General features: G+C 35.0%; 5 protein-coding genes across 7 annotated transcripts; 1 reads left to right on the top strand and 4 right to left on the bottom strand.

Moving 5' to 3' along the window:
- Window positions 1-5,528: 5,528 nt before the first annotated feature.
- Window positions 5,529-21,290, bottom strand: LOC146158972 (inhibitor of nuclear factor kappa-B kinase subunit beta-like). Its single transcript, XM_083384814.1, has 17 exons — window positions 21,123-21,290; window positions 20,694-20,837; window positions 20,002-20,114; window positions 19,393-19,531; window positions 18,682-18,877; window positions 17,631-17,803; window positions 15,426-15,626; window positions 14,502-14,603; window positions 13,481-13,555; window positions 13,025-13,172; window positions 11,689-11,796; window positions 10,961-11,150; window positions 10,515-10,591; window positions 8,676-8,772; window positions 8,018-8,165; window positions 6,984-7,075; window positions 5,529-5,769 (listed from the first exon to the last, which is right to left on the bottom strand). Exons 1-17 carry the CDS (start codon window positions 21,288-21,290, stop codon window positions 5,529-5,531), a joined length of 2,412 nt encoding a protein of 803 aa, XP_083240940.1.
- A 4,071-nt stretch (window positions 21,291-25,361) lies between these two features.
- Window positions 25,362-73,933, bottom strand: LOC146158971 (uncharacterized). The gene is made up of 55 exons (XM_083384813.1): window positions 73,816-73,933; window positions 73,028-73,116; window positions 72,380-72,469; window positions 71,971-72,089; window positions 71,591-71,704; window positions 70,394-70,543; window positions 70,238-70,312; window positions 69,434-69,588; window positions 68,618-68,744; window positions 67,853-67,972; window positions 67,094-67,249; window positions 66,140-66,242; window positions 64,578-64,720; window positions 63,728-63,823; window positions 63,209-63,322; window positions 62,089-62,251; window positions 61,194-61,387; window positions 60,992-61,039; window positions 60,013-60,160; window positions 59,125-59,176; window positions 58,229-58,387; window positions 57,276-57,372; window positions 56,642-56,761; window positions 55,960-56,070; window positions 54,951-55,094; window positions 54,271-54,400; window positions 53,142-53,334; window positions 52,852-52,880; window positions 52,335-52,518; window positions 51,889-51,932; window positions 50,208-50,305; window positions 49,155-49,312; window positions 47,678-47,858; window positions 47,093-47,197; window positions 46,450-46,615; window positions 40,866-45,688; window positions 39,868-39,975; window positions 39,422-39,457; window positions 39,217-39,294; window positions 38,647-38,814; window positions 38,150-38,290; window positions 37,595-37,672; window positions 36,976-37,092; window positions 36,369-36,509; window positions 35,379-35,441; window positions 34,647-34,724; window positions 33,699-33,815; window positions 33,006-33,146; window positions 32,105-32,167; window positions 31,785-31,850; window positions 29,866-29,930; window positions 29,132-29,226; window positions 27,059-27,239; window positions 26,318-26,484; window positions 25,362-25,499 (listed from the first exon to the last, which is right to left on the bottom strand). The coding sequence occupies exons 1-55, from the start codon at window positions 73,863-73,865 to the stop codon at window positions 25,465-25,467; spliced, it is 10,986 nt and encodes a 3,661-aa protein (XP_083240939.1). The 5' UTR covers window positions 73,866-73,933; the 3' UTR covers window positions 25,362-25,464.
- Window positions 73,934-76,542: 2,609 nt separating this feature from the next.
- LOC146158970 (putative RNA-binding protein Luc7-like 1) lies at window positions 76,543-77,827 on the top strand. Its single transcript, XM_083383413.1, has one exon. It carries the CDS (start codon window positions 76,586-76,588, stop codon window positions 77,519-77,521), a length of 936 nt encoding a protein of 311 aa, XP_083239539.1. The 5' UTR covers window positions 76,543-76,585; the 3' UTR covers window positions 77,522-77,827.
- Window positions 77,828-78,171: 344 nt separating this feature from the next.
- Window positions 78,172-95,086, bottom strand: LOC146158969 (caprin-1-like). 3 transcript variants are annotated; one of them, XM_083383410.1, is made up of 17 exons: window positions 94,932-95,086; window positions 94,388-94,537; window positions 93,357-93,521; window positions 92,223-92,302; window positions 90,615-90,700; window positions 90,097-90,174; window positions 87,541-87,660; window positions 86,652-86,722; window positions 85,802-86,006; window positions 84,966-85,070; window positions 83,090-83,226; window positions 82,210-82,473; window positions 81,512-81,569; window positions 80,374-80,489; window positions 79,168-79,320; window positions 78,650-78,704; window positions 78,172-78,444 (listed from the first exon to the last, which is right to left on the bottom strand). In XM_083383410.1, the coding sequence occupies exons 1-17, from the start codon at window positions 95,022-95,024 to the stop codon at window positions 78,362-78,364; spliced, it is 2,019 nt and encodes a 672-aa protein (XP_083239536.1). In that variant the 5' UTR covers window positions 95,025-95,086; the 3' UTR covers window positions 78,172-78,361. The 3 variants fall into 3 exon arrangements, with proteins under 3 accessions (XP_083239536.1, XP_083239538.1, XP_083239537.1); XM_083383412.1 differs by having other exon boundaries at window positions 81,539-81,569; XM_083383411.1 differs by having other exon boundaries at window positions 84,966-85,067.
- Window positions 95,087-103,600: 8,514 nt separating this feature from the next.
- LOC146158968 (high affinity cationic amino acid transporter 1-like) lies at window positions 103,601-113,785 on the bottom strand. Its single transcript, XM_083385697.1, has 10 exons — window positions 113,640-113,785; window positions 112,976-113,095; window positions 112,099-112,227; window positions 110,787-110,942; window positions 109,945-110,049; window positions 108,795-108,941; window positions 108,149-108,371; window positions 105,489-105,628; window positions 104,533-104,673; window positions 103,601-103,897 (listed from the first exon to the last, which is right to left on the bottom strand). The coding sequence occupies exons 1-10, from the start codon at window positions 113,743-113,745 to the stop codon at window positions 103,722-103,724; spliced, it is 1,443 nt and encodes a 480-aa protein (XP_083241823.1). The 5' UTR covers window positions 113,746-113,785; the 3' UTR covers window positions 103,601-103,721.
- Window positions 113,786-120,128: the final 6,343 nt, after the last annotated feature.

Raw genomic sequence — 120,128 nt, 5'->3', positions numbered from 1 at the left:
TCCGATTGCCACGTACAATAGTAGAGTGGCTTGAAGGAAAAAGGTGAAAGAAAATAGGAAAAGGAAGTGCTGCACACAAAACAGTATTATTATTAATAATATTACTATTACGACGAGATCACATGGCACTAAAAAAACAACAGGAAAAAAAATGGCGGTAACCGTGATTTGGTAGCAACGCTTTGGACGGCAAAAATAATAGGTCGTAATCACAACCAGACTTGGACAACTAAATAATTATAGTTTTCTAATTCAATGAATTAGAGCAAAATACGGCTAATTCTAATAAACCTAGTTTGAAGCTTATTAATATATTAGTTCTAACCTAATTCGGATTTTACCAAAAATGCTACTTTTTCAAACGGCAATTTTTGTCAAACAAAGAATTTAAATTAATACCCTTCGATCGTAACGAATTATAGGTGACTTTTACAATCTGAAAAGCATAGGCTATGCTAAAACAAAAAAATTGGCACATACATTTAGCATTCACATTCTTACAAGAATAAATGGCCACTAAATTAAATTGGTTGTAAATAATTAAATGCAATTTGAGTTTAAATTTTGGTTTTGAAGAATTCATGAATTCCAATTGAAATCTAATTTGGAAACACTGAAATGCTCTAATTTTAATCTAATTGTAAAAAGCTAAAATAATCTAGTTGTCCGAGTCTGATTATAACAGGAGTGCACATATACGCAAGCAAGCACTTTCTTCGGCCCAGAACCTTCACGATGCAGACACATCGATCACGTGACACACATTCTCCGCTTCATATTTCCACCAGGTGGCGCTACAAGCCTACCGCGCGGCGCCCTCTCGTGACCAAACTTGATTACCAGCCTCGGCCGCTAGACGGCGGTGTCGGCAATCGCCACTTCAGCCAACTTGGCCGAGACGCTGTGTGTGACGTCAGCGATGCCGTTGGAGCGTGTGACGTCATCATGGCTGGACTCGTGACGTAATTGTTCGTCTGTGGGGTGTTGGTCGCTGTGGGGTTCGAGGGTGAAGGGTTCGACTTGGGTAAATTCCCAGTCGAGCGAGACGATGTCTTCCATTTCGCCTTGCAAACCTTCCACCAAACTTTGAAGGCTGTATAGGACATGGAAACAAGAGGATAACTGAAAAATTCGTATACACCAGGTGTAGACAACTTTTGTTTAATCGCGATCGACCAGTTCGGTAAAAAAGTCAAAATAACACTCATTAAACATTTTGAGCGTTGATTGCATCCAAGCCAGCGATGTAGGTGTTAATGTGTTATTTGCAATCTAACACAACGATGAAACCCGAAAACTCACAAAGCAGAAAGCTCCTCGCTTGTTTGACGTGTAATTACCGTGGGAGAATCCCCGCCTGTGCAAATACGCCTGTGGCTTGCAAAGCAAAGTTTAATTCGACGATTAAAGGTCGACTTTGCCGCGCTGGTTTCCGGAACTTTGCGACAAAAAAGCTGCTAATGGCGCAGTGTTTGAGATTTTATTCAGGGAGTCGAACCGTTTTAATATTTTCCGGTTCAGGTTCGGTTCGGCTTCGAAGGATTTTGTTCGGAATCCGGTTCAGTTGCGGTTTCGGTCCGGAGTAATTTAAAAGTCAATAAACATAGAGATTTAGTTTTCCATTGGGTGATAAATGTATGAAAAAATAGTAGGCCAACAACTGGAGGTAACTAAACTTCTCGCTGAAGCAAATTTTAACCTAAAAACCTGAAAAGTACTTTTCAACAAATTTCAATTTCATCAGGATTCTAGCAAACCGTTTATTGTTTTTTATTTTTTTGGGATTTCAATAATGAGCCGCTGTTTTTTTAGTGCGTCAGGAAACTTAAATTACATAAGAGTCACCATTTAATAATTATTCTCTACATTTATTATTTGACATTTTTAGGTGTACCGCAGTTATATTGCATCCGGACTGGAATTTTACGAACCGCTTTTTTTCAAATTAGTCGAACCGGAGCTGAACCGAAGCTGAACCGGATTTCGAATAAAAAACGAACTTGAACCGAAAAAAACTGGTTTCCTAATGTTTGAATTGCTTTGCGTTGGTCTCAATCTTCTTTTGCATTTTGTTTAGTTCAGTAGTTCTTAACCAGGGTTCGATCGAAAATTTGGGGTTCGACGCAGCTGTTTCAACGGTTCGGCGAGAACGTCCTCTGAAACATAAATGCTGTTATTTCAAGCTAAATTCGAATCTCTTTGATGTGCCAAGGTGTCCATGTAACGTTATAAAAGTTTGTCCAATTAAACCTATAAATGCAAGTTTATAATTTGATTAAGCCTAGTTTTAGCTGCTAGTGAAGAAAGGAATACTGAGCGAAAATTTGGGGTTCGACGAAAGCTTGCAGAATAACATAGCGGTCTGACAGGTTACCAAAGATTAAGAACCACTCGCCAGCTGTTGTTGCTGTTATGTTTGCAGAAGTACCTCACATCGACGAGGAAACACTTCATCCCTGGGTCAGAAGCGGAGCAAAGAAACAGAAGCAAGAAATAAACAAGAAAGAAGAAAATGAAAAGCTGAATATCGGTCAAAACACAGTTTAAACAGTAATTACGCTCGCATTCATTTCGTTGATGTACTGTGAAAATTGAAGTGTCGACCAAGTTGGCAAATGCAAATCTTTTCTCATTTTTCTTTTTTACTAAAAATGTGATTCTGTGTTTGAATCGCGCTTATCTCCGACCTAGGGATGTCCGATACCCGATATCTTAGAAAAAAGTATCGCGATCCGATCCGATACCAATGACGTCATAACTATGCTCAATCAAACAAACTAGTTTAAATTAAAACTTTTGAAGATAATTTTTTTTCAGGTTATTAGGACAAAATTTGCTGTAGTTTTGAAAAGTTTAATTAAATCAATTGTTAACCTATTCTATTTTTTATACAATAAACTTTTTTAGGTAGAAATTGCAACAATGCGTGACAAATCATAAATACCTATAGTGATTTAATATCGGATCGGCACCGATACTGCCACTTGGCATCGGGTATCGGCTCCGATCCGATATTATCGGACGAGTATCGATACTACCACTTGGCATCGGGTATCGGCTCCGATCCGATATTATCGGACGAGTACCGATACTGCCACTTGGCATTGGGTATCGGCTCCGATCCGATATTATCGGACGAGTACCGATACTGCCACTTGGCATTGGGTATCGGCTCCGATCCGATATTATCGAACATTCCTACTCCGATCTTAACGTTACCTTGCACCATTTTACTTAATCAATCTTCCTCCAAAATTACTACGCGACTATTTATCGCCAAAACAGTTTGCACAAGTTCCGTATAAAAACGTTGATTTGCCTAACTATTTATTTTTGTTTTCTATGTTCCCAGGGTGCAACAATTGCGTCACTTTACGTGTCTGAATAAGTAACACAAATTGGCATCTTTTTTCGTGTATTTCCTATAAAACCAATTGTATTTTTCTAAATTTTACCTAAATATTATTGCAGTGCTAACGTTCCCTAAAGTTGCTAACATTAACTTTGAATACCGTATACACAACATGGTATTTCATCAGTATGGTTCCATAATATTGTTACGCCACTAGCTGTTAGTTAGTGAGTTCCAATACTTTTTATTTATTTTGCACCAATATTGAAAAAAAAACTTAGATGTGATACTGCTGTTTTCGTTTCACTAATGTGTTCTCGTCACATTAACCAAATTGGCATATGTACAACTCAATGGTTCCATATAATTGCTATAGTTAGCATTGTTATTTTAGCGATATCCTGTACTTGCTTATTTTGATACCCAATATTTAGTAAGAAAAAAAATAACATTAAAGTCGCCAGACGTGATACTAATGTTTCTGTTTTCTGGCCACGTTTACCAAACGTAACAGCTACAAAGGTCTTCTAACAATGTGGAGGTGCCTACTGTTGACTAAACAAAGTTGTTTCGCATTTTGCAGCCTTTTCCATTATTCGCAACCCGGTATCGGATGCAATTTTGCGCAGTTTATTCTTACAGTTCCGTTGTTCACCGTGTTTGCCCGCTTCAGACGAATCTGTTTTGTAACTTGTGACTGGTATTTATTGTTCGGCGATTTTTCCAGTGTACCATTCTTGTATTTATTGAGTGACTTCAAATAAGCAGCTGGATATTTGAAACATTTTTTGTTGGGTTTTTGCCTCATTGCAATATTCGAGTTTCATCGGCCATGACATGTCAAGCTTCAAAATTGCCCAAATCTTTCACACCCGTCACCCTCGAAAATCTTTAGCTTTCAGACAAAATTCCGTTTAATATTTTCGTACTTTTTCTAAAACAGATTTTTCGCCAGTAGCAGAAGTTCTATTTCAGAAATTTGTGAGCTGTAGCTCTCGAGTACACAAAAATACATTCTCGTATTGCAAATTTTAACTCGTATATTACCAAGAGGGAAAAAGTTCAATCCCTATATCCTGAATCTGTTCATATAAGCACGCCCTACTTAAGATTTTTACAAACTTTTGAACGTTTCGTACCATCCAATACACCGAAATACATTGTGGTATTGCAAACTTTAACTTATTTTTACCACAGAAGTAATATAGCTGAAAAATCAATTAAATTTCAGCCCTGAACTTATTTTGATTGTATGCCAGTGTACTTCGCCGACATGAGGCGGTTATTGCGACGGAAAAGTTTTTTATTGAAAATAAACTTCCGATTGCCACGTACAATAGTAGAGTGGCTTGAAGGAAAAAGGTGAAAGAAAATAGGAAAAGGAAGTGCTGCACACAAAACAGTATTATTATTAATAATATTACTATTACGACGAGATCACATGGCACTAAAAAAACAACAGGAAAAAAAATGGCGGTAACCGTGATTTGGTAGCAACGCTTTGGACGGCAAAAATAATAGGTCGTAATCACAACCAGACTTGGACAACTAAATAATTATAGTTTTCTAATTCATTGAATTCAAGCAAAATGCGGCTAATTCTAATAAACCTAGTTTGTGAATTATTAATATATTAGTTCTAACCTAATTCGGATTTTACCAAAAATGCTACTTTTTCAATTCAAACGGCAATTTTTGTCAAACAAAGAATTTAAATTAATACCCTTCGATCGTAACGAATTATAGGTGACTTTTACAATCTGAAAAGCATAGGCTATGCTAAAACAAAAAAATTGGCACATACATTTAACATTCACATTCTTACAAGAATAAATGGCCACTATATTAAATTGGTTGTAAATAATTAAATGCAATTAGAGTTTAAATTTTGGTTTTGAAGAATTCATGAATTCCAATTGAAATCTAATTTGGAAACACTGAAATGCTCTAATTTTAATCTAATTGTAAAAAGCTAAAATAATCTAGTTGTCCGAGTCTGATTATAACAGGAGTGCACATATACGCAAGCAAGCACTTTCTTCGGCCCAGAACCTTCACGATGCAGACACATCGATCACGTGACACACATTCTCCGCTTCATATTTCCACCAGGTGGCGCTACAAGCCTACCGCGCGGCGCCCTCTCGTGACCAAACTTGATTACCAGCCTCGGCCGCTAGACGGCGGTGTCGGCAATCGCCACTTCAGCCAACTTGGCCGAGACGCTGTGTGTGACGTCAGCGATGCCGTTGGAGCGTGTGACGTCATCATGGCTGGACTCGTGACGTAATTGTTCGTCTGTGGGGTGTTGGTCGCTGTGGGGTTCGAGGGTGAAGGGTTCGACTTGGGTAAATTCCCAGTCGAGCGAGACGATGTCTTCCATTTCGCCTTGCAAACCTTCCACCAAACTTTGAAGGCTGTATAGGACATGGAAACAAGAGGATAACTGAAAAATTCGTATACACCAGGTGTAGACAACTTTTGTTTAATCGCGATCGACCAGTTTGGTAAAAAAGTCAAAATAATATTCATTAAACATTTTGAGCGTTGATTGCATCCAAGCCAGCGATGTAGGTGTTAATGTGTTACGTCAAAAAACGCTTTGTTAGTTTTGTCCAGACAACAATTGGTCATTTTAAAGTTCCGCTTGTGTGGATCAGCTACTGTAATGACGTAACACATGTTCGACGCGAGCTACGTATAGGCTACCCCTGGTATATGTGATGTGTATTATCTGTGATAAAGCCCTTCTGGAGTCCTACTGACCAACGATGGCGGCACGCATATATAGTACACAAGATGCCTTCGGAGAGGCTTGCCGTTATCAGTCAGTCAATTCAGGATTTTTGTTTGAGCAAGCAAGGCCAGGCTAGAAAAACAACTAACCTGCAGTGAGGTTCGAACTCACGACCTCCAGCAAAACCGAGTTCGCTCGTGAGTTCGTACCTTACCGCAGGCTTATTGTTGTTTTAGCATTGCCTTGCTTGCAAGCAAATCCTGCATAGACATATGTGAACAGAGAATAAGGCGATATTTTTTTAAAGTAACACTCTTTTAATACGTAGAATGGTTTCGGGGGACAGATTTTTTAAAGCATTTTGGAAATTTAAACATAAAACTGTCTGTTCCACAGGATTGACACAGACATTTGAATTTTGAAACGTCTCTGCCAAAATTAAACCTCGTAAGGTAAAATACGGCCACAGCACTTACAGTCATCAATGGACATTGAATTCAACATTCGACACAAGTTTAAGTGTGAGTTGTTTTGATGTAGATTGAGTTCGAGTGCTAATAGTGGATATAAATTCCGATTTTCCGTAAAGTCACAACCACTCAATAGCGTTACCTAAATCCGAATGCGATAAAAGGCAACAATATCCTTATTAAAAGAAAATCCTAAAATAGATTTCCAACAAACGGCAAGCAATATACTTTAAGACTTTTTTGTCTGAGTCAAAATCAGTCATTTATAAGTTCTAGTCATTAATAGACAAATATATTTCGCCAATCCGGCATTCAGTCTAAAGTATATTGCTATCATTTAAAGCCATTGTCGTCATTTACGTGAAAGGGCGAGAAGACATCTTCATATCTTACATATTCAGTTTGCCAAACGGCAAGCACTTACTCGGAGAAGGTCCGTTGCATATCGGGGGTGGGGTCAGGGTCGGCCACTGATTCTTGGGGCGGGGGGAGGCTGATGACGTCAATCACGTCGCGCTGCAAACAGAAAATCATCTAGATTTTTTTGTGCTGGTGATTTTCAAGGTTATTGAAAGCAACGGCGGATGAAATGCGTTTTTTATGGGATTGAAGGACATTATAAATTTCGAGACGGTGTGCCAAGACATTTTAATATAACTTGACTAAGTGTCCTTAAGTCACTGTTTTCAAACGACTGTACTTAATGGTTTAGTTAAAAATAATTGACTTTAGTACTTTGGACAAATGACTTTACTGGAATTTAAGTAATTATGTCAAATGACTTGGGTTGAAAGTATGTGCTTTTATTTAACATTTTACTCAAAATAAATATAGCTCACTAGATTGCTGCATGTTGTTTTCTTGTTATTGCTGATAATCAAGCGAGTTTTCAAATTTTAAATGCTTATTTAACGATGATTTTTTTTTTTAATTTTTTTTTTTTTAACGGTGACTTGACTTAACTTGCTCTAAAGAGGATTTAGCTGGGATTTGACTTTAAAGCAAGTCAAGTCCTTGTCACTAATAAAATTAGGTGAACTTGTCAGATTATGAGCAATACCTTAGCTAAAGAAAACGGCAATAGAGGACAAGCAAATTGTTTTATGTGCAAAAATTAGGGTAAATAACCCAATTTTACGACGAAATGTTCATTAAAACACTTAATTTTAAACAAGTCATTTGTCTTAAATACTCCCAAACGACTTAAGTCAAGTCATTTGAGAACAGTTACTTAAGTCAAGTCATTTGAGAACAGTTACTTAAGTCAAGTCATTTGAGAACAGTTACTTAAGTCAACTCATTTGAAAACAGTTACGTAAGTCAAGTCATTTAAGAACAGTTACTTAAGTCAAGTCATTTGAGAACAGTTACTTAAGTCAATGAAAGTCATTTTCCCAAAAGACTTAAGCCAAGTCAAGTCATTCATAGTCAAGTCATTACAACACTGATAAAGCCTACCTTGAGTCCCTGAATGAGGCCCCAGACCGCATGTTGTCGTTCGGACTGCGATCTGCTGATTTGTTGGGAGCAGTCGACAATGTCGCATTTAACCTGGTTGGCTTGATGCAGACGATGGAATAGGGATTCGTGCCGATCGACCAAAGACCTGTGGTGAAAGGTTGATTTGTAAAGCTACGCGTTTTCGTCCTAAGAATGGACTGCAGCCATAAGCCTGAGATTAGAACAACATCAAGGTCAGAATAAGCTCAAAATAGGACTGATGCCTAATAGTCGTAGTACCGTATAAATCGGAATAATGCAAAAACAGGAACGACTTATACAGCTCAGTGATACTGAGACGCAGTCTCCAAATACTGGAAATGCAAGCAATTGAGTGTAGCACGCAATAAAAGAAAAAAGAAAAAATATATCTTGTATTAAAACAGGCCTTCAACGTTTTCGGTTAACTTTTAAATTTGAAAAAAAAAAACGTAACCAAAATACTTGGCTACACCATGCACAGATCTGTAATGTAGCTTGATAATGGATGTCAAAGCCAAAAAGGTCGAGTCAATCGACATCGATTATCTTGATAAAGAAGTTTCGACACCTCTTTTATCATCATCAGACAATGTGCACAATGTGGATTTAATCATTAAGCTAAATGTTAAACTACCTTATAAATTCGCAGATTTCGCTTTTCCGCTTCTTATTGTCGGCAATGGTTCCGTGGACGAACTGAAGGATGTGGTCCTTGAGCTTGAGCAGAGCCTCTGCCAAACAAAACAAAAACGTGTAAGTTAATGCGTCCAATTTGGAAGAACAGAGGGAAATTTTAAGGAGAGACAGGACACTTGGTTGGGAAAAAACGAAAACAGACCGTTGAGGTCATAAAAGGCAGTTGAGCGTTTTTCGATCGAAAACTTTAACTATCAGTAGGGATGTTCAAAGTACAATTCCAGATCCAGAGTATTCTAGAACTTTAGGTTTTGAATCTACAATAACGAATCCAGAATATCGAATCCTATAGTATATTGTTATTAAATTAATTATTTAACCTCGATTTAGTTTGGGGGTTAAGGATTAATCTTAATATACTCTAACAGGGCCCACAGTTAACGCAATAAATCGCAGAACAATTTGCTAATATGTGTATTGTGTATTGTGTATATTGTAATAACCAAATAACCTCACAAATGTATAACTTTCTTAACAACTGTAATTTGAAGCAGTTGTGTAAACTGTTATACATGTCCAGGTTCTTGCCAAAACTTAATATTTTTCCAATATAGTGAGTACAATGCGACACTACACAGTACAGTACACAATCATGGCCTCTTCAGCAATTCGGTTCTGTTTTTTAAAACATTGCTGTGTGACAGTTCTACTATTTTTTGGCGTGACCTGTTATGCGGTCAAATAATGTACTGCAAAGAACACAACGTCAGTATTGCCATAAACGTGTGCATAACCTCGCTGAATATTGGCCTAAAGTTGACCTTAAGTAACCCTGTAGCGCATTTTGTCCAAGGCAAGCACGTTTTACGAGGGAATGCTACTTTTGCAACTTAACGCAGTAAAGGAAATTGCGAAATTCGCACCAGACATTACACGTTAGTCGCTCGCTCAATAACGCTTGATAGAGACTTAATTATTATGCAAAGGTTATCGCGAGACGCGAAGTAATTTGCCGCACGCTGAAACTGCACTACAAGGCTACATTTAACGCAAGCATTATTAATGTGAGTAGCCTTTATTTTATTTTACACTTGCGTTTGTACTATTAGCAGGGACGGATTAAGGGTGTTGTAGCCCTTAATGCTGTTTACTAGATAATGGCCTAACTTTGCAAACCAAGCTACAAAACCCTACACACAAGACATATTTTGACTCGACTCAGTCATTCGTTTTCAAGTAGAAACTGTCCTGCACTGTTACTTGATCTGTATCACTATCAGCCTTACAAAAATTTAAGCAAAAATAATAAAGGACCGAAATTTTCCAGGGCCTAAGACTGCAGCCTTAGTAGCCTAATGGTTAATCCGAACTGACAATTGGGTGCATCAACCATCGGCGGTAAATTAATTATATCGGTTCCAATTACCCGAAATAAACGACAGAATCGGATACAAACCCCATTTAGATTCGAATCCAAGGATTCGAGTTTCTACTTTGAATATCCTAACTATCAGCCTTCGAAATTGGCCTTATGCGATTATAATATTAGACTGTTCGCTGCGCTCTGGACGCCTCGAATTCGAAAAAAAATCTGTCATAGTGCCAACTGCCTTTAGTGTAGCAATTTGAGCTCTGTGATTTTTTTAAACAAATATTGCCTAACTCTAATTCAAAATTTAGCATTCACATAAGACAAATAATAGTTGAAAAAGGCTAAAATTGCAAATACTTACAAATGGCGAAAAACTGAATTCAAGCAACGGCGATACATCGAACAAATACCGAGCAATTTTAACTTAGACACAAGTATTATTCGAAAACAAAATAAACCACTTACGTTCGGGTTTTCGCTGATAATCGTTAGATCTGATTAGTTTCCTCAGTTCGTCGTGTTTCTGATGGGTAACTCGCAATCTGCGTCGTAAAAAGTTCAAGTTCTTGATTTCACGAGTTTACTCATGGAATAAAGGTTTACGTAAAAGGGTTTCTTAACCAGGAATGCTATAACTGTTCTTGGGGTGCGGGGTTGCTAAATCACAGTATAAACGCCATGATCAACGCAATTAATTTATTTCTTTCAATTGTTTTTTAACAGCACTTTTAAAAAAATTTGTCAAAATGCTGGACATAAAAAAATCGATGACTGTTTAAAGACTTTTGGAATAACGTGGGGTTTTTAAAGACTTTTCAATGCGTAAATCAATTCAAAGACACTTAAAGACTTTGTGGCAGCCCTGCACTTGACTAGAGAGCCTACACATAAAACAAAAAAACACCACTCACAAGTCGGTGAGGGTCTTTTGCGTGCTCATGGCGAAATTTCGCAGCTTGTTGGTGAAGGTCACGTGATCGTCGCCACCAAGGTCACGTCTTTGTGCGATGAAGTCACGTGTTTCAGCCAGACGAGCTTCGCAGTCGGCCGCCCACTGAGCAGTCTGGTGCCATTGCCCGTAGAGCTCGTCCGAAGCGCCTGCTCCATCCAAACAATGATTTGACTCCAGGATAGGAAAACAAGCCCACGGTGAGGTTTGAACTCACGACCTTTTTGACCAGCTTCCATTTAGCCTGCGTAGCTCAGTCTTAGAACGACGGTGCCGGTTTGTCCGGGGGTCGTGAGTTCGAACCTCATCGCAGACTAGTTGTTTTTCCCGCCTAATCTTGCTTCCAAAAAAATCCTGACCAAGCTAACTGATTTCGGGAGGTATCTACGGAGAAATATTGATATCATTCCCCAAAAAAATCACAAAGAGCGGAATGAAGCCGATAACAGATCGCCATGTAAAAACTTTCATGATAAGACTGTAAAAAAAAAGCCTGACGTAAAATGTCGTTGCAACAAGATGGTGACACAACCAGGAAATAAACAATTGAAACCGTTAACACATCGTAGCATAGGACAGCGTCAGGTATAAAAGTGTGACGTAAAATGACGTCAGTGTGACGTAAAATGACGCAATGCTGTCACAAACAAGAACACAATATTTTTTTTCACGTTAACAAATTGAACTTACCGATGACGGAGGGGTAGTCGATAGTTCGCCAGACTTTCATGTCCTGACTCAGCGATTCTTTAAATACGGTAAACATGCCCGTGGTGAACCAGTACTTGGTGTTGAGATCTGCAAGGAAAACGTTTGAGTAGATCGTAAGAAGAAACGACAAGGGAAACAAGTTTTAATCGATTGCTGCTTGTTTACTGCAAAGCCGAAGCGATTGATAGCGTTTCTTCTACCGGAGGAACTGCATTGGTTAATAGCATTGTAAAAAAAAGGAATTTTAGGCGTAAAATGACAACAATTACAAGACGCGCAGTTTTACGTGGATTTCATGTTTTCACTTCAACAAAACTACTCAATTTGTTAACGCAAAGGGCAAATGTTAAAAATGAATAAATATTTCAATAGCGTAACGCTTAAATTTATTACTTTTTACCGAAACCTCCAAATATAGAAAAGCACATTGCGTTTGAGTAGATCGTAAATGACGACAAGAAGAAACGACAAGGTAAACAAGTTTCAATCGATAGCTGCTTGTTTGCTGCAAAGACGAAGCGATTTGTGGCGGTTGTTCTATCTGTGCAACTTCATTTGATAATATTATTAGCATTGCTTCCGTAAGGTTTTGACAAATAATGGACTGCAACTACGAGAGCACATTTTTAATTGGATTTCATATTTTCACTTTTAATTTTAAAAAGACTCATTTTAGTTGCCTAAAGGACAAACGTTAAAAATGAATAATATTTTCAAACTGTAAGCTAATATTTATTACTTTTTACCGAAAACTACAAATACAGAAGGTTGTTATATCAGCTCTTGTACTTAACTTTGTAGAGCATATCGACTCGAGTTGGACAAATAACGAATACAAGAGCCTAAAAGTTAAACAAGTGCTTTATTTATCGAACTGAAAATCGATTTGAAACGTTGGAATATGCTGCCGAACAATTAAACCCAAAGTTTAAAAAACAGAGTGAAACACAGGATCTGACTTTTTTTCTGAGGAATATATAGTTCGCCTACACTAGCATCGTCAGTTCCGAAATTCGAATGGGAATCATTGCCAGTGTAGGCAAAATAAATATTCCTTGAAATAAATGTCTAATCCTGTGTTTCACTCGGGTTTTCAAACATTGAGTTTTATTGTTTATATACGCGTCAGCGAAACAGTGATCGACAAGCAGAAACCTGCTGCCAATGGTTTTAGATTTCACAAAGATACAACCCTTTATATAATACGCTACCTACATCCAAATGGACGTTTTAACATCTGTAAGGGCATATTTATTCTAAGGCTACCTGTTTAGCGCAATAATACGGTCAAAAGTCGAAGAGTTTTTCAACTCACCGGAATCCAAAGCCTTGCACTTCTGGTTTTGTCGATCGACCGATACGTAAAGAGCGTTGAGCGCCTTCAGCGATTGCTGGCAAGACTGGATGGAGCGGGAAATCGCGTTCGTCGCGAGACTCAGGATCCGTTTTAAACGACGGGAAGTCTAATCAAAATAAGGTATTATTTAGTCACCGATCCACTAGAAATTACTGTATTTTTTTTATTGATTACGACAATCATGTGGCAGTCTTGCGACTGGAGAAAACCTTTTTGTCAATTAGTGCAGTTCTAAGCAACAAGGTGTACGACAATTAGGGCATCTAAAGGATCCAGAAGTCTAACTTTTAGACTTTGAAGTCTTGGACCATGCACTAATTAGGCAATAACCAAATCTCGAAACTGATTGATTAGGCCGCAAACAGTAAATTGAAAAGGTCGAATTTTGCTGAATATCAACCCTGTTTTCGTTACATAAGGGGGTGAAATACAGGATGTTGATACGGAGTCCGAGTCGGGACTAAACGGAGTTGGTTTGTTTTCGGGAGTCTGCCAGAAATAAGGTTTCATTAATTATAGAAGCCATGACTTGGATTAATCAGAACTTATAAGCGTTTATACACACATTGTGTATAATCTCTCTGAAAATAACTTATTCTGGTATTTATTTGTTTGTCCAACGTTTCGGCTAACTATCCACCCACGCACGTTTTTCATGAGTATAATCTCTGATGGCTTTCTGGAGCCGCAATAACCAATGATAACTGTACGCATGATATCAGTTTTTTATAAGCAATGTTGTACTGCCTAGATTCTAGAAAATAACGCCCTGGAATTTGGGAAGTTCAGTGCCTATGCTTGGCATACCAACCGAAATAAGTCGGGCAACAAGAGTTTTCAATCTTGGCAGAAATTAAGTAAAAATATCCGCCCGCGGTGAGATTTGAACTAAAGACCTTAATTTATATTCGAGGGCGGTAGGTCTACCAACTGAGCTGCGACGGAGGTGTTGAAATCGAGAAAAACGGGCATCTACAAAGCTGGCGAACACATCCTAATCGTGCGGTTACAAGAAAATAAACAGGATATCCAGGCAACTTGAATCATATATTTGCATAGAGTGTTTATATTTTAAGCTGGAATATGCCTACCAATTACGGCACATGCTACCACGTGTTTGTTTGACTATCAAAAATTATTCTGTTTATTTTTTTAAAGAATAGATGAAACTAATTTTAGATTGCATTCAACAAAATTAAAAAAAAAGTAATTTTATTAATTTGACCTTACAGTAGCAAAAAAGGGCATTGAATGGCATTCGGTTTCACAACTAAGTTAAATTTAATTTTCTATACTGACAAAGGTCTCTACAAAAAATAAAATAAATAAAACACGTGTCGCAAGTAGCATACAATATTATTAACAATTTAAGAGTAAGCAATTTAAGCGAATTTAACTTGGTAAGCTGTAAAAAAACGGTTAGTTTTCCACTTACATATTCCTTTCCTTTGGTGAGTAGGTCTGACACGGTTTGAGGAATATTGGTGGGAAGCGCTTTTAGTTCGTTGTTGTAAGCGAATAGGTACAATGTGCAACTCTGTAACACAAAAAACACTTTACAACAAATGTAGAACAACGATAGATTAAAAAATGAGGCCCAATTTGAAAAACATTTTTTTAGCGATCGTTACTGCAAAAAGGGAGTGTTAGTAAGCCAAAAAAAAAAATTACAAACGAAAAGCTTATTAAAGCCCATACAGAAGTCGGTATCATTTTGAACGTTTCGAATAACTCTTTATTCATTTTTAACATTATGAACGTTAAAGCCCATACAAATGTAAGGCGTAATAAGAATATTAAGACCAGACAGTTAAGTAGGTATCATTTTGAACGTTCATAATGTTAAAAATGAATAAAAGAGGTAATCGAAACGTTCAAAATGCTACCTACTTCTGTATGGGCTTCGAAATTCTTATTACGTTTCAATACAACCTCCAACCACTGCTCTAAAAAGCTTATTGATTTGTTTGCAAAGCACAGTGTTTCTCAATTTTTTTTCCCGGTCACCCAAATACTGAGGCGTTAATTTGCAGTGACACTTTGCCGACCTGAACTTTTTGTAAGCTTTTTTAAGCTAACAAAACACCATGATGACGATAGCATTAATCAATTCGAATAAAAAATCAAAATACGAGCCACATCCTGTTCAGCAATTTTCTCAAATTTTTCAGAAATCTTTTACAGGTCAAATCTCAATGAATCAATTCATATGAACTACTGTAGTCGGCTACCTAACCAAATTCAACGGTCACCCATTTTTGCGGCCCATGGGTTGAGACACATTACTATAGCGTATAACAAATTTTTTATTTCCCAAATTGCAAAAATTGAGACTTTAGGTTACAAAAAAGTTTCTTACTTGGGATTTTTCGAACAACGATAGAATCTTCACTCTATATTCTGGCATCTCTCCATTTTCAAGTAAAAGGATTTGTTGGCCCGGTTGGATTTCGGTTTGTTCGTATAGTTTGTTCTTCAACTGCGATATGCTCATTTCGGGGTTTGCGTCTACATCGAAGGTGAGCATTTCGAGAGCAGTTGTGTTGAAGACTTGAACCACCTGCAAAAGAACAAATTACAAAAATTGTTATGTACAACACTGAAAACCGAATCTGTCGATCAATGATGGATGCAAGTCGGGTTAGAAAAACAACTAGCCTGCAGTAAGGTTCGAACTCACGACCTCCAGTTGAACCAGGACAGTCACTCTAACATCTGAACTATACAAGGCTCAGAGAGGAGCGAGTCGAGAAACAACCGTACGCCAATGAAAATAAAACTACCCTGTAGTGAGATTCGAACTCACGACCTCCAGTTGAACCGGGACAGTGACTCTAACAACTGAACTATACCAAGCTCAGAGAGGAGCGAGTCGAGAAACAACCGTACGCCAATGAAAATAAAACTACCCTGTAGTGAGATTCGAACTCATGACCTCCGATTATACTGGGACCGTCATTTCATTACAAACAACACGTAGGGATAAAAATACTTGTATTGACAGTAATGTTTTTTGTTTTGTTTTGTTTTCGGAAAAAAAAAATAGTCTGCACTTTAGACATATTTAATACCAACTTATGACACCTCACGGATTCGTTTTAAAATTTTCCAGAGGCGTCGCACAATGATTTCTTTTTGTGTCTAATGCATATGATATGAATTACAATTTTCTTCAACAGACAAGTTAGTAAGTTGACTTTCGTAAACAATTTTTTGTAAAATTTCTATTGTTGGATGAGTCGCACGTCTAACTTACGTTTTCATAAATGTCTCAAGAATAAAACTTTTGAGAACCACTGGTATATTATATCATACTACAATAGTCCATAAATAAATAAGTAAAGTATGTTGCATTAATCGGTTAAACTTCATGCTTTCTGTTTTTTTGTTCCAATCAAATCTACTTTAATTTAGAGCTTAAGTTCTATACGAAATGACTACATAATTATTTAAATCTGTTTTTATAGATTAATTGGCCTAAAAATGTTAAGGTAACACAAAAATATAAAATTGTTATTCTTTTTTTATAATGAACTGCACAGCCAAAAAGGTAGAGTAGATCGACATCATCTAGATGTTTTTTTTGATACGAACGTGTATCATCTACAGTTAATGTGTCTTGAGAAGTAAATCAAAGCTTTGCAATTTATTATCAAGCTACATTACAGATCTGTGCATAGACATATAAGGAGTTTTACATAAATTAAAAAAAAGTACAATATTACACAGCATTCCAGTCAATGCGAGGCAAGATGCGAATTCTACCTAAATAGTTAATGATTGATATTTGGTATGGGGTTGATTTTGTACTGTTGACATAACAATGTGGCTAATGTAAACATTAAAGATTTGTATAAAAATATGTTGCATAACTGGTGTATTGGTTTACAGTCATTGGTAAGTTCAACATGAAGGTGTGAAAAAAACAAAGTAAACACCTGAAAATCACTTAAGTCAATTAATAATTAATTGACTTAAGTGCACTTAAGTAACTGTTTAAGTGACACTTGACTTAATCTTTTGGTCAAATTACTTGACTTGACTCGAGTCTCTCAGACAAATGACTTGGATTAAAGTGAAGCATTTTCATTCACAAGTATTTGATCTTATAAAATTAGGTTATATATCTTCATTTTTCTACAGAAAACAATTTGCTTGAAAAATGTTGCGCTTTTGTTATTTTATAGTTGAGTTATTGCACATACTACAGCCAGTCCCATTTTAGTAGTTTAACATTTACATTTTATAACATGAACATGAATTGGAATTGACTTCATTGATTTTTACAGTCTTATGACATTATAATTTGACTGGGTCTTGAATCATTTCAAAATGACATGTTTACAACACTGGTTACCACTGTCAAATTTTGTTCCATTCTATAAAAAACAAAATTGTTTAATTGTGTAGATCCAGACTTAGAAAATATTCCAGGAAATCAGGCTGCAGCTTGTTTCAGTGAGCATTTTGTTAGAGTTGCGAATTTGAGCCAAAGGAATAATTTTAAAAAAAATTATCGAAAAAAATTAACAAACACAGCATTTCGGAAAGTTGTTAAATTAACCTTTTGCTCGAGAATTTCTTTGAGGCCTTTAAACCAGGGTGTGGCTGAGTTTTTTCCTCCTCTAACTTTCGGGTCGAGTTTGAACATGGTTTGAAGCCACGCACTCAACTTCTCGGCGAAAATTGGGTTGAGGTAGTGGGGTTGCGGAATTTCCGACGAAAGCTCTTCTTTTCCTGAACGCAAGTGTCAAATATTTTATCGGAAGTTAAAAGGAGGTTTTTATACAGAACCCAATAACAACAGTTTGAAAGCCGGGAAGCAACATGCATTGTTAGAATTGTTTTAAAAAAAAATTGGTATATAACAAGCTTGCACAACTGCACTAAACAAGTGCACTGCATGGGGTAAAATGTCCTTGAAATCAATAGTCCAATAAACAAACTAAGACAACCATACCAGGACAATTTAAAACACAACTAAATAGAATGTATGTTAACACATTGGTGAAATAAGTATTTTCATGTATTTTTTTACAAAAAAACGTTTAGTTGGAAAGAAATTCACAGATGGCATGAAAATATTTTTTGTGTGCAGTAATTCGCCAAGACGAGTGCTGATTGCGAGAAACTTGCTCCACTGACGGGTAAAAAATCGAATAATATGCAATCTTTGCACAGGCTGTGTTGTCAAGTGAAACTACAAAGAAATAAAAAAAAAAATAAAAAAAATATATATAGTTGAAATATATTTGATTTTTAATACTTTGTCAGTGCTAGATATCAGATCAACATTGAGAACAACTGGTTCTTTAAAAGGCTGATAGAGCGAAATGCACCAGTTCAAAACTGAAACCAATTCTTCTTTTTTTAATAAATATACAAAGAAGTTCATTTCATTTTGCATCTTGATAAGTATATGTATGTATTATACTTTCATAATTATAAATACACAAATATAATGAAAAATACACACACATATGTGTTCAACAACTGTGATCTAGCTCTTCATAAGCTGATTTTGGTTAATAGTATCAGTTGATTTGCGATGGCTTTCGGTGTAGTAAACAAACATAGTTGTGGATTTCTTAATCAATGAAAACAGAAAAGCTTACCACTGGTATCAGTGGTGCAGATATGCTGGTCGGTTTTCTTGTCTTTAAGTAGATTGAAGATCTGCAGAATCTCCAAGTTGGGATAGAAGGGCCTTCTGCCCGTGATGCATTCGAACGCGACAAGCCCGAAGCTCCAGTAGTCGACGGTGGACGTGTAGTTTAGTGATGCTTGGTCTGCCAGTAAAAACTCGGGTGCCTTTAGAAAAGCACAATGGGATTTTAAGTTATTACTTGTAACCCAGCTAGTTTACCAATTTTAGTCGTTGAACGTTTACAATTTATGACATGTACATGAATTGGAATTGACTTCAGTGATTTTTATAATTTAAAAAAATTATGATAACTGACTGGGTCTTAATGACTTGTTCACAACACTGGCACACCTGCAAAATCATTTCCAGTAACTGTCAAGTTAGCAATAATTTGTTTGAAAGTTGAACTTAGGTGGGTTATTTCGTAGTTGCATTGGATGGAGGCAATAAAATGAAAGTTAGGGGGTCTTTATTGAATCTTAACAACGTGGTTTATGACGAAAAAAAGAAAAATTGGTTGATATATGCAAAGCTGAAATTTCATTAAAAAAAAGTTTATCATACAAAGATACATTACTAACTAGAGCTCAAAAGCATTTTATGCAAAAAAGTTACAATACTATCACATTTTAGAAAAAAAAATCTATATTAGACTGCTTATATTGAAAAACTGACTAACCAGATAGTGCATGGTTCCTACAAAACTTTGAGCAATACTTTGTCCCTGCAGCTCTTTAGCGTAACCGAGATCAATAATCTTGTACATCACTTTGGATGAGTCAATCGATTTTAACACGATATTTTCTGGCTTAATGTCCCTGGAAAAAGAGTTAAAGTTATATGTGAGTCACATTAGAAAAACAAAAAGTAAAAACTGGACATGTTTAATTTATAATTGTCACATGAAATTTCTAGAAATGCTACAGGTAGAAAGTTGATTAAAATGGGCCTTAGCTTTTAAAATAAATTCCTAAATCTAAAATCTAAAATAACAAAAGAAACTAAAATATAAATATACCTGCAATTTTAAAACTAATAAAAATAAACTTTTTTCTAAAAATTTAGCTATCTAAAACCTAAAGAACCAAGCATAAAAACAAACAATATATAAATACAAAATTTTAAATGTTACCTAGAGTTATATAACATTAGCAATATTAAAGGGTACTAAAGTATATTCAAACAAAAAACTTCTAAAAAAGTTAGCCAAAACCTTTAAAAATAAAGCAAATGTTTAATATTATACTACTGGTGTCACATTAAATTTGTACATCAATTTTTCCATTACCTATGTATGATTTTGTTTGAATGGAGAAAATCAATTGCGGAACCAATATTGTTAAGAACTGAACGAACTTCACTCTCTTTGATGCCACAGCAATGCTCTGCCTGCGTCAGCATCTGCAAGGCAAACAAACATATTATTAGTTTGAGAGGATGATTACATTATTAATGACTTAACAATGCACTTGCTTCTTAACTATTTTTACCTAAGGACGACCCTGTACTAAAACTGATGTGGCGCACCTGGCTAAAACAATGTTTAGGTTATAACGAAATTTCTTGTGAATTGCTTGCAAGTTGGGAACACAATTATTATATTCGATAAGATTAATATTCGCTGATTTACAAAGTTTCGGCAATAGCTTATCCATCATTGGAGTAAAAAATCCAAGTGAAGATAAAAATGGCACGAATCTTTGAGCAAGCATTGGTGTAAGGTTGTTTCTCGACTCGCTCCTCTTTGAGCCAGCATAGCTCAGTTGGTAGAGCGACAGTCCCAGCTTGACCTGAGGTCGTGAGTTCAAACCTGACTGCAGCCTAGTTGTTTCTCTAGCCTTCCCTGCTTGCATCATAGATCAACAGATTCATTGAGTCTGCAATGGCTTTCGGTGTACATACACATAAGGTTAATTTTAATCAACCGCTATATTGGGTTTACAGCATGACAAATACAGTGTTTTTTTATGAGGATCTTACCCTCCTCAGATCACCATGCTCGCAATACTCCATTCCCAATGCCATGCTGTTGCTATTTCGCTGTACATAGTTTGTCTCAATCTCAATCGGGACGTCTTTGAATTTCACTAGACCTGGGTGGTCCAACTTCTTCATGATTAAAACCTTGGACAAAGACAGTAAAGAAACAAAGTTGATTTTATGCTTACAACACAAACATAAAAATCAAACTGCAAGAAAAAAAGCAATTCAATGATGTATTTTTCGACACTAGATTACCGTGTTTATCCGATAAATTCAGATGTATATTTGAAAAACTAACCTAATTTGTGACACACTTCTCTTTATAACACAACACAAACAATATGGTCATTATGCACAACAATTCGATGTAAATAAACAAATATCTGTAAAGTTATCGAATTTTAGTAAAATGACCAAAAATATTACCTCCTGGTGCCATCTTGTCAAGTTCTTTTTCTGAAGCTGTTGGCAAACCTTGATGGCCACCTTTTCTTTTGTGGTCTGGTTTTCCCAAAGAGACACAACGCCAAATCCGCCGCTGCCCAGGTTTTGCAACTTCTTCCAATTGCCGTACTGCTCATTTGAACGTTCCATCGCTTGAACTTTAGTTTTTGCGCTTGCATCGATCACCATATATACAAGCAGTATTTTATGAAGACAAGGGGTAATTATTAAGCAACTAAGCACCTGAAAACAAAACAAAGCAGGATGTACATGGGCACAACTGCATTGCAAAATTTTTAGTTAGACATACTGACACTAGATAGATAGATAGATTATTTATTCGGAATATCGAACGCAAAAGAAATAATAGTACAAACACACAGCTACGAAATTTATGGTTCTGAGTTCCCAGAGGGCAGCGAAAGACCGTTAGGTACATCGAGAGCCGGCTGCCCCCTGGAAGTGGTTCTATCTGCATTAAAAATGTTATAAGGAATAAATCGTATTTAAATTACATAGGATGAACGACAATACACATTACATAATACCTTACTACATGCAAAAATGAAAACAATAAATGTCAATACACAATACACGTTAAGTAGTAACTGCGAAAAAAAATGAGGTAAAACGAAAACACACACAAAAAGGAAAAAACACTAACACTAGGGTTCCTCTTTTTCCCAGATTTTTTTACTCCCGGGAAACGGGATTGATTAAGCTCATTTATGTTGTGTAGTATTGCTTCTGCAATCTTACAAGACGTTCTCGTATTAAAGTCAACACCCTTGTTTTTTTTTTATAGAAAACACGCGCATACTAGGCACATTTTTATTGGTAAAATAAATTTAATTACGTTTTTCCGCTGGTAAACGCAAAAAAAGCAACTCAAGCAATGACTTTAATAGGTTTGGTAAAATTTTTTTCATTTTTTTTTATGTTGCCGAATAACCGGGATTACATAAAAAAAATTTCCGGGATTCGGGATCGTTATTTCGCGGGAAATCCCGGGAATTTCCTGTCGAAACATTCCCGGAGAGGAACCCTAACTCACACTTAAGTTTATGTTAAAAACTCATATATTAAAAACAAAAACCTCATTTTTTGTCTAATTTACTACTACTTACCTTGTCACAATTTGGCATAAAAATACTGCTTGGCATTTATGCAACTTCACCCATAATATTTTGATTTAAGCTTTATTAGTTTTGGGAATAAGTTAATAATTTAGGGCAAGCCATCTTTTAACTAACAATTACAACATAATAGGCTGATAGATAGAGGTGGCAAACACAATTTCACTTAATTGTACAATAGGTATGAAGTTCTTATATCAAGAGTTTATTTTACATTTGTAACCTTTCTGTCTTTTAGCTCCATTCTAAATCTTGTTTGCTAAATTGTCACTCTACATTTTTGACACGAATATAATAAAGTTTAGGTGCTATATATTATTCAAAAAAAATGTCCACTGTAAAGGTGAATTCTCAGAGGATATTGAACGTTTCAGCAATTATAGAAAGAAAGAAAGATGCTATTTGCCCGACAACCAAGTATGCAACTTTAAAATTTGACACAAACCATTTTCAAAATATATCTTTATTGAAGAATAAGCCAGGTCCAGAAGTTTTAAATTAAAGTTTAATACAAGGCCCAGGTTGGAAAGTTTGGACTGCAGTAGAACTTTCAGCATCGGTCACAGCCGCGCAAATCTGACTCGAGCAAACGCGCTAATACTGCTAAAATATAAATACGGGCTTTAACAAACTTTACTATTTACGATAAGTATATTAACATAATAGAAACGTCAGTATGGCTTCTGTAAAACTTATGTAAGATTTATTCACTCATAACTCGTGTATGACCATAGTATTCTATGGTATGACCGAAAATGTGTCACCTTAAATCAGGCCAGCACAACTAAAATGGTACAAGGGCCACAACAATCACAAAAAAATTGGCGGGCAGCATACTGAAGTTGCATAACATTTTTTAACGCTAGTTAGTGACGTCAAATTAGGCAATATCGAGTAATATTGCATATTAAATGCTACACTATCCAACTTTATTAAATATTTACCTGCGCACTGCACCTGCACACCAACCAAAAATTGCTCAGTGCTTCAAGTATTCTATGAACGCTGCATACCTGTAAGTTTATTATAATGTGGCAACTTACAACTTTCGGTAGCCTGGTGGTTTATTTTCAGCCACGCAAGTTCAAGTCGAAATTTTATTTTTAGCCCGCGCATTTTTTCAGCTGCAAAACATCTCCCTCACGCAATATCCAAAGTTTCCAATCTGGTACACTGCTAGCGAATAAGTTTGCAACTTATTAGTAGAAATTGTATAACGCCTGACATCAAAAACATATTGTTCTAATGTCTAATGGTAAACCTATTTGACGCCGTAGATCACAACTTATTATAATATTTTAGAAGTTTTATCGCGGAATTATGTGTTCTGTTAGAGGGCAAAATTCGGTGCTGGTCTAGAATCCTACTACAGAGTACATTATATTTGGGCTTGAGTGCGGGTTAGCGTTTAAGTTTGGGTAGGTCAAGCATTATTACTAAATAATAAATTTAATAATACTTGATCCACCTACACCATGCAAAGCACTTAACCACAGTCCGTACCCTAACCCAAATAATGTGTGTTGATTTAATAATTTTTCAACGCTGTGGTAGGATTCTAGACCAGCGCGTAACATTCTTTTGTGAAAACACCTACTAAGCTAGAACACTAAAACAATTACTAAGCAAAATAAGCTCTGGTGGATGACTTTGTTTATAATACAAAAGGTGGTTAGCGGTTACCTTATGTTTTGTAACTAAAACGAAACATCCACCAACACATATTTTGTCTATACCGAACACATTATCATCTAGTGCCTAGTTTTGAGACGCATTGCGTGAAAAATGTGTTACTTCGCTAATCTAACACGTTCAAGAAAAAGGAGGAAGGAAATATTGGCTACACCGCGTTTAGTCAAACTGTTTTGCATATTACGAAACTTTCAAAGATTTGTAAGGGGCTACTTGATTAACTAATGTAAGTTTTCAAGGAGATATACATGCTTGGTCAGCCAAACGTGACATTGTTTAAAATAAATGTCAGTTTAAATATTGTATTTGAGATAAAAAATATATAGTAAAATCCACCTAAAAATGCATTTGTTTTGGTTTAAAAAACTTTATTAGATATTTGTGTTTTTAAAAACAAACTATCCAGAAATGCGCACAGGGCTGACGTAATTTAATCTAGCGAGCAGATTCTAATGTAGGGAAGTTTTTATCTACTTTTATCTACATTGGGGAAATTTGGACTTGTACCGAAACAGTGTGGGATCCTAAAATAACGTGCTAAATATATATGCTATTTGTGTACAAAGACAGGATACATTTTGTGGTTCCCCGAAATTCTACTACAAATCCGAGGACGATTTGTTTTAGCACTTGCCAATTTCAACATGCGATTATTATTATTGTTTGTAATTATATTACTTCGTATTTAGTAACTCAGCTTTACTAAGTTACTAATGGAATAATAATGATTTGTATATAAATAATTGCTGATATAAAATTGTATGTAGCCTACCGGTACATATTAATGTCATAGGTACCAATACTGAAGTTGAATTATGTGTATATATTTATATTGTTTAAGTTCTAAAAATGAAAATACTCACGTGCAAAGTCAAGTATTTTCGAATAAATAGCAAAAGTCAAGCCCTTCTTAAAAACCTTATATTGTCAAAACTGGTAAACTCGTCTGCCTATGAGCAATAACTCAATTAAAAAATAACATAAACGCAAAATACAGCAAGCAAATTTTTTTTTTGTGCAGTTTATTTAATTAAGATAAATAACCCAATTAAAAATAATGCCTAATGAAAACAATTTTTATCCAAGTATTTTTTTCCTGATTAGACCTAAGTGTTTCGTTAAGTCAAGTCATTTCTCTAATAGACTTGGTGCAATTACACACAAGCAAAGTGATATCAACGACCAGCTTTTAAAGGGGGTAGATTATAGTTGATTATTATTATCCAAAGCGACAGTAAATATCGCCCAGAGCCAAACGCCTAGAAGCCATGGGTTTAAATAAAAAATAGTGTGATGCGGTCTAATCGCATTTCAGGCTGGTTTATGTATCTTTTTGGGCAACTGGAAATATCATTGAGGTAAATGCACTACTTAAAATTAATATAATCAAGAGTTGCTTTCAACTAATATTTTATTGGTATATACAAGAAACAGAATAAAAGTATCTACAACAAACAGAAGAAAGAGAAAAAAGGGCAGTTCGAAGCTAAGATTGATCATTGCGTCTTGCACTCCATTGCGTTTTCGTCATCTGCCAAAAAAAGAACGGAAATTAATAGTGTGGCAAGCCCTCAGGAACTGCTGTACTATGCAGTCCACAGTTAACTAGGTATTTCCAGGGTAAGGTTGTCGCAATATTATTTTGGGCAGGTTTTAAAAATGTCCCATTCGATTTTTTTTCGCAACTGCCGATAACCAATATTTTGGGAAAAAGTATGCCCTTTCGACGGTTAGTAATGTTAGTTTTTATATATTGTTTTGATTATTAGTCCTACGCCAAATTTTGTGACAAAACCAGTTACTCTATTGATTAATTCTAAATGTAAAATCTGCGTTTTGTGTTACAAATATCCTCCTTTGAATGCAAATCATTCCTAAAATACCCATATATATTTGGTCAGACGAGTTGGATACAACTTGATATCCGTTTTGGTTCCCGATCTGGTAACAATATTTTTTTCTAGGTATGAACATTTTTTTCTCTAATTGCTAAGTTTGTCTATTACTGTGTTCCGAAATTTGTCTAAACTTATTTTTTTTCTAATCCGCGTTAACGATCGACAGCGAACTGATAAGGAAGAAAAAAAGTTCAATATTTGCAAAGTTAGTGCATTTCACAGAAATCACAAGAAATGTAAATTTATTTCATTTGATAAATAAACATAAACGACTGAAAAGAATCGAGCAGAAATTGACACAAAATATAACATTAGCTTTCACTACAGATTATGTGTTTTAGTAATGATATTCCTCTCAAAAAAATTAGAGCGATACAGCTTTCTTTAAATGGAAAAATTTCAGCGATTGACTAATTGCCATAATGTTGTAAACAAACACGAAAAGTTTTACCTTCTTTCGGGGAGGGTGAAGGCGGAAGGGCGGAAAACTTCTTTTCCTTTTCGGGAATATTTTCTTCCTCGGTTTTCTGCGCCGGACTCACGTGCGCCACCGTGCGACGATCCTTGAGCTGCGAGTGCATCTGCCTGTTCTGGTCCAACAGTCGCTGGTTCTCAGCCCTGCGATTGTGACGCAACAACAGTCGGTTGCATTGTTTGAAATTTTTGAAAACGACCGTAAAGATAAATAGTGCAGCTGCTTTTATCATGTAAATGGAGCATTTGTTTCAAGTATTTTAAAAATCTTACACGTTTTTAAGTCAAAATAGTGTATTTCGTGGACAGATTTGCCAGTAAAACAGTTAAATACTTAAAAGTCGACTGAACTTTTAAGTGAACAGTAAAAATCAATACGAATCGATTCTTCTGGAAGTTAAGAAAAAAAAAATCTGTTTATAAACATGAATAAAAGATTTATTCCACGTTTTACTTACTTTATTTAATTCTACTTGAAAAATACCCGCTAAAATAACCTCTGGCCCACAACCAAATATTTGGAATCATTTTTTACCAGAAATGTTTCAAAAAAGGAGCAAAAATTTTCAACGAAGCACATTTTTACTGTACTAACTTGCTAAAAAGACCCCGCAAAAGGCGAGGTGTTATCATAAAAACAAAAAAGAGCCATACAAGGCATAATCACCAAAAAATCGTCACTCCTAAAAAACAGCAAGTAAATTGCGCAACAACTGACCTTCGTTTGACCTCTATGTCCTTGTACTTTGCCAGTTCTTTCTCGAGGTAGGCCATCCGGGCCTTGTCTCTCTTCCAGGCCATTTCCTGCATTTCGAGTTTGGTGAGTTGGACGACGCCGCCAGGAATAATTGACGCGTTTCGGCTGCTTGAACGCGTTGACATGCGCGACGATGACGTCACTGCACGGAATGGCGTTCGGTTTAGAGCAGCGGTTCCCAAACTGGGGTCCGCGGACCAAATGGGGTCCGTACAGCAGTTTCAGAGGGTCCGCAAGGAGAATTAGTCTTTTAAGTTTTTAAACATTAGTCTATGTTTTAAACATTATCTGTCATCTTTATTGTCTTTAGTTATGCTTTTTTATTCGATGATATAGCGTGTTTTATGATGTCTATTGTGACAATTTGTTGTCAAATACGCAAATTTTTCGCGCTTCGCGCACACTAGTTTTCCCAGTCTCATAACATTCGATTTATTTGCGCACAAGTTCGACGACAGAAGCAAGTTTCTGGAGCGTATCTGTCTTTCGATGCTACTTTGTGACGTTATCTTTAAACATTTCATGCCTCGACCAAACGAAAAACGTTGATCCGCTCCTGGTACGCATTTAGCCTACTTTATGTGGCCCGCAAAGAATATGCATGAAATATTGTGGCCCGCGATGCAGTCAACCGTGGACCACCCTGATTAGAAGGTTGTTACATTAGAAAGAATCGTGACTGCACTAGTGTATTACAAGAAATATGGGTCAACTGATCCTTGAAATTTTATTGGGCCGCGAAATATCAAATAAATTGCAACGGGTCCGCCAGGCAAGATTTTTATAATAGTTTGGGAACCGCTGGTTGAGAGGGCGTGTGGCCAATAAGGCAGACTTGGACAACTAGATTTATTTTAGCATTTTAAAACTAGATTAGAAATAAAATTATATCATTTTGAGTTTTCTCAAATAAGTTTAGAATTAGAAATACGCTCTAATTCAATCAATTAGAAACCTAGAATTAGTTGTCCAAGTCTGTAATAATGAGGTTGTTTTGCAGGCGTTGCCTGAATGGCATTTTTTTTTAAATTTTTTTTTATTTTAAGTGAGATAACCAAATGTATTTGGACGGACATAAATTAAGTTTCTGCCTAGAAATACAGTTAACCTGCGAAGCGATTCAAACGCGCGGCTCCGAAAATTGGCGCAAAGATACTTGGCCCTCGAATGACTATAATGCCTGATGATCATGGGGCGGATACACTGTAGTGCAGTGTTTCTTAAACTGGGGAATGGTTCACCCCAGGGTGAATCAAATTTTTGTAGGGGTGAATCAACCAAAAGGGGTGAATAAGGGTGAACCGTCAGAAATGGACGATAGCTCTGCGGTAAATCGACTACTGAACTGGTGTTTTTGGCTTGTTGGTTTGCACCGAGTGTACAAACGTTTGGGGACTGTGTTTTGTGCTTTATATTTCTGGACTCCAGAAATTGTAGATATACAATGGTAAAACTTAGCTTGAGTTGATCTTAACAAAAATCGAAATAATCGAAAGTCATTTTGCGCTGTTATATATAGACCAGATGGTTTTATCATATCATGAGACAAGGGTGAATGAAATCTGGAGATGCTAGGGGTGAACAAAACTAAAAAAGTTTAAGAAGCACTGCTGTAGTGTATAACTTTCTGTTCTAGTTTATTAACTTGATTAGTGTCAAGTTAAACGAATGAAATGTAAACGACAATTCAACAAAGTGTAGTGAGCTCCGAAAAATCGCCGTCCGATTTGAAATTCTATAAAAATTTAGTTTGGCCTTGCACCCAAAAACATTTCAACTAGACTTCATCTCACTTGTTAGTAGAATTTACTCCGCGGGATGAAATTGGCCGCCGGGGCGTAGTTTAGTGAAACATGACTTATAGTGCTAGATTTGTTCGGTAATAAAACCAATTAGCGAATTCACATACAAAAAAGCTAGAATGTACTGAGATTCGAACTAACGACAAACAGTTGAAATCAAGCCTTGCAACTTTTGCGAAATTTCACGACTTAACGATTTTACGCAAACGAGTGATCTGGGCGAGTAACTCACCACTTTCGTCGTGTTTTTGAGTCTGCACTCGAAGTTGCTCTTTCATGCGGAAGACCTTCATCTCCAACGACTTTTTCAGGTTTAATTCAAGCGCGCTGGAAAAACAAGAACAAGTGTGGCGGTCGATGTTGGCTAAAAATAGCAAACCTTTGAATATGAATGAAGCTATAAGAGTAACTAGTGTTCGATGCTTAATATTTTACTGAGGTACCGATACGCGATAGTTTAAAAAATAAGTACCAATCAAGTCATTAGTATTATCATACAAACAAAAGAAATTCTTTGAAACGTTTAATGATAAATTTTGCCAGTAGTGGTAAGATTTAAAAAGTTTTATAACCATCAGCTGTTCACAGCCTTTTTTCTAATTTACCGTTCAAGATAGTAATTGCTGTAGTAGATGGCATACCACGGCTAAAATAGCCATTTTGAGTTGGTATTAGATTGGCACCGATACTACCACTTGGTATCGGGTGTCTGCCCCGATCCGATATTATAGAACATCCCTAAACACCATTTGTATTATTAACGATTCTTCCAGTTCATTTATGAATAATGCCTATACATGTTTGGGTCGTAAGCACCCCATAAATACAGGCCAACAGAAAAGAAGCATCTATTTCTCGGCTTCTAAGCAATTAGCAGCAAAGTTCTAACAAAGTTCGACTCCATGTAAAACTCCGCTTTGTTTCTCAAGTGTGAAACTGGCTGTTGAATTGTAACATTCGACTTACTGTTGTTCCTGGACTTCCTGAAGTTGTTGTCTCAAGTTTTCCACTTCACCGGGAATAATCGCCTCCTGCACGAAACAACAAAACAACAAAGTTAAGCACCAGCGACGAGGCACAGGAAGGCCGAAAAAGTGCTTTATTTTTGTTTTTACAGGACGCCGCGAAACAAATTGCCCTTGCATAGAGAAACTTTCGTGGTCCCCCAGGCCTACAAGCAGGGGTTACCATCGAAATGGACCCAAAAATAAGGACAACGAAAATATTAGATTAGCATTTAAAAAGCATTTTTGGAAATGCACTGTATTTATACGAGCCGTGTGTCATATCACTAGGGATGTTCAAAGTAGAATATCGAATCCAATTCTGCCGTTTATTTCGGGTAATTGCAACAGATATAATTTAATGATTCGCCGGCGATTGTTGCGCCTAATTATACAAACGCGTGCGGTAAGTTGGCCTCTCGCTGCGGCGACCAATTTACAGTGCTTGCTTGAAATGTAACCTGGTAGTGCAGTGTCAGCGATTTTTCGGGCGACCAATTACTGCATCTCGCGTTAACTTTCGTCTAATAATTAGGTGTCAATCAAGCATTATTGGGCGAGCGACTAACGTGTAATCTGTAATGTCTGGTGTGGAGTTCGCAATTGCCCTAAATGCGTTAAGTTGCAAAAGTAATATTACGTTGTAAAACTTGCTGGCCGTCCACAAAATGCGCTATAGGGTTACTTAAGGTCAACTTTAGGCCAATATTCAGCGAGGTAATGCAGTTATGCACAGCGTAATTGTCAAAAATTCGTTATGTCAATAGTAACTTTGTATTCTTTGCAGTACATTATTTGACTGCATAACAGATCATGGTAGTCAAAAAAGAAGCACTAAAACCCAATAATGCTTTCAAAAACAGGACCGAATTGCTTAATACTTCTGTGTGCAGTGTTTTATTGTACTCACTATTGGCAAATAAATAAGTTTTGGGAACAACCTGGACAGTTGACATAATACAGTTTACAGAACTGCTTCAAATGACAGTTGTTAAGAATGTTAAACATATGGGAGATTTTTCGATTATAATGTACACATGTTAGCAAATTGTTTGGGCGATTTATTGCTGTGATTGTTAGGCCCTGTGGGGAAGATTAAGATTAATCCCTTCCCCAAACAAAATCAAGGTTAAATAATTTAATAAAAATATACTAGGATTCGCTATTCTGGATTCGTTATTCTAGATTCGAAACCTATTATTCTAGAATACCTTGGGATTCTACTTTGAACATCCCTACATATCACATTCCATACTTTTTGCCAGGAAAAATCTGCTTTAGCAATTTATCAAGGTTTTTGGTCTACTCCTGTTAATGTTGCTTGAAGAACGCTATTTCAAAAACCCGACACGCTTATAGCTCTACTGATTTAATCAAAGTGTCGACTGTGCTAAGCACCCATTTCCCCATTACCAACCATTTCGCAAAAAATGTTGTTTTCGTCGCTCCCTATTCATGGCAACCCTGCCTACAAGACTAGTATCAGTGGTCGGCGGAAGTCTGGTTAGTTCATTGACCCTCATTTTTTTATAGTACCTGCCAGGGTTGTAAACAAGTCATTTTGAAAAGACTCAAGTCAAGTCAAATCAGTGGTAAAACACTGAAGTTCAAGACGTTAAACTATTAAAACACAAGAATAATATATTTTTTTCTTGGTATTTCGGCAACCAATGGTAACAAACGCAAGGAGGTGGGCCATAAGCATAAAAGTTAGTCGTGGTTGGGTAAATTGCCTAAACCAGTGATGACAGCATTGCCATTTTAATACATTGTAAGCAAAAGGCCCAACTGTTACAAGCGTTGTTAGAAAATGTTTTCAGTAACACTCAGCCACGAACAATTGAATAAAATGGTTTACATCAATACCAACACAAAACCTACCTGATTTCCGGAACCACGTAAGGCTTGCTCAAGTTTGGAAATGTGCTTCTTTAACTTGGCGATTAACTGTAAATTAGAACATTACTTGGAGTCAAATACGCTTGTTTAAAAAGAATCATAGAATTGACTAGAAAATTGTCAGATTTTGGAGAATATCCATTTGCGCTAAATATTGTAAGTAATAGGAAGTGTATTTTTTAATTTACAAGGATATTGTTTAGAAACTCAGTTTATACTTCAGAGTAAAACCATACAGAATTCTTAATTGTTAAAAAACAAAACGCAAAAAAACGAAATCCAAATAAATACAGAAATATTACCTCAACATTTTTTTCGGACTCCTTCAGTTTTTTCTCCAAACCTTCATGCTTTGTATCATTTGCCTAAAAATTAAAAAAAAAAGTTCGGCAAATACGCTTATTAAAGGCGATGCTGCAAAAAAGCAGTCACTCAAAAGGCATTTAGGCATACGTGTCAAACCCTTCATGGTGGTTTCAGAAAATATACAAAGTAAGATGACTGACAGATGCATTAAAGGCTAAAAAAGCCGGTTTCCGTTTATTGTCACATTCTAGTAATTTACTTACGGAAAAATCTTGTAGGGATGCGGCAATCTATTCGTTATTTCTGAGCAAGATGATCGCTTTTTTCAAATAAATATATATAAGGGGTGGCAACCGGTCAGACAAAAAAAACATATTTTTTACTTGGTTAACAACAAATATTCACATCTTGCACATTGGCAGAAAATTATAAATATCCTTTGTTATTTTTATGAATAAAACCAATTCTTTTAAATATTTTATGCCGCAAGCCATAAAAGGTTGAGATGCACTGCTCTTAGCTACTGGGTTTTCTATCAGCTTTTGGAGCATCACACACTCACACAGTAAAAGTAACAAGTTTCCATGTGGTCAACACATTTAATCCCGTACTAGTTCATATTTAAGTTCTATAACAGTGTTGGCAAACCGGTGACCTTCAGGTCAGTAAATAACCCATGGCTGTATTTCTAACTTAGTCATTCAAAAATTGACAAAAATCCTTATTTTCACACACACATATCGTCTCCAATCCGATTATAAACGGACAAGCCTCAAACTGGACAATAGACAATGGACGTGTAAAGTTGTACACCTCTGACGGAAAAGCCAAACGAATATATTAAACACCAACAAGTGTGTCCCCGTTTACAGTTTAAACCTGTATATAAAAGCTTACCTGGGCAGCCGACTCTGATCTTTCCAGCCAGGTTTCGGCGTTCTTCAGCTTTCTTTCGCTTTCTCTCAACTTGCTCTCGGCTTGCTCCAACTTCTTCTTCAGCTCTCTCATCTCGGCCAAAGTCGTTTGAACCGCACTGCCCTGAAATAAAAATAAGACGTAAAAATTTTTTATTCTAGAAAGCAGGGGATTGCAACCTTATCTCTCCCCCAAAAAGTTATATGTACTAACCGAATGCAGCATGCAATGGAGCTATATGGCCGATTTTCGACTACAGAAGGGCTTGATAACAGAATATAGGCATGTTCACTTGTTGAGTTAATCATGGGTTGTCAGTTGCCAAACAATTTTTGAAAAAAAAATTCAAAGACATTCAAAGAAAAATTTTAACGACCTAAAATTGGATCGCCCGACTTTTTTAAAAATATAATTCGAAATCAAAACAGTATACAGGCCAAGTTCAACACAATTAAAGAGAATAACGGTACTTTCAAAACACATAACGTAAGATGCACAATGAACATAACACAATATTTAAAGAATTTCGGAAAAAAACATAGGGTTTCAGACTTTTCAATACGTAAATCAATTCAAAGATTAAATCAATTCAATGTATCCGCCCCAATTAAAACAAGCGTAAAAAACTCGGTTTTATAAACATGCTGTTCACTGGCATGTGTGTTATAAACTTACATCTTTGTTTTTCTCGATAAATTCCTTGAGCTGTTCAATCTCGTCCTCCATCTGAACATACTCGCCGTTGATTTCGTAAAGCTCGTCCAACTTAACGCCAAGCTGACGCGAAGTATCCTGGCGAATAAAGGTAGAGCAAATAAGCGAAAAATACTTAAAATAACTAAACCTTGGGAGAATTTGACTTTACAAAAAACTATCAAAAGGGCCACATTTTTATGTCTTTCCATGCCTTTTTAAACCCTGAACTCTAACAAGTACTTTTAAAAACGGCCCGAATCAATCTCAAATTAACAAATAACATCCGGTACAAAACATAACCTTGATTTCAGCCAATATTGTACAGAACTCTAACATTTTTTTCACATATTTTATCTTTATGTCTTAACAGTCAATAACAAGTACTTAAGTTAAGTCAAGTCATTTGAAAACAGTGGCCTAAGTGCTCTTAGCCATTCACTTAATTTATTTCAGCAATGACATTTAAAATTTTTGAATTGGTATGAATCGGTTGAAGTTAGCGCTTATGGTTCTGTTAGTTGTAATATTAAATTTAAACTTGCCACTCTTTTTGCAGTAACCAATTATTAAGTAAAAACTAAAATAAGAACGTTTTAGCCTCTAATGTTAAAACGGTATAAAACCGGCATAACACTTTACGAAACATAGTAAAACCTTATTGATGGATCTTTACGTCTTAATGTAACGCTCAGTTAATGTTAAAACAGGGCAAACACTTTATCCATCACTGATGAAGCGTTAACTTTTGGTAGGTTGAGATTACCAAAGTAAAACGAATAAAGCAATTCCGGGAAAAGCACAAGAATTCACGGGTATGCCAACTACTCACAAATTACAAAAAGTTGCAAGGAAAATTTTAAAACGCAAACAAAAATAAATTAAAACTGTAAAAAAACGTTAACTTTGCGAAAAAGATTGTAAACTGACCTTCAACGAAGTCTCGCTTTCCTTTAACTTTTGCTCCAACTCCAAACATCTGGCGGTTAAGGTTTTAAGCTCGCCACTCTGGAACGAAAAGAGGTAAAGCATTTTTAATACAAATTATTACTGGTGAAAAGCAACAAAAAAATTAAAAAAAACTTTCTATCCGTTGAATTGCTTTTTCTATTATTTCAAAGTCAGGTGTTAAACTTTTCAACTGTAATTTATTTTGTCAATTATTCAACAGTTGGCAAAAGTTAAACAATTATTATTAGGGATGTCCAGTTGTTGACCAGTGGACAAAAACTATCGCGATCCGATTCGACATCAAATGACGTCATAACTACGCTCAAACAAGCAAATAAGATAATTTTTTAACGTTTAAAGCCTACAGGTTATTCGGCAAATTCATGCTTAAGCGTTAATAAGTTTAGTTATATCTGAAGCATAATGGTTGGAGGTTTTAGTAAGACGTATATATTAAGAATATCAAAGCCTATACAGAAGTGGGTGGCATTTTGAACGTTTCGAATATATCTTTATTCATTTTCAACATCGTTAGTTATCATTTAAAAATATTTATATTATAAAGTGCTGCTGCGGCCAGTCGTAAACAATGCCAGTAATTCCTATGTGAACTAGGTTACCACCCTAGTATCGGAGGTGTACCAATACTACCACTTGGCATCGCGTAACGGCTACAATACGATACTATCGGACATCTATAATAATTATTACCTTGCCACTTTTTTCGGATCCTTTTAGCTGCTTCTCCAAAGCTTCACATTTCGCTTCGCTCGCCTGAATGTTGAACAATAATTTTACTAACGTTGCGCAAAGACCCGAAAACGCGTCAAAAGTTAAATGTGAAACAGTTTAGCTGAAGTCTCAAGTGGTATGTTTTAGAACGCGATACACCTTTGTGACCCACATAAATTAAACAGACGACATTTAATTTGACTACATGCCATTTAACTGGCTGCAATGACGCTGCGAATTTTATATAAAAAATGCATTCAAAGGTCATAAAATACTGCTAACGAGGTTAAGGCCAGGGCTGCGGAGTCGGACTCGGGACTCGAGTAAGACCACGTAAAACTACCCGAGTCCCGAGTCCGACATGCGCAGAACCAAATTTTTAAACTGATACGGCCGCCAACTGGAAATTGTACAGGCGGAATAGCATATGGTGGACATTTTTAACCATGGTGTGTGAGTTAATGAATTATACGACAACCCTATAAGTGGATTGCTGAACATCTACCTTATTTTAGTCATGTAAATTGGTGGGATACAAGCTGTAGAGTCAGGGCCAGACTCGGGACTTCGCACATTTGGCTAAGTTGGACTCGGGACTTGGGTTTTTTAGCCGGAGACAGATTCGGGACTCGGACTCGGGTTATTTTTAATCGACTCCGCAGCCCTGGTTAAGGCCACAAAAACATTTAACAGTGTCAAAATGCTTGGCGACCATTTTGTAAGGAGACAATTAATGGTTAGGAATTATAAAGTGTAACGTTGTTAGACGCTCGATGGTCGCCATTATACACAATGGATTCTTAACACTTCGATACGACAAATAACCAACCAACGTTTTCATAAAACAGCTCCCCGAAAACAATGGGTTTATTATCGATGGCTTATTAGCGAAAAACGCGTTACGCATTAATTTAACAAGCAACGAGTGTATGTTTAGTTGTTTACTTTAAACCTGTATACAAAACTTACCTGTGCAGCCGACTCTGATCTTTCCAGCCAGGTTTCGGCGTTCTTCAGCTTTCTTTCGCTTTCTCTCAACTTGCTCTCGGCTTGCTCCAACTTCTTCTTCAGCTCTCTCATCTCGGATAAAGTCGTTTGAACCGCACTGCCCTGGAACAAAATTAACGCGCAAAATACACAAAAGCTTTAATGCGATTTCGTTAAGTAACACAGGGGATGCGTAACCTTTTAAGCAAATATAGGCCGATATATCGGTTTCCCAATAATATCGGACAACATTCTACTTCAAACGATATATCGGATCAGTAAATATGGGCCGATATTTTATGTCAAAAAAATCATATAGTAAAATAAAATCATATTTAATTAGGTTTATAAATATTCAACAAACCGTTTCAATTAAAACGGGCGTAAATAATTCAACTAACCGTTTCAATTGAAACGAGCGTAAAAAAGACTACTCGGTTTTATGGATTTCAAAAAAATTAAAATAAAATATAAAACCTTCAACCATTGAAAAAAAATCTGTTTTACTAATTTCAAAAAAAAAAAAATCCAATATTTTCAAAAATACTCGGTTTCAGGTTCTACAATGGCCTGTGCGTTATAAACTCACATCTTTGTTTTTCTCGATAAATTCCTTGAGCTGTTCAATCTCGTCCTCCATCTGAACATACTCGCCGTTGATTTCGTAAAGCTCGTCCAACTTAACGCCAAGCTGACGCGAAGTATCCTGGATAATAAAGGTAGAGCGAATAAACAAAAAACACTTACGGTAACATCAAATTTAAAAGATTTGGCTATAGTTTACACGAAATAATTAAAACAGACTGTGGAAAATGAATTTTAATCTAAAAAAATCTCGCGGGTGGTTTAAAATAATTTTATCAAAACCACATACGTCTTTTATTAATCCATGTTTTCAAGTCGGGCAAAAATTACCAGATATATAAGAATTTAATTAATTTCTGAATTGGTTTAAATTTTGTACCAGAATTACTTTCTGAAATAATCTATCATGCACATAACTTAAGGTAATTAAACACACATTTTAAGCTAAAAGTATTTCATAATTATCATAATAAAGAAGAAGGACTTAACCAAATTTTAACTTTCCACGCATATAGCTGTTTAGTTTAAGTATGGCACCAATGGGAAAAAGCTAGTGGGAAAGTTCAAACGGCATCCGTTTGACAAAAAAGGAGCATTCAATAAGCTGTAACAATTAAACAGACCTTCAATGATGCTTCGCTTTCCTTTAATTTTTCTTCCAATTCCAAACATTTGGCTTTGGAGATTTTGAAATCATCACTCTGTAAAGCAGAATAAGAACTATCTGAGTAAAAGTTTTCGAAAATTTAGTATCTTAGTTTGACAAGGTAAGTGGTCTCTCGGGCAAAAAAAAAATAGCCATTAATTATATTAATAAAAACAAGTAAACTAATTAGTCGATCGATGATGCAAGCAAGGCAGCCTAGAAAAACAACCAGCCTGCAGTGAAACTCCCGACTTCCGTTACCGAGTTGTTGTAGTAGATGTATGTGCGTGTACTACTGTACTGTGTATCTTTCATCATTATCAATTATCAATAAGAGCGAATGTTAAGAATTACTTAAAATCTAGCATTTAGTGAGATTTGAAAATTTTATCCTAAGGTCAAATACAAAATGTTAAAACAACATACAAAGGTTACGTTCTTACCCTCACAATTAGCGTGATAAAACTACAGTAAAGCTGTGCGTTGTGTGGTCTAACAACTGAGGTGGAATCTTCGCAACAGTAAATATTACCTCAGAAGAGTATTTTTGGGACTCCTTTAACTCTTTTTCTGAATCCTTAAACTTCTTTTCAAGTTCTTTCATTTTCTTTTCGGATTCGTTCAACTTCTTTTGCAAAGCTGCAACCCCAGAGCCACTTGATTTTGAAACGCCCTAAAAACAACGAGAAAAACGATACTTTTCTGAAAAGTTTAACTGGCAGATAAAACGATTTGTTTTTAATTTTTTGTAAATGCATTTTTTCAATCACTTTTGCACTGGTTGGGTAAAACGCCCCGGAATAAGTTCGGCGCCTACGATTGCAGGCATTACCTTTTTTTTAATAAAGTCTAAAATGTTTTTCACAATTCCCAAATTTGGTTTTACAATTAAGTTTAAATTTTACAGATTTGTATGTGAACAAAGCGTATAAGCGCCAAAAATATTCCTCGATTGAGCCTTTTTCCGTCGAAATCGACATGATTATGGGTCGCACTTAAATATACAGCCTTGTTAGGTATCCTTCGTACTTGTGAAGTCTTGGCAGTTTCTTCCAGCTTGCTTCGCAGATCTTCTATCTCGGCTTGGTTGTTTTCCTTGGTTTTCTTGAGCTGTTCAATCTCGTCCTCCATCTGAACATACTCGCCGTTGATTTCGTAAAGCTCGTCCAACTTAACGCCAAGCTGACGCGAAGTATCCTGGCGATTAAAATAACTCTTAGTAGAAAACAAATAAATTTTGAAATTTACAAAAAAATCGCGTAAACTTAAAAATGCGGCTTTTCGGTAAACCTACAAATTAAGCAAATGAAAAGTGTTTAAAACAAACAAATCGGAGAATTCGTGCCGATTTTTATCTAACTGTATATCGCGGCACAGGTTGTAAGTTAATGAAAGACATTTCCAAATCCACTAAAATAGTGGCAATACTTTAACTCGCATAAAAGTTTTATATTAATTGTCACAAAACTGTTAAGAAAAGACAAATTTGAAATAAACGTTCATGCTTGTTCTGCTTATGTAAATACCTATAATTCGCGAAGCAACTGCCTAACTCTAAAAACTCTTGATTTTTCATTAGTGCTTCAATGGTATACATACCTTCAAAGATGTTTCACTCTGTTTTAATTTTTCATCCAACTCCAAACATTTTGCTTTGGAAGTTTTAAGGTCCTCGTTCTGAAACACAAAATTACATATTTCTGTCAAAGAACACAAGTTTACATTTCACAAACTAAACTAAATGGCATAAGTATGTTTTTGTGTAATGAAACGTAAAAGGATTTATTCCGAAACTGTAACTTACCATAACGCAAGCCTTCTCTTTGTATTCTTGTATATACTGCAAAAACAATGTATTTAAGCATATAATAGTATTTGAGTGGAAAATTTAGTTGTTTTAAAATATTTAGGTTTACAAAATACTGGTGACAATTCCCAAACCAGTTATTCAGCCTGACAAATTTATGTCCTCTAAACGTGAGCCATTAGAAATGCTTTTTCAGAACTTTATTAATACAGTGAAAAGGCATATATCTTTATGGAATCTAAAATGTCAGCTGCAGGTTTCTGCTTAGAGTACAGCCAGCAGTTTCAGACATTTTTCAAAGGAATGTATATTGGCCTATACTGGCATCGTTAGTTCCATAATTCGAAATATTTCTCTAAAAATGTCTGATCAAGGTTTTACTCGGGTTTCTAAATTTTGAGTTATTATTTATTAATACAGGTTTAGGATTTTTTTTAACTCACTGTTTCAACTTGCGTACGAACTTCGGCTTTAAACGATTGACTGGCCTCTTCCAGATCCTTTTTGAAGCGCTGTTTTAAACTGGCGTTTTGTTCGTCAAAAACCTCAATCTGTAAACGTTCAGCAACATTTGGTGAAAAATCAAAACAGCTGTTTTTTGGCACAGTATATGTTCATGGACGCCGAGTTTGAGTTGTTTTTTTTCACCCCTCGTAAAAATTTGGGGTGCTTAGACCAGCCCCCAAAACAACGATAAATCTTTAAAAAAAATAATATTGATATTTCTGTTGATGCGTACGATTTGAGGCCTGGTTTCCAGATAAATTCCGACTAATTTCAATTATTTTATATATTTAAAAAGACATATTAATTTTTTCACTCCTCCTCAGATAAAATAATCCTTTCATCAGGAATTTTGCGACATCAAATTTGGGGGGAAATTTTGAACACCCTGAAGAAAATCAAAAACCACCGTCTATTTATCATTGCGCATGTTCAATTGGTTTTCAATTTCAGATTCAACAAAAAATATTTAGTTTGTGTCTAGACATGACACGTATGTTTTTGCTTCCGCACCATCATATGAATGTGATCAATCGTTTCCAAATCATTTCCAACAATATGATCATATCATGCTGCGTGAACAAGTATCACTAACATATGACACTGTGGGAGTAAGTTCCTACGATCATATCATGCAGGTAAATCAAGTACATACAATCAATCGAACATATGATGTTGTAAAAACAATTGATCTTGCTAATATGATGCTATGTGAACATGTGTAGCTTAGGTTTTTTAATTGGGGTAGGCATACCTTTGGGGGTGGGCGAGCAAGTTCATTTTACTGGGACGATTTTCCGTTATAGTAATTTAACGAAATGGTTGTTAACCTTTAATGTGACCACGAAAAAAGCATACTAAGTAAACCTCTAATGAAGATCAAACAAAGAAGTACAACAAACAACATCATGCGAAATTGAAAAGGTTATGTTCATACCTGTTGATTCTTTTCCGCAATCTCCTTCTCAAGTCTGTCGATCATTGCATGTTGTTCTTGGATCTTCGTGTCCACAACTGCTTCCATCTCGGATTTTGAGAACATATTTTCAAGGCTGTCGGTCAATTTCTTCTCAAGTTCTTGAACCCTGCATTCCTTCGCAGATATCTCTTTTGTCAATTCATCACAACGAACTTGCATTTGGGCAAATTCCGAATCGAGATGTAATTTATCTTCCTGTTGAATCCTGCTAGATTCCTTTAACTCATCAATAAGTTGACTCGATTTTTCAACTTGTCCCTCAGTTGTTTTTATTCTAACTTCTAGTTTAGTTTTCTCCTTTTGAAGGTTGGCAATAGTGACCCTAGCCGCTTCAAGATCGACAATTGTGTCTTTTAATCTTGACCGAGTATCTTTAATTTTACCTTCGACGTTGCGTGTAAAATTTTCTTCCAGCGTTGATTTTTCGTTTACGACGATGTTAAGCTCCTTAATCTGATCCGAAATCACTTTGTCCTTTTCGGTCAGAGCAAAATTGGCTTCTTTCAGACTCGATTTCAGTTCCGCAGTCTCTTCTTGAAGTTCGCTTAAGTTGGTCGACGTGGTTTGGAAGTCGAGATACAGAACCATGAAGTTTTTCTCGGCATCTGTGAGTTGCTCTTGCGCCTTGAAAGCCTCAATCAAATGAGTTCGGTCTCCGGGAACGCATTTTTTTAGGTCACTTACTTGGCATAGAAGTTTTTCGTTGGCAGATCGCGCGGTTTCTAAATCGCCGGCGTACTTTTGAACGGTGGAGGACAGGCTTTCTTTTTCCGTGTTTAATATCTCGACCTGACTTTGCAATGCAACCAGTTGTTCCGTCTGGATTTGATTTTCGGATTCTTTGCCGGCCTTTGCATTAAGGATTTCTGCATAGAGAGATTCCGTTTTTAAAACAGCCTCGTTTAGTTTTTCATCCTTTGTTGTTAGCTGTTCAGTTAGCATCTCAATGTGATCTTTTCGCCTTCGGAGCTCCAGCGTGGAAACGTCAATTTCTTCTTGCAAGTCTGACATCTTATCTTGGCACGATTTGTGGTCAATTGTGGTTGCGTTTTTCTGTAAAAAGTCTATCTCGCCCCTTAATTCGAACAATAGCTTGTCTTTTTCCTCCAAATCAGAGTTTCTTTGCTGGGTGAGAAGTTTTTCCTCATTTAGCATCTCACCAAGCCGACTTTTCTCCTCGCTGGTTTTATATTTAAGGTTATCATAGTCTGCCGTCCTGGCTAAAACATCCGAAGCAGCAGCTTCGAGCTTGGCGCTTTGCTCGTCAAGGGAAGTTTTTAACTCAGTGATGACGCTATCTCTTTCAGAAATGCTACTCTGTAATGCTGCAATTTCTAATTCAATGGTTGCTTTTTCGCTGCAAAGTAAATTGTTACTTTCTTGAAACTCTGATATTTCTTTGTTCTTTTGGCTCAACTCGGTTTCGAAATCCGTTATTTTGGTTTCCAAAGTCGATTTTTCTTCATCTAGCGCTTTGCTTGAATCTTGCAGTTCTAGCATAGAAGCAGTGCGTTGTTCTAACTCGGATCTGAGTTCAGAAATTTGTGAACTGAGGTTGTGATTTTCTTCCAATCTTGCTGTTGCCGTATCCTGTATTTGCGATATCTCTTCAGCCCAGTTTTCGCATTGCGTTTTGAGCTCATTGCATTTTAATTCAAGAACGAGTTTATCATTTAGAAGTAAATTGGCTGTTTCTTGTATTTCTGAAATTGTTTCGTTTCTAGTTTCCAGCTCGACTTGCAGCTCGGTAATTTTAGATTCCAGACAAAGCTTTTCGTCGCTAGAAATTTCATTTGAATCTTGAACATTTACAAAACTTTCGTTTTCAAGATCAGCTTTCAACTTTTTAATTTGCGCTTCGAGGGCGAGATTTTTCTGGCATTCAATTTCGCAGGTTTCTTGAAGGTCGGCGCAAAGTCTCGTTTTCTCCTTAAGCTGTGTTTCGTAAGCTTCATGCAGCTCACTACATTCGCTTTCGTGGCGCGATTTGATTTCTTCAAGTTGAGCTTGCAGATCAGTAACTTGGCTTTGAGTTAGGACGTCAATTTGATCTTGTAGGTCGCAAATCCTTTTCTGTAATTTTACGTTTTCGTCTCGCAAATTTAAAAGTGTTTGTTCGAGAATTACCTTCTCTTCAACTTGGGCTTGATGGAGATCTTGCAATTCCAGAATTTCGCCGGACTTTGCGTCGATTTCAAGCTTTCGTTCGTGAGCGCGCTGATTCAGCTGGTCGTTGTCTGCTTGAAGCTCTTCATTCTTGGCAGTGATCTGGGCGTATTCGTTGTACAGCTTTAGGAAGTTTTGCTCAGTTTCTCCCAAATGCTCCTGGCCTTCCAGAAGTCGCGCATGCTCCTCCTTGTTGGCTGCCACTGAATTGCGGAGGTCTGTAAGCTGCCTCAACACGTTTTCCTTGTCATGTTTTTCGCGTTTCAGCTCCTCTGTCATCCTGTCTGCTTCTTGCTGCTGCATTTTAAGTTCACCTTGAAGTGTTTGGACCCTTTCAGTGATGGCCATCTCTTGCTCTAATGTACTCTTTTCGGGCGAAATCAAATGAGGTTGTGTTTCCTCTGCTAAAGGAGATTGAATCAGCGATTCCACAACGGTCACGTCGCCACAATGGGGAGGTGTTTCATGACTTTTTGCACTGTTAGACTCCAATACGGCCAGTTGCTCATTCATTGTCGAAATTTGTTGTTGCAACTGCGCTTTTTCTTCCAAAAGAGAGTTAAGTTTTTGTTCGACGGTAATAATTTTTTCGTAATTTTCGTGAAGAATCCCGTCTTTGTCCTCAAGTTGCGCGCTAAGTTGTGAAATCTCAGAATCCTTCGAACGAATTTGTTGTTTAAGTGTCGACTTTTCGGCCAAAATTGAATCCAATTCCTGCTTTACTGTTTGCAGGTTTTCAGTAATTTCAGATAAGGTTATTTCCATTTCGGCCAGCTTCAAATTCGTGCCAGAAAGTTGATCATCCTTGGCCAAAACAACTTCTTCCAAATTCGTTTTTTCGGTCAAAATTAAAAGCAGTTTCGATTGCAAAGCTTCAGTTTCAGAACTCGTGGCTTGCGTTTTACTGTTATCCAACAGAATTTCTTGTTCCAAATTAGCATTCACGGTCAAAAAAGAATCAAATTCCTGTTTTCCTGGTTGCAAATTTTCTTGGGTTTCAGTTAAACTTGATTCCGTTGCTGCTAATTTTACCTTTAGGGAAGCCAGTTGATCGACTTTGACAGAAATTTCTTCTTTGAGATTAGCATTTTCCTTTAAACTCGCATCTAACTCGAGTTTTAATGATTGCCAACGTTCATCAGTCGCGGAAAAAGCTGGATCCATTTCTGCCAGAACTTGTTTGCTGTTAATTTCCTCATCCGTTGAGGTTTCTTCTTCCAAATTAGGTTTACCTGAAAATAAGTCAAATTCCTGTTTTACTGTTGGGAATACTTCCAGAGTTTCCGATGGAGTTGATTTCTGTTTTGTCAGTTGCACAAGTTCTTCGTTCTTTGCAGCAATATCTTTTTCTAAACTAGCCTTAGCTTCCAAAACTAAATCCAATTCTTGCTTAACGGTTTGTAAACTAAGAGTGGTTTCGGATGCAGTTGATTCCATACTTGCCAGCTTTAGGTTGCTACATTCCAGTTCATCACTCTTTGCTGCAATATCTTCTTCTAAATTAGCCTTGGCAGCTGAAATTAAATCTAATTCTTGTTTCAACGATTGTAAATTTTCAGCTGTTTCGGAAAGCGTAGATTCCATTTCTGTCAGTTTTAAATTTGTTGATGAGAGTTCGTTATCCTTCGCAGAAACACATTCTTCCAAGTTTGCCTTGGCGGCTAAAACCGAGTCCAATTCCTGCTTCGCTGATTGTAAATTCGCAGAAGTTTCGGATAAGGTTAACTCCACTTCTGTTAGCGTTATGTTGCTGCTTGACAGTTCATTAGTTTTTGCAGCAATGTCTTCTTCCAACTTAGCTTTGGCAAGTGAAATTAAATCCAATTGCTGTCGAAGTGTTTGCGAATCATCAGTAGTGTTTGATGAGGCTTTTTCCATTTCTGTCAGCTTTAAAGTTTTGCATGCCAGTTCTTCGTTCTTTGCAGCAATGCCTTCTTCTAAATTAGCCTTGGTAGCTGAAATTAAATCTAATTCCTGTTTTACCGATTTGAAATTTTCAACTGTTTTGGATAGAGTCGATTCCATTTCTGTCAGTTTTAAGTTTGTTGATGAGAGTTCGTTATCCTTAGAAGAAACACACTCTTCCAAATTTTCTTTTGCAGCTAAAGTCGTTTCCAATTCCTGTTTTACTGATTGCAAATTGTTGATGGTTTCGGACAAAGTTGATTCAACTTCAACCAGTTTTAAGTTGCTGCTTGACAATTCATCGGTCTTTAAAGCAATTTCAGTTTTCAAATTGGCATTAGCAGCAGAATTTAAATCCGATTCCTGTTTCAATGATTGCAAATGATCAGTGGTTTCGTGTAATGTGGACTCTATTTCTGCCAATTTCGACTTTGTGCACGAAAGCTCGTCATTCTTAAAGGAAATGTCTTCTTCCAAACACTGCTTCGAAGCTAAAACTGAATTCAACTCCTCACTGAAGGCTTGCAACTTTTCACTTTTTTCGTTAACAGCCGATTCCAACTCTGCCAGTTTCGAGTTGGTGTCAGAAAGCTGAATATCTTTGACAGACACCTGTTCTTCCAGATTAGCTTTAGCAGCTAAAGCCGCATTCAGTTCCTGCTTCGTGGATTGGAATTTGTAGAGCTCATCTTCGATGCGACGTTTTTCGACTAAAAAGTGAAAAACGTATATTCATTGATGTTTTTTTTCATAAAATACGGTTTTTCATAAAATAAGTTAGAGTGAACACAGTCTTTAAACCTAAAAGTATCTAATTGAGATTATCAAGTTTATGCTTTTTTTAAGATGTATCGTAAAGTTTTTTTTTGTTTTTGTTTTTCTAAACCATATGGTCGACAGTCATTTTACATAATTAAGCTTTAATATTTCGTACTCCTCTAAACCAGGGGTGGGCAATCTACAGTCCCCGGGCGAAATCCGGCCCGCCAATGAATATCATCCGGCCACCTCATTTACGAAATGGGTAAGAGACTATTTTTACTATTGGCTGTTTTAACTAGGTACATGTGACATTTTCAGCCTAAAGGCGTTATGTCTACTCTGGAATGCAACTTTTAACAATGAAAGTTTCGCCAACTCATTGTATCTGAATGTGTAATTGTCACTTAAAATTGATCACCGCCGGAAGGGAAATTTCTGTGGTTGGTTTTAGCCCGCGACTAGCAAAAGGTTGCCCACCCCTACTAACTGTTTTCAAACCAAAACTATAAAATATTATTTAAAAGGACAAACAGGTGCTTTTAGTCGTATTTTGCAATCTGAGTCTCTGATACGTCAAATAAAAAATCTAGTCATATTCACAAAATGACGTTTCAGCAACAGTCCTGCCCACACAAAGGCAATAGGACTTTAGAAATTCCGCAATCGAGTAATTTTCATCAGGAAAAAAATACAAAATTCGCACACTTACCTAGAAGCTGCCTGTGGTTCTCTTCGATTTTTTCGATCTTTTGTTTGTTGAGTTCCAAGCACTGGGAAAGCTGCTTGTTCTTCACTTCCAGCCTGTAAGTGTCGTTTGATCCGCCGCTAAAGAATGAGGCGGATTGGCCACTTTGACTCTTCTCAAGGTGAGCAATCTGAAACAAATACTTTCGTTTAATACTCTCAGGTAAAGATCTTCCGTATTTTAAGTAGTCTGTAACAAAACAACTACGACTAAAAAACCGTAACGACCGGTATGTAAAAAAACTTCTAAAAATACTTTTGTTTGAGACTCATGGGTACTGGGTAGAGATGTTCGAAGAAAAATTGTTACAACTGAAGCATGCAAAAATGAATGGTTGGGTATCAGTTTGCAATTAATGAGTTTATAAAAAATTGCATTTTAGAGGAGGGTTTTAAACTTAATGCCCTTCGTATTACTCGGTCCACATAAATCAGTTCTTAGGTTCAAAATGGTTGGCAAGCCCGGCTTTAAAGTCATAATTTGAAACGTGCCAAATTCTCTCCTAATATTAACTAACTACAACTTTACTCAAAGACATGCTGTCAGGTGACAGAGCCGAAAAGGAGTTTTTAAAGAACATTTAAAAATAAACCGAAGTGGGTCCAACCTCGATCTGCAATTCTTGGCACTTGGTGGTCTGTTTTTCCAGCTGGTGTTGCGTGATGTCGTTGGCGCTGGTCACCTTGCTCAAAGCTTTCTGCTTCTCGTCAAGCTGTTTGAACAAATGAAGATGAGGCGTTTTATCGTGCATCTAGATCTTGTTTTCTTTAGGGGGTGGGAATAGGAATTTCAGACATGATTGATAATTTAAGCGTTTTTTTTTTATTGGTTCGTTTTGCGATACTTTTTGTCCAAAATATCGGATATCGGAATCAAATGTTAATTACCAGATATCTTTATTTAGTTATCTTTTTTTAACACAAAATAAGGTCGCCGGAATGCTTACTAACGTACACGTTACGGGGTCAGAAAAAATACCACAGAAAGTTTTGTTCATGAAACCGAAAATAATAAAAAGGAATTTAGATTTTAGAAATATACTTACACACAATTAGGTAATTGTGAGGTATCGCGATTTTAGTCGTTTTTCTAACCGCAAACACTGCGTTGGTTTTATTAGGAACTAACGTGTCAATTTTGAAAGAAAATGAATATTTTCAACTATTGAATTCCTTAAACAGTAAACTTATACCTGTGTTCGGAGCGCGAGGATTTCCTTGTCGGCGGCAATTCGCTCGTGTGCGATAATTTCAAGTGAGTTCTTTTGCAACTGATCGGCTTTATGAAGCTGCCTGTCGATTCCGAGTTCTTTATTTTGCTCGGCGAGCAACGCTCCTTGACTTTGATTCGCCTTTTCTTGAAGCTGAACGTTTCTGCCGAAATGCGATGAACGTGTTATGTTAGTTTAACGCAACGTTTTATAGTTATTACATAAATTGTTCTGTTTATGAACTAGAATTACTATAGCAGTGGCTCCCAACCGTGTAGTTTAGTATAATGTCACAACAAACCAAATATAGGTAGAAACCATTCCATATTAGTTGCCTTGTTGCCAATATATAACACGTGTAAATATCAAACCTGGGACTGTAACGGAAAACTATATGAGAATAATTTTTTTTTTCAAAGAAAACTGTCAATTTAATTATTATTATGGCTGCCTGTACCCACAATGCGAAAAATACTTTGCAATTTGATTAGATCAATCTTTTGAATATTATTTGACTTTTTTTTTCCGGTAAGTACAAGTGCGCTTTATATTTTATAAACTTAAACCAATTAAGGGGTTTATTAAAGAGCACAAATTTGGATACAGAAGGCCTTGAGTTATGTTGTGGCACCCTTGCGATATAGAAAACGCACCTGGCTTGTAATGAACTGTACTAGAATATGAATTTGTCGTGCCAAAAATACAGAAAGCTTAAGAAATTAAGTACTGGGTGTTTTGTTGCTACGTCATAAACATTCTGCTTGCAATTTTTTTTAATAGGATGAATTTAAATTGCGTTCCTATGCAGTAAAAACGAGTGACGACCTAAAAAAGTCAATTAAGGTAGCATAATAATTTCCAATCATAATATTAACCATATCATATAAAATCAATAAAAATTAGTAAAAAGTTAATGTTGCATAACAAATACATCAACCTTTTTGAGCTTTAAACATAAACTAAACTTTAGTTCTATACTTAAGTTTAGATTTTCTTGTGTGAGTCAAAATCAGTCATTTATCAGTTCTAGTTATTAATAGAGAAATATATTACGCCAAACCGGCATCATCATCATTCTGTTATTCAACTAGAATCGATTTAATAACTAGAACTTATAAATGACTGATTTTGACTCAGACAAGAAACTCTAAATGCTACCATTTGAAATCATTGTTGTCGTGTATTAGGGCGAGGAGATATCTTATTTTTTAAATATTCAGTTTGCACTAAACTTTGGTCGTGTATTAGGGCGAGGAGATATCTTATTTTTTAAATATTCAGTTTGCACTAAACTTTGGTTATTATAATATTTCAAATAGACAATTTTTGAAGTTGCCATAAAAACGAAAATATATATATTTTTTTTAAATAAAACATTCTATGTAAGTATGCAACAGTTAGCAGTAAAATAACAACACATGGTAATAAAAAACTAAAACGTTCGAATAACAAAACTTACCTGGCAGTTAACGTGTCGATTTCGTGCTTGAAAGAGGCCAGTTGCATTTTCAAACTCTCGACTTCGTGCAAACTTGAACCGAGCGATGCATCGTGATTTTCGGGAAGAGAATCGACTTGATTTTGCTTCTCAACCGAGGCATGTTGTTGCTTGCTCAACTGTTCAATAATGAAAATGTTACTTCGAAATGCAACGGCAGGTTCCAACAGTGTTGTAAACAAGTCATTTTGAAATGGCTTAAGTCCAAGTCAAGTCTTTTGTAAAACAACTTAAGTCCAAGTCAAGTCTTTCGAATAAATAACAAGTCAAGTCCAAGTCCAAGTCATAATTAGAGCAAGTCAACTTCAAGTCACGTCTCATAAAAAATAAAACGTTAACCATTAGATTTTTTTTAACAAGTAAGATTATGAACAATAACTGAACTAAAAATAAGAAAAACGTAATGTACAGCAAGCAATTCGTTTTATGTGCAAACAATTGGATAGATAGCTAAATTATAAAAAAAAAAATACTTAAAGAAAACATTTCATTTTAACCCAAGTCATTTGTCCAAACGACTTAAGTCACGTCAAGTCATTTGTCCGAAACACTAAGTTAAGTCAAGTTATTTTGCCCAAATGACTTAAGTCAAGTAAAGTAATTTGAAAACACTAACTTAAGTCAAGTCATTGACTTAAGTCTTTCAACACTGGGTTACAAGAAAACATTAATATTATAGACGTTTGTTTTCTATGTAGATCTAAGGCCATAACACATTGACGTGCTTTTGTAAATATAAAATAACAGGAATATCACGCTTCTCCGACGTAACTTTAGCAAAAAAAAAAGAGAGAAAAAAAAAAGAGAAAAAGAGCTCAATTTAGAAATAAGAACGTGTTTTGATTTTATAACTGAATGGCCATATTGTTTAATTTTAAAACGGAATTGATATTTGCACTTTAAATTAAAAAAATGTTAGGTTAGTGCGATTAGTCTCTCCCAGCAGGTAAGAACCTCAATTTTTTAATTTATTTGGAAAAATATTTTTTGTATTCTGCTGCAATATTTTCTTACCTCTTCGCGAGCTTCGTGCAGTTCTTTAAGGATCTCGGCTGTCTTGCTCTCCAAAGCGGCCACTTCAATACCCCTGGCATGCAGTTGTTCCTCAAGATCTGCAAAGCAAAAATGGAGAATACGTTGCCTCCGTGAAGAGCGGGATGTCCCATAATATCGCATCGAACGCAATATCCGATGGTTAGTAGAAGTATCGGTACTCGTCCGATACAAGGATAGTATCATTGCCGACCCGACACCAAATTTATGTGGGTATTTTATCCATGATATGCCATAGTTTGATTTAGCGGTAGCTGTTCAGTAGGATTTTAGTTTGCCGAAGAGTCGTTCGCGGAACTTTCGACAATTGCCCCTTTGTCGTCAGTCACTTCACCACAGTTTGTCTTGCGATCCGAATTGACAAGTGATCTTAATCTGTCGCTCGATTGCGGAACACCAGCGCTTATCGGCAAATTGTAAGAACGTCACATCACAGGAACCTTAAGGGTACGGGGTGTGGGGTCCAACGACTAAAGTGGGGACGTTTTCGCGACAAAAGAGCCCTTGCTGCCAATTTTCCGCCTCGTTTGCCTGTAGTTAATATTTAGCTTGCGATGGGAATTCGGAAATTAGCTTGCCGGCTGCAAATTGGACGCAAATGTTCTGGGTTTGACCGATTTAAACATCCCTGGAATCTTTTTTGACAAAGTAAAAGGATTTTCTTTCGTATGTGAATTAGGGTTGTTCAAAAAAAAAACACTTTTTTGACAAATTTCAGTGGGGACCCCTGGAATTGTTAGGTTTCGTCTAAAAAACCCCACAAACCAAATCTGAGCACGTTTGGTTCAGTATTGACCGTGCTACGTCAAGTAGTCTGGTATAAATGTCACATTTCAACAACATGTGTTAGGCCGTTTTATACGAAAAATGTTTTTTTTAGCATATATTTATGTACAAATTCTACCAACTAATATATTTTTAATTCTAAAATATCGTAGACGCAGCAGACATGAAATCAAATCAATAAAATAGTGCATCTAGTATTCACACAATTATATCAATTACTTGTATCTAAAGTCCCACTGAAATTCGACAAAAAAAGTGTTTTTTTGAACAACCCTACTGTTGCTCCAGTTGCTAACTAGTTTTTTATAGTTTTATTTTATTTTATACTTTGATATCTTTTAAGCTAGAAATCGCTGCATTGGATTACAATATAGGGCTGAACTGCCTTTACTAATTTAATATTATTTTTTGAGATCGAACGATATTACTTTTTGAACCGATACCGATTTTATACAATTTTGCCAACCGATAACCAATAGCAATACCGATTTTTTAAATACCTGGAAAATAAAACCAAAATAAAGTTTTAGTTTATATAGCTTTATTAATTATTAAACTATTATTATGCATATAAACTTGGCGTGAATGTAAAACCCCAATTTTTTTATCAAAAAATAGCTAAGTTATTGGTTATAGAGGGAAAATTATATCATATTTTCGTACTAAAATATCGGCCTACATTTACCGATAGCGATATATCGGTAGTAGCAAAACATCGGCCGATATTATCGGTCTATCTCTAACTATTTTGGCAGCGATACAAACCCAATACAGAATAGTGCCGAAAATACCGATATCGCTCCCATTATCAGGCATCCCTAGTATGCCATGTGGGGTAAACCTGAAAACACCTTACCTGAGATCTGCTTTCCACTTTCAATTTGCTCTTCGTTGTTCAACCTTAATCGAAAACAAAAGAACTTACATACTCTAAATAAAGACTGCCACAATCCATATTAATAATTAGCCCCTCAAACATTACATTGATGATGTTGCTTATAAATTATCACATGATCCACTATAGAAAATAAAAATGAAAATACATTTTTTAGTAGAAAAAGAGTGGCCCAAATAAATGATAAAAGATTCATTCTTTCATTTGCATACGTTTCGGCAAGTGCTCATGCTATTTTCGGTGCGGTTTACATTTATTTGGGCCACTCTTTTTCTACTAAAGATTATGAACAGATCCGTGTTTAGTGTTCCGAAATCAAAATTAAAAAAAATAAGTTTAGAACTGCTAGTTTTGCTTTACCTGAAATGAATTGCTAACCTTTTACGTTTGACTATAGTTGAACTTACGTCAATTTATTTAAATCCTCATGTGCAGATTCCAATTTTTCCTTCAACTCCAAAATTTCGTTTTGACCCTTCTCACTTTTCGCAACAAGATCTTCCATTTCGGCTTCCTTGGCGTTTAGCTTAACCTGCAGTTCTGCAACTTGCTGCTTAACTTCGTCCAGTTCGCTAACTAGTGCTTCGGTATCTGAAGGTAAACCATACCGTATCACACATTGCAATGTTAGCAGAGCAGTGGCTTTGGTACATTTTTTTGGCACGTTTTATATCAGGTGCAACCACACACAACGATTTGGAGCGGATTTAGTTAGCTAGTTTGTACTGGTTGCCATGCAGTTTTTACGAGAAAAAGCTACATTCGAAGACTTTTAAAGATTTTTTTTAATTTCTATCTCTCGACGTTTCTTTAATATAACTTGAGAACAGTTTACATGCCATGGTTAACACAAATACTCAGAACTTAAGTTAATCATAAAAAATATTCAAAAACTATTCGAAAAACAAGATTTATCGGCCTCACCTGAGATTTGCATTTCACGTTCGGCTGACCTAAAGTACAAAAAAAGTTGATAATTTACTAAACCGTGATTAAACTAGCCTGTTATACAGAATTACACTGAAACGGTATAATTTATTTCGCATCTTAATAAATATCTTTTTATAAACAAGATTTACACTGAGATTACAAACTTAGTAACGTTTTTAGGTTTTATTATAGTGTTGATTTAAAGTTACAATATTACTTCTAACCCTTACAGTTTACTGTTTAGCAACAAAACAAATATAAAACAGAAAAATTGAGACACTTACTTTGCTATCTCCAGATCTTGGTAAACAGATTCAAGTTTCTGCTTCAGCTCTGAGATTTCATTTTGACTCTCCAAGGACGCAGCTTCGCTTTGTGCCAGTAGATCTTTCATTTCAGCTTCCTTGCCGTTTAGCTCGTCTTTTAAATCGTCGTTTTGCTGCTTCACATCTTCGAGATCTTGGTCGTCGGAATCTGCTGCGAAAATATGTTTTTCTTTGATTGCTTGCAATATGAGCAGAAAAACTTTTGGTTTATTTTGTTATATCGTTCGCCTTATAACGTGAAAAAAAACCAAAAAAAAAACCAACAAGCAAAGTAAACACGTTAGAGATTTTTCTTGCATTTTTACCATTGCTATATTGGTGCTATGATAATGTGAATAATTCACGATTTGCCACCCTTGTAGTACTATTTTTGCTCCAAAATATTTTAACTTAAAAATTGGGTGAATATAAACGGCGCTGAAATTTTACAATGAAAAATAGCATCAAAAAATAAAAAAATTCTATTCATATTGTTTTCAAGGTTTATTTTTAAAGTCCGTTTTTTGAAGATGATTTTTAAGACTGACTGCTAAAAATGCCATGTTATTGATATTAGGTATAGAGTATTTTACAAGTGAACCTGGGGATTTCCGATAATACCAGATCGTATCCGATGCGCGATGCTAAGTAAGAGTTATCTAATACTAGGGTGGTATGGGCGACTATCCGATGACAAATTAAAATAGGATTTTAACCAGAATTCGCAATTTACTCAGTGGTATATGCCTAGAAAGTTAAACAACCAAACAATAATGTAAGGTACAAACCTGTCCTTAAAGTAAATAACTTCTCAAATTTTGAGCAAATTTTTTAGCCTATTAAGCTAAAAAATACATTTGAACGTGTTAATTCGTCTATATTGACGACATTTTGTTTCTGATTGCGATACTTTTTGTCTCAAATATATTGATCGGGGTGCAATAATAAAAAAATAATCTAGGTCAACAACCTAAGTTAACTAACTTATTAAGCGTAACGCAAATTTTGGCCTACCAACCTAGAAAAAAACATTTAAACGATTGAATTCATCCGTTTTTTCTTGTATTAGGAAATTGCGTCATTTTTGTATTGGATCGGAAAACTTTACCTTCACATTTCTCCTGCACAAAGGACCTTTCCATCTGACACGACTTCTTTTGGGGGCCTTTCAAGTCGAGCAGTGCCATGTAACTTTCCACGTCAGCCTGCATCACTAGAAGGTCTCGTTCAAGCGATTCCTAGCAAAATCAGTTGTAATAAGTTAAAATTAAACAACAGAAAAAATATATTTAGTTTTGGTAAACCAAGATTTTTTTATAAAAAATAACTTATTTAAAAAAAATTAAAACCAATATATATATATTGCACGAGCAACTAAATAAATAAGATCATTAAATAGATTGATTTCTATCAAAATCAGTTATAGTTTTACGGTGGAATGCAATAAATTAAAACAGTAAAAAAAAGGTTGGGTTTGGCAAACCAAATTAAAAAAAACAAAAAACTATTTTAAAACAATCAAAACAAATAGATATACGTCATCTAGGAATAAAATAACTATGGTCTTAAACGTTTAAGATACTTATTCTGTACAAAAAAAACTTTTTGTCACGTAAGTTAGACGCGAATAGAAATCACTTTTTTAGTTTATTTGCAATTAATGCTAATATCATCCCTTCTGTAATGCAGATTTTAAAAATAAGGTAAAATGCCGAACTGAAGCAAGACGTACAATCCTCCATTAAAAGATAAGAATATCGCAAGACGAAAAGTTAATCCCAAGAGCACCTTTTGCTCCTGGAGCCTGGTTACGTTGGAGTTGGCCTCGGCCAGTTTGTGGTTGGCGTCTTGAAGTAGAAATTGGGCGTCGCTCGAACTTTTCTCCAGGTTGTGAAGTTCTTTGCGCAGTTTTTCAATCACTCCATATTCAGCCTGAATAAAATAAGTACGATGGGTTGGAATTAAAAAAATTATACTGACATCCATAGGCGAAATACAGTTGTCTTTAAAAAAAACCTATAAAAACTGACGGGCTTTGATTGGATATCACAACATTCTAAAGACTAAATTGCCAAATTGTGCATTTGGCAATATGTTTTTATTGAATGTACCGAAAACTTCATCAGGGCAATAATACTGCAACTGGGCGAAAAATATATATTACAGTAAAAAAATATATATTTCATTGTTTGACTTTCACAACATTATGAGACTCAATGGTAAAATTATTCTTTCGGCGAAGATATTTTATTAAATGTACCGACGTTTCGACAATCTATACAGGAAATCTTTATCAGGGCAATTATATTGCACTAGGAGCCGGGGCAAAAAATATATGTTACAGTCACACAAATACATAAATAAAAATACAATTAATTTTTTTAATTTTACAATTGATACTATGCCTGGCAGCAACAGTATATTCATTCTGAAGACTATACGAATATATACTTTTTTTCGTATAAAAGAATCTGCTGAAACCAAATGATGTTAAACAAACGATCCTGGTTTTGCATCAATGGTTTTAAAACAACGAATTCACCAAATTTAGAGAAAACGGCATAGCTCATATTCATTAAAAGTTACATTCATAATGTTATTGTCTTCATTGTGTTTTGCTAACTCCAAGCTTACAAATAAGTTCAGTAAAGAGAATTTGGTCACCAAGCCTTCGTTGTTATATTACATTTAGTATTTAGGTTGCCGAGACAAAAACGTTTAGAAACACTGATTTAATGCACAAAAGTTAAATCAATAAGTGAACAATCTTTAGAAACACTGCACTAGCATTACCAACCTGGTCAGTTCCTGATTTCGAGTTCTCCGCATTATTTAGCTGCTCTTCGTTTTTGCGTTGCAATTCGTCGACAGTTTCATTGAGTCGCGCAATCTCGTCCAGTAAGCTTTGCTGCCAAATAAAAACTTATTAGTAGGCGTAAGCATAGTTAGGTTTTTAAATTTTTTTTTAGAGTAAGGTTTACTAATTCAACTAACCTTCAATGAAAAAGGGACATGTTTAGGACACATTAAAAAAATTCCCAAACTCCACACTAAAAATAAAGTACTACCAATGACTTTTCTCACTAAATTCAGTTTAAAATTTCATATAATTTAATATTGTTTATTAACAGGGGTAGTAGGTTTTGCTGCAAAACGCTTGCTAGTAAGCGTAAATATATTTGGATATTTTTTAACTTTTTGGAGTAACGTTTGCTAACTGTACTAACCTACAATGAAAACGTACAATTTTTGTTTCAAGTTCTTTTTCAATTCCCAACCTTGAAACTAAAATAAAGTATTATACAAGACTTTCCCTTCCTTACTCGGTTAAACAAATTTTTAAGGCAAAAAAATTTGACTGAAAGTTTAAATTGAAGAAGTCGCCCAGGTCAATTTAATAAGTAAAACATAAATAGGTTGCTCCCTTTAAATAAAAAATGCTTCACGACCAAGAAATGTTTTGGCAGACTTAAACTTACCATTTTTTCGGAGTCGGTTTCAGAATCTTTAGTGTTGGAATTATTCTGGAGTTGTCGAAGAGTTTCTTTTAAAGTTTCCGCCGTTTCTTTAAGCTGCATATTCTCCTCGCGTAACTTTTTCTGCAAAACACAAGAAAAAGTTATTAATGAAGATTTAACCAGCAATTCATATTCATGATATAAACGAACCGATTAATTATTTTCGTCAAAGCAGACTTGTATATATAACAAAATTAAATGAGGACTTAAAAAAATGAAAAATTTATCATTTCAGTATTTTAGGGCGCAGCAACAATTCACTTTGCAATTTTATTGGTGTTGGTTTGGCATTGACAACTATATGCACTTAATATGTCCAATTGTAGTCTATATGTGACTTAATTGTCGTTAATGGTCAAGAAATGCGTTCTAAAAACTCTAAAACCAAAGTAACAACCTTTAAAGCTATTTAGTATAACATGGGTTTGCAAAATTGTATCCAACTTTATATAAACCGTGAGACCATGATATCAGGTGCTTCAGGTGCTTCAACCGCTTGAAATAACTTTACTAACATAAGCAATAAGCATACTTGTTACAATTGACCTAAAATTTTGTTCGCGTTTATCGAAGCAGTCATTTAGTACCAACTAACCTCTTCCTCGAATAAAATCTTGTTCTCGTTTTTGTCGAACTCCATCATTTCGCCGATTGATTTCAGTTCTTGTCTGTGACGATCGACCTGCTGACCCCTGGGCGCAAAAAAATGTACATTGGAATAAATTAAAAACTCGTAAAAGACTACCAACGTACACACGATGCCTCCCAGAAAGAATTACCGAAATTAGTCGACCTAATCAGGATTTTCTTGCAAGCAAGGCATGCTGGAATAAAAACAAACTAGCCTGCGGTGAGGTTCGAACTCGCGACCTCCGGCCAAACCGGGACCGTCGCTCTTCTGACTGAGCTACGCTGGAAGCTGGCCAAGAAACGACCATGGTACCGTTGCCTGCTGCACATTACCAATGTTTCACGCTATTTAATTAGTTTCAGTTTATGTTCTGCTGAGGGACTAAAGCATTGGTTGCGGTAAATTTATGTAAATTTTCCATTGGAATTTTTTTGGAAAACCGGTTGGTGTGATTTTTCTTTGTTTCATAATAATCAATACTATATTTAAATTCTTAACATACGAATTAGAGCGAATGGCTGTTTAATTCTAATCTAATTTGGGTATTGCTTGTGTGTTGTAAATTTCTTTCTTATTTAATTTCCGATTTTACCAAAAATGTTACTTTATCAAACGGCGTTTTTGAGTTACTCCGTGGGACAAATACTAGTCATACAGTATGTGGAATATTCAGCTTGCAAAATCGCTGAATAAACACGCTAATCTAGCCGTACGAATCTTACTAACTTTAATCTTAAAAAAGTGGTTTTGTTTTGGTTAAAGGTAATTCATTAGTTCAAAACTTTTGTTTATTTTTTAATTTTCTTGAATTTAATAAATCTATCGCAAACTAACTTATGAAATATCTAGATGTCGAAGGCCGGATTAAAATCGTATCAAACTCTAGCGTTCAATCAGGTTAATTTTGCCGCTCTTACAATTCGGTGATATCGTTTTCCTTCTTGGAGCATTCCGCTCGCAGATTCTCGCAGTTCAGCTTCATGGCGGCGTTTTCCTTGAGGAGGACTTCGCATTGTTGAATCGCTTCTTCTGCGAATTGTTCCTTGGTGGAATCGAGCCGGAACACCGAATCGAATCTGGACGGTAAAAATAAAGAATCGCGATTGAAAACTAATGGGTCCGATCCATCCATAGACGCCGACTTGCGTTTTTTACGGGGTTGTTCAAATTTTCAGCTAAATATGACGTCACTAAATCCCGCGAAGAAGATTGGTTTGTATGTGCATTGTGCAGCGATATCAATTTGGTATTAAATACTTTTATTTCTTAATAAATTTAAAAAAAAAACTGCGTTTTGCAGTTTGAGCATATGAATAAAAATATCAGTAAACGTTCGTATTATTAACCAATAGTCATGAAAGTAAGTTTAGAAGTCTTTATCAGTTTGTAGGATTTTATTACCAAAACAATGGCTTACTCAAGTTGATTCAAATAGAATACAAAACAATATAGTTGGGTATACGGTACACCATGAACATCAGCAGGTTTTTTAAGGTTTGGTTTGGGTGACCGCTAAGTAGTTTTAAGATACCGCAAGTGTTTCATTTAAATACCAAAAAGTTGCAAGTCCAAAATTTGGGGAACCGCTGGAGAAATTTGGGGGACCGTTTCGGTCTTGATAAAGACGTTTCGTTTTCTCGGCAAGCAAAATATTAGGCGTAAGTGTATAGCACCCAATCTCTCCGCGAAGTTAACAAAACATAAGAAAATAGCCTTACAGAGAACTTAATTGGTGTAGTACAAATTTTCGTACTGCTTTTTTTTTTTTTGCAAATTTCAAGTGGCTTAATGTTAACAAAAATAAATTGCTTACGTGTCATCTGCTTTAGTCGGAACGGTCAACTCGCGGCGAAGATCGAGCAGAGCTGTACAATAAGATAGAATGGTGTTACGGTGCGGATATAAGGTTTTTTTTAAGTTAAAAAGTAATTAGATGGGAACATTGTTAAAAATTTGATATAAAATCGTCGCATTTTTAGAGTTGCAACGTGATGAGCGCAATTTATCCATGGTTAAATAAGTTTGGCACCTTTGTCAAACAACGCCTTTGCACCGTAAAAACATTATTCAAAAGGTTTGGAAAATCCATAACGTTTCGAACAACTCTTTATTCATTTTGTAAACGTACTTGAAAGTAGTCAGTATATCAAAGCCAATACAAGTATTACCATGCTACCTACTTTCATATGGGCTTTGAAACTCTTCCTACGTCCAACTAAATCCTTAATGCTCCAAACTAATAAGCACTTATGTTACGATTGTTACATCACAAATCTGATTTCTGTAAACAGTTCCCATATGCATAACTTGATAACTTGAATGGTTAAAAACACCGCCTCATGCGGAAACAAAGGTCGTTTGTTGGAAACGTAGCCGCTTGTTTGCTAAGATTTTGAGCTGCTTAAGCATTATTGTCAACATATTTACAGAAGTAGTTTAAAAGCCTAATTTAAACCAACTGTGTGAAGTTACATTTGCTGTGAATTTAAAAGTTATTTGAACCCAAGCTAATATTTGGTAAGTGCTGTGTTTTCTGTTGTAGATGTAGATGTAAATCTTAACTCAGTATGCCAGTAATTTAAGGAATCGTCATTATAGTGCATTGTGACGGCGATTGTTTTTTATTGTGCCAACAATAACTAGCCTGAATATAAACCTGGGGCGCGAAAGTAGACGCTACAATGCTAGCAATAGTTGCTACCTTGATCGTTGTCTTCTTTTGCTTTGAGCAGATCCCTGTGCAATCCAAGCACCTCGTTTTCGAGTTCTTCGACCAGATAACTCTTCTTGCTAAGTTCTTCCTTCAAAGACGAGATCTCGCTTTCCATCTTTGACGAGCAATCCGGCGACTGCGCAAAAGGCGACCAAAAAATAAGTTTAAAAATTTGCCTTTAAAAAGCTAGTCATTTAATGTGGAAGCGTGCGCTAAAATTTTACAAAGGCTATCGAGTTTCGTTTAACATGTTACATACGCTTTTTTAATCAGCAATTGTTCACAGACTGAAACATACACAATGCATATTCTGTGATGAAGGCTTTCTGGAGTCGTATTGGCCAGCGGTAAAGGCAAACATCAAAAAGTGTGGCCAAGTTCGAGGTCGTGAGTTCGAAACTCACTGTTGGCGGTAGTTGTTTTTCTAGCCTGGCCTTGCTTGCAATACAAACCCAGATTAGGCTGACTGATTTCGGTACATAGATTCGTAGTACTTAGATAACTTTAAACACCCGTTTAGTCTATTAGTCGGCAATTGTTGTTCAACCGTTTAATTTTCAAATTTGTTTTAACAGCGAAATTAGTTTTTGTTATCTAAACTGGGCGACTTCGCCTTGTACATTGGTGTTTAGTGTTTTTATCACTATTACCATATATTTATGGCCTTTGAATCACGATTCTTTTTCGTACTTTTTGTCAAATATTGTTCTACTGCATTTGTAGCTTCACAGTTGAAATATACGCATATAAAATAGGTACCGAGCACTGTTTTATCAATGCATTTTTAACGGCACTTTCAAAGAACATAACTTAGGTTGAACATAAAATCAATTCAAAGACATTTGACACACAATGTGGTTTTTCAAAGACTTCATAATATGTAAAACAATTCAAAACATTTTGCACTTCAAAATTCGGTGATTTTTAAAAGATAAGTAAACACTCAAGCAAAAAGAATAAGTTTTACCTTGGTTGACGACAAAGATGATTCCAGTTGCGATTGAAGCATGCTCATCTGCAAGATTTTTAGCGTTAATACAAGCCTTAAGTTATATGCTAATAGTTACGATTGGGGGTAGGTGTGGGAAACATTTTTCTAGTCGCGGGCCAAGGGCCCAGTTTAAGATGAACCCCAGTTTAAAAAACCCTAGTATAGTAAGGAAGCTTACCTTTTCTTTGTACTCTTCGACGACGAGATCCGAGTGCTGACGAACCTTTTCCAGTTCACTGCTCAGTTTCTCGACGGAGGTGCTGAGTCGGTTCGACTGTTCCGCCTCCTCGTCACATCGCTCCTGCATACGTCGGTTGTCGCGACAGGTTTCCGTCAGTTGGGCTTGCAGCTCCTCCACTTGTGACTGCAGGCCTGGGAGGGGGGATTAATTGGCAGTGTTGTAATGACTTAAGTCATATGGTTAGTCAAATACGACTTAAGTCACTGTTTTCAAAAGGCTTGACTTTTTTGTTGTAATGACCTAAGTCAAATACTTAGTCAAAAATAAGGCAAATAATTGACTATTAAAGTCACTGTTTTTAAATTAATTTTTTGTGGTAATGGCTTGAGTGAATTACTTAGTCAAAAAGTAATTCAAATAATTAATAGGCTTAAGTCACTGTTTTCAAATGGTTTCTTAAGTGACTGTTTTTTTCAAACAACTTTTTGTTGTTGTAATAACGTAAGTCAATTACTTGGTCAAATATAAGGCAAATACTAGACTTCTAAAAGTCACTATTTTGAAAAGACTTGACTTTTTTGTTACAATGCCCTAAGTCCAATACTTCAAGTATAAGGCAAAAACTTGACTTAAGTCTTTTGAGTAAAGAACTTGAGTTGGACTTCACTTATTTTGCAAATCACTTAACTTAAGTAGTTCAAAAAGACTTGTTCAAATAAAATTTGTACGTTTCAAAGACTTGTTCAAATAAAATTTGTACGTTTTTTTAATATAATTACAAAACAAGACAGTATAAATGTCTTAGCCAAGACAATTAAAAATAGACGCTTAATTGATTGGTCGGTGGCATTGCCTCCGGAGGACAATATATCGTAAAATATAACAAACTCACCCTTCACGTATTGACTTTCGTTGCTTCGTGCAAGCTCCCTTCTCTCCAGCTCGACAATTTGCTGGGAAGCTCGGCTGAACTTCTTCTGGAGGGCTTCATTCTCTTCCTCCGCCTCACTTTGTTCCGTCAGAAACTGGTTGATCGTTTCTTCTTGCATTTTGACCTGACGAGGTAAAAAATCAAAATAATAAAAGTCTTGTCAAAGTAATGCGGGGAAAACATAGGACATAAAAATTGACTAAAACTACTTTTTAACGTATGATAACCAGTGTTGTAATGACTTAAAGTGAGCTTAAGTTCATGTTTTTAATGACTTGACTTAAGTCGTTCTGCTAAAATGACTTGACTTGACTTAAGTCTTTTAGACAAATGACTTAACTTGGACTTGAGTCATTGAGTCAAATGACTTTGGTTGAAATTAAGGGTTTTCATTTACCATTTTATTATAAAATTAAGATAATTATTGCAAGTTTTGCACATAAATAGATCGATTGCTACGTGTTGCGTTTTTGTTATTTTTTTATTGAATTATTATAATCGGACAAATTTACCTATTTTAATGATTCATCAATTTATTATTATGTTAGTATGGTTTGACTTGGATGACTTGCTGTAATAATGACTTGACTTGCTATGTTACAAAAAGACTTGACTAATTCATTTCAAAATGACTTGTTTAGAACACTGATGAACACAAGGTTTCCACAAAATTTTATTGAAAAACTTTTTTAAGAAAATTTGAAGGTTTTTAAAGACCTAAAATAGTCTTTAAATGTTATTTTCAACGTCACTTTCTAAGTACACTATTTAAGCTGGACGTAAAATAACTTTAAAAAACTATTCAAGACTTTTGAAAAAATATAAGGTTTTTTACAGACTTTTTACGTCATAAATCAAATCAAAGACTTTCAACGATTTGAAGTAATTGCGGCAACCCTGTAACAATTTATTATGTTTCTATTCCATTTTTTATTTTGGTTTACGTATAATTTGGTGTTTCTCAATGGTTAAACTTTCGCACCAGAATTTCCTGAATTTCGGTTTGCCACTAAGATCAATCAATTACCTTTACAGCGGCAATTTTACTTTATTTATAAAGATTTACCGCACTTATTTTTACCTGGCTTTTCAGTTGCCCGACTTGCAGCTTGAGCAAATCGTCGCTTTCGGTCTTTTTCAACTCTTCGATTTCAATTTCGAGACTGACAACTTTTTCCAGTAACTCGTCTCTTTCCTAAAATAAATAAACAAACAAAAAATGGCTTGACAAAGCTACACACGCCATGTTTACAAATAATCGAAAATAGAGAAATGCTTTTAATGTAGACACAAATCCTGTTTGATTAATTGGTTTGTCACATTGTAAAGTTTTTTGCAAAACAAATATTGTTGTGAAATCTATCGAAGCATATCTTTCGAAATGTGTTATGATAAAATCAACATGTAGGTTAGCAGAGTTAGTTCAAAAATATTCTGCGCAAAACATTTGCTATAAACTTTTAGAATAAAAAATGTTCCAAAAATGACTGCTAAATTGTTCAAGAAAAAATGTATTAAAGAACCTTTATCGATTCAATTAAAATAAAATATTATAGGAACGGAAAATGATGACCGTTATTAAAATCGCTAAAAAAATCACCTTATTTCCACTTTCAACTGCTTCTTTCAAAGAGTTTTCCGCTTGAACCAATTTCAATTGTAGATTTAAATCTTCTCCGTCGTCAACAGGTTCAGTCTAAATAAGACGATTTGCTTTAACGGCCATAAAAAAAATGTAAAGACTAACGTAGTACTTATTTTTACGATACCAATACACAATATTGTTGCCAAAAAGTATCACAATCGCATGCGATGCCTACAGCGGTGGCAGGTTATTGGGACAAAAAAAAATTTGATTTGTAGTTATAAATAAACGACTACGTTAATAAAAATACATTTTAAGATTAAACCCCTTCTTTGGATCGTGAATTACAGCTGAAATATTTTTGTTAAATGTTACATGGCATCGGACAAGTCCCGATACTACCACTTGGCATCAGGTATCGGCTCAGATCCGATATGATCGGACAAACCTAGTTGAGAGTTGTCATCTTCAAGAGGTAATAATAAAAGGACAAACTGATTAACATTTACAAAGATGTAACATTATTAAGATAAAGATAAGTACACTACCATACTGATAAACATACCTTAAATGTAATGAATCATTTCATATGCGAATTAGCAAATGGGTAAGAAGGTATTTGAAAGTGCGAACATATATTCTTAAACTGCAAGATCGCAAGAAAAAAACAGTCTGAACTAGAATCAACGCGTTGTATCAGATCAAATCAGGATTTCATTAAACTTCTACGTAACTCTCAATTAGAGAACGGAAAAAAATACCATTTTTTGCAATGCCTAAAAAATTTTTACCACCAAAAAAACTTTCATGTTTCAAAAAACGGACCAAAGTATCGGGCAAAAAAAATTAAAAAAATTTGACTTACAAATCGCATTTTCTTCTTGGTGGTGGTGGCCTTTTCGCTGTCCACGTGGCGCTTGGAAGTTGGCACAGAGGGAGTTTCAAACAAACGCGAGCGCTCGTCCATATCAAGGTCGTTGATGAAGGTCGACTGATTGATGGAAAAATCTGCAGCAAATTTCAAATATATATAATGATATATACCTCAGTGACGATTTAGGCCTATTATCCAACTGTTAAAAATAGTAACGTCTAAATTAATTTATTAATTTTATCGCAGAGAAGGTAACTTTTGCTTTAAAGTAGGGGTATTCAATATAAATGTCGAATCTGAAGGATTTGAATAGCGAGGAAATCGGGTCAAATTTTACCGTTTATTTCAGGTTATTGGAACCGCAAAAAAACTTTTAGAGCCGCATATTTTAACGCAAAGGGTTGTTTCTGATTTATATATAATCGAGTGGCAAGTTGGAAAAAGTTTTTCTAAGCGTCAGCGTTTTAGTTCTAAGGCTTGTGATTGATAAGGTTTCGCAATTCAGTTGCAAAACAAGGGCAAAAGGCAAAATGCGCTAGGAAGATACCCAAAGGTCAACATAACACCTCTATCCAGCGAGGTTGCACATGGCGTAACTATAATCAGGCAGCACTAATTTACACAAAAAAATCAAGCGATTTTTTTAAAGAGCCTATTTAGCTAAATAGCACCAATTTTAGTTCCGTAAAATTTTTTATAGCCAACATGTTTCATTTTTTGTTTTTCTATTATGTAATAATTCATTACCAGTCAGTCTAGATTTTTTTTTGTCAATTATGGGTATAATATTATTACAACCCCGCACAAATAAAACATATTTAATTAATTACATAAAAATACTCGGATTCGATATTGAATATATTGTATATTTGCTATTATTTTATTTTCGTGTCAATTTAAACTATTTGAGCTCGGTATTCAAAAAAGATCGGGTACAAAAACAGCGCAGCCAATTGTCTTAATACAGTGTTTCCCAAACGGGGTGCTATTTGTATTGCTCAAGCTCTGTCGAAAGGTATTTGGGGATTTTTTAAATTCTGATTTCTGCTTTATTGGTAAGTCTCCTAACAAAACTGTTGGTGTGCAATAGGCGTTCAATAAAGTGACATTTCCCTGTATTGTGTAGATTGGTTTGTTTTGTTACACTTTCGTTTTATTAGTACAGTAAACCAGTGGGTTAAAGCTATTTTAGGTGAGCCACGAAGCCTTACTAAATGTTACAGTTTTCTATTACATCGGGAAATTGTTGCATTACCATTACGTAACATTTATGCAACAATGTAACAATTTAGGTGTGTTGTGTCGCATTAACTATTTCAGTACGCACGCCAGTAGTAGAAGTGCAGGTTTTAAGTAACTGTTAATCTTATTTCCAATCACTGTGGGTCGCACAATAAAACTTGCATTAAAAGTGGGTCAAGAACTGAAAAAAGTTGGGAAGCGCTGCAGTAAACCGTTAAACGTGAATGCTATGGTAGGGGTCTATTAATTCAATCTATTAATTTTTTTCTTGGGGATGTCGTGAGCCAGAGAAGGTTGAAAACATCACTTACCGCTTTCCATCATGGTCCTGCTGGGCGACACGTTCCAACCGCTAGTCATCTTTTTCTTGTCGGCTCCGGGACACCACGTCTCACGTCGCAATCTTTGCTGTTTCTAGAGCAAGCCGATCAAACCGCGTTAGCAGGGCTAAGGCGCCGAAGCCATTTTTATTATGTATGTGAACCATTTTTTAATGTTTTGTGGCGCCCCAGTGATATTTAAATTTTGACAGATGAAGCAATAAAGTTTTTTTTGCTTTAAAATAATTTAAAAATTTAAAAAAAATACTAAACCGTTTAGTTTCGCAAATAAAAAAAGTGAATTTAGCAGCCTGCGCTGAAGCAACGTTTAAAGCAATTACTGAAGCCGGGGTCAATTTTAAATTTGAGAGCTAAAGCTATGAAGGTTTTGTTGTTTATAAAGTTTTAAATTTCTAAAATAAAAAACTACTCAACAGTTTTATGTTGCAAATGTAACCTAATTTAACCTGTGTTGGAGACAGTTAATAAAAAAATTAGTGTTACTGAGTCGTAACTGAAGCCTGAGCCTTGGATATGTGTTTGGTAGCTCCGGACCTGGAGCTATTCGTAGAGGTTTTAATTAAGATTTGTGTTTTCTTTGTCTACGCGAGAGATATTTCTGGAGGAAAGGCTTTATAGAGAACAACACAATGTTTGCTGGTAATAACTGTTTTTATGATTCAATGCACATGTTGATGACGTGTATAGGATGTGTGGATGGCCATGGAAAATGTGATGTTACCTCTAAACAGCTAAATTAGTTTACAAAAAAAAATTAGGGACAAAAATAACAGAAATACCTATATTGAGAAAAAAAATCACAATTCAAAACCACATCTATGCATTAAATGTTGATCCGGTTGATAGGCCAACCAACATGAGAAAATATAACCATTATACCACAAAACTTGTAGCGTATGACTACAAAGGTATATGGCCACCTACCTTAGCATAGTCGACAGGCAAACTTGAGGTGAGTAGCATCCTGGTGAGCTTCTCGTTCTTCTCCTGAAGCAAATCTTTCTCGGCGAGAAGATTATCGACGTCGCCCTGTTGCTGCTGACCCTGCTGTCTCTCCAGGTGCCCTTGCTGCCGCTCCATCTAGAAAAACGATTAATGTATCGATAAAATTTGAAACATATAGCATTGTTCGATTAAAGATACACACGATATTGTGTTCAACAACTGTTATCTATCCCTTCTGAAGTCGCTTTTTGATCAACGATCTACGTATCATTAGTACACCAAAAGCCATTGCAGACTCATCGAATCTGTTGATCCATGATGGAAGCAATTGGCAGGCGAAAAAAAAAACAACTAGCCTGCAGTGAGGTTCGAACTCACGACCTCTGGCCATACCGGGAGCGTCGCTCTACCTACTGAGCTACACAGGCTCAGAGAAGAGCGAGTCGAGAAATAACCATACACCAATGCTTGCTACATTATGTTAGTGCAAGCAAACTCACATTGAAAGGGATCGGAATTAGCACCCTAAGCGACCAGTAGTAGTATCGGTAGTCTATAGGGTGGTATATGTTTCGACAAATCTGCAAAACACAGTTTTTAAGTTTTTGCAACCGGACACATGGGACCAAACTAGGAAGCCCTCCAACTTAAAAGTATTTTTGCTTGTTTTGTTCTAGGTGTAAAGGGAAAAAAAAGTTTCGTTTTCGAATACTTCCTAGTTAATAAAATTGCACGCACCTGTTCAATCTTCTTTTTTAGCTGATTGATTTCACGCTTCTGACGATTGAGCAGCGCCTCGTCCGACAGAACTTCGTTGACGATTGGCTTGTTCTTGATGTGCTTCGCGCTGCTGGCAAACTGGTCAAACACGGGAAGAAGGAAATAAATTTTGGACTGTTAATATAATTACGAAATAATTCATGAAGGGGCTTATGTGGCGTTCAGGGCGCTGATTTATAGATTTTGTGTTCATCACATAACAAAGATTTCCTATCGAATTAGACAACTGTCTTTTCTGTACGAAATTGGTTTTCAAAATTTAAATTATTCTTTAACAAATCTTATAGTCATTAGGTTTAGGAACTTGTGAGAAATAATTTTTATAGAGAAAATAAATACTTCACAATCAAGTGAGAGAGAGATAGACCGAGACCGATATATCGGTTATTTTTATCGATAGTACAGTATCGGCCGATATTTTACCACGAAAATATAATATATAATGGTTGTTCTTAAAAAATAAAACATTTTTTTTATTTCTCGCAAAATAGTTTTCTATGTAAAATAATGCAAAGTTAACATACAAAATAACAGTTTAATAGATAATCTGAAATGTGATTCAGATTCTATTTTCAATTAATTTAAAGTTTGGCCTTATTTTTGGTATACATAAAAAAATCGGTATAGGGTAAGGACGATCTGTAAATTAAATTAATTTTCCTCCAATTAGATAATCCGCTCCCTAGAACAGAATGTTGTTTACTATTGTATATTGTGTCTTACCCGCAGGGTACTTTCTGTTTCTTCCAAGGCAGCCAGTGTCACCGTGCATATGATGGCGGTCAGTGAATTGCCACCAAGTGACGATTGCAGGATCCTGGTCAGCTTCGAATCGCGGAAGTTTTTGAATCTGAATAGAAAGCGATATTCGAGGTTGCGTGCCCATATACGTTCAGTAGTTCACGTTAGCATGGGAATTTTACTTAAATTAAAAAATTAGCGAAATATTGTAAACTTTCTGCTTTAGTCTTCTTCAAAAATTAATTCATATATATTTAACTGTTAAAAAAAGTTTAGGCATTAGAAAGTTTTAGGCAAGTTTTTGAATCTAGAAAAGAAATTGGCGATATTCGAGGTTGCCCTTCTATTTATACCTTCGCATAAGCATCGTCATTTCACTACTTTTAGAAAATCAGCTGAAATATTATGATTTTGTTTGGTAATTTGTTGTTTTCTGTGATCAAGCCCTTCCGGGGTCGTACTGTTGACGACAACGTCATCCATTAAATAGCACACAAGACGCCTTAGGAAAGGCTTATCGAAATCAGTCATCCTGATCGGGATTTTGGTGCAAGCAAGGCCAGGCTAAAAAAACAACTAGCCTGCGGTGAGGTTCGAACTCACGACCTGCGGTCTTACCGGGCCGTCGCTATACCAACTGTACCAAACTGAGCTATACAGGCCTAGAGGCCTAGTCTGGTCTTGCTTGCACTATAATCCCAATTAGGCTGACTGATAAGCCTTTTCAAAGGCATTTTGTGCAATAAATAAATATCAACAACTTATATTTGTGTATAGTTTGAAAAGCGTGATGCTTACACGCTGCCAGATCCCAGTTCGCTATCCTTGCAAATCTGATTGATTACTTGTCCCAGAACCATCAAACTCTTGTTTATGGAGCAGCCTTCTTTGAAGCGGAGTCCCTCTGCACCTGTTTGACTGGTTCGCTCTGAACCCGCAAGATCCACTAGATTCTGAATGGAATATTCAATGACGGTTCTATTACATACAAATATAGGCTAAATATACTTTACTTCTACCGATATGCAGTATTGGTAAATTTCGACCAATATTTATTACGAAAATATGACATAGTTTTTCCTAAAATTAAAGTTTGCTATTTTTTTTTAGCCATTTTTTTTTGTTTCCTGCTAATTAAGAGTTTATAACATAACGGTAGACAACCTGAAATGTTATTTGGATTTTACAAAATTGAAAGACATGTTTTATCACGCACAACTATAGTGATATTTTGCTCCTACCGATATACCAGTTTCCGAAAATTTTGGCCAATATTTACTACGGATATACGATATAGTTTTTTTCTGAAAATGAACGTTTCCTATTTTTTTGCAATTTTTTTTCCTGCAAAGTTAATATGCAAATAAAGAGTTAGATAAATATTGGTAGACAAACTATTTGCATTTCAATTAATTTGAATTTGGAATATATATACAAGAAATAGAAAAATACCGTTATTGGGTTTCGGTTAGCAATAACGTTAAAAATCAGGCATCAACATCCGTCCGTGAAAAGTGACATTGGTTTGTAAATCACTTGTTTAAGCAATTATTATTTGACTTGTCATCAATGTGTCTCTTTGTAAAAAAGCATTAAACTCACAAGTTGAGAAACTTTCACAGCCAATTCCTCCCCGTCAGCTGTTCGGTTTAAGTCTCGCTGTCGACTCTCGATAATCTAAGTGGATTTAAAAAAAAGTAAACAGTCAAACAATAATTCTTTTTATTAATTCAGTTCTTAAGGTTTTTAATCACCCACCATCCTGAAGATAGTATGCGAACGACTGCTTCGTTCATTCATGTTGGTTGCTGCCATTTGGCGATTCTTTTCACCTTTGGACATCAGTTTAATGACATCATTGGCCGAGGTGACCATTTCTTCATGAAGCCCACTGACAATCACAGATTTCTAAAAGCATAATCAGTAGGGCGATTATTTTTTTTGGCATGTCACAAAAAAGTCAAAACTGTGTCAAAATTTACAAATTAAAAATATATATATATTCAGAGTTTGAAACAGGGCTGGGGAGCCGGAGCCGGAGCTGGAGCCCGGAGCCCGGAGCTAAGCATTTTCTCTGGAGCTGGAGCCGGAGCCATTTTTATTATTTTTGTGGAGCTGGAGCCGGAGCCGGAGCCCTTTTTATTATTTTTTTGGAGCTGGAGCCATTTTTCAATTTGTGGTGCTAAAGCTAAGAAATTATATTTTGTTCCATCTCCAACGTTAGTTAGCCAAAAGCAATTTTTAAAACTTGCCATTGAATAAGTGACTGGTGGCACCGGAGCTGGAGCCGGAGTCATTGGGTGTGTGTTTGATGGCTCCGGAGCTGGAGCCGGAGCCAAAGGATTTGAGTTTTACGACTCCGGAGCTGGAGCCGGAGCCATTTAATAATTGCCTGATGGCTCCGGAGCTGGAGCCGGAGCTAATGCTATTTTACGGTGGCTCCCCAGCCCTGGTTTGAAATAGTCATTCTAGGTCTTGGCTAATTTTCTGCAATTAATTTATGTTGTATTTCAACCGTTTACACACCATTTTTCTTTAATAACAAACGTTTTGTTTTTTGGCATTTTAATAGTTGTTTGTCATTTTGAAATGCCAGAATATCAACTAAGCATAAAAATGATTTGTGTCAACCGGTAGTCAGTAAAACATTAAAAGCGTGTAGTCCACAACGTCAAGAAACTAATGAAATACTTTATATAAGTCTATGTTGTTCAAATCAATGTATTTCTAATAGGTCAAAATATTGTCAAAAAAATATATTTTTAGGTCAAAATTTGTCACTCAAAATTTCCATTTTAAGGTCAAAAAACAATCTCACCAATACTCAGCTAAACACTTTCACAAGAAAGAGTATGGGGTTTAAAAATCAATCAATATAATCAATGTTCATGCAATAGTAAGACTAAGCAAACAAAAATAAATTGTAAAAAACTATTAGACCCTAATTTAACTTACAAATTCATCTTCCCTGATTTGAAGTGGAACAACTGTTGTCGAAAGAAGGTCCTTTAGATTTTCATTGTAAATTTCCAGGTAGGATACCCTGAGCAAAAATTCTCTTTCTGGGGTCTAAAAAAATACTTAAACATGAATTTCCTATCAATAATATCAGCCTATATGAAACTCTGTATCCCAAACAAGATCAAACAGCCCAGTGTATGTCTCTTACTTAGCCTTATATTGTTTAGTAATGTTATGTTAATATCAGGTTTAAGTAAAAATGGCAAACTCTTGACTTCATTTTGCTAGGCAACAACATAAAAAAAAGAAACATATATTTACAGAATACTTTGACATGAAATAACAGAAACCACGAACTAAAATCTACAATTTACCCTCTCAATAGTATCAAAAACATCTTGGACAGCAAGAGGTATAACACCCTTGCTACTTGGGGACCCCAGCATCGTGTATGTTTTTCCAGATGAGGTTTGTCCGTAGGCAAAGATGGTGCCTTTTCAAAATAAAAAAAATCAAAGTTTTTAAAACATCCATTTTAAAGATATTGGTGAAATCTAGGATTGTAGTAAATTTTCTATACATATATGTTTTGAATGTGAAACATTGTTCTTAAAGAACATGTCAATGGAAGAAACATTTATAGCATAAGTTTGTTTGCTATTTATTCCAATTCATACAAATCAACCATAAGCTTAATAGGTTTTATTGAACTTTAAACATATACAGTTACTGTTCGTGCAACATTTTATATTACAGAATATTGGATGAACACAAGAAACCAACCATTAAATCCTTTCATAGCAGACTCTACAATTGGTTCAGCTATTTCCTCATATACATCACTTGTAAGCTCTCCCTCACTAAAAACCCGATCTGTAACATAAAAAGAATTATATAGTGTAAGAATACGGTTAAAATATACATAAATAATTGGATATTTTACATTTGTACAAGACTTGAGAAACAGCACAACAAAGTAACATTATTCAGGTTAGGGTATGAGTTAGCGCTTGGGTTTGTGTGGGTCTAATTATTATATTATGTTTTCTCCCGTATATATATATATGTATATTTAGTTAAATTTTGGCAACTCGTTTCGTTACTGTAAAATAAGTGGGATATCATTCTAGACCAGCACCAGAATTTTTATTTGAAGTAACTATTTAAACCGGGCGCTCTTTTATGCTTGCACAAAAATGTGATTATTTATTTTACGGGTTAGAGTTTGGTTGGTGGCGGTATCAGATTTAATTTTTTTTTTCATCATAATGTTAGTCAGGTAAATAGCCTCAGGAGGTGCCTAAAGGCTATTTGCCTGGATCCCTCTTTTAGGCTTGCACCTGTTAGTGATTATATGTCGATTTGAACTACTTTGGTGTCCGTAAATTGTGTAAATATCTATAAGTTTTCTCAGTTTTAGTAGCAACTTACCGAAAATGTAGGATTTGGTTTTATCTCTGCCGGCTGATGGCTTAACAATATGTGTATCAACACTCCATTGTGTATCGAAACCGGATTCTCTAAAAAATTATAAAAAGTTAATTATTAGAATTTCTGTGATTATAAACATCCCAAACATAAACATCCCTAAAAGCAATTTAAAAGCAATAACAATTTTAGAGGACACTTTCAGCAGATAGATTCAATGCACTAAACTAAACAGGAAAATACTTGGACCAAATGTTTGGTAGGATAAGGTATATCCAAATATCCCACGAAGGATAATACTTATATGGCAGTTATTTATTTGGTTTAATGGGGACAGTTAGAATTTGCGTTTGGGTCAAATTATATTCTCTTGAGTCAATGGAAGCCTAAAAATGCAATAAATATTTTTAAGCGTTGCGAGTAGCTGCTTTAGAATAACGTCATACCTAACCGTGCGTGTGATTCAACACTTGGTTAAAGTATTTTCTCACTAAACATGTCAATGTTATTTGAATGCTATAATCATTATACCTATTTACTTTAAAAAAATGTTTGGCGCTGGTCTAGAATCCTACCACAATGAATAAATCAACGCACAATATTTGGGTAAGGGTGCGAGTTAGCGTTTGGGTGTTGTTGGGTCAAGTATTATTATATTAATTATTTAATAATATTACTTGACCCACCCTCACCCAAACAGTAACCGACACCCTAACCCACATATTGTGCATTGCTTATTTCAACAATGTGGTAGGATTCTAGACCAGCGCCAAATGTTTTGCACAACTTACCTTTTTATCATGGGCCTGGCCCTAATGCATACTTTGACGCCAGTCGCCATGACAAACTAGTTGTACAACACAATGTTTTTAAAAGTTTGTTAAATCATCACCTAACTTGTAAACTAACACTGCGAACATTAAACAAGTGTAACCGGCCAGTAAAGCAACAAAACAGGTAAAAACCCAGGAAAACCACCAAATTGACACTTTGGCGTCTTTGTAGTCAAGAAAACTGTGACAAATAACGTTGAATAGCTAAAACTTGTAAAAGACTTCGTTTCTTCTGACTTTATCCAAATCAAAATTTTGCGCCACTTTTTTTTACTGTAAGATTTCTATGTCCCAAATTGGATATTCATTGATATCTATGCCATAAGGAAGTTTAAAAAAACAAAGTTATGCCATTGAGCAATACTTTCTGAAAAAAATATCTAAAAAGGCTTTAATATATCGAAACCGCCTCAGCAATGGGATATACGTTTTTATTTAAACTTTTACACTTTGTTATCTCAATATCGCATGACAAAAATATTGGTCACCAACATTGCAAACTTCAAGCAAATTGACGATTTGAAAACTTCACGATATGTCGAGAATGTCAATAACAACATTTTGTATTAAAATTACGACATAAGTGTTACGTGAGTACTCAGAAAGTAATTACGCGACACTCGCTACTTAACCGATTCAATTGTCCAAAGGAATGGTTACATTGTATAATATACAAATCTAATGGTTTACCAATGTCTAGATAAAAACAGTATTTAAGTTGTAAACACCGCATAAAAAGTTTTTGGTTTCTTTTCTTCTTTTCTGAGGTCCGTAAAACAAAATAAAACATTTGTGTATTAGATAAATTTATTTAATTTTTAAGATTTCCATGACTCTTTGCTTAAAAAATGGCGACACGCCATAACATCTTAGCTATTGCTCATAACGAAATTGAGTTTTTTTTCGTTAATTAGACAAGTAAGAGGAATATTATAATCTACAGTAAGTTGTGCATTGCTTAGTTACACACTCTGTCTAACCAAAAAAACTGTTCGAATGAGGAATTTCATCTACTTTGCCCTGTGCTGCTTTTGTAAAAAAAATTCCAAGAAATTTAAACGCCTACTGTAATTTAGATTTTTATTACATTGTATTTTGCTGTCTGCGTTAACTCCGGAACTTTATAAAACTTTCGTGTTGTTTAAACTTAAGCTAAACAACTTTACATATGAGGATTTATGTTGTTCAAAATTGCCATTTAGATGCGCACTGAACGTTTTATGCATAACTTGTGGTTCGGAATCTCCAACAAACTACACTTTTTCTATAGATTGTGTGTTCAATGAAGAAAATTTCAGTACATGCATATAACACTTAAGGTAGAATGGATTTAATGTACACATTGTTTGCACACTGATATTACCATGAAATTCATAATTGCACACCTTCAATGGATGTAAGCTTAACTTATGGTAGCATTCATACATATCCAGTTTATAGTCATGACATGATTTCAATTTTTTTAAGAGGCCAGTTGCCAGGCAGTTATAAAACCTGTATCACACTACATTAATTTTCAACTTATGGGAAAATGAGCTTTATTTAATTTGTTTAATTTGAAGTAAAATACCATGGTAAAAATAATTTGCAACTTTTTGTATCACTTTGTCCAGAACAAACAATGTATTGCACTAGCTTAAGCTCAGTCTGCATTTCATTGCACTTTGCGTGTGTCATTCACATTTCAACTTGTTTTTTTAAAATTTCAGTGTGTAATGTACTAATTTAGGTGTGCACCACCTGGTACAGAATGCAGACTGAGCCTAAGCTAACTCTTACTGTTACAGCACATCAATTTCATGAAAAAGCACACATTATATTTCGTCCAGTTATAAACCAATTTTGCACTGAATATGTAAATAATGGAAATCACCTTGACCCTTGCAAGATTAATGTCGACCTTAATTCCTGATCAGTAACAGCAAAATACTCTAGCAAAGCTAGCAATTCAGGTCAGACACAATAAACAGATCTTAAAAGATATATTTCGCCAATCAAGGCATATATATATATATATATATATATCTTTTAAGATCTATTTATTGTGTCTGACCTGATATATATTATGAGCTAAGGATACAAACCAAACTGTTGTTATGAAATTTAGCACACCACCTGAACTCAAAATATTTCAAAAATTGTATAATCGCTTGATGAAAAATCCATCTTAGTACTAACTAACTACAAGGTAACCTTTTTTAAAATAAAGTTATAGAAGAGTTTCTTGTATAGGGTACATTGCGTGTTTAAGCTTTTTTTACTGAAATTTGTGCAAAACCTCTGATTTCATAGTACTGTGTATGGGCCTGCAAAGTTACCATACTAAGGGTTTTCAACCTTTAGTAAACAGCCAACAACTATTTCTATGCACCATACTAAAACTTGTACCTGTGTTTAGTTGGAAATTTTGTATAATGAAACTCATTTGTAGCATTAAATTAGTTTAATTCCTGTTTAATTTACTTTCGTTCATGAGTTTATTGTTATATTTTTTTACTAGGCTTGCCTTTTTCTGTTTTACTGTTTGGTTAGGTTTGTGGTTTACTGTGCCCCTTGTAATCTCCCAATTTTTAAAATGATGTAAATGTATATTGTATAAATTAAATATGACACCATTGTTTTATTCCAAAGTCTAGAAGCCCCGATGTTTAGCATGTTAACTGAGATCTATTTTTCACAGAGAACTGTAGCCAAACTTGCATTGCAGTAAGCTAACTAGTTAATTACAATGTCGGCCCAATCACAAATGCGGGCCATGTTGGACCAATTGATGGGAACGCAACGAGATGGGGGGCAGAACTCCTGTGTCAAGTTCGACGAGGACAGTGTTTGCAGGTCGTTTTTGCTCGGTTGTTGCCCAAACGATATCCTCTCTGGTACAAGGGCCGACATTGGCGATTGTAGAAAAATCCATGACCTGGCATTAAAAGCGGACTATGAAATGGCATCGAAATCGCATGACTACTTTTTTGACTTTGACGCTTTTACCCATGTGAAAGCTTTTATTAGCGAAACGGATCAAAAAATCGTCGTGTCAAAGAAACGCTTGGCCGAGCAGCAAGCTGAGGTAAGTGCGGAAGTGCAGAGCAAAGCTAACGCAGTTCACGACCTCAACGAGCAAATAGGCAAACTCCTAGTCAAGGCCGAAGAGCTTGGTATGGACGGCAAAGTCGACGAATCGAAAGTTGTTTTGGAGGAAGTTGAAAAAGTCAAGCAATTAAAGCGTGAAGCAGAAGAGGCCTACCGGAACTCAATGCCAGCGTCTACTTACCAACAACAAAAGCTTAGAGTATGCGAGGTGTGCTCCGCCTACCTTGGTCTTCACGATAACGACTGCCGACTGGCCGACCACTTTGGTGGAAAACTCCATGCTGGTTTTATTCAGATTCGTGAGAAACTCGAAGAGCTGACTAAGCAAGTTGATGAGAGGAGGAAGCTATACGATGAGATGATTCGAAATGGCAGGCAACGTTCTCAGGAAAGCAGAAGAAAGCGTTACCGGGAAGATAGCAGAGAGCGCGATCGGGACAGAGACCGTGACAGGGAGCGTGACCGCAGAAGTGGGTCACCTCGCCATAGACACAGAAAATCACACGATTCCAAGCCGTATCGGAGAAGGTCTCGTGAAAGAAGTTCGAGAACGTCAAGCAGCAAGTATCACTGATGTTGGCGTGACATTGTCGACACTTCTTTAACGAAAGCAATACCGCCATCTGCCACATCAGCAGTCTGAATGGTCACATACTTACTTTCAGTAAAGCTGAGTTATTTAGCCAAGTGTTTGTATTCCAAAGAATTTCTCTGGATAAAAAACAACAAATGAATGCTATGTTTTTTATGTTATTTTTAGTGCTCTAGACTTTATTCTTTAAGAGCTCTTGCTTTCCTTTTTTTGAAAGTTTTACCAAACCCAACTGAAAACTGAAATTTGCGCACAAGTAATGACTTCAGGGCTACAGACCCGCCAATTTTTTTTAAACTGTTCCAAAAAGTAGGTTCTAATTTGCGTCTCATTTCTGCCCTACACTGATTGTGCAGTAAAACAGCAGCTCTAACTACATCATACAAACAAGCTTTAAGCCATGTGACTGTTTATATACCTGCTGTGTCAAAAATGTCAAATGTTATAAAATGTGATTAAACGTTTTTTTTTTGCAAAATGTTAATTTAATCTGAGCTAAGCAGAATACCTACTAAAGCCTAAAGTTCCTAATAACACAAACAATCTCCTTTGCATCATACTTTTCTACGCTTGAATGACTTAAATACCAAACAACTAGAGAAAAAGATCACAGCTTCACAACTGAATTTTTTTATATTTGAAATAAACACAGAGGGTAGCGACAAACAAATTGCGAGAGGGGAGATTTCCAGTGTTTTACAAACAGCAAGAGAGCAACAACTGTACAGGCAGCAGCTGCAAATCAATTTTGCTCACTCTGAAAGTAGGAAAGTTTGTCGTTCGGGGAGCAGAGTTGGGGGTGCACATCGGGGGGTATTTTGCTTACTCTGGGTTTTGGGGCCTGAAGGTACGGGACCGATTGTAAGCAGCTGGGCCTGTCTTCATTGGGCCTCGTGATGGATGACCTGAGAAGATAACACACGTGCTTTTATACCTTTTTTATATTGCCATACTCTTAAGTGAGATCTCTTTAAACACGCCGGTTTTAAAAGAAGCATAAAATGTCTTATTAATACATTTTTGCATTTGCAATCGACTTAGGAACACAATGTGCCAACGTATACCAACACTTGGTTAAAAGAGGTACACAAAAAAATTATTTTTACTTACCTCTCATTCTGTTAGCACCACCAAAATCATTCCTTCTTGGTCCAAACATGCCACCCTGAAACAAAAAGCAATAATCATTTAAATCAAAAATTATTGTTCTGAAATTTTTTGCAGTCAAATGACTTTGGTTGAAATTGAGTGTTTTCATAACACATGTTAAACGTTAATGTTAAAAACTTGACATAGGCTTGCTCTAACAATGACTGAGTGGATAGGACTGTGACTTGACTTGGACATGGGAATATTCAGCCAATACATTCATTTTATGTATATTAGTGTATTGCCACGTTCTTGAGGTCGTGGCCATGCACTAATTTGGTAGGGGACGGGTTTGGGTTCGGGTGGTAAATCTCTCAACTTTTTCATTTTTGTGAATATTCAGCCAATACATTGATTTTGTGTATGCCGGGGGTCTACCTAAACGTCAAATTACGACATTGTTGCTACCTCAAAACAGACACGAATAACAATCAACGTGACTACCAAGTTAAAATAATCACATCGACAAAAAGTCTTACCTGTTGTCCGTAGGGCGGCACGTTGTATGGCATACCGTACGATCCATTGTGCATCGGGTATTTTGGATGGCCGAGGCTGTCAAAGTTGCCGTAGTTATTGCGGTTGCTGGGTCGGTAACCGCGCTGTGGGTAGTGGTTGTTTGTTGAAGAATTCTGCAAAAAATGAAGAAGTTTTCGCGACCGGCCAGAATACGTTGCGCGCCTTGGAGTTTAATGCAGAGGTTTTTAAGCTTTTGTGGCTCGCTGCAGCACTACAAGAGTTTTCGTCAAGTAATTCACTATACAGTCACGATAAACGATACTAGACCAAGTTAACATATCATTACTAAGAGTGGTTCCAGAACTTTTGTGGCTTGCAGCACCCCTATAGCATATTTCGTTAAGTAATTCACTATACAGTGACAATAAACGGTACTGGAACCAACTTAACAACATACATCAACTTTGCACAATGTAGGAAAATATCATTTGATTTATCGTACTTTAAAAGGTCTAAGAGGTTTAACAATTAAGCAAAAATCAGATTCTGAAAGATTCCCAAATATTTCTCTGCACCCTTGAGCATAAGAAATGGCACCCAGGCTGGGAGCAACTGCTGTAATAAAAAAATAAAATGAAAAAGTTTTCATTCAATTAGTTTTGCAGAAGGGTAACCGTATACAGCAGTGGTTCGTAACCTTTTTTGTGTTCTCTGAAGCCTAAATTGGCCGTAAAAAGTAGCGAATATGGTATAAAGCAGTGTTGCAATGACTTTTGTCACTGTTTTTAAATAACTTGACCAAGTCTTTTGAGCAAAATTACTTGACTTGGTTTAAAATAGAGTGTTTTCTTTAAACATGTCTTCATAAAATTGGGTTATTTATCCTAATTTTTGCACATAAAACAATTTGCTTGCTCGCTTTTTTGGTATTTTTAGCTAAGGTATTACTCCTAAAATCGGACGATTTACCCAATTTTATTAGCTCAACGTTTATTTTTCATGACAAGAACTTGGAATTGACTTGTCTTAATTATGACGTGACTTGTTATTTACCCAAAAAGACTCGACTTGGACTTGAGTCATTTTACATACGACTTGACTAGGACTTACGTCATTTCAAAATGACTTGTTTACAACTCTGGTATAAAGACACAAACATATTTCTGGGTGTAATTTCAGTGTCGGAAACCCGCCTGTATACGAAGTTGTTTTCAAATGTTAGGTACCTGTTTTGCAGATGGCACAGCGGACACATAGTTGGTCCCGTAGCTGTTGTGATTGCTGCCTTTGCCCAGTTTTCCGATGTCGCCCGAAATCAGCTGCTTCGCTGGGTTGCCGTGCTCTGCAAAGCGGCGCGACGTTAGTGATTTTTGCGAATCATAACCTTTTTTTTTTGCGAATCATAACCATGACGCGTTGGAAATATTTGTCACTTAACTGTTACGGGCGTAGACTTGGACAACTAGATAATTCAAGGATATGCACAGATCTGTAATGTTGCTTGATATTGAATTGCAAAGCCAAAATTTAGACATTTCGGTACGAACTTGCATCATCTTCTGATATGTTGACTGGGAAGTAAATCACCTTTTATAACTGATGCTTTGATTTACTTCTCGGTCATTAACTTAAGATGATAAAGTTCGTATCGCAACGTATTAATCAAGCCTGTCCTTTTTGACTTTGCAATTCATTATTCGAGACAATTCTAGTTTTCTAAAACAACTAATTAGAGCAAAATGCGACTAAATCTAATTCTAATCTAGTTTGTGAATTTCTTGTGTGCTTTAAATTCAATTCTAGTTCTAATCTGATGCAAATTTTACCAAGTCAAAACAAAGAATTTTAATAAATCCTCATTGGTCAAAACGCCTTGCAGGTGATTGTTTGTCATAGGCTATGTTAAAAACATAAAAATTACACACAAATATTTACCATTCACATTCCTATTTTGCGATTTAAACAAACTGATTGTAAATAATTAAATGTAACTCTAGTTCAAATTCTATTTTACATTTTGATTTTCAAGAATTCGGCATTTCTAATTCTAAATTAATTTGGAAAAACAAAAATGCTATAATTTTAATTCTGTTATAATTTTAAATAACCAAAATAAATCTAGGTGTCCAAGTCCGTATTAGCGCGATCCATATTAGTGTTGAAAGTTTATCAGATTATAAGGCCAAAGCAGATACGCAACGTTTTAAAGATTGTTAATTGACATTAAAGGTTACAAAGAGTTAAAGCATGAACTACCGTTACTAGGCTTACATTTTTTTTTACTTTTTACCCAATCTATATCGATAAAACCGACGTCTACCGTTTTAGGAGAAAATATAAGTAAAATAATGTTACACAACAAACCGTTGTGCTGTGTTGCGTCTGCGTCACCTGCTGCCATGTTCTGGTCCAAACCGGAATTCTGCAAAAATAAAACGTTTTAAAATCAACAAACCGTAAAGTATTTCGCATTTTACAACCAATTTATGTTTTTTTATTTTTTAGATTAAAAAAACGTAATGTAGTTGATTTGAAAGGAATATTTTTTTAAGATGCTTTTAGAGTAAAGAATTTTACTCGCAGTTGCTCCTAAATATTGTCGCAATATTGTCGATTCATAAAATAACATAAAGTTTGTTATTAGCAAATGTTAAATGCTTTATAAGATTAAATTAAGTGCGCTGTTAGAACAAAATAAGGCATGTCAGTTTTGTTATTTGGATTAAAATTCACAGTAAATCGTTATTAAAATAAAAAAGCATGTCAGTTTTTCAATTGGATTAAAATTCACTGTAAATCATTTTTCTTTGGCCGCCCCCCCCCCCCCCCCCCCCCCCCCCTAAAAAAAATTGGTGCCAGGTATCGGATCAAGATCGCCAAACACATTGTTATAAGACGCCCCCCCTATAAAACTTTATTTTAAGATTAAGGGCATTTCTTCATTGGCAATAAGATTGGCTTCGTACAGCATTCATTTAATTTCCAAAACAACACATAATTTGTGGCGTTTGGGTTAGGGTAGCGTCATTGTTTTGTTTGTGTTATTTTTATAACTTCCTCACCTGCGGACTCGGTTGCGCCCTGCTTCCACCTAGCGGCGGCTGTACCGGCTCGTTGTTATGATAACCGGCGCTGGTGTTGTACGACTGGTAACCAGACGACTTGTCGCCAGGCAACGGAATGTGGTTGGGCGTTGGCGAATCCCGCGGTGGCAGCTGCTGGTTGCCGAATGGTGTTTTGTCAACTGGTGCCGACGCTGGTTCGCTAGTCATTTCTGGTGCCGATATGTTTGGTTGCTGGGAAGAGAAGCTTAGCTGGTCCTGGAGCTGGAAACGAGAGAAAAACGGATTTTTTTTGTTGTTGAAATTTAAGCAAAACGATAAGTAAATGATGAAAGACTCATATTGTAAGTTGTGACTAAGTGTTTAGCTTGTATATTACAATCGAAACGTTTCAGAAAATACGACGTTTTAGCTTTTCGTATATGGGCCAAGAATTAATTTTTCACGTTGTCTTATTTTTTTAGCTTTAATTGTATAGGCCGAAAATTGATTTTTTTTACATTGTGTTTATATATTTTACCTCGTTTATTACAATCGAAACTTAAAAAAACGACGTTTCAGCTTTTATTATATTGGCCAAAATTTTTTTGTTTTTTACAATCGAATAGTTTTAAAAAAAAACGACGTTTCAGCTTTTATTTCATAGGCCGAAAATACATTTTCGAGACATTACTATTTAGCTTTAATTTAAACTTAACATTACTCAATACAGCTTTTTAGTGAAGTACATCTTGATTTTCTTCGTAAAGTACCTTAATTGTTACATTGCACGAAAATTTTATACAAGAAAGAAAAAATCATTCCAACAACAACAATTGTCGGAAAAAAAACTTGACTTTCTTATCGGGAGTAATCCAGAATCCAACATCAATAAACTTACAGGGGCGCTTGAAGACGGTGAAGGTCGAAAGGGGGGTAAGGCTTGTTCGGGGTTCCGGTCGTCTGGGTTTCCGAAGGTCGTGTGCCCCATTCCTAGTGTAATCTGCTCGTTGCTCAGGTGGTTTATCGTTACTGGAACTAGATGGATGGAAAATGATAAAATAAGCAACAATAACGACAAGTTTTTTGCAATAGGCACCGAACGTGGGTGTGCAGAGCGTTTTTAAACGCCCTGGATTTCTCGTAAGGCGTCAAAACAACCTGAAATTTGACCAAGTTGTCGGTAAAAGTGCAGAATAAGTCCTGTAGCATAGTCCTAGTTCAGCAAAAGTGTTTAAAACTTTCCTGAAAACCGTGTAGGCACGATGCCACAGAATTTCCCAAGCTGTGTTTTACTATTGTAACGTTTGCCCATTTCAATGGAAACTTTTTTAGCCCAAAGGTGCAAAAATAAGTTTTAAAAGGCGAAATAGTTGGCTCAGTAATAACAGCCAACAGCTGTTATCTAAGAGCTAACATATTTTATTAATGAATAAGAAATTTTGCACTGTCTAGAAAACAACGCCCTGGAAGTTTGAAAGTTCGGCGCCCACACTTGCAACAATGGATAGAAATCGCTCTTCTGGTGTAAATATAGTTGGCGTTAAGGCAGCAGATACAAGCTGACCTCATCAGGGTAAATCATTAAAAAGATCTTATACAGTTAAAAAAAGTACAAAATAAATGGATAAACAATAAATATGGACGTCGCTGAAGTATAAGATAAGCCAGGCGTGGGCAATTATTTTTGACACGTGGCTGCCGAGGTAAGAGAAAATGTCTTTGCGGTACGTGCCAAAAAAGGCGATCTCGAACAGGCATAACACAAGTTGTGATTCCCTTTCAAAGAATCTTTAATTATCCTTGTTTTGACAAGCTGTTAAGAGTAAAACGAATAGGTGAGGATGCCTTATTCAGGGTTGCCATCGACGTGGACCAAAAAATAAGGACAAATCTTAGAAATAAGGACGGTATGGCAACCCTGCTTATAATGCATACAACAAAATATTCTGAAATCACGAAAAAAACTGAAGGCTTTTTTAAGCTAAAAAAATTTCAATAAAAATGAGCCGCGGGCCGGATTATATTGCTTGGCATGCCGTAGTTCGCCCTGGTCTGTGATAAGCTGTGACGCGACAGAATCATCCATTGCAAACCATCAAACAACGCTTTTTCAGCCATGGCGTTAGCTACAACGAGTAGATAGCCGGAATAGGTGGAAATCGGACAAAATTCAGATAATAATATTTTGCGAACAGTTAAAAGTGACAGAAATTCATAAATTTAATATAAAGCTTATGTAAAAGCACTATTTAAACTACAGTTCAAATTAATCATGTATATTTTTGCGTTTTCAATTAAAAATGTACAAGGAAATTATGTTTTGAGGTTTGATAAATACGAGTAAATGTATTTATGGAAAGCCTGCGTATATTGGTGATTCTCAAACATGATCCCTTTTGTTTGTGGTGTTTTGACATGGGTTAAAATCCGGAATAATTTAACAAAATCGTCTTTTGTAATAGTGCGGTTCCCAGACTAAAATTTTGCAATTATCCAAACCCATACGTTTTTGTACAATTTCGAGAAAAAATAGCAAATCTAAAACAAAAGTTGCTTTATTTAATTTGAAGGTGAAATATTATTTTTCAGTTTTATTTAAAACGCGTGTGGCTTGAAACGTAAATTAAAATCCCTCACTTAAAAAATCTCTTCTAGTACTTATTTATTTTATTCGACGTTTCGGCTGCCTATCGGATAAAAAACGACCTAAAGAGTTTTTTTTTCAGTATATACTATGCCTGGTAGCAACAGAATATTTATCAAAAGTCAATCACCTTGTGGATTTTGTGAATATGGCAAAGAAGCAGCGGCGACTGTGTCGGGAAGAACACCGTTGGTTTGACTCGGCGGATTGATCACAGGTTGGTTGGAGATTGCTGCTGATCAAAAGTCGCGGTAAATTACAGTTTATTTTAAAACGTTGAATCGGAATTAAACTATTGTACGTATAGAAATTAATCAATGTGCATTATATCGCTATAGTGCAGAATCCCATTTTAACCAAACTTCAGTAAGAAAAAGCTTTTAAAAAAAGGTAAAAATGTTTTTCAATTTCCTGGCTACTTATATCCCCCCCCCCCCTCCCCCCAAGAAATAAACGCATTTTTCGTAAAATATAAATAAAATAGCAATACTTTATTTTTCAAGCAAATCTAAACTTAAAACCCAATTAAAAAATTTAATGCTTTTTGCGCAGATAGGAATTAAACAGAATAGCAATGTTAGGCCAAAAAAACAAGTTATGTTTTTGAAGCAAATCTAAACTAAACAACCCATTTAAGAATTGAATGCATTTTTTGCAGATAGAAAGAACAGAACAGCAATAGTTAGGCAAAAAATCAAGTTATATATTTTGAAGCAAAACTAAACTAAACAACATATTAAAGAATTAAATGCATTTTTCATAGATAGGAATAAACTGAATAGCAATTTTTACGTCAAAAAAACAAGTTGTTTCAAGCAAAATAAACTAAAAGCTCCTAAAAATTCAATACATTTATCTTAGATAAGAATAAATTGAACATGATGCTAGTCCGAAAAACAAGGTATTTTGTAGGCAAAATTATAAAAACCCTATTGAAAATTGAATGCATTTTTCACAAATAGGCACCTAATTGGTCGATCATCGATTCCTGAAAGAAGTCGTATTGCCCGGTAACATCAGCCAGCACCTCTTCGACCGACAATTTAGCAACGGCGGGTGCAGGTTGTGGGGTTTGCTGGGGAGGCGGGGCAACGGGGGTTACTACAGGGTTGTCAGTAAAGGTTAAATTGGGCTGTTCAGCTTCAACGGCGGTGTTGGGTGCTTCAGGAGTCTAAATACATAATAAAGTATTTTGTACAACGATATAAAGGTTGGATGGTAGCTAGCACATTGTTTAGCATAAATCATTGTAACTTGTAATTTTGGAAAAGTATCTTAAAACGGTATTATTATTGGTTTAAAAATTATGCTGTTACTATTAAGCATAGAGTACTAAAAATAAGATCTTTCGGTTCATCGGTTAGCAATTTGAATTAAAAATCTTTTTAATCAGGTGTTTACGTGGGGTTCTTAAACTAGGGTCCATTTGCCCCTTAGCCTTGGGGATTCGTAAACTGGTTTTAAAGGGGCTGTGAAGGCCTCGTTGAAATGTTAGTGCATATTTAGGAAGTAATCAAGCTTTCAAAAAAAACAGTTTAGTTAAAAATATAACGTTTTTGCACTGAATGTATTTAGACTCCATTTCACTTTCACATTTTTTGGACCGAAATCAGCGCTTTTCTGAAGTCTATTTGTATTGCGATTGTGAATTTATGACGTCATCTCGGAAAATTTCTTGCCAAACATGGTCCACGCGATCAAAAAACTAAATTAGGGGAACACGGTGTTTAACAACCCCTGAAAACTGTTGTTACTGAATAAATTAGTTTAAAAAACATTTTTAAAAAATTATTGTTTTTTTAACATCAATTGCCACCTCTTCATCGAAATTGGGTTCAAGTTCTTCAGGCGGAATTGGTACAGAGTCGGTTTCATCTCTTCCTTGTTCTGTTAAAAATTTGCAAGTTTGTTAAGCTGGCATACTTACATTCACAGTGTTGGCTTATCATTCTTTTGTTAACATGTCAAACCCCTACATGCCTTTTGATTGGAGTAATCGTTTCTAAACATTTTTTTGCACCGGCCGAAGTAGTAAGCGAAAGTATAACAACAAAGCTTTGGGGCCCCAATTCTCTTCACTGGCATTTTTGTAGGCAAACAAAACATATGTCATTATTAATAAAATATAAGCATAATAACTTGTTTGTTGCTTCTTTCAATCTGTTGTGTGGTGAGAGTAGTTAAATTACAACCAATTGACTTGACTAAAGTGCTCTGAAGTCCCCGTTTTGAAATGATTTGATTTGACTTAGTCTTTCGAACAAAATTACTCGATATAACTTGACTTGACTTAAGTCGTTTGGATAAATGACCTAAATGAGGTATTTTCATTAAGCAATTTTTTTATAAATTGAGCTATTTATTATAATTTTTGCTCAAAAAAAACAATTTGCTTGATTTATGTTGAATTTTTCTTTTTTTTAAGTTGAGTTATTGCTTATAATCGGACGAGTTCACTAATTCTAAGTTTCATGTTTTATTTTTATGATAAGGACTTGACTCAACTTAGACTTAAGATAAGATGTTTTAAAATGCCTTGTTTACAACACTTCCTAGGAGTAAATAGTTTAGTACAAGCTATCAAGCATGTTTTAAATTGTTTCTTTCGAGTAAAAAATATAAAAAAACAAACACAAAGCTTGATTATAAAAAATCAAACAAAAAAATGCTTTGAATAACAAAGTTAAACACAAGTCAATTCAAACCTTGTTCTGTGTTTGTAGGTTGAGCGAAGTCAGGGGTTGGCGATAAGGACCCAGATGAAATTTCAGAGGTTATTTCGTTGTTCTCTTCAACTGCGTCAGGTTCTGGAATGTCTTCTGGAACTGGAAGGAAGAAGGCAAAAAATGGCAAAGTTTTGAAAAACATTCTTAACGTTATGATAACAGGCTCCTGATTTCGGCAAGCCTCTCCAAAGGCATCATATATGGCTTCCGTTGTCATTGGTCAGTACAACTCCAGATGGGCTTGGTAACAGATTACACATTGCGTATGTGTGTTTCAGTTATAATAATAGGGTTGAACTAATAGTACAGTTATAGTTTGCAAAAATAATTGGATATTTAATTACTGATTTTTTTAGAAGCTTTTCGGTAGGACTTTAAATATCATGAAGCAAGTTTTATTAATGATACTAAAATAATGAGAGGTTAGGTGGTTCTTCTCACACAGTCATTTAAACCATGTGAGATGGCCAAAAGTTGGTGGATGACTGCCTTGCTTTGCATCAGGGTTTCTCAACCGCGGCCCTCAGCCCGGGGGGTACATGGGAGTGTTTAGGGATCACAGGCATACCTTATTTAAACCATTAGCCATTTTAACTCCAACTTTATATTTTATTTGTGAAGTTGTGCGAAACATTTTTTTACAATTCTTGAGCAAAGGGTGTTTCACATAAAACAAAACTGGCACTTTTTCTTTGAAAAAAAAGCACTACCAAACACGTCATACAATGATATGACTGAATGTTATGTTAACATTCAGTCAATTATTTACTCACTACTGGGGTTAATGTTGTATAGTCGTTCCTTGCTAATGTGTAAGGCATTATTTTCGGAAAAATAACACTTCGACATATCAAATTTTATTGAAAAAGTAAATATTTATTGAAAAGTAAATAATTAACCAATGGTGCATAAGCAGCATATTAGATATTAAACCAAAAAAATTAATTTACAAAGACTGTTGGCTAAATGTAGATTTTATCAAATATTGAGGATTTATTATTTTTATTGAATTTATATACTTAAAAAATGTATTGTGTTAAAAACTGTTTGATAATTAAGTGAAAATTCAACATTATGAGAATAAGAAGCTGGTGTCTTTTCTAACGATAAATCAACAATTTTACATTTAATTTCAGTATCTATTAACGGTCTCGAAAATTTTTCGATCTACATTATAAATCTTCATTCTTGGGTTACAATTTATTTATAAGATTCGTTCAAAAAACTTTTGTGCTGGTGTCAGACAGTAAGATTTATAAAATAAAACCATGAAAAACATGCGCTCACAGTTTTGTGCAAACCTATTTGCTTGCTATATGTTAAGTTTGTGTTATTTTTTCGAAATATTGCTCATACATCGACAAGTTTTACATTTTTAATTGTTTAATGCTCTATTTTCATGTCACTGACTTGGTATAATAATGACTTGGCTGGGACTTGATTTGTTACTTAACACTAAAACCTTTACTTGGACTTGTTTTACGAATGACTTGACTGGAACTTAAGTTATTTCAAAATGACTTGTTTACAACAGAGGTCACCATTCTTTCTTAGAAAGAACGGGATAACTGTAAGGCCTGACCATCGCGGCAGGATAACGCTAAGGATTTATGATCACAGGCCGATTGTAAAATATTTTGTTGAACTTAATTATCTGATTATCATTAAACAAGGGAATATAAATAACTGGAAAAACTGCAGTGAGCCTTACAATGTCTTACAGTTGAAAATTTCGAAAAAAGTTTTGAATTGCATTCAACAACATTTCAAAAGTACTTCATTTTCATAGAGGAAATATAATTGTGTGGCCAGATCTGGTCGCTGGCCGTTTGGCGACCCATGATTTAGAACAGGGATGGCGAACCACTGTCCCGCGAAACGAAAGACGAAAAACAGTTCTTGGTTAGATAGCACTATACTGTTAAAACTGGGCTGGCAAATCTGTGGGTTGTGCAAAAGTGGTTTAGGGTTGACGAGTATAGGCCTACATTATCTGCACGTCCACAAATGCGTGCAGAAAAGCAGACAACTAAAAGCATTTTGTTTATCGCTGTAAAACGTAAAGGGTGGCAGTCCTTCAAGGAAAATTAATAGTTCGCAGACTAAAAGTTCTAAAAAACCCAGTTAAACCAATAAACCATGCTCGAAAGCTTTCTGCTGAACTCCTGTAATCCCATAAAAATTCTGCAGCATTTGTTAACCACTTAGCTTCTTAATATTTGTGGGAATCCAAATTTGGAGATCATCCAAAAACCTTGAATTACCAACGCAGACAATAACACTTTCGCATAATATTAACATATAATTAAATACGTGACCCACTTGTGCATTTTGCAAGGATTAAGGTCATGTTTGTGACCCGAACAATAAAAAGGTTCGCCATCCCTGGTTTAGAACAATGCAACATTGTGCAGGGGTCCTTTTCAATGAACATTGTACATTTCAACCACGCAAAGAAAACTAACCACAGAATTTATAATGTATCATACCTTGCACAACAATTGAGTTAACGAAACATAAAATTTCAAATCTTACCTTCAATTTTGAAAGATGTCAGGTTGTACAAATATTGACAGGTTGTTATTTTGTCAAAACACTCTTTAAGGGAATGATCTAAAAAATTCAACAAAAATTCACTAGAATCTGTTCGTCTGTTTAACTATTTTCTTTAATATAGTGTATTATTGATATTTTGTCAGTGAGAAAAATTATCCAATCAAAAAATGTAAGTGTTTACATGCTCCAAATAATAAAAACAGAAATAATAGGGAGTTCTGTTAAAAAACAATGGTTTACCTTTATGAACTTTTAAGGTATTAGAGAATTTGTTGACAATTAATTGCAGATAAAAAAATACATAGGCTATGGGAATGGAGATTAGGTTAGGCAACAAAATATAATTTACAAAAATAATAAAAATTAAAATGTAGTTTTATTGTAATACCAAATAACATATATTAATATCAAATTTTATGGGTTTGTCAGTAGTACATGCAGGAATTTCAAAGGAATAAATTGGACGTTTGCAATGCAGCCAGAAACCGGATACTTACATGATGTACCACAGACCGGTTCCATGTTTCCCTCCCACAAACGATGCATGTGGCTGCCAATTGAGTTCAATTTCTCCATCACGTTGCTGTAATAACAATGCAAAACCATAAATCAATTGTCTTGAATAAATAATATCACACTTAATGACAGTCACTTGAAATGTTCAATCTATGTTATCTTTTTGCATTATGGGCTATGGCTATAAAATAAAATCAATTCTTACAATTCTATACCTATAACAAGAAAGCAAAAAAAGTAAGTTTTAATTTTAATAAAACAAACAGCAGTGTCAATAAACCAGACTTGGACAACTAGATCATTCTAGTTTTCTAATTCATTGAATTAGAGCAAAATGCGGCTAATTCTAATTCTAATCTAATTTGTGAATTGCTTGTGTGCTCTAATTCTAATCTAATTTGTGAATTGCTTGTGTGCTCTAATTCTAATCTAATTTGGATTTTACAAAAAATGGTACTTTGTCCAACGGCATTTTTAGTCTCTCAGTTCAAAAACGGAATTTCAATTAAAATTCTTTGGTTGGAACGACTTGTATGTAATTTTTACAGTCTAAAAAGCATAAAAATATATAAAAAATAACACACACATTTTTACCATTCACGTTCTTATAAGGAGAAATTGCGATTAAATTAAATTGGTCGTAAAAAATAAATGTAAATTTGATTTTTCAGGAATTCGCTAATTCTAATTGTACTCAATTTTGAGAAAACTCAAAAACGATCTAATTCTAATCTAATTTGGAAAAACTAAAATGCTCTAATTTTAATTCTAATCTAATCTTAAAAAGCTAAAATAAATCTAGTTGTCCAAGTCTTCAGTAAACTAGCCATGTGAGTCTAAATAAACAAATAAATGATTTTATATGTAAGAAGGTTCGATAAGATTTAACTGGTGATCTGAAAAAACCTATTACAGAATTGCAATATAAAATCATTGGTTGTTGGTAAGAAGTTATGAAATAAAGTAAATACTACTTTTGAAATATTATTCTTGTCCAATATTGGCCTGATATTCCTTACATTTTAAGAACCAGTATCATATAATTTTTTTGTGCTCAATAGTGATTTTAACTGTTATGCAAAAACAGTGGTCATGAACTAATAGGTTATTTGTATTTTATTTTGTATCCCAGGTCTATCAAATTTCCATATAGGCATTGGGTATAAGTTACCACCATCAGTAAAAATTGAGCATCAGGATTAATGCAATAGATACTGTCGTCCGTTAAAGTCAAAATTTTACTATAAACATTATGTTTATTTTATGTGGTCTTTTTGTACATTGCCAATACATTTTCACACCCAGGTCAAGTGTCTAAATGTATTTTTCTCAATTTAACTAACTGTTACTAAGATCTGTAATAAAACAAGTTGCGCCCAGAAATGGTATATGAAGGGCATTTTTATGCATAACAATAAAAGAAAAAAATTGAGGGTAACTTAGTGACATTTAGTCCTGTGACCAAAGTTATTTTAAATGGTATTATAAAGTTACCTTATGTTAGATATGTAAACAACATTGCATTTGGTAATTTGCGGAAGTGGAATACTTAAGCAATAGTTATGAAACTATAAAATAAAGTAAAATACCTAAAATCGTCACTTGTTTCTGGCATAACACAGCTTCGGTAAAAATCCACAACTGATTGAATTTCGTCTTCTGAAAGGACCTGAAAAGTAACATTATTATATGTTTATAATATAAATATATATAAATAGAGATATTTAGCTTTAAAATACATAAATATATTTATATAATATATATATTGATATTTATAGTATATATATACAGTAAATGCATATATAAAATGAAGTTATGTTATACAAAAGTAGAATTGCAACAGTAAACAAACCAAATAGTAAACAAGTACAATTATATGTATGTAATAACCAGTAAGGCTTGCTAAATTGAATCAAACCGCCTAAAATAGCTTCAAGTTGGGATATTATTGGCAATTTGGTGCATTGTTGGATATTTTGTCAATATTTTACTGCTAGTGCTAACATTTAAAATTGTGTTCTTAAAAAAACATATGAAGTTTTTGTCGTATTGGCAACTTGTGATAAAAATGCGCTTGCCAAAGTAGTGCTTGGTTAATACTCCGCAGTGAAGTCTTCGAATATTTTTTTTTTGCTTCACTGAACACGATCAAGCGAAAGTGTTCGGGTGTCAGGTAATACTTAATAAATAAAGATTGGTTGTGTTTAGTATTACGGTTCATAATATAGTGTTTACTTAAAAAGCAAGGTGAGGTGTATGTTACAATTTGCAATATGCAAGTAATAAATACCTCAAAATGCATAAAATAGAAGTTTGTGAAAAAAAAGTTATCTGTAAGAAAAGTATTGGCTTTATGGCAAAGTGAACGAAAAATACTTTTTGAATATAATATCTAAAACAAATTGTAAATCAAAGATAACAATAAACCATATAATCAAATTAACTGCAATATTTGCAGCAGCACTGCTATATAACTGTTATTAATTGCGTCATATCCATTATCCATTTTCTTACTTCCTTCGATGAATTTCCAATCAAAGACAATATGACAAGTTTGGTTTCAAACTTTGTTATTTTTTTTATAAAAGCTATTAATTTCAAGTGGCTTGCTACTAACTGATAAACAAATATAACATATATAAACTAAAAACAGCAAAATGAAACAATTTTAGGCAAATCAAGAAATGCTAATATTCTCATTAGAGATAAATGAAGCATCATACCGTAGCATCATTGTTTCCTTGTCTGAAATCATCTTGAATCGACTGTTCACTGGCAAAAAGTTTCAGTATGTTAAATGCCTTGATGACAAAACAAGAAAAGTCCTTCTTGGCTTCCTCCTTCAGAGACTGTTCTTTCCGGTCGCTCTTTCTTTTTGCTTTTATAATCTGAAAGATTACAAAACTTCTAAATATTGAAGAAGTTTCAAGTGCTTTACTTGGTGAAATATCAGTATGTGTATATTAGGGTTGAGTTTTTGTGCTCGCCAGGTCACCAATGTGAGTGCTCTAGGCAAGACCCGACCAATTGGGTGCTTAAGCAAAGAACAGTTGGTGTTTTCAACTCAATGGACGTATCTCTATGACATGCAGCAAGTTATGTTATACTAATAAAAGCATCGTAACATGTAAATTGACATTAATAAACACAAGTGCATTGCACATGGTAAAAAGTAGTAAGCATTTACCGTATTTTACGGAACATAAGGCTCAGTTTAAATCCTTTCTTTCCTCATAAATTGATTGTGCGCCTTATAAGCTGCTGCGCCTAATGTATGGATCAAGTACAGAAGTGCTTTATTGCCTACACTTAATATCAGTACCGATAGACGAAAAAGAGGAGCTCGGAGAAAAAGTGGGAGTAGGAGAAAGAGCGGAGCGGTTTACCACGCGACTGAAGTCTCAGCTTTTTTGTCAAGGCCTCAGCATGTTGCAGACGCCGCAGCGCTTTGGATAAATTGATCGTGCGCCTTATGTATGAACAAAAATCAAATCACAGCAATTTATTGACAGTGCGCCTTATGGTCCGTAAAATATGGTAATAGTCCGGTAAACAAAGACCGACCTTAAATGGTGTACACTAAGCTGGTTGGTACACTTATTAACACTATTCAAGTAAACAAAATTTATATCCATTTTTTTAAACAATCGATAATCTGTATTTCTTAACGGCTTGTTTTTTTCTTAATTTTCTTTTTTTTTTTCTCACTCGAACTACTTTTTTTTAACAATATTAAAATATTTTTCTTACACACCTCAGTTTCAGCAGCTGCAAAATTCTGGAATATTTCCCGAGCAAACTTTATGCTTCCAATAACCTCGTCGTATTTGTTCATGGCAGCCTGCTGGTCGGGATCTAGGGTACCACCTCCCATTGAGGTCTGACGATAGCCATCAAGCTTCACCTGAAATATAAGGCAAAATAAAATTAGGTACAAAATGTTTTAATATTATTTTTATATAAAAACAGACACTCTGCGGTTATATTTAAAACTATTACCAGAAAATACTTTAAACATCTGGAATGTCAGTAACAGCTATGTTGTCATGAGACATATAATGCATATCTGTGTATAACTGTTTATTTTGTCATTATTAAAACTTTTTATTTTTTCAAATATAGCACTCACTGACAAACAAATTTTAAGAAATTAAAACAACAAAATTGTCTAGATTTGAAAAAAAAAACAGAGTGTAAAATTTGATTTTAAACAAGTCATTTTACAACACAGAACTGTACGGTGGAATATTCAGATTAAATATATGTTATTAAATGATATGAACTTCATATTGACTTACTTTTCGTTTGTCCAAATTTCTTAGTTTTTTTTCAATGACAGTTAGAATATGCTTCATTGGATCTGTTGCTATAACATCTGCCTTACTTTCCATACTGCACTGCGATGCCAGTAATTTAGGGGAGATCAAAATTACTAATTGAAAATTTATGTGATTTTCTGCTGGATAAAAACAAGGGTTATATAAAAAAAAAAACAAGGATCTGCTTGTCAACTAGAGATATTTAACAGCTGAAAAAGTGTTTGTTAGAGAAATCGTTGCATAATATTTGTAACATAACATTTATGAGAAATAATATGAAGGTAAACTAAAAGTGTTTTCAAAAAATAAATTCAAAACATAAGTTTTGTATACCAGTAACAAAATGCTATATTTCTTTAAAGTTTATACCAGGGGTGGGCAACCTTTTTAACACAAGGGCCAGTCAGGTAATGTAATGCTTACAGGAGGGCTGCACATCATATAAACACTAATTCATATTTTCAGCGTTTATAAAAAAAAACTAATGAGCTACTAGGCTGCAACTACGGCAGTTTTGTCAGCTGTCTACTTGTGGATTCGGAAATAACTTTTGCTACAATTCCAATGACGCCTTTCTCATACTGATCGGCTTAGTACAATTTAATTAAAAGCCTTAATTCAAAACAAGCTGTTAAAAATAACATCTCAGTCAAAATGCGTGGCAAAAGTCTGTTCCACCTTGACCATACTAGACAAGTGTAATTGTTGCAAAACAACTCTTGATCATAACAACGTGATGTAAGTAAAACTTTATGAATGAAGATTGTTTTGTAATGGATGCTTCCCATTCGAGTTCAACTGCCTGCATTAGTGTAGCGGTGTAGCCTATGGGTTACATCGCACTTCAAACAGGAAGCTGATAGAGCAAAAGTCCCAACATGGTGCACACTCATAGCATTATTTTAAGGAAAATTAGCTGAAAGAAGGTGAAGGGCCGCAGGGTTGCCAGTTTGGATTTTTTAAAGCCAAATTTGAAAATTTAGGCTTTTTTTAAACCCTTTGGGAGTTTTCATTATCAAAAAAAATCCAAATGAAATTTGGCTTTTTTTGTTTCATTTAAAATTTCATGAGTTTTATGTTAAGAAGAGATCAAAATATCCCAAAAAGAGAAAAAATGCCAAAAAAACGTACAAAAAGAGATAAAATTTTAGAAAAAGCAAAAAAAAATTGAGAAAAATTGCCACAAAAAGAGAAGTTCAATGTACAAGCATGATTTTTTATTGTATTTTTATTAATTTAAGGAAAAACATACGCTTGTTAGAGTTTGTAGTAGATTTGGCTTTTTTTTTGAGGTGAGTTTGGCTTTTTCATTTTTTCCATCTGGCAACCCTGAAGGGCCACACGTTGCCCACCCCTGGTTTATAACCTATTTTTGTAGTTAAAAATGTTATTTTTGGCAAACTTATCCGCAACATAGGCAAAGCCATTTATTTTAAAAAATTAGCTTAAAAATGAGAAATTATGTTGCTCAACTAACTTTTTTCCAGATTGCAAAATGAGATGCTTATAAGCAGTTTAAAATGGCTGTGATAAAGTTATTGCTAAAATTTGTGTGGCTGTAAATGAGCTGTGTGTTATCTAATAGTCTTTACATTTCAATAAATTTCATGGCGTGTTTATACAATTTGTTTGCTGAGGCCAAGAACCAGTCTGCCTTTTATGGTTTTCTTGCTGAATTGTCGCAAGTTCAGAATAAAATTTTCATGTTGCAGGTGTGAGATTAATATTTTTTGCACACTGTATATTCAAAATTCTACCATCATTCACAACTCAGCCATTTTTTCAAAAATTAGAGCAATTTACTAATTCAGGTTTGCACAGAAAGTCCGCATTTTATGGCATTTCAACGAGAGCTCACAGGGGCAGCGCCAAATAAGATGTGCAGCTCAGCCGTTGTCATAGCCGTGCATTTCATGTAAAATCAAAGTAAAATGCGCCACGCAAAATTACACAGACGTGCAAAACTTTCGTCGCGCCAACGGTTTTCATTATAGTACTCCATTTACAGCTGTGTGAATTTTACAAACAACGTTATTACAGCTGCGCAAATTTGGACGGAAATGTTATTATAGGCGCGCAATTTCAAGCTGCAAAATCCAAAGTTTACAATCTGGTTTATGCACATCCAAAGTTCGGTAATCCAGCACAACTTCACCTTTCTCTGGAATTTAGGTGTGCGACTATTTTTTTACTATTTTAAGGGAGCACATAAATTGTGTGTGCAATTGCATATGACACACAACTTAGAATTGACTTGAAGTGAAATCAGTTAAACTTTGCAATCTGGATATTTCACTTGAGCAAAACCACAAAAACATCAGTTTCTTCCAAAACCCTTTAAACAAATCTGATTAATTCAATAGACTTAATATTTTAGCGGTGAAGCTTACATTGAAGGTGAAGGTTGGTGTTCGGTGGACGTTTAAGTATTAATGTTTCACGAGACTAGCCGCGGTTTCATATTTTTTTAAAATTTCGTTAGCTAGTTAGCATACACGCTAGTTTGGAAAGTATGGCAGATTTTGACGAGATCTCACGGGTGAACGGCCGAAAAAATCCGGGTGACCGGGTGCAACAAAGGTCACCTGGGGTGCACTTTATGATTTCGAATGTATACTGTATTGCATACATTGCACTGTTAACGTATGCCGCACAAGCGTTTTACATATTTGGGGTGCAGTTCTGATTTTTTTCGGGGTCACTTTAAAAAGGTTAAAAAAAATCGCGGGTGCACTTGCCATACTTTCCACAGTGGCATACACGGTTACGGATATAATTAAAACTATCGAAAACTAAAACTATCGTTTATAACAGGAAATATAAATCCTTTATTTGGCGCTGGTCTAGAATCCTACCACAACGAAACACCATTTGAGTTAGGGTGCTGGTTAGCGTTTGGGTTAAGGTGGGTCAAGTATTATTATTAAACAAAGAATATAATAATACTTGACCCACCCACACCCGAACGCTAACCCGCACCCTAACTCAAATTTTGTGCGTTGATTTTAGAACTGTGGTAGGATTCTAGACCAGCGCCCTTTATTTTTCTATTTTAATGCTAAGCTTTTTATATTCGGAAGACACAGCAGGTTTAGAAACTCTAAAATCTAAATTGATTACGATCGTTGATGACTTTTCATTGGTCCCTCAAAATAAAAAGACACCAAACAGCTGCCTGTAAAGCGTCCTTGAAGATATTCATAAGTGTTTTTTCTTAAACAGAAGCTTTTAACAGTACAACGCGGTCTTAGACTTGCTTTCCAAGCAGTTCGCTTTGTAAATCAACACTCGCGGACCTTGTAACAAAAGGGGCATGTTACCGAGAAGAAATGTTGGCCGCCATTTTGTACCTAACTATTCATTATTTCGTCAGAATAGCTTTTATTTTAAATACTGGTTTTGCAGTAAACATTTAGGATTAACAAAAGTGGGGTGTTGATTTGCAGTTTCCTATTAAAACCAAATTAGTTAACTAAAAAGACCGTTTTAATTTGAACACAAATGTCCATAAGTGAACCACATGTTTGACAGCCGTAAGACTTACACTCGTGTTTTCCCCACTGATCTCTATAAAACCCTGAGTTTCTTAACCCGAAAACAGAGTTAACCCATGGGTTGCAAACCAAAATTGGGTCGCGCTTTGATTGGTTGGGTCGGGTCGCCAACTACACTGATGGACATGGTTAGATTTGTTTAGATTGATTTTTTTTTACCTTGCGGACTCCTTATGCTTACCTGAAATATTGGCGAACCTGTTTGTTGTTTATACCAGATAAAATAGAAATTTTACGGTAAAATAAAATTAGTCTTAACTTTTAATTCGGTACTACCAGGCCTGCTCATTGCACCCACGCTAATAAAAAATAATATCAAGAAAATCCAATAAGAAAACAATTTGAAACCACAATAAATGTATTTGGTAATTTGTTTCATAATTAGCTGCTGTTGTTTTTTCGTAACAATAAATTTCAAATGGTCGTGGTGTAATTTTTTTCAAGCATTTTATAACCGCAACTGGGTTTTAAAAGGGGAAATTTTCTGCGACTTCCTTTGGAAATTAGAATGGCCTACCAGTGCGCCTTGTCGCACATTTGAAGAACCTTTGGATTATAAAATAAAAGCAATCATCAAAGCTAAAGCCGATTTCTTTTTGTTTAATATCATTTGAAGTTAAAGTCGATTTTAAGTTCTAAATATCATAGGTTAACCTAACAAGTTTGGAGTATTTAAAAAAGAAATGGTATCCCGAAAAAATTACCTTGCGTTTGGTTTACGATTATCTTTTACGTTTTATCATTAAACATCAAAGCTTTTGTGGGCTGTGTCTATAGCTCTCTTTTTCTGAATAACTATTGCGCATGGGGGCTTATCGAGTGGGGGGCATAAAGCCATAAAAAATATACATTTACATAGCAAAAGTTCCACCCTCTGCTTGTGAACATGTTTCTTCGTTGTGTTGTGGCCCTCAGAACAGACTGCTGTGCGTAGGATAGCCTACTCCGTTCTAAATGTAACCTAAATGTTTTTAGCACTATTATACTTACGTAGGCCTAGTAAATACATTGTAAACATCAATCTTAATGTTTCAACACAGCCGTTTTACAGTTGCCATGGTATGTAATAAACATATGATAACTCTCAATACGGTCAGAGTAAACACAAAAAGATAGCCACAAAATACATACAAACACATTGCACAGCATTACGAAAGCTCAAAGTCCAATTGCACGGTCGTTGGATAAAATAGTAACAAAACAATTGCAATTATTTGGAACATAATTGTTGGAGGTTACAGCAGTCTTACAAAATGGCTAACAGTAGTTTTTTGTGCTGTACTACCACTTAAAAGTGTTAAAAAGATGCGCCCATTTCGCATATAGGCTGGAGGCAACAAGTTTAGATGTAGAATTAATTTTGGCATACTTCTTTATTTGTTTTAGATACTGACTCGCTTAAAGATGAAATCTATATGTTTTTGTACAGAAGCAAAACATGCAGCCTTATGTACAGCATTTACTATTTCTCTAAGGTGGGTGGGCAAGCAAAACGTAAAAAAAAGCAATTTTAAAATTGGCACTGAAATTTTTTTGTTCTCCATGACTTTCCTTTGTTTGGCACAATTTGAAGGTTATACATCGTTTGAGGAAAACATTTCACTTTTTTACTTAAAAAACACATCAAAAACAATAATATTAATAATAATGGTAAATCATTTAAAAAAACACATTCAGCAACGACATTTTTGAAACAATCTCTTATATGCGACAATGATAAAAACAGATGATATCTAAAAACTTATCAGTAACCTAATGGGAGGGTTGCATTGCTTTACATTATGTCGGTGAAACCTATTTATAATCAACATTAAACTCTCGACTTTCATTTTTTCGGAAATTCATCATCACACGAGTCGGATTCATTTGTAATCAATGCTTTTTCATCGGCAGTGCTGTGACGTATCCCATAACCAAAGTACATCACAAAACCTTTTGAGAAAAAAAGCATAACCAAGTCAAATATAATGGGGAAAGGTTAATTTAACAAAACAACCAGTATTGGAAATATTATCATGAATTGATACTACGTTAACCATGTTACAACTAAATATTGGAAATATTATTATGAATTGATAATACGTCAAGCCTGTACAAACTAAATATTAAGTATTTCATTATAAATTGATAATACATCTACACTTAGACACTGTTTTCAAATGACTTGACTTCACTTAAGCATTCTGGATAAAATGACTTGCGTTAAAATGAAGTGTTTTTATACAATTTGTTTTTATAAAATTAGGTTATATCCTAATTTTTGGTCAGACGAGTCCATCAATTTTAATAGTTTTTTATTAAGTTTTTTTTTGTTAATCTTGATTCGAAAAAAAATAAGGACTTGATTCGAAAATGACTTGAAATGGACTTAAGTTATTTTCCGAACGACTTGACTGGGAATGACTTGTTTACAACACTGGTAACCGGTAATGTTAAAATAGACAGGTTTGTAATGAAGACAGAAAAAGGCTTTTATATAGTATTGTGATAACATACCGCATACACTTACCTATGGCCATCCATACTGCAAACCGGACCCACGTCATTGTGGGCAGTTTCAGCATCAAGTAAATGTTAAATACCATGCTGAGAATTGGGACGGAAGGCACGAATGGCGTCTGCAACACATGTACTTTAAGTCGGGCGGTGGTTGAAGTAAATGTAATTGATGAGCTATACCAGGGGTGACTATCCAAACTTTTTCGAGCCGCATTTTGACCTTAACTCGGTGTTATGTTATTTTTTGGAATATAAATATAGTACAACTCGCCAAAGCCTCGTTTTGCCCGGCAAATTGTTTACGTCAACGATTTCCGGTGATTACGACTAGGGATGTTAAAATTAGAATATCGGATCCTTAAGTTCGAATCCAACTTTTCCGTTTTAAATCAGGTAACTAGAATTAATGTAATTTTCTTGCTTTACAGTGGAAGGTTGCGCCTAATTGTCCATACGCGAGTGGCAAGTTTGGAAAAAAGTCTTTGAACAAACAATTACTGTGCTTTCTTTAAAGGTAGCCATACATAGTGTACATGTTTTTTTCGGGCGATCAATTACTTGCCAACAGGGGCGTATCCAGAAAAATTTTTTTAGCACTTACGTAGTTAAAATAGTCGAAAAGTATATGAATTGGTAAACTGCGAGAAACATCAGTACCGCCTAACTCGACGTTATAAGCGAGAAAAGGCGGAAACCGCTTGATTTATTGTTGTTAATTGTCGAACACACACTTGCTAATCAGCCAACCTGAACAAATAACGAAATGCGAGAGAAAAAATATCCCGCGTTTACGGTCGACCAAACAAGAAACGAAAAACGGCGTTTTGCGCTCGACCTTCGTTTTGCATTAGCTTAAGACGCGTGAGTCGTGACCCAATTACATTAAAAAACACGCAGCTTCGGACGGTTAGTTTAAGCGTTGACCAAAACGAACAAAACAACGATATTGTCACTCATGAAAAGGGGGGGGGGGTCCGAACCCCCATAACCCCCCCTGGATACGCCACTGCTTGCCAATAACCTTCACCAAATCATTGTGTCAATCAAATGTGATTGTGTTATCGGTTAAGATGTAATGCCAGATGCAAATATTTCCAAATTTCCTTGGCGTTATGCTCCAAAAATTAAATTCCATCATATAAAGCAAAGTACGCTACGGGGCTACTTAAGGTCATCTTAAAGCCATTATTTAGCGACGTTACGCCAAAGCGTCATTTCCAAGTAATAGCAATTCTTTTTTTTTAACATATCAGGTTCTTCTTACATTTCAGGTTTAAAAGTGTGCTGTAAAGATAAAAATTGATTACCTCGAAAGACAGCACGGTTGTGCTCTTCGGTTGTCTCCATATTACAACGCTAAGTGCAATTATTAATATTCCAAGAATGCAGACGAGCAGAATTCCGTACCACTGCGATAAATTTCCTTCGCCCCAAACCAACAGGACGCAAAGCAGGATCATCAACAACACTAAAACATTCATATTGTTTCATATTTAAAACGACAGAGGTGATTAAACCGGTAAACAAAAATCGCTATGTAAAAATATTTAAGAAATTTGCGTGAAAACCAGGGCTGTGTTGCCGGTTTGCTACAGTCGAATTTGGGACTTAGAAAGCCTATTCCCTAAATCTGACTCCGGTGTGTCCAGGCGCAGTACCAAAAACACACCACAAGACTAACAAAGCAATGTTCAATATCTAAAGCAGGATAATCCATAATATCATAAAATTAGGACCAACGACATAATTCAGCCAAATACGCAGTAATATACAGAACAGAATAAGATCGAAATCTGCTGAATAAGACCCAAACCTGTCGGAATAAGTAGGTCGACTAAATTTATCGAAATAAGGCGTAAACATAAATGGTAAAATATTGCTTAAAACTGAGGGGTTTGAAATTGGGTTAGGGTTGAAGTTATAAGGGGAGTTCTTGTTTTTTTCGGCCGGAGACGGACTTGGGAGTCGCACTCGGGCTGTAATTAACCGACTCCACAGCCCTTGTGGAAACTAATAAATAGGTCAAATATGAACTTCAAGAAAATTAGAAAGAAAAACATGTTAAGAAAAAACAAATTGTTTTCTTTAGGCAAGTGGTTCTTAAACTTTTTGAGACACGCCCCCCTTTTACAGTTTTCGCGCCCCACCTTGTTTCAAAATTAAAAAACATAAGCATAACAGCAATTTATTTCCAGGTTAGTTGCATTAATGCGAAGGATGTAACTGTTTGTTGGATACAAAATGTTTAATTTGAGGATTAGTAGCAGGGAAGTATCACTTCGCCTAAATGTTTAGTCAGTATCATATAGAGTTTGTAAATTTCTCGCGCCCCCCTTGTGAACCTCACACGCCCCCCAGTTTAAGAACCACTGCTTTAGGCATACACCAGTGTTTTTCAAACTAAGTGGCGCGACCTAAAATTGGGTGGCCATTTAATTGAATGCAGTAGTTCGCGTGGTTAGATTTATGAAAACCGTTCCAGAGCAAGATTTCTTTAAATTTAAGAAAACTGTGACAGAAATACGAATACACGGCCTATATAAGTTAAATTCGAATTTATTTATGCTGATCGTCTTTTGTTTTGTTCACTTGTAAAAAGCTCATTGAAGAGAATAGGGCCGCCAAGGCTTTAATGTTATATTTAAGCTTAATATTTGGGTTGCCAAGAAACAATGTTGAGAAACACTGGCCTGCGCTTTAACGTTCCTGTTTAATTTTATTCTATACTGTAAAGGAATTTAACTATAAGCTGAAATGTGTAATAAGGGTATTCCAGAACCTTACCATCTAGTACTATTGATGACGTCACAATGTTGCTTGTTACGTTTGTTGGATAGAAACTTTGGGGAAAGCAGAGCCGTTCCAAGGAATAAGAAGTCTTAAAATTCTCATCTGCAAATCAATGTATAGTATAAATAGAGCTGGTAAATTTGAATGAGCATCAATAAAACATATGTAAGCAATGTCTTACCTTTGAAAGGTTTGAATACATTTATCATAAAACATACTTATTTTTTGTTATGTAAAAATATGCGTGTTGAAAAAAATATGCATAGACTCTTTTACTTTGTACTTCATAAATATTTATAAATTGATAAGCGACATGACAAAGATTCTACAGCACACAATGCTAATAGTACACAGATTATTGTACCATGTGCCTTCGGAAAGGCCATTCCGGAAATAAGTTTAGCCTAATCAGGAATGTAATGCAAGCATAGGCGCCGACTTTGGTTTATCACAGAGTTGCCAAAAAATTCCCGCGAAATATGACGTCATATGGAGTAACATATGCCTAATTTTTAGTATCCAATCCTTTCATTTCTTGATAAATGAAGTAACTAATTTTTTTAACACTGCAGTTTTTTCCTTACAATTTAGTGGGAAAATCACTTTAAATGTTTTCATTTCCCTTATTTTGCTTGTATAAGCACAGTAAGGACGTCATTTAGTATCGAATCACTATGTTTTAAATATCTGATATCGGTATCCAATTAAAACGTCAAGTATCAGGCATCCCTAGTTACCAGGATCAGAAGAAGATTCAGTGGCGTCTGGGCGAAATCGAAGAAGCAACACAGAACAAGCAACGAGTGTGTATGCCATCAGGGTTCCAATTGACATCATGTTCACCAGATCGTCCAGGTCAAATATGAGGGCCATAATTCCTAACAATCAAAGTTTAAAAGCATTTTCAATCTCGTCGGAAACAAACATTGCACTTATGCTGATAGAGGAATGGGCTAAAATTTAATTTACATATAGAAAGTCTAGTGTTGTAAACAAGTCGTTTTGAAAAGACTTAAGTCCCAGTCAAGTCATTCGTAAAATAACTCCAGTCCAAGTCAAATCTTTACGAATAAATAACAAGTCCACTCCCAGTCTAAGTCAAGTCGTAATTAGAGCAAGTTAATTTCAAGTCAAGTCCTTGTTATAAAAATAAAACGTTAACATATAGACTCGTCTGAATCTGAGCATTAACTCAAGTAAAATATATCATAAACGCAACACATAGCGAGCTAACTATTTTACGTGCCAATATGAAGACAAATAAAATCAAAAAGTTCCTAATGAAAAAAGTTCAACCCAAAGTCAAGACAGGTCATTCGAAAAATGTGACTGATTTCAAACATCACTGAGTAAGGCGCTATTATTAGTATGACAATAAATTTACTACTTTTAATATTTTGAATTGCCCTGTAACGTCTAAAAGATTTATTTCCTGTATCAAGAAACCAACTAATAAATCATTTGAATAAAGTGACTTAAGTCAAGTCAAGTCATTGACTTAAGTCAAACAACCCTGAGAAAGGCGTTAGTATTAGTATGACCATAACTTTACTGCTTTTAACATTTTTAAGTGCATAGTGATGTAACACACTTATCTCCTGTAACAAGAAAAAACTGATTCATCAGCAATTTCGCTTAACACACAGATAACTAAAAATTTAAAAAAAAAAAAAACATTTAAAAATATATTAACCTGACATAACTCCGGATGCGATGGTGGCGAGCACAGGTGATCTGGAGCCTGACGAAAGCCGCGCGAAAAATTTAAAGATGAGACCATCACGAGCCATTGAGAAAACAATCCGTGGCATACCGACCGCTGCTCCAAGCACACTAGCACGTACGAAAATTAAGTGTTTTTGCACAAAAATACCATATTTGGTATCGAATTGCGATACTAGTAGTCCAAAATACCCGGTATAGATATCGAAATAATTGCAAGTATCAAACATCGCTAGTTGCCAGCAAAATTAAAATAGATCACCATATAATCAAGGACAAAACCGATTATTTTACTTTCACAAAATACTTTTTACCTGCATGAAAGTTTTACAACTTTATTGTTACGAGTAAACAAAGTTGTTGTGATTTGGTTTTGTAATTAATATGCCCATCAAGATTTAATTAAATAGCAAACATATATTTTCAACTGTGTAAAAAACAAGTTTTACACAAGAAAAACAAACTTTAAGAAGTGATAGGATGTTGTTTGCTTCGCTTACACCAGGGGTTCTTAAACTTTTTTTACCACGGACCCCTAAAATTTTTTGGGAGCTCGCGCGGACCAAGCTAGGCAAAAAAAATTTAAAATGACGTCATAAATTTACGTCACAATACAAATAGACTCAAATCTGCTGATTTCGGTCCAAAAATGTGAAAGTGAAATGGAGTCTTATTACAGTCAGTGTAAAACCGTTCTATTTTGAATTAAATTGTTCTCTTTGATAAATTGATTTACTTCTAAAATATACACAAACTGGTCCATAGACCCCAGTTTAAGATCCCCTGGCTCACACCTTCTAATAAATGCATAATCACTTTTTTTATAAATTTAATCACAATTCACCAAATCTGTCATATTAAACCGATGATAAAATGTACCATTGCTACGATGTGTCACATTCCTTAACAGAATTGTTTGCAGCCCGAGAGAATGAGATTCAATCCAATTAAAAGCAAAATTAAAGCAATCTGAGCGCTAGGCATTTCTTCATGGAACAACAAAACCCTGAACAAAAAAGAATGACGAGCAATTAAAATATTTTCCACACAATCAATATGAACGATAGATAAAGCATGCACAATGTTTGAATACTAAATTATACAAAAATCCTGTGAGTTTGATAAATCATTTAATGAAGTAGAAATAAAGGTTGTGGAGTCTGAGTCCGACTTGTGTAAGCCTATCTAAAACTACCCGAGTCCCGAATCCTACTTGCGCATGCGCAGTACCAAATTTGGAAACTGTAAATTAAAAAGACGCTGTTTAGTAGGCGCCATACTCGGTTAGGATGGATTTCTGCAGATTTGCCTAATTCGGGATAATTTTTTCGGTTGGAGTAGGACTCTGGTTATTTTTAACAGACTCCGCAGCCCTAGTAAATTACTTTTAAATGACTTTATCTTTAGGACATTGTTTACAAATTATGGGACTTTTCAAACCAACAGTAAAATACGATTCTTCAAGAAGGAAATATCTACAAAGTTGCTGGTTTACTGACTTAAGATTTGACAAATTGATTAGACAGGACTGTTTGGTTTAAGTGTTTTTTTCATTTCACATGATTTGGACATAAACCTGCGATAGTGCTATGTTTATATTTTTGTTCTGTTGAAAAAATTGTAAGGTTTAACAAAATACCAAGTTGTACAGATTTTGTCATATACACAAAACAGTGGACCGAAGTTGCTTTGGCTTTTTAAAGTGTTTTTAATGTAACAATTTGAAAGTACGTTTTTACTCAACAAACTTAATTACATTGGATCTGAAAAAAGCCAGGTTTAAACATTCCAACTAAACAAGTAAATGCTGTTTATGACAGTGCACAAAATCTATGAATAAATGTTGCACAAGCAATAGAATGATGCAAAGTCACGTTGCAGGTGATATGTATAGCAGAATTAAAAATAAAACAGTCACACAATTGTATTACTTATTAAGCATGAGTTTCAAAAATATGAATGAAAAACAGACTGAAGTTTCAATTTAAAGCAGTGTTTTTTTTTTCAACCATTTTTCGCGGCGACCTGAATGCTAAGTGCAAGTAAATAACAGCGAAGCTATTTTTTAATTAGGATAATGTTTTTTAATTAGGAAGTCTGTATTTCTCACACAAATCTTGCTCATAACCACACTTACTAAATACCCATGTGAACTATTTCAGTCAGCGACCCAACCAAATTAAACGTCAACCCAATTTTAGGCAGCGACCAATAGGTTGAGAAACACTGCTTTAGAATGATGTATCTTTTCTTGAAATTTTGCTAATGAAATGTGAGGCAAATAGCAATCAAGCCTTTCTTTAATGATGCTTATAGTTATGATGAGTTCTTCTTGAACTTATAACGTTCGATAATTACGTAACGGAAAGTTGAGGCAATGTTAAAACATTTTTGTGGTAATTTTTGTTTTCGTTCGAGAGTAATCATTCTTGAAGTTCAAAAAAATGACGCGTCCTACAATATCTGTTGCGTAACAAAGGCATAATTGTCCTTTCCGGCCAAAAGAGCCAAAAAGCTTTTTGTAGTGTCAATTAACAAAAAGCTTGTTGTCGTGTCAATTAACTTTCGCAGTTCGTGTTTGACAAAGGCTTGAAACAGAGCCTAGTCATCTTGTTGACTGCCAAGCCTTACCTTGCAATTAGAGCACACATTGAGCCTACTGCGATTGGTTTGGACGCCCAATCCATCCCTACATATTTAAAAGCATAAGGAAGTGGTGCGTCTTCGTCAAGCAAATAGTAAGGTTGCATTAATGTGAGGGCCCCAGACACAGTGATGTAGGCAATTAAACAGGTGAGCAAAGTAAGAACGATAGAGCGGGGAATGCTTTTCGATGGGTTCTTGGCTTCTTCACCTGAAATAATATTGAAAATTAACACGACTGTAGAAGTGTAGAACTTGGCTTTTACCTATCATCGATATGACAGTAATTAGGTAAACACTCACTATCTGCCGATGGAAATATAGCTGAAATATAAATATTTCAGATAATGACATTTAATCCTGCCAAGGAGAATTCTAACTACACAAATTAACACAAGGGACTTAATTCCGGTTAAAAACTTGTAAAATGAATTAAAAATAAAAAATAAAATCTATTTGTTAGTGAACAGCTACACAGTGCTGCATGAAAAATTGCAGGTTTGATTAACGTAAAAAAAATAAAAGGGTATACAAAATGGAATAAAAAAATGTAGTGCCAGTCAATTCACATTAGCCATAACAAATTATAATAAAGGTATATTAAAAAAATAACAATATATAGTTTGTTTCGCACCGACACAAGCGATTGTGTCAAATCCAACAAATGCAAAGAAACAGGAGGCTGCTCCTTCCATCATCTTGGAGAATCCGAAGGGAAGAAAACCACCATTGCCAGCATTCGGGTGTGAACCGGGAAGCAAGTTCCAGTTATTTATATCGGCTGGAATGTTAGAATAAAATTTGGCCTAACATACGACTATAAAAAACAAAAAGATTAACAGTTGATGTGTCTTAAGCCTTACATACAAAGTGTTGTAAACAATTTATTTTGAAATGAATTTAGTCCCAACTCCCAGTCAAGTCATTTGCAATATAACATAAGTCCAATTCAAGTCATTTGCAAACAACCTCAAGTCCAAGTCTGGTCATTTGTACAACAACCTAAGTCTAAGTCAAGTCTTATTGACTAACAAGTCAACTCCAAGTCAAGTCCTTGTCATAAAAATTATAGAATAAACTAGTTATTAGAAATGGTAAACCAGTCCAATTATTATATATGAGCAGTAACTCAACTAACAAATATCACTAAATGCAACATAAAGCAAGCAAATAGTTTTATGTGCAAAACTTAAAATAAATAACCTGATTCGAAAAAAAAATGCTTATAAAATGAAAACACTTCACTTCAATTCAAGGCATTTGTCCGAAAGACTTGAGTGAAGTCAAGTCATTTGCCCAAAAGACCTAATTATAACACTGCTAATTACAATAAAATTTAGTCTAACATATGACTATAAATGAAAAAAAGTTACACAGTTGATGAGTCAAAATATTCGAGAAATCCATACTTTTTCTCAGTTTAACTTAACTTTAAGGTAATGAATCCTCCTATTATGTAAAAAATGCAAGTTTAATTAAATAATATTCAAAGCAAAAAAATTTTTTTTGATCCTAACTTGAAGAATCAAGTTGGTTCTATAAACTTTGCAATTAGGCTAATTTAGAAAATACAAAGACACAGAAGTTCACAATTACATACATGGTGAGTAGAAAGACCTTTAAATTTCCTAGTCACATTATGGTGAAGTTACTTCAAGTAGCCCAGTATTTAAAAATAAAACATATTAGTTATAATCAAAAATATGCCCCAGATTAAACAAACAATCGATAGAAACACAACCAAGCTACTTTAACCATTACTTGTTATAGTTTTCTTTTCAAACCTTTTATAAATCCAGCGATTGCACAGAACAGCAAAACAAAGATGTTGATTACAGTAAGGACGGACATAAACAAACTGGAGAGTTTCATTCCAATCGAAAGTAAAACTGAAACATGAAATGAAAAGGTTGTCGATACATAACATGGGAAAGGCTTGCAAAACGTTTGAGTTAATATGCAAAAAAAGCATATTGAATATTTTTACAGGTAAAAGACTTTAGTATAAAAAAAAAGTCAGGAAAAAATAAAGATAAGCATAAGCAAATCTACAAAGGTGGAATATTCTGCATTTAAAACTCTTAATAAATAACTTATCTACAGTTTATGAAATATAACTTGAGATACTTAATTTGCCTTAAAATTATGTTGGTTGTATATTGTTTATCAAATTTAAGGATTTCAAATAAAACATATATATATACATAAGGATTTACAAATGTGTTTCTATAATTTAGTCTAACTGTATTAAGTAATCACACTAATCAGTTAACATCTTAAACAATGGTTCTCAACCGGGGGTCAGGGTCATTTCTAAGGCTTGCTTTGGTGGTGCAGCAGCAGAAATCACATTAAAATAAATATGTCAAAAAGTAATTTGGTGTTGTCTGTTACTTCGCTTAACATAAGATGCGCTACACAGATATACTGAATTAGCAAAACGAACTAAACACAGATTTTACACCATAAGGCATCCGCGAGTATTCGTAAGCATTAAAAAGGGGCCACGGGAACAAAAAGTTTGAGAACCACTGATCTAAAGAAGATTAGTCAACCTAAAAATTAATTTTCTTTACATATTTTACTGTTCATAAGTTCGACAATCGCTACTTTTTTATGTATTAACCTGTAACAACAGCAATTAGGCCGACTGCCAGGAAATCTGGATATGTGGCAAAACCGGCCACGTCCATTGGCATTGCTTTTATCATTGCAGTTGAAATAGTTTTGTTAGTGAGTGAATCCAAGTTTGCGCTCCATGCTCGTGCCACGCTCGATACACCTGAGAAAACAAAGCAAACCATCACGCTCAAAGCATATCTTTGTGAGCACATAATTATATGAGCTGAAACACTTTAGAAAGTAAGGATCTCCCGCGGACAATAAAATGAAAAAGAAAGATTCATTCGAATTAAGAAACTGATGATGCCTTATAGGCGTAATATATATATTTCTGTAAGATTTTAAGAAATGATTTTATGTTTTATCTGTTTTAAAAAATAAACAGTCTTAAGATCACATAATTATATATTTCAATGGCTTCCAATTTAAAAGAAAACAAACATGGATTTAACTTCTTAAGTGATATTATGTTTTTTGTAGCTTAGTGTTACATAATGGACTTTGAACAGAAAATTTAACACACTTATGGGAAGCTTGGAATTTATATTCAACAAAAAAAAAGATGCAAAAGGGACTTTAAAGCAAAAAAACAACTAGGTAAATTCATGTCAATTAAAACATTGCAATTAAATTTCTTTTTAGGTATAAATATAAATATTAACTTTTATCCAGAAGCCAAAATCATTTAGAATTTACAGGTGAGATAAAATATAAATAAAATGTGCAACAAACATGTAGACAAAAAAATAAAATTTACCAAATATAATTTTAAAGCAAAGTATAAATTAGAGTTGCAAATTTAAAATATAAAATATATGAGATGTATAAAAATGTTAAATACAACCAGGACCCAGGACAATATATAAGTGGAAAATTATGACCCGCCAGGCCGCCAATCAATTTAATTCAGCCCGTGGCCTATTTTTCTTAGGATACATTTAATTAGTAAAAACAAGCTTAAATTTTTAATTGTTTTGTTTGAAAATTTTTATCTGTGCTCAATGCGCCACGTACCCCTCTAAATCTACATTAAAATTTGAACTGCAATTTTTTGTGCTTTGCACGAAGCCTTTTCTTAAAATTGGATTTTAGTAGCACACAGCTTTTAAGATCCTATTTTTGGCCTGGCCCGCCACAACATTTTATGTTTCTATGCGGCAAAGAAAATGCGAATTGCTCACCCCTACTTTATGCAGATAACTAAATCAGACACATTCAACATTAGATTTTTGTGCGCTGAAACAAACCATCAGTTGCACAAACAAGTGTGTGATATTTGTCAGTCCTTAGACAAAATTAAAAACTAAATACTGTACCAATCACATATTCCAATATGAGATTCCAACCAATGATGAAGCCACAAAGTTCTCCAATGGTGACATAACTGTAGATGTATGCCGAGCCTGCTTTGGGAACACGAGCGCCAAACTCTGCATAGCATAAACCTAAACACAAAAGGCAAGATTACAGAACACACCTAAATATGATAATGCTTTCCAGCCATACCATAGCTGTCAATTACAGGGGAGTATCAGGTAGCCGTATCCATTATTAAATACAAACATTTAACATATATATAATTAAATATATATATAACAGCCGAATGGACTAGCAATGCAAGTGTTAAGATCAGAGTCAGACACTTTAAAAAAGTTTAAAAAAGATATGTCTAATTGCTTGCAAAGGCTACATTCACCTAATATTTAGCAGTGTTTTTTATGACACCTTTTAACTTTCCTGTTTAACCTGGTAGTAGACTTTTACTGAGAAATTTAATGTGCTACAAATAAACTTATTTTTGTTTAAATTAGTATTTCATGTAGCCTGCTGTGTTCTTAGTTGTTTAATGTGACTTTAACAAGTTAAAAGTAAAATAGAAAGTAAGAGAGAATGCGAAACTGTTTTTAGATAAAAAAATGTTTCAAAATGCAGTTTTATATGTAGTGCTAAAAATACTATAAATTGACCTTTTTATAGCACAACAGGGACATAACAGGTGCACACAGAACAAAAAATAAGTATTAAATGTGTTACTCAGCAATAAAAATGCTAGCTAAAAGCTTTGCGGAGAATGAAATGACTAAAATAATAAAGTTATAAAACAAACATACTTTTAATACATACATAACAGTTGAACTTGAGGATTATTTTCTATCTCTTACGCTTTGTAAGTTTAGCAATAACTTTAGCTACCTGCTAATAATGATGCAAACGCAGCAACTGTAAAAGAAAGGATGATTCCAGGACCAGAGTCATTCTTTGCTACTGAACCAGCCAGAACATAGACACCTGCTCCAAGTGTACTTCCAACTCCTAAACCGGACACAAAAATGAAATATTGACACACTGCAGAGATGGTAATCCAATAAACACGAAGATCAATTTGAGACACCGTTTTGGCAACATTTTCTCGCCAGAAATACTGTTTGTTGTACCATTTTGGCAAATAAATAAAATTTGTTTTTAGAAAAAATGATTTGCTATGACTATTAATTGTAGGCCTTTGTTTTTTTTAACTTGGGCCTTTGTGCAAATAAATTATTTTCAAAAAGGAAGTAGCAGAGTACAAAAAGGTTGGTAAAGGCAGGTCGGAGCATAAAAAAATTAGAAAAACTGTAATACACTATGTTTGCTTTCTTTAAGTTGATTACATTAGAAGTAACCACCGCCAAGTATATACCATATGAATCTGAATAGTTCGATAAAAAACATTTTTTCCTAAATATAAAACAACACACTGCAATACAATGTGCATTGGACATTGACTGCTCTGGGTCTGGGCAACAGGCCTTATGAATTAAGTTTTTATAGTACTGGAAACAAATGTCTAGTGAAAAGTAAGTATCAGATTTTTTACCAATTGAAACTAGATTGAAAGTTGACAAAGAGCGATGAAGATCAGAAGATTCAGCATCTTCATCATTAATTATTTTCCTTCGCACTAAGCGACTTAGTAAACCCATTTCAAAAAATATAGAAATTAAATTGATTTAGGCTACTACATTTACCTACAACAAATGTATATATTTTAATGTTTTGATTATACTTATAAAGTTATAATGAGCTAAATAAATAATTTTAATTTTAAACACAAATGTATAATGTACATCTACAGTAAATTACACAAAAGTATAATGTACTTTTACTTATATTAAAAATCTCTTTTTTAAATCTGACTCAATTTCAGCTGATGTAGTGATTGCATCATCCTGATCCACGGGCAATGATCAATTTTTTGGCGCTCTTTCACTATTGTACGTGAAAATTTATGCAATAAAAATAATACCGCATACCACAACGCATATTGTTTGAGTTAGGGTGCGGGTTAGCGTTTGGGTGAGGGTGGGTCAAGTAATATTATGTTTATTATTAATAATAAATTGACCCACCCTCAACCAAACGCTAACCCGCACCCTAACCCAAACAATATGTGTTGTGGTATGCGGCAATCGGCATTTGAAGAAAAATTTTTTTATTAATTTTTACGTACAATAGTGAAAGAGCGCCAAATTATACATTGTAATATTTAACATAAATGTTAGCTATATAAACCCCCGCCAAAAAGTGCTAAATAACTGGACGAAAAACTGGTTTCATAAAAGTGTTTACTAGTTGCGCGTCATTTTACATTCAGACAATTGACTATGCAAACAAGAGCGGTTAAGTCAACATGAATAAATTACGAAACAAAACCATAATCATCCTGCCAGGATTTTTTTGATTTTTAGTCTTTTTCAAAATGATATTTTCGTTTAAATGTTTCCAAATGTTTTTGAAAAAATTAAAATGATGTAATAAAAACAATACAAATATTTTACTTGTAAATCAATTTAATGATGCACTATATAAAAATTATATTGAATGTTTCTGAAACTTTTAGTTATTCAAAGTTTCGTCATCGCTATTAGGCATTCTCCTACTTCGTAGCTTTGTAAGAAACGACTTTTAGGAAAAAAATACAAATGCAAAACTTTCCGAACAATAGATTTTTTTCAAACTTTCGGCAGTTCTAGAAGAAATGTTCCTTATTCAAACGACAAAGTCAAAAAAGTGACCCCATACCTGGTTACCCCAACATAATAAATTGTTCGGGGCCTATTTTCGCTTTTTTCATGATACGAGTTTTGGACGTAAAAAGAAGGCAATTTTTAAAAACTTTCCGAACAATAGATTTTTTTCAAACTCTTTGCACTTCTAGAATAAATGTTCCTTATTCAAACGACAAAGTCAAAAAAGTGACCCCATACCTGGTTACCCCAACATAATAAATTGTTCGGGGCCTATTTTCGCTTTTTTCATGATACGAGTTTTGGACGTAAAAAGAAGGCAATTTTTAAAAACTTTCCGAACAATAGATTTTTTTCAAACGCTTTGCAGTTCTAGAAGAAATGTTCCTTATTCAAACGACAAAGTCAAAAAAGTGACCCCATACCTGGTTACCCCAACATAATAAATTGTTCGGGGCCTAATTTCGCTTTTTTCATGATACGAGTTTTAGACGTAAAAAGAAGGCAATTTTTAAAAACTTTCCGAACAATAGATTTTTTTCAAACTCTTTGCACTTCTAGAAGAAATGTTCCTTATTCAAACGACAAAGTCAAAAAAGTGACCCCATACCTGGTTACCCCAACATAATAAATTGTTCGGGGCCTATTTTCGCTTTTTTCATGATACGAGTTTTAGACGTAAAAAGAAGGCAATTTTTAAAAACTTTCCGAACAATAGATTTTTTTCAAACTTTCGGCAGTTCTAGAAGAAATGTTCCTTAATCAAACGACAAAGTCAAAAAAGTGACCCCATACCTGGTTACCCCAACATAATAAATTGTTCGGGGCCTATTTTCGCTTTTTTCATGATACGAGTTTTAGACGTAAAAAGAAGGCAATTTTTAAAAACTTTCCGAACAATAGATTTTTTTCAAACTTTCGGCAGTTCTAGAAGAAATGTTCCTTATTCAAACGACAAAGTCAAAAAAGTGACCCCATACCTGGTTACCCCAACATAATAAATTGTTCGGGGCCTAATTTCGCTTTTTTCATGATACGAGTTTTAGACGTAAAAAGAAGGCAATTTTTAAAAACTTTCCGAACAATAGATTTTTTTCAAACTCTTTGCACTTCTAGAATAAATGTTCCTTATTCAAACGACAAAGTCAAAAAAGTGACCCCATACCTGGTTACCCCAACATAATAAATTGTTCGGGGCCTATTTTCGCTTTTTTCATGATACGAGTTTTAGAGGTAAAAAGAAGGCAATTTTTAAAAACTTTCCGAACAATAGATTTTTTTCAAACTTTCGGCAGTTCTAGAAGAAATGTTCCTTATTCAAACGACAAAGTCAAAAAAGTGACCCCATACCTGGTTACCCCAACATAATAAATTGTTCGGGGCCTAATTTCGCTTTTTTCATGATACGAGTTTTAGACGTAAAAAGAAGGCAATTTTTAAAAACTTTCCGAACAATAGATTTTTTTCAAACTCTTTGCACTTCTAGAATAAATGTTCCTTATTCAAACGACAAAGTCAAAAAAGTGACCCCATACCTGGTTACCCCAACATAATAAATTGTTCGGGGCCTATTTTCGCTTTTTTCATGATGCGAGTTTTAGAGGTAAAAAGAAGGCAATTTTTAAAAACTTTCCGAACAATAGATTTTTTTCAAACTTTCGGCAGTTCTAGAAGAAATGTTCCTTATTCAAACGACAAAGTCAAAAAAGTGACCCCATACCTGGTTACCCCAACATAATAAATTGTTCGGGGCCTATTTTCGCTTTTTTCATGATACGAGTTTTGGACGTAAAAAGAAGGCAATTTTTAAAAACTTTCCGAACAATAGATTTTTTTCAAACTCTTTGCACTTCTAGAAGAAATGTTCCTTATTCAAACGACAAAGTCAAAAAAGTGACCCCATACCTGGTTACCCCAACATAATAAATTGTTCGGGGCCTATTTTCGCTTTTTTCATGATACGAGTTTTAGACGTAAAAAGAAGGCAATTTTTAAAAACTTTCCGAACAATAGATTTTTTTCAAACTCTTTGCACTTCTAGAATAAATGTTCCTTATTCAAACGACAAAGTCAAAAAAGTGACCCCATACCTGGTTACCCCAACATAATAAATTGTTCGGGGCCTAATTTCGCTTTTTTCATGATACGAGTTTTAGACGTAAAAAGAAGGCAATTTTTAAAAACTTTCCGAACAATAGATTTTTTTCAAACTCTTTGCACTTCTAGAATAAATGTTCCTTATTCAAACGACAAAGTCAAAAAAGTGACCCCATACCTGGTTACCCCAACATAATAAATTGTTCGGGGCCTATTTTCGCTTTTTTCATGATACGAGTTTTAGAGGTAAAAAGAAGGCAATTTTTAAAAACTTTCCGAACAATAGATTTTTTTCAAACTTTCGGCAGTTCTAGAAGGAATGTTCCTTATTCAAACGACAAAGTCAAAAAAGTGACCCCATACCTGGTTACCCCAACATAATAAATTGTTCGGGGCCTATTTTCGCTTTTTTCATGATACGAGTTTTGGACGTAAAAAGAAGGCAATTTTTAAAAACTTTCCGAACAATAGATTTTTTTCAAACTTTCGGCAGTTCTAGAAGAAATGTTCCTTATTCAAACGACAAAGTCAAAAAAGTGACCCCATACCTGGTTACCCCAACATAATAAATTGTTCGGGGCCTATTTTCGCTTTTTTCATGATACGAGTTTTAGAGGTAAAAAGAAGGCAATTTTTAAAAACTTTCCGAACAATAGATTTTTTTCAAACTCTTTGCACTTCTAGAATAAATGTTCCTTATTCAAACGGCAAAGTCAAAAAAGTGACCCCATACCTGGTTACCCCAACATAATAAATTGTTCGGGGCCTATTTTCGCTTTTTTCATGATACGAGTTTTAGACGTAAAAAGAAGGCAATTTTTTAAGCTCTGTTTTAATTTATCATTTTTTTCAATTACGACTTGTCATTAGTTTTATGTGCTTTTATAATGGTAATTTACAAAAAAAACATTTTTAATAAATATTTGCTTTTGTATTTTGTGGAGAAAATTTGTTAAATATTACAACAAGGAAATTCCCGATTAATTAATAATTTTTCTGCTAAAAACTTTAGGCGCGACAAGTAAAGATAAATTGCATTATTACTTTTGTTATATTAAAACATGATAAATATTAAATAGGAGTTAAAATTAAAACACTCAAATTCATTAATATTTTTGCCTAATTTATTTGCCTAATTTATATTTTTCTACTATACGAACCATAAAGGAAGCTTTAGAAAGCGAAACGCGAAAGTGTTTACATAACCTGATTAAGCCTGACCTGATCTTCTTTTATTTCGTGATTTTCGCCATGTTGTAAAAGAGTTTGCTACGATGTTTGCCCTGCTGTAAAACACCCTTTTTCATATGTTCTTATTCAATCATGTTTTATTCGCAATTAACAATGTGCATACGATTTAACAAAACATACGCCATATAAAAATACTTTTTTACGTGCATTATAAATTAAAATGTTTAGTTTGGCGATGTTTCTTTGCTGAAAATGATAGCAACCAGTTGGTTTGACTTTGCGGGGAACAACTGGTCGCATAAGATGTTATTGAACCCGCACAAAAGGAAACACCAGCTTGGTTCATAGAACGTTTCCGATGATCTTTCAGCAGACCCAAATGTCCCATGGACTGTCCTGATTGCCGCCAATCCATTGTTCTTAGGTAGTTGACGGCGCACGTAGTAATTCTTTTAAGACAGGTAGCTTGGCATGTACGTTGTTATTGGTTGAAGCAAGTAGCGATGTTTAGGGGTGGCTGTCAGGAAACATCGAACACTGTATCCAACTACTTTTGTCATCAGTTCTTGAGCTACAAAAGCAATTTTTTCCGGCAGTTTTTTGTTTCTTACACTCGCTTTTACAATATTAAAACATGCTTAATATAAAATAGGCATTAAAATGATAACAGTCAAATGGATTTATTTTATCGGATAATAATCAGATGATGTAAGTTTTTGTATTTCCTATATCTCGTATTCATGCCGTTACCGATACCCGATATTTTTTGCAAAACGTACAGACACCCCAACCGATACCAAATGATTTCATTACTTTAAGCAAATTGATGCTATCACAGAAAGTAACAACGATTATTTTAGCACGTTTTATTAACAACTTCAGCTTTTTAAGTGCAGCCAAATTATTCAAAGACAACAAAGATAGTAAATAACTAAAGTTTTGGAAATGGGTTCAGATTTCTCAAAGCTTCATAGTGACCTGCCATGAAACCGCTCTCTTTGGCCATATTATATGTAAGTGGCTTCCAACCAAGCTTTTTGGAAGCTTCCATATAACAGATATTACAGGCAATCATTTCATAACGTATAAAGGCCTCGTTTACTAAAACTAAACGGAGATACGTATTAGCATTTTTCTTCGCTTGGTTTGCAAAATTCTGAAAAACTGAACCCTCGTGTAAATCAACTTTTAGCTCTTGTCCGCACATATATTTAGAAAAAATTGCTTGTTCCACATTACAGACCCTTAGACGATATCTATTTGTACAAAAATGGCTTTGCATGTAGCTCCACAGAAAATTATGTTGTCCCTCATTTAAACTGCCTTCGTATAATTTCGAAGTTAAATTGATAAATCTCAAATACGACATGCGCTCGTTAATAAATAACTGGTGGCGGCAGCATTCATAAACGTTTTCCGCTTCCAATTTTGGTGTGTTAATCATCGTTATAATTTGTTCAGTAACTTCCGAAAAACGTTTTTTTATTTCCATGTGGACTTTCACAGAAAAGTGTTCTAACGCCAATTCTTCAAAATTAAAAGAAATGTTTTCTGTAACGTATTGGGTACTCATTTGCATGTCTTCGGCACTTGGTATTTTTCGTTTTTTCGCTTTATCACTGTTATAGTTCGCGGCATCTCGTCATCGCTGCTTTCCCAGGTGCTCTCGATTAGTCTTGAAATTTTTCGAGGCTTACTGATGCAATTCTCAGGGGATCTTATACCAGAAGACATACAAGTGTTTGCTTTATCGCCAACAGATGAATTATTTGGTAAAGAGTCTTTTAAAATATGCGAAGCGCTTTGTTCACTATCATATTCACCGGGTTCGGTGTTGATTAATAAAGGCATTTCACCTGTGGGTGGCGGACAAACAACGGTCGTTTCTAAACTTAATACTTTTTTATAAACAAAAAAAAACGCCATTTCGTGTCAAAGTTGGTTCAATTAATGTTCTACTAGTCAAGTTAACTAATTCGTCATTGTATACAAATACACCGTTCTCGCAAAAATGATAGGTAATGTAGTGACCACTGTTAACGCGATCTCCA

The sequence above is a fragment of the Ascidiella aspersa genome, chromosome 3 (assembly GCF_963924565.1).
Source record: "Ascidiella aspersa chromosome 3, kaAscAspe10.2, whole genome shotgun sequence".
NCBI classification, from domain to species: Eukaryota; Metazoa; Chordata; class Ascidiacea; order Phlebobranchia; family Ascidiidae; genus Ascidiella; species Ascidiella aspersa.
The sequence above is the reverse complement of the archived record's forward strand: the minus strand, read 5'-3'. Positions and strand labels throughout refer to the sequence as shown.

Excerpts from the sequence above, each read along its gene's own strand:
- LOC146158968 (XM_083385697.1), bottom strand. The coding sequence starts at position 113,745 with ATGGGTTTACTAAGTCGCTTAGTGCGAAGGAAAATAATTAATGATGAA. Across the intron at positions 108,372-108,794 it reads TGACACAATCGCTTGTGTCG|GTGAAGAAGCCAAGAACCCA; the intron begins GTGCGAAACAAA and ends ATATTATTTCAG. Across the intron at positions 104,674-105,488 it reads CGCATCCGGAGTTATGTCAG|GAATTATGGCCCTCATATTT; the intron begins GTTAATATATTT and ends TTTGATTGTTAG.
- LOC146158972 (XM_083384814.1), bottom strand. The coding sequence starts at position 21,290 with ATGGAACGTTCAAATGAGCAGTACGGCAATTGGAAGAAGTTGCAAAAC. Across the intron at positions 17,804-18,681 it reads CTGCACCACTGATACCAGTG|GAAAAGAAGAGCTTTCGTCG; the intron begins GTAAGCTTTTCT and ends ACTTGCGTTCAG. Across the intron at positions 13,173-13,480 it reads CCTGTATTTCACCCCCTTAT|ACTTCCCGTCGTTTAAAACG; the intron begins GTAACGAAAACA and ends TATTTTGATTAG.
- LOC146158971 (XM_083384813.1), bottom strand. The coding sequence starts at position 73,865 with ATGGCGACTGGCGTCAAAGTATGCATTAGGGCCAGGCCCATGATAAAA. Across the intron at positions 70,313-70,393 it reads CGCATACTATCTTCAGGATG|ATTATCGAGAGTCGACAGCG; the intron begins GTGGGTGATTAA and ends AAATCCACTTAG. Across the intron at positions 54,401-54,950 it reads CCAGGCTCCAGGAGCAAAAG|GAATCGCTTGAACGAGACCT; the intron begins GTGCTCTTGGGA and ends TGATTTTGCTAG.
- LOC146158970 (XM_083383413.1), top strand. The coding sequence starts at position 76,586 with ATGTCGGCCCAATCACAAATGCGGGCCATGTTGGACCAATTGATGGGA.
- LOC146158969 (XM_083383410.1), bottom strand. The coding sequence starts at position 95,024 with ATGGAAAGTAAGGCAGATGTTATAGCAACAGATCCAATGAAGCATATT. Across the intron at positions 86,723-87,540 it reads ACCTACAAACACAGAACAAG|AACAAGGAAGAGATGAAACC; the intron begins GTTTGAATTGAC and ends AATTTTTAACAG. Across the intron at positions 79,321-80,373 it reads CTGTGCCATCTGCAAAACAG|AATTCTTCAACAAACAACCA; the intron begins GTACCTAACATT and ends CATTTTTTGCAG.